Below are 144,179 nucleotides of genomic sequence, written 5' to 3'. Positions count from 1 at the left end.
TATGGACACTGTGCATCTTTCTTACAGACCGCGGCAATGTGCCCATTATTGTGCAAAAAGTAGGGGATGTGTTCTTCTGGCAAGTGGATGCTGGGGTAGTCAAAGAGCGGGGCATCTGCACTGCCCTTGGCAATGGGAGGATACTCATCTTGACCACTCAGTGGGACTTCATGAAGCAGGACTCCAAAAACAAACAGCATTAACATAGCAACTTCCGAACCTAGAGAAAAAAAATTAAACCCACCTCTGTTAAGATCTAACCTTTAAAAGGCAATGGGGATTAGGGGAAGGTGAGGGCATAGTACAGCAGGTAGGGAGCTTGTCTTGCCTGTGCCAACCCAGGTTCAATCCCCAGCATCCCATATAGTCTCCTGAGCACTGCTAGGGGTAATTCCTGAGCGCAGAGCCTGGAGGAACCCCTGAGCATTGCCAGGTGTGGCCCCCAAAAACAAAAATAATCAAAAGACAAAGGGGGTCACAGACTAAAGCACAAGTACCAAAAAAAAAAAACCTCAGCAATATCACTGCATGTTTTTTATTCAGCATTTATTACAAACCTATTATATGCCAGAAATTGTGTAAGGATCTAGACATACAGAGGTGAATAAAATTAAAAAGACCCTTTCTTTCTTTCTTTCTTTCTTTCTTTCTTTCTTTCTTTCTTTCTTTTTTCAGGAAAAGGGAGCCAAACCCAGCAGTGCTTACTCCCGGCTCTGCGCTCAGCAATCACTCCTGGCAGGCGCAGCGTGCCAGCAATCGAACCCAGATGGACTGCATACAAGGCAAGCAGGCTCCCTGCTATCCTATCACTCTGGCCCCAAAAGACCTGACTTTAATGGAGCTTATAACCCAATATAAGGAATGCAAAATAAACAAAGACATAAACAAACAACTCCAGATGTTGACAAGTGCGAGAATCAAATGAGTCAGAAGCAGGCAAATTTTAGAGAAACAGAGGTTAAGGTACTTGTCTTGCATGCGGCCAATCTGAATTCGATCCCTGGCACTGCACAGTTCCCCAAGCACTTGCATTAAACTTCCAGCCCAATTGGCCAAGAACTGCTGGGACTAACCCCTAACCCCTGATGGCCACTAGGTGGTCCCCCCAAAGTTCATCATCACGATTAGCCTAAGGGGACATAGCTCTTTTATGTTATAAGGATGCATCAGTGGACATGTCCTTGTGAAGCCTATACTCGTGTGTATAAAATAACAGTCTCTGAGGGCAGAAAGTTCAGCATAGGAGAAAATTGCCTTGTACATGGCCAATCTGAGTTCAATTTCTGGCATATTATACGGTCCCCCAAGCACAATCAGGAGTTATTTCTAAGTGCATCGCCAGAAGTAACCCATGAGTAGAACCAGGTATGACCTCCCACACCCTGCCCGCCCACCCCTGCCCCCCCAAAAAAGAAAATCAAAGAGCAATCTCTGATCTTAAGAGTTAAGACTTAGAAAACTCCAGAAGTGAAATCCAGGCAGTTTGTCCCACAATTTAGCATTAACTCCTTGCTGACATCGCTTAGCATGATGGAAAAACAGCCCATCACAACCTGATACTATTAACCCCATAAAGGACTTAAATCTCTTAGACAAGATTTCTCCTTTATAACTCAGAAAATAAGCATGTCATTCATGGTTTACTTAGTTCTATCTTAGCTTTAAAGTGGGGAGCGGGGTCGGAGTGACAGTACAGCAGATAGGACGTTTGCCTTGCACACAGCTGACCTGGGTTCAATTCCCAGCATCCCATATGGTCCCCCAAGGACCGGCAGGAGTAATTCTTGAGTGTAGAGCCAGGAGTAACCCCTGAGCATTGCTGGGTATGACCAAAAAAAAAAAAACAAAACAAAAAAAAGACTTGTTCCTTTAAAAAAAATTTTTTTAATGAAAAAAACAAGAAAAATAAAGTGAGGAGCAAAAAAGTTCCCTTCCCATCAGTTGATAGAACCATAATCCATATTAATTGCTCCCTGGCAAGGTTTAGCAATGGGGATGGTGGAAAATTCAGCTTTAAAACCAAGTCTTCATTAATAGTGGGAGAGGTGGATGGAGCCATTAGAAACAGACCAGTATGTTCACTCAAGCTGCAAACAGCGGGGACAGGAAGAAGAAAACCTTTGCCACCCTAGAGTGATGGTGGGGGGGGGGGTGCTAATTTTCCCTTTAGGTGCCTCAGGAGACTATGTTATTATCTACTGGTGAATGAACATTTTTTAGTTAGAACTTTTACCCAATGTTGAACAGGTGACAGTTTTACAAAAGATAAAAATACATATTAATAGTAACTGATTCTACATTTAAAAAAAAAAAGATTTACTTAAAACTCACCTCTTTAATCTTCAAAACCACCCAGAAGCTGTTGCAATGATTCAGGCATCTAAAACCTGTCACAAATGAAACACATCACCTTAAATAGAAGCTAAACTAGATTATTATCCAAGTGAACATTTTGAATTAAGGGGGAAACTGAGAAATAGTTCAATGAGATAACCCCTATGCAGAAGGCCTAGCTCATTGGGTTCTTCCTTTTCCTAAAGAAAACCTGCTACTAAGTGTCAAGTAAAGAAAGCACATTTAAAGTAATAACTTAAGATTCCAACAATGAACAGGAATAAGGATCCACGTTCTAGGCATCAACTGGTCCAGGCCAACAAACAGTATCAGAAAGGACAAGGGGAGGGGCTGAAGCAATAACACAACGTATAGGGCGTTTGCCTTGCACGCGGCCCACCCGGGTTTGAATCCCAGCCTCCCATATGGTCTCCTGAGCACTGCCAGGAGTAATTCCCGAGTGCAGAGCCAGGAGTAACCCCTGAGTATAGCGGCTGTGACCCCCCCCCCCCAAAAAAATGACAAGGGGAAAAAAATCCCTGCAGCAATTTGCCTATTTTCAAGGAAATATTCCTACTCACTAAGCCACACCTAAGACTTGTAGCTGCACGAGCTATCCTTTAACTCGTCGTTCACTTTTAAAAGTCATTGATTTTCTCCCTCCCTCCTTCCCTCCCCCCCGCCCCCCACATACAGTCACTGATAGGATCAAGTCCTGACCTTTCCAAGCCCATTGTCCTCAGCTGAGCTCTATAGCCCCAACTCAGCTCACTGATCCATGGCAATGCAGTTAACACTTGGGTCATGGGAAAAAGACCTCGATGAGAAACGTGGTTTTTGCAGCAGGCACGTACCCACTCGCCTAAGCTAACGGGAAGTGGCGCTGGCTGCGTGACAGCACAAGCCCGGTCCTGGCCAGGGGCCTTCCCTGGCGTCTCTCGCCCCGGCCAGGGCCTCCCGAGGATGGGCGGGAACGGAGGGAAGTTTTTGGTGGCTGCGATAACTTTCTCCTTGGGCGCAATGCAGCCGGCTCTGTCCACTTGTGGATCTTAGCTTTGGATTTCCACGGGCCTGGACCGGGGGAGAGGCCGATGGGAAGCGGCCGCGAGATGCTGAGAGGTGGACCTGGGGCTACAGGCAGGAGAAGGGCTCCAGCGGGTGCGACAGGGCGATGCTACCACGCAACTGGCGGCTGCAGCGCTCGGCGCAAGCCAGAGTCGGGGCCTCCCGCGCAGCGCGTCCCCCCGGCGACCCCAGTTTCACGGTGGGCGACCAGCGCCCGCCGCATTCTCGGGTCTCGACCGCGGGAAGTGGGGGGGGGGTTCCGGGGCGCAGAGGCACCCCACCCCCGGGCCGTGCCCTCTCGGGGATCAGCCAGGGTCCCCCGCCCGCCCCCTCCACAGCCCCAGACCGAAGCGCTGGGGAGGACCCCACGGGAGGACGCTCCGCCGGGGCGGAGAAGCCGGGGGCGCGGCGGCGTCTCGGCTGCGCCTGGCGGGCTCGGGGGAGCCCCAGCTCGGGGACGAGGGTCGCGATCGCCTGCCCCGCACCCGCTGGCTGGGGAGCGGCGGCCGGGCCCGAGGCGCGCGGGCGGTGCCGGTGCGGGGAGGCGGGCGCAGGGCAGGCTCCGCCGAGCGCCCCGCAAGGCCCACCTGCAGCCGGGCGATCCGGGGCTCCCGAGCCGGAGGACGACGACGAGGGGCGGGGAGGCGGCCGCTCCGGGCCGCCAGCGTCACAACCGGCTGCGGCCGCCCACCGGAAACCTCGGGCGCCGGGGCCGGCCAGGGGGCGCCGAGGAGCGGTCGGGACGCCTCGGCGGGCCGGCCCGGCCCGGGGGCGGGTCCCCGAGTGGGGCCCGGCGGGAAGCGCGCGGCCGGGGGCCCGGGGTGGGGAGCGCCCAGCTGCCGCCGGGTGGGCGCCCGGAGCCCGGATCTCAGCACGAAGAGCCCCGGGTTCCAAGCAGGGCGGCGGGAGCGGGCAGAGGGCGCGCACAGGCCCGCGCGCGCGGGGGCGAGACCCCGGGCTCCTCTCCCGGGCCGGCGAGGCGGGGCTTCCTTGCCTTCTTTCTCTCAAGCCGACGCCGTCTGAGCGCGGGTGCCGCGTTTGCGGTGCCGGGTTGCCACGCCGCACCCGCCTCCAAGCGTACCCCCAAACGTCCCGCGCACACGAAGTCCACGGGACCCCTGCTCGCGTTTCTGCCCCGTCCCCACGACGTTCCTTCAGTAGTCTGAAGCCAGTGATGGTTTTCCCTGCATCTTGCTCCTCCGTACGGTGCCTCCCTTACTCCAATCTGGAGACTGAAATTGCGCTTTGGGGGAGGGAGGCGAGGTTGAGGGCACATGCGACAGTGCTCAGGGCTGACTCCCGCCTCTGTGTTCAGGGGTCACTCCTGGAGGAAGAAGAGCGTGGGGGTACCGAGGGATGGCAATGCAGTCAACCCTGCGCTCGGCAAGCCAGACCATCTCTCTAGCACCAGGCATAGCATATTCTGAACGAAGGGGTTTCTTGTCTCCCTCCCTGAGGACCCAAGTGCTGTACCGAGGAGCTGAATTTTTTTTTTTTTTGAATCACACCCAGAGATGCAAGGGATTACTCCTGGCTCAAGCACTCAGGAATTACTCCTCGCGGTGCTCAGGGGACCATATGGGATGCTGGGAATCGAACCCGGGTCAGCCTCATGCAAGGCAAACATCCTAGCCTCTAGGCTATCGCTCCAGCCCCCCACGGGGTTGAATTTTGTCGTTGTTTTAGCACGACAGATTCTGGACTCTTAATCAGCACGTGCGCAGTCTAGAGGGTAGCAGAATGGGTCATTACAGATTCATCTGTACAGATTCAACTTGAACAGATTAAATGAAGACTGATCACAGAACAAGCATGATCAGGAATGTGGTCACTAGTAGAAATAATAACCATAAGGAAACACAAGTTCATTTTCAGGGACTTGCTTTCAAAAAAATTATTTGTTTACCTGTGTTGGAGTTGCTATAAATTCCAGTAGTAGTCCCTTTCACTGGGGATATCCTGCTTGGACTTTTTCCCCCAGATAATAGCAGTTTAAATACATGTTACTTGGCATGGGCCTTAAGCGCTGTATAGTATTAATTCAACTTAAAAAAAAATCAAATCACTGTGAGAGAGTTATAAAGTTGTTGGGTTCATGCAAAAAACTTCCTTTAAGAGTACTACTGCTCTATTTGTCCACTTTTTGCCTATCTCATGCCAGTAAGAACAGAATTTGACGTTTACCAGTGCTCAGGGACCAGAGACCATTCCCGACTGCCACGCAGTATCAGAATCCAGCCAGCACATGCTTCACCCCTTTGAATTATCTCCTCCCAAACAAGAGCAGCAGTTCTTCAAAGTGTTTTCTTAGTAGACTTGCTACCATCTTATTTTTTGTCACTGTATGAATGTATCTTTCCTGTTAGTTGATTCAATCTGAATCGCAGTCATTTAAAAAATGTTAACAAGCTAGTTTTCCACTGAGCGATGAACAATAGAGATATCATATGACCTATGAGAAAGGCTTCTAAATATAGGTCGATCCCTTTGTAAGGATATGCAAGCCAATCAAATTGGTGTGATGTGTTCATGATGCTATTTTAAATAGCTGCTTATTACGCTGTGCTTATTCAGATTCAGAAGAACCACTTTGATAGGATTTTTAAGGATGGTGTTCTAACCTGCTACAAGTTATCAACATTTACTTCCCCTCTCAAATCAGCTGTTATACTTTTGATTTCTTTCAAAATTGACATTACAATAAACTCAAATGTCTATTTCTAAGGGACTAATTGAATAAGTTATGGTATACCCACACAATGTAGAACTAAGAAGGCGAAAGTATTGAGAAATAGCAATACTGTAGGGACACTATCCCCCAACAAACATTGAGGACCCAGGGGGCCACTCACAGAGATATTCAGCCCTACTGTTTGGGCTTAACTCTGCCGCAATAAGCCAGCCATCCTCCAGGGTGCTTAAGTCACGCAATTCGGGAAACTTCTAGCATGCAAAGCTTGTACTCTACCACTTCCCACTATCTCCTGGTCCCCTGACTAGGGAAATTTTGGAGGGAAAGGGTGTATAAATGCCTTTCTTTTACCTAGGAAGGGGTAATACTTATGTACATGTATAAAGATATATCTACATACATGCGTGTCTTTTTTATAAATTGAAGAGCGTCAGTACCTACAGGGTGGGGGTATGATGTGGGTACAGAACTGTGATAAAGGACTGGAGCAATAGTACAGCAGGTAGGATGTTTGCCTTGTACGAGGCTAACCTGGATTTGATCCCCAGCATCCCATATGGTCCTCCAAGCACCACCAGGAGTAATTCCTGAGAGCAGAGCCAGGAGTAACCCTTGAGCACTGCCGAGTATGACCCAAAGTGGAAAAAAAATGATAAAAGTTTAAATTTAAGATCAAAGCAGTTTTACTTGCCAACTCAAGCCAAATAACAACAAATATAACTAGAAGTATTAGAGTAAGTCTACTCTATAGCACCTAAGTTTTTAACTCATCTGACAGTAAAAGGAGGAAGTGATGTGAACCTCTTATCCAAGTCCAGCAGACTGGATGCAGGTGGGCAACAGCTCCCAGCAGTTATCTCTTAGGAGGTAGGGAGGTTCACTTCCGAGCAAAAATCTTCAGTGGCTCCTATCAAAACTCAGAGACATCTTCAAGACCAGAGGTCTAGTTTGAAATTTCCTTTTCCCCACTGCCCAGGGCCAAAGATCTTTAGCACATAAACAAGGAACTGGCTTCCCGTGCTTAACAATGATTTCTAGTAAACAGGCAGGATGCAGAACTTCACCACTGACACCAATCTCGCCCAGGCATTTTTTTTTTCTCTTCATCACATCATTTGCTTCAGAGCCAAGATTTGGAACTGTGATATAGTACAGACTTTACTTTCCTCTCCACACAAATACCAGGATGTATATCTAACGTGGCTCTCATGAGAGTGGTTCTAATAAATCTTAAAAACATATCTGTAAGGGGCTGGAGCGATAGCACAGCAGGTAGGGCATTTGCCTTGCACGCCGCCAACTTGGCCGACATAGGTTTGATTCCCAGCACCCCAGATGGTCCCCTGAGCAACACCAGGAGCAATTCCTGAGTGCATGAGCCAGGAGTAACCCCTGAGCATCGCCAGGTGTGACCCCCAAAAAGCAAAAATAAAAATATATCTGTAATAGGCAGAGGTCTTTTGGCTTTGATTTCGAGGTTGGCTCATACAGTGGTTCTTGTGCTTTTCAATTTGAGGGGATGACTATGTTATTCTGTTTGGTGAAGGCATTCCATAGCACGTTGGCCCAAGTAAAAGTCACTGGATTCATCACCAGACATGTCAATAGTTTTAGTTTTCCAACCATTTTATCTTGTTATTAAAAAGCGATTTCAGGGCCTGAGTGATAGTACAGGAGGTGGGACACTTATCTTACACATAGCAGACCCAAGTTCCATCCCCAATATCCCATATGGTCCCCCAAACCAGCCAGGAGTAATTCCTGAGTGCAGAGCCAGGAGCAAGCCCTGAGCATTGCTGGATATGACCTCAAACCCATGTGTGTGTGTGTGTGTGTGTGTGTGTGTGTGTGTGTGTGTGTGTGTGTGTGATGTATTTCAAATTATTTTCAGAAAATATTTAGACCATTCTAAATACTTCAAAAAGATGATCAACTTTTCTCAGATTTATTCTTTGCTCATGAATGCCCTGCTATCTGTACTAAACTCAAATTGTGCCAGTGTAATTCAGTCAGTCTCACATTGAAACCTTCGTGCTACAATTTGGTGAAGCCAGCCAGGAGTGGAGTTCTATTACTGTGAGCCAGTCTCGGATCAGGACATTTTCTGGTTAATCAGCCAACAGGTCCCTTTCCCCTAGGGTTGCAGGTGGCTCAGTAAAGTGGGGAACAGGGATGTAGCCTACAAACACAGTGCACCTCTCAGACTGACCCCTGTCAGTCACTGGGGAAATGCTTGGGTTGGGTCAGTACTGGCTGAGTCAGCTATACGAGCCTACACAGCACAGATGCTGGCGTGTGCCAGCCCAAGGCAGTCAAGCTACACTTGAAGCCCTCTTGCTCTGCAAGGCACGGAAATGGGTTCCCAACTTGAAGAGCCCTGAACTCAGCTGGAGAGACAGAATGCTCTTTGCAGGAAAGTTGGTTACCCCCTGGCACAGATGTTCCAGGTCTGTTGCCGTTCTTCACTGAAAAGAATTTTAGGCACAGGTATGGTGAAGCTAGTAGTTTTTAATTGAAGGAAATGCAGAGATATGGAGAGAGGAAGAGGGAGATATGTTCAGAATAGAACACAGGCCTGAAAAAGCAAGCAAGCTGAAATTTTCTTAACACCTAATTTATATCTTAGAGGTATTTTCATCAGGATCACCCATTAATTATAATTTAAACAGTCTTGGGAATACTCAAGTTTTTATGTCCATGCTCTCACTTGTCTGATTACCACATAGCTACTTAATAACTTTAATCATAACTTCAATCACTTTAATAACTTAAGCATCTCCATCTCAATGGCCTCATGTCACCCCAGCAGGTGGGTTAACGTTCCTTCTATTTCCAATTTTCAGTTTTTTAAATAAATGGATAGAACTATTGATGGGACTCTGTGACCTTATCTTTTGTTTGGTTGATGTGGCCTGTTATAATGACTTGCATGTGAACCATCCTTGTATCTTTGGAATGATTCCCACTAGATAATGACAAATGATTCTCTTATATTGTTAGATTTTATTTTGCATCTATTCATGTGTAGCTTTTTAAAAAAATTCTTCTTTAGAATTAGGATAAAATGAATGTGGAAGCATTCCCTTTGTTTTCTTATTATGTTATTTTATATAAGGGGGAGGGTCAGCTATACCTGGAGATGCTCAGGGCTTTCACCAGGCACTGTGCTCAGGGATCACTCCTGGTTGTGCTTGGGTGATCATGTGTGGTGCTTGACACTGAATTGGTGTTAGCCTGTGTACAAGGCAAGTGCCTTACCCACTGTACTACCTCTCTGGCTAAAGAAAAGATAATTTAAAGCAGCTATAAGGGTAACTGTGATTTAAAAAAATAAATAAACACAAATACTTTTAAGTAATTTATTTAAAAATATCCAACTAGAGGGGGTATGGTACTGCTAGCAGGTCAACCTGTACCTGCGGGGCGAGTGCATTAGCAGCCTGATGGTGCCTTCAGGCTTCCTGATATCCCCAAATTGCCACTGTGCCTATGGCCAGACCCCAACAACTAGGGACCAAGTTTACCAAGAAATTAAACAGCCAAAAAATAGGTATGTGGGAGCTACACCCACAAACCACCTCCAGTTCAGCTATATAAGCTCATTTATTGGCCTTATTGCAGAAACCCATAGATAAATCTCAAAAGAGATAAAAAGTCACAGTTAATCTTGGACCTGTACATGGCTGAACAGACTTAAGTAAATGGGAGGGCAGGTTGGCCTGGTGGCCCACCCAAACAGAGCAACTAGTAGCCACTTGCTCCCATAATCCAAAATCATTGCCATAACCCCAGCCCGACTCCACCATCTCAGGGCAGATCTCACCAAGATATAATCTGCTGAAAATTCTGGTATGCGGGTTTTGTAACTGAAATCTCCAGGCTTTCTCAGAGTTGGGGTGGACTATTGCCCCCCACTTCCCAATACATATGGAAGCACTGACCCATGAAGTCAGTCACCCCCATGAAGCAGCTCCAGTGGCACCCTGTAAGCTCTATTTGAAGCTTTGCTTCAGAGGTCCCTAAATAAATCTCAAAAGAGATCAAAAGCCACAGTTAAGCTTGGACCCACGCATAGCTGAACAGACTAGGGTAAACTGGAGGGGGATGGGTTGGCCTGTGCCCACCCAAGCAGAGCCTCCTCCAGCAGCCACTTGCTTCCACAATCCAAAATCACTGCGATAACCCCAGCCTGACAGCACCATCTCAGGATGGATCTCACCAAGATATTATCTGCTGAAAATTTTGTAATATAGATCTTAGCACACCAACAGCCCTGGCCCGGAGACATAGAAGCAAGTCCCAGGAGACACCACAGAACTGGAGATCTCTCTGGGCCCCATACCGAGCCAATTTCACCAGGGCATCCCAGATGGAGCAGGAGTGCTCTCCCCTTCTACTCCAGATGGAATCCCAGTGACCATGAGTTTCCACAAGGAAGGCCCAGGTATGCAGGTTCCAGGACTGAATCTCCAGGTCACATGGTGGCAGAGGCACGGGGCTGTCCCTCTCCAGGTCCCCACCTGCCCAGCAGACTGGCTGTCATGCCCACAATTTGCCTCCGGGTGCCATCTTAGCACACCAACAGCCCTGGCCCAGAGACTCCCAATTGAATCCCAAAATGGGTTAATACCATACAGAGATGTCTCTGGAACTCAACCATTTACGATCTAGAAATTTACATTTATAATCACAGCCATGAGTGTTCTCATGATATTCAAAATGAACAATGGAAAATAAATGATCTAGCATCTGCCCTGGCAGGCAGGCTTGAATGGTGGTGGGAAATTTTGAGCAAAACATAATGCCCAAAATTGGAGAGTATTGGGGAAATTGTCTGCCATAGAGATAGGGTGAGGACTAGATGTGGGGGGGGGGGGGGGGCGGGGAGTATACAATGGGAGACACTAGGGACATTGGTGGTGAAAAATGTGCACTGGTGGAGGGATGGGTGTTCCATCATTGTATGACTGAATCTCAAACATGAAAGCTTTGTAACTCTATCTCATGGTGATACAATTAAAAAAAAAAAAAGCAGTGTGGCGTTCATGCCCAATTCAATTATTTAATCAATGGCTGAACAAAAGTAGTACTCCTACATTATTTAAAAATTAAAAATTTTAAATAATTTTAAAAAATATTCAGTAACTAGTCACCATGCTTGAAATTAGTTTCAAAATTAGTCTGGGTTCAATAAGTACAAATAAAATGTAGCACTGCACTGTCCTCCCTTTGTTCGATTTGCTCAAGCAGACCCAGTAACGTCTTCATTGTGAGACTTGCTGTTACTGTATTTGGCATATCGAATACGTCACGAGTAGCTTGCCAGGCTTTGCCATGCGGGCGAGATACTCTCAGTAGCTTGCTGGGCTCTCCGAGAGGGGCGGAGGAATCGAACCCGGGTCGGCCAGGCCGCCCATGTGCAAGGCAAATGCCCTACCGCTGTGCTATGAGAACAAATGAGCATGAATTGTTGAACACTATTAAGAAATATATTGAGGCTAGTACAGTGGATAAGGCCTTGCACAGCACCCCACATGGCCTCTGAGCCCTGCCAAGAGTGATCTTTGAACACAAAGCTAGATGTGAACCCTGAGCACTGTCCATTGTGCTCAAACTCCCCTGACCAAGTATCTTAAGAAGTGTATAGGGATTCAAAGCCTTGCAGGCAGACATGAGGCCACAAGTTTTGATCATGGCACTGCGATATGCAATGAGTGTTATCCCAGTGCCACTGCCATTTAATGACCCCAAACAGCAAAACAAAGTACATAGATCTATGGTATACTATGCACATCACATAGTGTGCACATCACCAGTAAAAGTGAGTGAGCCCCAGCAAGCACAGCAAGTCAGGTGGATAGTCCCCAGCAAGCATCACAAGTAATCATAAACAAGTGTGAAGTACTTTCATATGCCAAATACCACAATTAAAGCATAGGATCCTGGTGAGCACTGCAACTAAAGTGTGTGAGCCCATCGACTAAGTGTGAACCAACTGCAAACAGCCCCAGGTCATAGCAACAACAAAAAAGCAAAATAAAAAGGCAATAGAAAAAAATAAAAATTGTAAAAAAAAAAAATGGAATATTGTATGCATGCAGTCCTATCAACAGTAGTGTTAAGTCATAATGTCTCAAATAAAATTATTTTTAAATATAAAAACTAAATGGAAATTAAAAACGAATAGCAATAACTTATATTAAACAGAAAAATTTCCCATTGCTCTGTTTAGTGTTATTTTAAGGTTCTAAATATTAATTAGCTTGAAGAATATATTAATATTCTAAATATTAATTAGTGAAGGTGGGTCAGTGGAATAATCCTCAAAAGCACTAAAAAATCTCTGTAATACAGTTGTAGATTATGGAAATATTGGGTCGTTTCGTGTTTTGACAAAAGGTATTTAAATGTATTTCTAGAACTTGATTTGCTAAAATATCAAATAGATATTTACAAAGGTATGACTTGAAAAGTTCTTTAAAAGCTCAAGTTATGAGGGCAAAAGAGAGTAGAGAAGGAGCTTGCCTTGTACACAGTCAAACCATGTTTGATACCCAGCACTCCATATGGTCCCCAAGTTCTGCAAAGACTTATCCTTGAGCACAGGGCCAAGAGTAAACGCTTAGCACTGCCACGTATGGCACAAAGTCACCCCCCCCCCCAAAAAAAAAGTTAAGAGTTCAATAATAAAGCAACGTGAATTAGAGAAAATTATTTAATGTTATACTTCAATAGAAAAATGTTATGTTTAGAAGAGTATTTTCATACTGGTTTAGGTTTGAAGCTTTTTGGGTTTGTTTTTTGTTTTTTTTTAGGTGCTCAGGGATTCACTCCTGGCTTTGCCCTGGACCATATGTGATGGTGGGGATGAAACCCAGGTTTGTTGTACTCCTTCTCTGACCCATTTTATGATATTTAAAAGATACAAAAAAATCATTACAGTAACTCCCAGTATATTATAATAAATTCTTATGTTTTCAAAATATACATCTTCATTAGAAAAACTATTCTTAGTACTAACAGTACTTAATAAAACTCACTTAACGTGAGTTTATTCTCACTTTCTTAAAACAGGAAGCCAAAACTCTGTAAGTTATATTTTATTTGGGGGCCATACCTGGTGGTGCTGCAGGCTTATTCCTGGCTCTGGCTCCACTCCCAGCTTGGGGGACCAAATGTGATGCTGGGGATCAAATCCAGTCAGCTACATTCAACTCAAGTGACTTTTCTGCTCTATTGACTCACTAAGTTATATTCTTAACATTACCTTCACTCATTAGTATTTATAACTGTTAAAAATAAAATACATTACCATTTTATAATCTTTATTCAAATCAGTTCCATGCTGATTATTTACATTTTCATTTAGAATTAAAATATAATTAAAAGTCTATCAATCTGCAACTTTAATCATACTGTTAGCCCTTTACAAATATAAAATTTAAGGTGTAGTTCAAAACTAAATAGGGAAAATAAAATTTTTTAAAAATGAAAATGAAATATTAGGACATACTGGAATATAAATGTATACACACTCAACAAATAGCAGGGAAACAAAATATCCACTTACTTTTTTTTTTCTTGTAGTTAACATCTAAGCACTTACAAACATAAGAATTTCAGTAAGCATTTGAATAAAAATTTTAATAAATCAGTTGAGAGATTGTGAGACAATGTTTTTCAAAATGTTCTTTTTCAGTTACTTAACTATAAAAACTCAGGTTTCTGAAAGTTAGGAAGAGATTTTCTCTTAGGATATCTTTAATCATAAAATAAATACTTTGGATACAGTCTGATGTGGTAAATATAGCACAATGGAAATCCTCAAAAAAGGAGGCGGAGAAGAAGCAAGAATGTTTCAATTTAGCCTCCAAAATTGGAAGGATGCCTCAGTCTATATTTAATTGTCAAACAACAATAATTATGCCTCCTTTACTATTTTTGTATTCTTAAAGTTATGATTTATTGTTTTCCTGCAATAATGGAAACATCCAGTTACAAACTTTTCTTACTCATTACAGTGTTAAGTATTGTTTTACTGAATATAGATAGTAAAGCTTTATTGACAACAGCAAAATACAGCTTGACAACAGAAAAATAAAGCAACCAATATTTGTTCAATAGGTATTTTGCCACAGTTTTTTACTTCAAAAACTGGTTTTATTCTTTTTTCTTTTTCAAAAACTAAGTATTGTCCTTAGTAATAAAAATAGTATCATGTGAATATCAGTTTTCAATTTGTGAATAAAACACATGGTAATATAATCGCTAGGCTCTTAAATACCTATTTCACATTTTTATATTAAGCAAATTGAAAACACTTAGTATTTTTAAGTTGGCTCAATTATATTAATGTAAGATAAAAGAAGAGATTTTTAATATTATACTGAAAATTATATATTCTATTTCCAATGTTTACAACTGAAGGGGCTATTTCATCACACATGAAAATTTTAAAAGAGTACTTTCACAATTCCTAAGCTTCTAGTTTCAAACAACTGGTTAAGAGTTTTGCAACTCAATTTTTTAATTCTGTACATTTCTTATTGCTATCAGGCTTGTCATTCCCTGTAAGCCCTGTTAATATTTTAAAAAAAAAAAGCAACAAAATGCTATTACACTGTTTTTTCCCCTATAACATAGAAACTTAATTTTATGAATTTCATACCGAAAGAATATTAATGATATTAAAGACATATATAATCTAGACTATAGAAAAACGAAACAAAAATATGAGGTCACTTGAGTTGCCCTGAAAAGCATTCCAAATTCTTCAGCATGGCTTACAGCTATACTCTGAAGTTCTTGCTGCTGTTTTATTTAACAACACTTAAACAAGAGCTTTTACTTTTACATAAAGGCAGCATAGCCATTTTCAAAGCTATTCCACACTATTTTCATGTTTCCATGTTTAAGGGGAAAAAATTATAAACCAAACGGAAATGAAAAAGCCAAACTTTGTTATGGACAGTCAATAATACCAGATATTCATATCTAGTGTGCTAAAAATAATGACTTACAAAACGTAAAACTTAAAAATTTAGTTTTAAGGAGAATATTATTCATAATTTTATTTTGATTTTCATAGGAATGTATAAAGCACTTAAATATCAATATCACCACAAAATCATTATGATAAAAATTTCCACTATCCAGTTATACCTAGATAACTGAATAGCTTTTAACTTTGTCCAAATAGGTCCCCAAACTTGTAGATTTCATTGTGAAATCTGGGTGAAATAAATTTTCAAGCCACAAAAAAAGGTGCAAGTTTTTATTATTTACCCATAAACATTAATGTTTCAGTGTGATGTTTACTTTAAAGGAAAATTATTAGTTTATTTTACGTGAACATTTAATGTCCATTTTCCTGAACAATTAAATATGCTGAATATGTAGATGTAAAATATCTCAAAGCTTTGATAGGCTAATGTCACTCATTAAATGCTCTCAATATATACAAACACATAAATTATAGATATGTTTAGCTATATATCTGTAATACACATATGAACACCAATCTTCTCCCCTAATCATATTGATGAGAATCAAGTAATAAATCTGTGCTATTCAAGGCAAAAAAAAGGATGTTTTAAAAAATAAATCTTTAAAGAAAAGTTTCAAAAATAAAGTTCAAATATTACATAAAATAATTTAACTGCAAATATTACTATGTACTATAAACTTTTGTCAGCTTTTGAATTCTACGTAAATTTCACTTTCTAATTCTGTGAAAGAATTTAATGGAAGTCTGTATTTAGATATTCGATGTTTACATTCAGTTTTATGGGAATGTAATTTTCAGAAGTTTAGCTGAGTCTCTGTCTCAAAAGTTCATCGATTTGAGTTTTATACATATTTTTTACATCTTCAAGATCTAATCGAAGTTCTTCTGCTTCTTCTGCTTTTTCTCCATACATTTGTAGAATAGTGTTGTATCTTTGATCTAAATCCTAAAAAAGTATTAGTTTACAATGTTAAAAATAATTGCATAGAACACCTTTATTACATTAGCATAAATGAGTCACCAGTAAAACAATTTACATAAAATCATATAGTCATCATTTAGAAAAACTAGTTCACACTCTAGTCTGTAAGAATGATTAGCGAATATTAGATAAAAAAAAACAAATTTAAAAATCTATGAGGAAATGGCTATCAATTTTACCACGTCTTTCCACTAAATCTATAATTCTCCCCATATTTAACTTAAATCTGTCTTTTCTTCCATTGATGTAAGAAGACGTAATAAAATTTTAGTGTCATTGGTGACTATTAAAGTTGTGATAGAAGTATTACCTAGTATTTATTTTACAGAAAAAAGACAAAAGAAAGTATGTTCTATTATGGCCTAATAATGACTAATAATGCCAACATACTAAGCATTATCATACATACAACACTCAAAATACTAAAATACTAGATCATGTAAAATGCAATACTATAAAGTGTCTTGGCTTAAAAAATCTAGCTATTTTCCTAGACTAGGACTAAGAACAATTGTGAAAAATAGTATAATATTACAAGCAAGAGTCATCTTCAAGGGTATCTGCTCAAATGTCAATTTTCTATATTCTTTAGACACAACGAACATGAATTTATATTCATTAAAAATATGAGATTAGGGGGCTTGAGAGAAAGTACAGTGGGTAGGGTGCTTGCCTTGTATGAAGACAATTGACAATCAGGTTTTAGCCCCTGGTACCCCTCAGGTCCCTGGAGCCCTACCAGGAGAGATCCTGAGTGCAAAGCCAGGAGAAAGTCCTGAGCACTAGTGGGTGTGACTCAAAAATCAAAAATAAATAAAAATTAAAATTAAGTATATTAAAATATCTTGGACTCATCTCAGTGACAAATACTTACTCTTAGCTGAGTTCGAAGTTTGGGTATCTCCTTCACTTTTTCTTCAAGTTCATCATTTTGGTTCGTTAATTTAACTAGCTCTTCAGCCATTATTGAACGAGTTTTTTCTAAATTGCTTATTTCTAGCTGAAGAAAACATTATCATAAAATAATTTAAGCCAAAATGAAATTCAAGTGTTAGTTTAACATTCTGAGGGCTCAAGATATCATACTGGTTGGTAAGGCACATGTCCTGCAAGTGGCCAATCCCAGTTCGATCCACAGTACTACCTATGGTTCCCTGAGCATTTCCAGGAATGAGTCCCAATAGTCAGGAGTAATCCTGGGCACCTCTGGTGTGGCCCCCAGACAAACAAACACAAAAAACAAAACAGCACATAATTATGAGGAAGTTCTTTCTGATGTACATAAGAAAACAATGGCAAAAGTGGGTTCCAATTATCCTCAGAGAAATACACCATTTGTAGAGTTTATTATGTTAGAGGTAAGAACTATAACAAACCCAATTATCTGTTGGAAAAATGCAGCTTTATGTTCTTCTCCAATTTATGTAAATAGTCTGGGACCAGTTTCACAAAACGGGATAGACAGGTTTTATTCTCATGTGCCCAAAGCAACCTCTTCCAATATGTGTCCCTATGTTATGAGAACACAAAGAACAACTGAGGCTCTGTTATCAATACTAAAAGAATACAGATCATTTTAACTTTTTCCTTTCTGGTTTCTGAGCCACCCCCAGCTGCACTCAGGGCTTATTTCTGCTCTGTGCACAAGATCAATTCCGACAGGCTCTGGGGACCATATGTGGTGCTGGGGATCAAACCCAGGCAGGCTGCTTGCAACGCAAATACTTACCGCATTATCTTTCCACTCTCAATATAGATTATTTTAAATTATGAACAGTGACTCCTTTGAGACCGAGAAGAGGCTTTTATGGTCCTGCCTCAGATCTTTGCCCTTTTCCTGATCAAGAAAAGCAATCATTGGGCCAGAGTGATGGTACAGTGGGTAGGGTATTTGCCTTGCATGCGGTCAACTCAGGTTCTGTCCCTGGCATCCCATACGGTTCTCTAATCACTACAAGGAGTGATTCTTGAGTCCAGAAACAAGAGTCACCCCTAGGCACTGCCAAGTATCACCCAAAAAGAAAAAAAGGGTAAAGAAAAAACAAGCAATCACTAAAAACTTGTTATAAAAACAGACTCTGATGATGATCAACCAAGTGACTGGTGTATTACGTGAATGACAGAGTATATGGATCATTTAATTACATCCTTTATTATCATGCACATGTGAAGCCTTGTTTGCAAGAGACTCAAGCCAGGTAAGTATTAATCATCCAGCATGTGGGGTCAATATGTGACAGCCTCAACCATCTAGTTGAGCACCGTGTCCTGCCCAAGATGCATGCTGCTGCCTGGGTGCTCCTTGCAAACATGCATGCTTACACTGTTGCTGCTGCTTGAACTCTCCATGGATTCCAGAGCCCCACTTATCTACTACATGATACCAGAACCAACATGGCAACTCATGCAGCAGACCCAAGACCGTGACTTGTCCTCCAAGCAGAGAAGGACATCAGAACCCTGCTGTGTCCTGTGCACAGAAAGGCAGGATGAAAATGGCCCCCAGGAGCCTCTGCTTCCAGTGCTCGATCTCGGTTTGCATAGAAGCCCCACGCACTGCCAAAAGTAAGCCTCGAGAGCACAGCCAAGTGTAGCCCCCAAATCAAAACATAATAAAAAAAATTTATAGTATAAGATTATAAAAAATTTAATTAGACCTTCAAGCTCAAAATAGAGCTAAATATTGATATCAGGTATTAAGATTATTTTGATCTGTATTTCCCCCAATGCAAAGATATTTGGGAGTGCAGACTGGCTATTCCTCCTAAGGGGAAGTTGAGGATTAATTCAACCTTAATTAACCCAATTAAGGTTGAATTTGGATTTTGTTATTTTGGGGGATATATTTAAAATGTTTTTTGGTTTTTGGGTCACACCTGGCAGCACTCAGGGACCTGGCCTGGCTCTGTGTTCAGGAGACAATATGCAGTGCCAGGATTTGAACCAGTGCTGCTCCACAGCCACGTGCTAGATAAGCACCGTAAACTTTTGCACCATCCCACAAGCCCACTGCAAGGATATCTTTTTGCAAAAAATTTGGGGCCATACCCAGCAGTGCTCAGGGTTTATTCCTGGTTCTACACTCAAGGAACACTCCTGGTGATGCTCAGTGAGCTCATATGCAGTGCTGGAGCTCGAACAAGGATCAGCCATGTGCAAAGCAAGTGCCCTGTTCTATCTTTAATCAAACAGTAGACTACTACTTCGAACTAAAATCATGTAATGAAAATAGAATCTCTTAGCATAAAATAAGTTTTAATACTGAAAACAGGTAAACTTGTTTTAACATTTCCCACCACACTTAAAGAACAAGATAAGAGGAAGCTTCTTCCCCATTCAGGATTCTTTCCTTTATATACAAGGTGTTAGAAATTCTAAGCTCTTTTCATCGTGTATAGTCAAAGCTCTCAAGAGGCGATGGAGCAACTTCCCTAAGTATTAAGGCTGGGAAGAATAAAATCAACTAAGCTCAGCAATTTCCCTTTTTTGTTGTTGCTTGGAAAATATGCCTAGAAGATCTCTGCTTATATGATTATAAGTCTTGCCTGAACAGGTTACAACTCATGAGGAGGCCAGATCCTGTCTGGCATTTTCTGTGATAAAGGAGGCAGGTCTAATTTGGGTCATCTATTGGACTCTTCTGGCTTTTAACTTTGGTTAATTTATCTGCCTAACCTTTATCATTAATGCTTGTTATACATTTTTGGGCTTTATATGTCTCTGATCCATTTTATTTTTTAAAAAATTTGTTCAGAGTTAAAACGGAAATAAAGAATACAACATATTCCAGATTCAAAATTTCATTTAGTTCTATAGCACAAATTTCATTTAGTTCTATAGCACATTTAATGTTCCAATACCTGCAAATGAGTAATTTCGCCTTCCCTGAGCTTTAGCTGAGACTGTAGATTTTCAATAATGCTTGATCCTGCCCCCATCCTTACAGCATCATAGAGATTGTTTCCATTTGCTGATACAGTCATTGGTCCAAATGAGTGATCTTGAGTCTCGTCCTGATTAAGAAAGCATAGGTAATTTTTCAGTTATTATAGATTTTATTCCATTTTTAAGTACAAACTGGTTCTATCAATGCTTACTTGAAAATCTATGACTTTCTCAAAGGGAAATAATTTTCCTTACTGCAATCAGCACCCTGGAAAGTCAAGGTCACAGCGATAGCTAAACTGTTAACCACATACTCCCTTTATCGTCGTTCAGGTTAAGAGCGAAGCATATAGAAGAAATAAAATATCACCTGAGAGACAAAAGAGGTTTGTAGCCCCGCCATATCAACTCCACTTATGGAACTTGAGCGTGACATTGTAGGAGTGCTAGAAACAGAAAACGGCTTCCGTTCCTTTAGGTGGAAAAAAAAATACTTAGTTACCTAAAGAGCATAATGGGAAACAGAAAAAATTGAGAAACTTTTCTAGGATTAATAATAAAAGTACTTTCATCTCCCCATAAATTGTTACCAGTATGATTTCTGAAATCTTACCAAAGCCATCAACTCAGCAATTGAAAAGGCTTGGTAGATATGGGCAAATCACATCAGGACTTGTTTATATTAAAACCACAACATTTGGTTAATTTTTATTTTTTTATTTTTATTTTTTGGTTAATTTTTAAAAGCATGAGAATGCTTTCTTGAAATAATTACAGAAATTAATTGCTTCATATAATATCAATTAAATGTTCACTTTAGCATAAAATTATCAATGAGTTATAAAAACCATGAGATTTCTCGTTAATCCTTTTTAATACCAAATAAATTCAAAAGGTGATTTCAATTTATTTTATTTTTTAATTTTAATTTTTTTCTTTTTTTTTTTGCTTTTTTGGGTCACACCCGGCGATGCACATGGGCTACTCCTGGCTCTGCATTCAGGAATTAGCCATGGCAGTGCTCAGGGGACCATATGGGATGCTAGGAATTGAACCCAGGTCGGCCGCGTGTGAGGCAAATGCCCTACCCGCTATGCTATCGCTCTAGCCCTCAATTTATATATAAATAGTCTTAACATATCATGTTAACCACTAGGTACATTATAATCTTTTAGCATAGGAATTTTCTGTAGAAAAATTAATTAAGTAGAAAAAAAGTGAACAAATAACTTTTATTTCTAAGGTCACTATAGGCCAAATTACTTTCAGTGAGAAATAATTTAAAACAAGAGCAAAGGGGCTGGAGCGAAAGCACAATGGGTAGGACGTTTGCCTTGCATGTGGCCGACCTGTCCCTGGGCACCACCAGGAATAATTCCTGAGTGAAGAGCCAGGAGTAACCCCTGGGCATTGCCAGGTGTGACCCGAAAAGCAAAACATTAAAAAATTTTTAAAATAAATAAATAAGAAATAAAACAAGAGCAAAAATGATGTCAGAGAAATAGTACAACAGAGAGGGCGCTTGTCTTTCATGCCCAACCCCAGTTCAGTCCCTACTACGTCTGGTCTCCTGAGCCCTGCTAGGAGTGAGCACAGAGCCATAAGTAAGCCCTGCACAGCTAGTTGTGCTCCCCACAACAAAAAAAAAAAAAAAAAAAAAAGAAGAAGAAAAAAAGAAAAAAGGAGTGGGTAGAGCCTAAGAGATTTATTCTGTAATTCAAATCCCAGAAATCACAATCTCTTTGGAAAAATTCAAGTTTAGTATCTGGTCTGAGTAGGAGACTGATTACACTACTAAAACTCATCATTATTGATTCTAGGTAAAAGAAATGATATTTATAAAATATGGCCAAAATAGCACAGTGGGTAGGACATCTGCCTTGCACATGGCCAACCCGGGTTCAATTCCTCCATCCCTCTCAGAGACCCCAGCAAGCTACCAAGAGTATCCTGCCCGCATGGCAGAGCCTGGCAAGCTCCCTGAGGCATATTCGATATGCCAAAAACAGTAACAAGTCTCACTTTGTGTTCCTGGAACGAGCAGACACCATTGGGCTACACCAGCACGCGACAGGGATGAATGGAGATGTTACTGGTGCCCACTTGAGCAAATCAATGAACAACAGGATAACAGTGCCTCAGTGCAGGCCCAAATTACAAAACAATCAATGACTGATCAAAACAGCTAGTAAGTGGTAAAATCCCAACACAGGGGAAAAAAAATCAATACCTTTTCTTTCAAAGCTTCTTGAGTAAAAATTGCTTTTTTCCTTTCTTGTTCAACTTTCATTTTCTCCATTTCCAACTGACTATTCAACAGTGCCTAATGGAGAGAGATACAGTTAAAAGATTTCTGTGATACTAATTCACGCCATCAAAGTAAGTCAATTCCAAAATCAGGCACCTAAAATATACACTTCTTTTTGTTTTACTCTAAAAGACCAAATTCCAAAAGCAGTTAACAACATCCACATCACGTGCCATCTCTTGATTTCACTACCATCCCCCACCATTCTCTAATGGAAGCCTGAAAGGCAAGGAAGAAATGGTAGAAATACCTTTTCTTTTTTTGTCTCTTCAAGTGTTCTTACGTATTCATCTTTTAAGTTTTCTAATTCAACTTGGTACCTATAGAGGGAGTTAAATAGAACAAAAATGATGATAATACAGATGATTAAAAACTCCCTACTTTGGGGCTGGAGCAATAGCACAGTGGGTAGGGCATTTGCCTTGCACACGGCCGACCTGGGTTCGATTCCCAGCATCCCATATGGTCCCCTGAGCACCACTAGGGGTAATTCCTGAGCGCAGAGCCAGGAGTAACGCCGGGTGTGACCCAAAAATCCAAAAAAAAAAAAAAAAAAAAAGAAAAAAACCCCCCTACTTAATGTATTTTCTTAGCAGACTTAAAAAAATTTTTTTTGAGGCACTATGATTTACAAAGAGAAACATAACTGAGTTTCAAGAATACAATATTCCAATATCAATCCCTTCGCCAGTGACCATTTTCTTCTACCAATGCCCCCAGTTTCCCTTTCCGGCTCTGTGGTTTATAATACTGTTACTGATAGGGTTGCATGCATAACACCTGACCCCCATGCAGCACCACCTCCTACTCCAGAATGGGTACTTCTGTCAACTATTGTGGCAGAAAACTCCAGTTTTATACTTAGTGGTCATTTTCATTTCCACTTGATAGCAGTAATTTTCCAACTACATATTCAAGATGATTTACTTTTATTTAGAAACTGAACTACAAAGAGCATATGTCTAGCATGTTTGAGGCCCTGAATTCAATACCTAGGATTACATGGTTCCCTAAACTCAGCAGATGTGGCCCTAGTGATCCAAAAGCACCAGCTAATGTGGCCCTTATTTTTTATAAAATGCACTTTGGGGGCTGGAGAGCTAGAACAGCAGGTAGACCACTTGCCTTGCACATGCGTGGCCCAAGTTAGTTCCTAAGCACTGCATAAAGTCCCCTGAGCATCACTAGGAGTGATCCCTGAGCACAGAGTAAGAAATAAGCCTCGAGCACTGCTAGGTGTGCCCACTCCGCCTGCCCCCAACTCCATCCCCCCCCAAAAAAACCCCACTCTGATCGGCCTTAATATAATTTCAGGTAGATGGACTATCACAGAGTTTCTAGCTTCCAAAGAACCCAAGACTTTTACTTAGAAGACTATAAGATTATTGAAACCGATACTATATACAACAGAATTTGAAGATCTTATGTGGGGTTCAATAAATCCCAGTGCCATATCATCTTCTTAGTAGTTTTTTTTAACACTAATCACCAACAATTCTTTTGTTGTTGTTGTTGTTGTTGGCCCAGGAGCCACACCTAGTCATGCTCAGGACATGGTACAGGGATTGAACCCAGGGCAACTGCATGCAAGGCAAGCATCCACTCCCTGAACTATCTCTCCAGCCGCAAAAACAACTCTTCTTTTAAACACTAAAAGTAATTAGTGCTCAGAGTTATAAAGCTAAAAGCCAACATATTTTTAATTGCTTTAAAATATCAGAAACCATCGAGAGTAACACTCAGGAGACATGCTCACCTATTATTTTCATCCTCCATTTTTCTTAGTCTATTTTTCTCTGATTCTAGCTGGGCCTGGAATCTACTATTTTCCTGTCTTAAGAGAGAATTCTGTGACTCCATGGAAGACATCTGAGCTTTGTTGGCAAGGAGTTCTTCTGTAGCTGCACGTTCTCTTTCCACGGCTGCTGCCAATAAGGACTGAGATTCACCTGATTGCAGAATTAAGAGGAAAATCATAAATCCATATAAAAGACCAAAATACCAAGTAGATTCTTGTCTAGAACTTTTTGTTTTTCTTTTGGGACCAGATCTGGCGATGCTCAGGGATTACTCCTGGCTTTGCACTGAAGGATCACTCCTGGCATTGCAGTGCTCAGGAGACCATGTGGGATGCTGGGAATTGAACCTAGGTTGGCCACATGCAAAAAACGCCCACCTTCTGTACTACAGCCTGGCCCTAAGAGTTCTTCAAACTTTTAAGTATACAAGCAGTCACATTTAAAACTGGTAACTATGTACTGCCTAATGTCCACAAAACAAAATAATCAAAATTAATTCATATTATCATTTTTTTCTCAAAAAGTTTTTTTCAGGTGGAGGGGAGGTCTTCCCAAATGCACTCAGAAGGCCCACATGGCCCTTCTAGCAATTTTCAGCCAAAAGTTGTGTTCAATGCTAAGGCCAGAGGATGTGGCTTTAGCATTTACTGCATTTATTGCAGTTATCCCAGCAGTACTTGAGAGCCTGCAGGGTCATACCTGTAGTGCTTAGGGGCCTCCACAGCTGCAGCTGGCTATGCCTGAGGGCCCATGTGATACCAGGCACCAGAATTGGCCACATGTGTGCCTTATGATTTCTCTAGCCCTTTTCAAATAAGTGAACTTAAAAATGTAGGCATCAGGGGTATACAGTACAACAGGTAAGATACTTGTCTTGCCTGCAACCAAACCAGGTGATTTCTGGCACACCCATAAAGCCTCACCAGGAGTGATTCATGAGCACAGAGCCAGGAATAACTTCTGAGCACCACTGAATGTGACCCAAAAAATGGAAAGAAAAAAAAAGAAGAAGAATCTGGCTGGATGATTAAAATCGAACACTGGAGTCCATGCCTGCAAAAACTAAATTCAAATAAAACGCGAGTTCCTGGGAGTCCAGAACTCCAGAACCTAGTCTGTCCTCATCACTTTACTCACCACACTATGATGCTTCTCAAATTAGAGTTAATCTTAAGCATAGAACAGATGAATGATTCTTTGTCATAATTTGCTGGTTTCAGTCTAACTAATACAAATATACAGCCTGTATGTGCTTATGTGAACATCAGGAGGGAAATTATTTTTTTTTTAACAGCACCACAGGGCATCCTTTGGCATTCCTCTAAAGGGGCAGAATATAGCATCTGTCTATCAGAATCTTGGAATTCTGTCATTCACTAGCATGATGCTTTTTCCTACACGATAGTGTAGGAAGGAGTTGGACTTACCAATGGACAGGGATAAAAATGGACGTGAGAATGACATATAAGGATTTTAGGCAGTTTCTGACAAAATGTAAGAGAGAAAACAAATGGTTTGAAAATGCAAAAATATTAGAAAGTGAATATAAAAGAGAAGAGTTAAAAATCTTTGTTAGACTCAAATTATAACTACTCAGATCAAGTGAATTTTGATTTCATACCATGATCCTAACAAAATGGAAGGGTTTCTATAGTGAGCATACAAACTAATGTAGTAAAGGTAAAGGTAAAGGCCCTCCCGTTGATCGTCGATTTGCTCGAGCGGGCCCAGTAACGTCTCCATTGGAGACTTTGTTGTTACTGTGTCTGGCATATCGAATACTCTTGGTAGCTTGCCGGGCTCTCCGAGAGGGGCGGAGGAATCGAACTCGGGTCGGCCATGTTGGCCGCGTGTAAGGCGAACGCCCTACCCACTGTGCTAACATGTGTGCGGCCTTGAGTTCCTTCCCTGGTGCCATAAGATAAAAAGGAAACAACTGAAGTACTTACCCAGCCTATCAGAAAGATTCTTCTCTAACTTCTCCCACGATGATGTCTGGGACCCTAGAGTTGCTTGCAAATTTTCTATTTGACGAAGCAATGGTCTTGTTGTTGATGAAACACTTTGACTCAGTTCTTGATTTCGATTCTCTGCTTCTTGGAGTCTCTGAATCATGAAATTCTTAAGTCACTGCCACTTACAGTAATAAAACTACTAAAACACTACAGCAAACATACTTTATGACAGATTCCTGGAAAAATTATTTTTCCAAGATAGAATTAAAAAATTATTTTCTAATGACTCAATCCTTAAAGGTGAATAAACACAGTATCTAAATAAGGGCTCATATGTAAGATTTCTGGGCTGGAGTGATAGCACAGCGGGTTTGCCTTGCAGGAGACCGACCCGGCCGAGTCGGGTTTGATTCCTCCAGCCCTCTTGGAGAGCCCGGCAAGCTACAGAGAGTATCTCGCCTGCATGGCAAAGCCTGGCAAGCTCCCCATGGCGTATTCAATATGCCAAACACAGCAACAACAAGCCTCACGATGGAGACGTTACTGGGCCCGCTTGTGCAAATCGATGAACAATGGGATAATAGTGCTATAGTGCTATATAAGATTTCTAAGATAAAGTTGATATTTGATAAACATGAGGTATAAAGAGTATCATCAAACCTCCTAGTAGATGTATCTTCAGCCCAAATTCATTATTCTTAAGATTTTCTACATCAAAATAATTTAAAAATATTACAGCACTGTTGTTTATATAGTTATTCATAGTTGACTTCCACATGGAGAATGTCCTAACACCAATCCCACCACCAGTGTCAAATTCCCTTCACCACTGTCCCCAGGTTTCCTCTCACCCTTAGCCTCATCCAAATATGTTTAAGCACTAAAAAAAAAAAAGAAAAAAGAAAAACTAAGTTATATTTTACCTCTTTGCCTGAGCACTGTTCACTAAGAATTAATGCAGTAGTGGCATAACAACTGGGCAGACTCTGAAGAAGCCCACATTCTCTCTTGAACACTCATGTTATCTCTCTTTACCCTGACACTTCTCCAAGCAAATTTCTTTCAATGAAACTACTCTACCTGACAAAAAAAAGCAAACTGGCACATGATTACCTTTCCCACAGAAAACACTGTAATCAATCAGATTTTAAAATTATTATCCAAATATACAGCACTAATACACATAAGATATCAAGATAAAATTATTTTCTATGAAACAAAATTAAGGATTTCCTTGTATTTTAATGGACCCGTTCTGATTTTATCCACACAAGCCATAGAAAAACACCAATGAAATGTATGGTGTGATAATCTCAATTTCATGCACTTTACCTCAGTTAGTCATTTTTTTTTCTTTTTGCCTTCTCTCACCGCCCCCACGTTTTTATTTTTAGGGGTAAAAACAACCAACTTGGATTTCTGTTCACAAAAACTACGACCATACCTGCTGGAGTTCACTGATCTCATGGCGTAAATAATCCTCTTTTCTGGCTGCTGCTTGTTCTGCACGTTGTAGCGCCAGCCTAAGGTCTCCCACCTGTATAAGGAGCACCAGTAAGTTGTCAGGGGCCAGAGTGATAGTACAGTGGGTAGGACACTTGCCTTGCATGGAGCCGACCCAGATCTAATCCCTGACACCCGTATGGTCCCCTAAGCCCAAAAGTGGTCCCTAAGTGCTAAGTCAGGAGTAAGCCTGAGCACAGCCAGATGTGGCCCAAAGAGAAAAACACAAAAAAAATCAAAACAGCATCAAAACTTTCTGCTAATGGTTGGAACTAACCGTAAGTGTGTGGGGGGCTGACAGTAGGTAAGATAAAGAGACTGGTATGGCAATAATAGCTGGGAATGATTATGCTGGACAAGATCTGAGGGTTAAAAGTAGGTTAAGGATATTCTTGGTAACCTTTCAGTATCAATATTGCAAACCACAATGCCCAAAAGGGGAGGGAGAAAGAGGGTAAGAGAGAGATAGAGAGGGAGGGAGTGAGAGAGAGAGAGAGAGAGGGAGAGGGAGAGGGAGAGGGAGAGGGAGAGGGAGAGGGAGAGGGAGTGAGAGAGAGAGAGGGAGAGAGGGGGGAGGGGGAGGGAAAGAGAGAGAGAGAGAGAGAGACCTACCAAAGAAACAGGCAAGGGGTGGGGGGTGAACCTGGGGACACTGGTGCTAGGAAAATGTACACTGGTGGAGGGATGGATGTTGGAATACTGTATGACTGAAATCCAATCATGAACAGCTTTGTAATGCTCTAAAAAATAAATTTAAATTAAATTAAAAAAAACGTCCTGCTAACTACAAGTTTTGTATTGTGCTAGCTGTTTGTGTACTACTTTACATAATTATCACATCCAATTCGTCAAACAACTCCAATATGCAATGCTTACTTAGGGAAGCACTGTTACACAAAAACAAAAAACACAAAACTCTGTATAAGACATAGTCAATGCCATATAATACAAAATAGAGACTATATATCCAAACATTTGTAAGAGTAAAATAATGTGATATTTGATCCCCAACATCCCACACGGTCACTCAAGTCCCATCAGGAATCTGGTCCCTGAGCACTGCTAAGTATAGCCAGTAAAGATAAATGTAATAGTACTATATGCTATGGAAATTAGGTGCTATGCTCATACACTTTGCTATGCTCAGCACTCTTTGGCTGGAGGTGGTGGGGGGGCAGTGGTAGGGTCAAATGGTGCTTAGAAAATCCAGGACTGAGGGGCTGGAGCGATAGCACAGCAGGTAGAGCGTCTGCCTTGCACACACCCGACCTGGGTTTGGTTCCCAGAATCCCATATGGTCCCCCAAGCACCGCCAGGAGTAATTCCCGAGTGCATGAGCCAGGAGTAATCCCTGTGCATCGCTGGGTGTGACCCCCCCAAAAAAAAATCCAGTACTGAGGGCCCTTTTAGTGATTCTTGGCCAACTGGGCTGTGCATTTAATGCACGGGCCTGAGGATGTGAAGCTGCCCTGAGGTGTCCAGGATGCCCAGACTACCCTGGGATGCCCAGGCCATGCTGGCAGTACTAGAGGTCTCCAAGGTTACATTCGGCAAGGCAGGGGAAACATGTGCTTGCAAGAATCAAGTATAAGTACGGTGCATGGACTATCTACCAACCCTGATAGCAGCCCATTTTATAAACTGCTACAATCTTTAAGGAAGATATAACAACAGTTCTTTATGTGCACATATAAAGGTAAAGGTAAAGGTAAAGGCCCTCCCGTTGATCGTCGATTTGCTCGAGCGGGCCCAGTAACGTCTCCATTGGAGACTTTGTTGTTACTGTGTCTGGCATATCGAATACTCTCGGTAGCTTGCCGGGCTCTCCGAGAGGGGCGGAGGAATCGAACTCGGGTCGGCCATGTTGGCCGCTTGTAAGGCGAACGCCTTACCCGCTGTGCTATCGCTAGCACACATATAAAGAACTTGTTAATTTTAAAAATCAAACTTTTCACATTCTTTCACCTGTTTATCCTAGTCCCAGGATTTTGCTTCATGAAAGCAGATCTGTAAACAAAGATATTTCCTAAACCATTAGCTATATTTGAAAAAACACAAATTTGTCTGTTAAAATTTGTCAGTGTAAAAACATGTAAAAATTTATTATTTAATTTCAAATAAAAAACAGTATGTATTTTAATTTTTACACAGATGGAGACAAGGACAAGAAAATAAACAAAACTGACAGTGTGAAAGTTAAAGATTTTGTGATTGAATAAAGTTATCTAAAAATGATATAGACATATATGGCCAATAATCACACTTAAAAGACATTCACAATAAATCATGTAAGAAACCTAAGAATACTATGTTCATATTATCCACTAAAAGGTTATGATGGAAAAAATTAAGCAGACAATAAAAAAATACAGATACAGATAAATTAAAACAATCAAATATTTTAAAAGCTGTGTATATGAAGCAGAAAACAATTTAGAAGTTCCTCAAAAAGTAAAATAAAGTAAAAAAAAGTAAAATAAAGGGTCACCAAGTATATTTAGAGAATTTAAAATATGTGCATAAATAAAGAACTTGTTAGTGAAACACCACTGCACAACATTTCACTTCAATGATAACTTTAAAAAATTTGTTTGTGAATGTTCATGACTATCATTCATAACCAAAAAAAGTAAAGATAACTCAAATATCCATCAACTGATAATTTCCTTAGAGCCTGACAAACCCTAGTGTTCTTTCACCAGAGATTATAGAGATTAAAAGCTCAGGAGTGGGAACAGACTACTGATAATACAGTGGGTAAAGTGGCCAAGCCAGGTTTGATCCCTAGCACCCCATAGGGTTTTCCGAGCCCACCAGGAGTGATACCAGGCAGAGTCAGGAGTAAACAGAGCACCACTGGGGAGAGCCCCAAAACCAAAATAAATAAAATCTCAGGAATTAAATGAATTATCCTCAAATTATATGGAGGGTTTAATATTTCTCTGTATGTGTAGCATTTCTCTGATAATACGGTCCCTAAGATTTCAAACAAATCTCAAATTTAAGTTTGAAACTCAGAAAACTAAAAACAAGCAATGCCTGCATATAAGCATCTCTTTAACAATAGCTAGAATCAACAAACAGTATTAAGTTTGGCAATATCTAGCACACTTAGAAAAAGTGCCCAGGCCAGAGTGAGAGCATAGTGGGCAGGGTGCCTGCTTTGCACACAGCTATCCCAGACTCAATCCCTGACACCACACACATATGGTCCCAGAACAAAATAATAAGAAAAATGCCTAACAGGATTGTAAAATAAAAGATACTATCAAAATAATATCAAGTGTCAATATAACACATATTCTACAAACACTGATTCACTAGCTAATGAAGCCTAGTTTGCATAAGTATGTACAGAGATCTGAAAGTCTGAGTTAACCCTTCATCCACTGCTTACCTGAATAGCCAATGTTTCCTGCTGCTGGCGGGCTTCTTCTTGGGCTTTCTCTAGTGCTGCAGAAAGTTGTTCTTTAGCTTTCATTTCACGACTCAGAGCAGCTTCTTGTGCCTCACTATCTTTTGCAGCATTAGCTTTGTGGAGATCAGTAAGTTCTCTTTAAAAATCAGATTGATGATTTTAACTTAAAATAGTATAGTTAATTACGTGCTCAAATTAATCAAGTTTACATTATTTTTCCATGAGATCTACCTAATGAGGTAGAGGTCACATAATAAACTGACTAACAAAAAAAATCAGATTCTGCTGAATCTGCTTTAACAAGTTTAGACTCACGTAAGTTAAAAATGTAACTAGAGTGGGAGAACAGTACAGAGGGTAGGGAGTTTGCCTTGTGCACAGTCTAACCCAGGTTCAATTCTTGGCATCCAATATGGTTACCCACCATCCCCCGCCCTGCAGTGATTCCTTAGTACGGAGTCAGGAGTAAGCCGTGAGCACTGTGAGCACTGCCAGGTGTGGCTCAAAATCAACAAACAAAATGTAGTTCATGAAGTTAGACCTCAAGTACCAATGGGTGTAGCCCAAACTCCCATTCTCAAAAGAAAAAAAAAAAAAGGAAAACCAGGTAACAGAAAAATTCTTCTTAACCATTATGCTCTGATAACTGATTTTAAGTGGGCTGGCATTTGTTCATTTTCTTACTTGTAAGCATTATCAAGAGCAGCCTGAACACTCCGGTTCTTTTCTTCAAGTTCATTCATATCTACTTGAAGTCGGCCAAGATCCTTCTCTTGGCGTTCTACCAGGGAATTTAGCTTTTTAATATTTTCTCTATGTTGTTTCTCAACTTCTTCTTTGCCATCAAGAACCTATATTAGTAAAGCAGATAAAAAATTTTTCAATGAATAACACAGTAGTAAATAACTGTATTCCTGGGATAACAAGTACTATAATAAACAAAAAATACGTTTTGCTCTAAATCAAGGCCAGAAGTTGTTTCAAGGAGGAGCCTAAAACTATCCTTCTATTGGTCTGTTGACCATTTCAAAATTTTGAAGTGTATTGGTCAGTTAATTAGAAAAAAATAACTAAAAAAAATCTAAACCTGTACTTAACTGAAAAACTATTTCATGTGATATAGCCCAGTGGATCATCCCAAATGTTTTACAAACAAGAGCCATATGTTCATGCAGGAAATAAGCACAATATATTTATATAAAGAATGGCAAAGATTTACCTGTTTTAAATGTTGCAACTCTTCTTCTAGCTCTTTAACTTTTTTGTTCAGCTTTGTAATAACATTTTCATTTTCTTTGTCCTTTGCTCTTAATTTCTTAATGATGTTAGAATTATGCAGTTGCTGTTTGGAAAGCTTTTCTCCTGGCAATGGCAAAAAAGTACAAATTCAAATAACAACTTCTGAGTCAAAAAATTTTATCTTTTAGAGCAATGAAGTGAGAGTGACAGAATAATTTTAAAAATATTGCCATTCGGGATGGTTGTGGATGTACCTGCTGTGCTCAGGAATCGTTCAAGGGGCTGTGAGTGGAGGCAGGGATCAAAGCTGGGTCAGTCATGTGCAAGGCAAGTGTGGTAATTCCTGTCCCTCTCCAGCCTCCAAAATAACAGTACCGTAACTGTTACACCAAATGTTACAGCTGATTTGATAACAATCATCAGAAAAAAAGAGGACTAATGCAAACCATAATAAAACCTCAAGAGTCTGAAAGTTCATTTAACAGTGACACAGAATAAATACTTTTAAATTAGTAATACTTTAATCATCAAATGTTACAACTTATTTGATAAGGTCAAAATGAGAGTGAAAGAGATAGTACTGGGGTCAAGGTGTTTGCCTTGCATCTTGCTGAATGTCCAGCAGCAAATAAGAACTCTGGAGCACTGGCAGGGATCATTCCTGAACAAAGAGCCCCTGAGCATTACTGTGATGCAACCCCATTCCTCTTCCAAATAACCCCCCTCCCAAATTATCAACACTGTCAAATTACTAGTGGAAGGACAATAATATATATAATAATATATATATGTGTGTGTGTGTATACATATATATATACACACTATTCATTGTCCTTCATATATATATATACATACACACACACACACACACACACACACACATATATACAGGTGTGAAAAGGATATTTACACTTCCAGATACACTAAAAAGGGAAAGTATGTTTTTTTTACAATCTAATATCACATGTCTACTGATGCAGTGACAGATACACAACATAAATTAGGATATTTTTTCCAGTATGATATACTTATAAAGGAAACTTGAAAGATGCTGAAAAATTTAAAAGTTGATTACAGATTATAAAGAATCCTAGCAACAATAGTATATTTTTCATGGGGAAAAAAATCCTACTGTTAAAAAGACCAAAGCCCTCAAAAAAGCCAAATAATGTAAAAGAAAAACAAAAAAGCTGGAAGTATCACAGTTCCTAATTTCAGAACATATTATAAGGCTCCCGTCATGAAAACAGTATGGTACTGGCATAAAAACAAACACTTAGACCAGTGGAACCAATCAAAGAACCTAGCAATAAATTAACATTTATTTTAATTGTTCTGCTGCTCAACAGTTTCCTTAGATGCCGAGAACACAAAATGAAGAAAAGGTAGTCCCAGCAACAAATGGAGTTGGGAAAACTGGATGTCAATAGGCAAAAGAATAAAACTGCAGAACCAGAGAGAAAGAGAGGGTTAAAACACTTTTTCTGTACAAAGTAGACTCCTTCCTGATCCCCAGTACTGCATATAGTCCCACAGTCACTGCCAAAGTGTGACTTCTGAGCACAGAGCCAAAGAGAAATAAAGCCCTGAATACTACCAGGTCTGTCCCCAAAAGAATGAAACTGCACACCATCAAATATCAAACACAAATTTCAATTCAAAATAGATGAAAGACTTAAGTGTAAGATCTGAAACTGTAAATCTCCTAGAAGGCAACATAGGGAAAAAAGATTTTGACTCTGATCTTGGTAATGTGTGTGTGTGTGTGTGTGTGTGTGTGTGTGTTTTTTTTTTTTGGATATGATCCCAAGAGCATAAAGCCAAAAGCAGAAATGGAGTTGTATCATACTAAAAAACTATTGCACAGCAAAGGAATTCACAGAATAATGAAGCAATCTAAAAAAATGCCAAAAAAAAAAAAATAGAGAAAAAAGCCTTCTAGAAAGAAATTTTTCAAATGTTTTCAATTGTCCTCAAATCCCTACTCTATAAATACACTGTAAATCAGTAATTCAGTGAAAAGCACAGAAATATTCATCCCACCATATGTAACATTTTAGAAATGAATGTAAAACATAAAAAAAAAAACAGTAAACCAAGTTATCCACATAATGAACCTCAATGAAAGCACCAATAATAGTATTAAAAGCAGTAAATGGCATAGAGAAATGCTTTTTAAAAACACGGATTACCAATTAGATGCCGACTGGGTTTTTAAATTTAATAGAATGCACTAAAAATGAAACAGAATACTTATGAAAATGGATTTAAATCTTTTCATATACTTCCACTCCCTTCAAAATTTCCTACAAGTAATAATAATATTATAGGAAAACTTTAAATCCATGCCCACTTGTAGTAATTTACCTCATCAAAAACCTTTCATCTTTATTACCCTGGAAAATTAGAAAAATTTTCCCGAAGTACGCAATAATTGAAACGTGTGTGTGTGTGTGTGTGTGTGTGTGTGTGTGTGTGTGTGGCGGGGGATGGGGGGTGAGAGGCACACCCAACAGTGATCAGGGCTTACTCCTGGCACTAAGCTCAAGGATCACTCTTGGCAGGACTTGGAACCATTTACAGTGCTGGGGATTAATGTCAAGTTGGCTGTGTGCAAGGCAAGTGTCCCACTTACTGTACTATCTTCTCCAGACCCTGGATGAAAAATTTACTACCAAATGACAGGATAATCGCAGAGTTATTAGATAAAAGTACCAGGCTAAAGATTCAGATACTATGTAAACCTCCCACCTATAATCTTTAAGTGTTTTGTTATACACAGATGTCTTCTTGTAAGTTACCTTAAACATTCCTTGCTTCTTATGTTTTTCAAGTGATAAGTATTTTCCCTTTTCTTACAGTATTTTTAGTAATCAACAAAATGCATGCCTTTTACAGGGAGGGACCTGGAGTGTACCATGCTGAGGGAAGTCATGTGAGTGGGAGAGAGACCAACACAGACCAATCTCTCTCACGTGTGGGATATAAAGAAACATAATGGTGTGATAACGTATGCCAAAAACAATGAAAACATGAGAACTGCTCTTCACTAGGAAACACACCACCAGAGGAACTGGGGGACCGGACAGGGAGGGGGCAACATCTAGGGTAGAGAGAAGCATTCAACCAGGAGGAGGTGGTCGAGAAGGGGGTAAAGTGTTAAGTACGAGACCCAGTCAGCAACCGTACTGTAAATCACAGTACAAAAGCTAACTTAAAATTACAAACAAAAACCAAAAACGCCTCTTGTAGAGGCTGACTGGTGGGTGGGAGACAAGTGGGGAGAGGGAAGCGCTGGGGAAGGGACTGATGTTGAAACATTGTTTGCTTAAATCCCAACCACCAATTACTTTGTGACTTCATGGTGACTAAATGTTTAAATTTTTATTTATTTTTGTTTTTGTTTTGGGCTACCCTCTGCAGTGCTCAGAGGCTACTCCTGGTTCTACACTCAGGTATCACTTCTGGTGGACTAGGGGGATTACATGGGATGTGGGATATCAAACCTGGGTAAGCCGCATGCAAGGCAAACTACCCTACCCACTGTATTATAACTCCGACCCCTAAAAAAAAATTTTTTTTAAATACATACCTTCTTCCATTAGCCCTCGGATCTGCTCATCCTTTTCTTTCAAAAGGTCTGCAGTTTCACTACTATTTAATCTAGTAGCAAGCTCTTCTTTTATATTTTTTACTTCCTAATTGAAAAGATTGCAAATATTATCAAAGTAATACTATCGTTTGAAGATTTTTTTCTATTTTTCATATATTCAAACACGTGTCAATAATCACATCCTCAGTAGAATCTGTAAGTCTTCCTCAGTTAATCAGAACCACTGTCACTGTTCTCCCACTGTTCATCAATTTGCTAACATTGTGAGACTTGTTGTTACTGTGTTTGGCATATCGAATACATCACGAGGAGCTTGCCAGGCTTTGCCGTGCGGGTGAGATACTCTCGGTAGCTTGACAGGCTCTCTGTGAGGGGCAGGGCGGAGGAATTGAACTCGGATCGGCCTGGTAGGCCACGTGCAAGACAAACGCCCTACCCACTGTGCTATCGCCTTGGTTAATTATGACTAAGCAGATTTAAGCAAAACACAAATCAAACATTAAAAAAAAAAGTTTTAATATGGAAATAGACTAAGTGATATGTTGAAAAACTTCAATCTGCACAGGTCTCCAATTCTGACTATTTTTCTGTCAGCCAAACTAACACTGAGCTTACTGGTGTGTTGTTAAATGAGCTAAAAACTATAGTCTATGTAGGTTTGATCTACTTTGATAAAGCAGAGATTCAACAGAAGCTTGTTAAGATAGATTAACTTTTCAAAATACAACGGAGGAAAGTAATGATGTGAATACAGTGGTATTTCATGATTTAAAATTCAGTTTTAAACAATGCTCTAAAACTAAATTTAAAACAACTCATTACTATTTATAACCATGCATTTAATCCAGCATCATTTAATTCCCAACAATCTTATGAGGGATGCACTTATAAATTAAACTAAAACTCAAAAAGACTGAACAAACATTAAAGGTCTGAGATGGAGTACATGGTAGAGTTATGATTTAATCCCACGTCCAGGAATTCCCAAAGTTTATGTTCTGACCCACGACAAAGTTGCTGTCTATTTTCCAATGGTCAAAATCTGTTTCACACATCAATGCCATGCCAAGAGCTAGAGAGATAGTACAGTGGGTTAAGGTGTTTGTCTGGCATGCAGAAGACCCCAGTTTCATCCTGAACACCACACAGTCTCCTGAGCACTGCCAGGAGAGATCCCTGAGCACAGAGTCAAGATTAAACCCTGAGCACACCTGGGTGTAACCTCCAAACCCCCTCAAAAAAGAATGTCAAGTCTTCCATGGAATCATCCTCCATTATCCTGGTCTGATGCCACTCCAAATTGATTACTGGAATTCTATTCAAAACATTTCATTTCTACCCAAAACTTATTTAATTTTGTCTAGAACTATACAATTGTTGGGCAACATGTTTTCATTACTAGAAAAGCAAACTACTAACTAAAAGTAATTTAAATCACCCTTGAATTTCCTATAAAACCAGAGAATTCTTTCCTACATGGTAGTACAAAGAAACTATTTAAAGTGTTGAAACTTCGGTTTTATACTTTGCTTTTCACTTTTTATTAACTGTTTTGGGTCTACTTTAAATCTACTGCTCCAAGTGCACTACAGAAAACACTGGTTAAAATCTAATTAATCTTGATTCAACTGGTCTAGGAAAGAGGCTTATGAAAAAGGAGGCTGAATTAATTAAGTAGCATCAGGGTACTGTTATTGTCTGTAAAGAGCTAATTAAAGCCACCAAACAGACACTGTATATGATACTCTTTTCTGTAAAGAGTACCTGCAGAGAAATTTAAATATTAATACTAGTTAAGAAGAGGGAAAGTGACCCACATCTCATGCCCCACATTCACCGTCATGTAAACTCATCCTTTGGCCCTCCTCTTCAGATTGTTGACTAAATCCCAGAAGAGGTGCAAGTCAAGTTGTTAAAATTTATGGGAACACACATCTCCCTCCCAGCTGAAAACTCTGGGCCTCCCTTGGGAGGCAGGACAGGCCGAGACCCTGCCCTACCAAGGCTCCCGTATCCCACAGACACCAAACTACAAAAATTCCAGGTCCACTGGTTTTCAGGCTGAGAACTCCATGGTCTGCTCAGCATGGGGGTGGGTAACATCCCTGCCTGGGTACTTCCAGAAGCCCTGGCAACCACACCCACATCAGCTGTCATGTAAACTCAGTTCTACAGATCCTAGAGTTTCTGGAGTGCAAGATCACATATGGGATTGTGAGACACCTCCAAATTCCATTAATACTGACATCCCCGTAGGAGCGCATCAAACTAGATAGAAAAGTAACAGAGACGCCAACCAAGCTCAATAAACAAAAACAATAAAACAGAAGGCTCAACTAACAACAAAGAGCTTAATAAACCCTCAAAGACTTCAATGACCCCATGGTAAGCTCTAACAATTTTCACGAATGTTCTTCCACTGAAGTATTTTTTGATAGTTCCATTAGCCATTTATAGTTGCAACAAGCAATATAAAATAAATTATTTCATGCCTACTAAGGGGGCAAGCGCTGGGGGTGGTTGGGAAAATGGGACTGGTATTGGAACACTGAATGCCCATTAAATGTATTATGAACAACTTTGTAAACCACGGTGTTTAAATAAAGTAAGACGGCAGGGAGGATACTGGGACCCGTGGTGGTGGAGGATGGGCACTGGTGGAGGGATGGGTACTCGATCATTGTACAACGAAAACCCAAGCACAAAAATTTGTAAGTCTACCTCATGGTGTTTCACTAATAAAAATTTAAGGGGGGGGAAAAAGAAAGAAGGCAAGGAGGGGAGTGGAAATAAGGTGAGAAATGCAGATGCTAAGTAGTATTAATTAATCATTTGGTTTCAAACAATAATTAGCTTAATTTGCTACCGATTTCTGAAATATCCAACTGTTTCAAATTATTACAGCATGAGTGATTTTGCTTCCAAAGGACATCTGACAACATATGTCAAAGTTAAAAAATGATCATAACTGAGACTGGTAAGGTTAGATAGAGGTTAGAAAGGTGAGGCATTTTTTGCTGGGGTCTGGGGCACAGCCTCACATAACAAGAAATATCTGGTTCAAACTATCAATAGGGCTGAGGTTAAGAATTTATCAGAACAGTTCAGCATGGGGCTGGAGCAAGAGTATAGCAGGCAGGGAGTGGTTCTATCCCCAACACTCCATATGGTTTTCTGAGCCCACCAGGAATGATCTCTGAAGATAGAACCAAGGGTAAGCCCTGAGCACTGTCAAGTGTGGCCCCCAAAAATAAAACATACAAGAAATAAGTCAACATGACTTCCAAGTCACTAACCACTAACGTTTTTTACTTCTAAATTATTTTCACTTAAAAATGCATATTTAGGGCCGGAGTGATAGTACAGCAGGTAGGGTGTTTGCCTTGCATGTGGCTGACCCGAGTTCAGTTCCCAACACCCCATATGGTCCCCCAAGCACCGCGAGGAGTAATTCCTGAGCACAGAGGCAGGAATAACCCCTGAGCATCACTGAATTGTGACCCAAAAAGCAAAAAAATAGAAAAGTGCATATTTACTATGCTTTAAGTAGAGGGAAAAAACAAAGAGATAATTTCTTTAAAGTTTAGTACCCTGGGCTATAACAATAACACAATGGGTAGGGCAAGCCACAGGGTCCCTTGAGCACTGCCAGGAATGATTCCTGTGTGCAGAGCATGAGTAACCCTGAGCATCACCAGGTGTGGCCCAAACACCAAATAAATATCATTTAATGCCCTCTAAGGTGTATGTATTAACTCTGATAAAATGATCATTTGCACAAACCAATATCTTGCCATAATTCTTAGAAGAACTTACATCCAAATACTGGTATAAATTTTTAATTCAAGTATGTATTTTTCTTTTTTCTTTTTGGGTCACACCCAGCAATGCACAGGGGTTGCTCCTGGCTCTGCACTCAGGAATTACTCCTGGCAGTGCTCAGGGGACCATATGGGATGCTGGGGATTGAACCTGGGTCAACCACATGCAAGGTAGACCCCCTACCCATAGTACGCCTTACATACTATTGCTCCACCCAGAATACATATTTTTAATACATTAAAAAATAGATAGATAGATAGATGTGATTTGTTGCCAGAGACATACAACATCAGGTAAAGTGCTTTCCTTCCACTCAGCTGACCCAGATTCAACTCCTGGCAACCCATATGTTCTCTGGAGCATTGCCAGGAATTATCTCTGAATACACAGCCAAGAATAACCTCTGAGCATTGCCAGGTGTGTCCCCAAAATAAAAACTACAAATCTGATTCTAAAAGTACTAAAAATAAATCCACAATTGTTAATGTGCTTAAAGAACATGGTATGATTTTCATTTTTATTCTCTCCAATACCAAGATATCAAAAATGTATTTCTGGAGTCACAGCAAGAGTGGGCAGGGCACTGCCTCACATGTGGCACCATCAGGTTCAAACTCCAGCATCCCCTTATGATCTCCAAGCCCTGCCAGGAGTGATCCCTGAACTCAGTGTAGGAGTAAGCCCCGAGCACCATCAGGTGTGGCCCAAAAAACAAAACAAAACAAAAAATCCCAAAATATGATAAACGTACTTCCAAAGAACTGCATCTCTATAGATTTTAATTACCATAAATTTAAACTTCCTTTACCTTTTTAGCAGCATCTCTTTCTTTGCAAGCAAGTTGAACTTTCTTTTCTGCTTCTGCAATTCTTTGAGTAAATTCATCTTTCAAGGAAGAAATGCTGCTGCTTTCTTCTTTCACTCTGAACATTTCACTGAATTTGAAACAATATTAAAACTGAGGGTACTTTCATATATCCCAAAAGTAAGATGATGAGTTTAGTTTGTAAAGAAAAAGAACAGAGTTTTCCATACTATACCTTACCAAAGTATAATAGTTTCATTTTACAGCTGAGTTACATCTCTGACTTAATGACTACTTTTTTCTTCTTTTTTGTTTTTGGATCACACCCTGTTTGTGGGGATAGCCAGCACAGTGCCTGGGGGATCATGAGGTGGCAGGGGCAAATCATGGGCATTCTATGCAAAGTGTATGCTCATTCCCTTTGCACCATCATCTTTTGGGGTCCTCCTCAACACTGGAACCAGAGAGCTACTACAGGGGGTTAAGGTGCTTGCCATGCATTCAGCTGATTGCAGTTCAATATGATACCTGGTACCACATATGATCCCCCAGGCACTATGAGGACTCTGAGTGTAGAGAGTCAGGAATAAGCTGTGAGTACAGTCGGTGTGGCTCAAAAAAACTCCCCCAAATAGAGAGAAATTACCTGCCTTAATTTATGTCATGCATCTCAAAGAAAGCCCATTAGAAAATGAAAATGCCACCAATAGATGCTTTGTGAATTATGAAAAACTAACAATTTCCATTTCTGAATCCTTGTGTCACATTTTACCAATCTACCTTCTTGAAAGAAAATTAATACTTGACTTTTTTTTTAACTTTGATATCATTTTCTTTAAATCAGTTTTAAAGCTATTCTATGGGAAAGACAGAACAGGGAAGGGCTAAGGCCCTTGTTTTGCAATCTCAATCTCAGCACTGCAGTTCCCCAATCCCAACTTCACTGGCACCACCAGGAGCAACCCCCAAAATAAAATAGAATGCTATTCAGTTTTTAACAATTTTAAGTTATATGAACACTTGAACTTCAAAAACACAAAATATAAATCCATTGCATGGGCCTCAAATATATGAAATCATTCACATTTACACAATACTTACTCTTTCAGATTATCGTAAGCTTCCTCTAGAAGTGCCTTTTCTTTACTAAGAGATAGTAACTGAGCTTCCCTTTTATCAAGCTTCTCATTCAGAAATTCAACAGTCTGAAAAAGAACAAAGCACACAATGTCAACACTTTACTTTCAAAGACCAGTTTTACCTGTGGAAAGATAATCTAATCACTAAAATAAATAAAACAATATGATCTCATAATAAGAACTTAAAGAAATATCTTAGGAACACATAGGTATTTAATAAGAACAATTCATCCATATCTGATAGAAAAGTACACATTCATACAACAACATAGCTAATTGTACTAAATGTACAGAGAATATAAGTTAATATACTCTGGAAAACAGGCATTGTCTAGTTGAAGATCTCTATTTTCTTTGATGTGGAATATTATTTTAGGAATGCCATGGAAGAAAAAGCCCTTTACCATAGAAGAAAAAGCCCTCATGAATTGAACAAGATAGTTCAATAGTCCGTGACAGTAAAATTTTAGGAACAGTATGTACAGTCAATCAATGAGACAGTCATGATAATTTTTTTAAGGCGACCAGAGCAGTATTACAGTGGGTAAGGCACTTGCCTTTTTAAAAGCTGGGGAGATAGTACAGGGGTTAAGGCACTTGCCTTTTTTACCTGGCCAACTCAGTTTGATCCCAGGTGGGACTTCAAGGCCCCCCGAGCACAGAACTCAGAGAACACAAAACACAGAGCCCCAGAGCTCTGCTAGATAAGGCTCAAAAATCCAAAACAAAGCATCATCGGATGAAAAATACCACAGAAGTCAAGGTCAAGGTATATGCTTGACTCATGGCTGATCTGCTTTGCTCCCCAACACCACACTATGCCCAGCATTTCTGGGTGTAGCCCTGGAGGCGGCCACTGAACACTGCTCGCTGTAGCCCTTGACAATGACTCCAAGCTCAATGGGGCTTGCCAGGTAATACCCAGCACCACAGAATCCAAGAAGAACCATATCCTTGGGCCTGAACATTGAGTTTCTGGTCATGGTTGAGAATTATTGGACATGGTCACTGGGCCCCCTGCACAATGCCTGGGAGGTCCAGAAACAAAACAGAGTATCAAAATGGAATTTCAAAGCTTCAAGGTATGTTCTCAGTCTTAGCTGGGTGATGGATATACAAACACTTGGTCTCCCACACTATTCTTTATCCCAAAATTGTAATCTGTGTTATTTTTAGTGCAATCTATTGCATTTTTAAAATTAATTTAATTTTAGAAAATATTATCTATAGTATAAAATTCGTCGATTGCCTCGAGCAGGCCCGTCCACTTTCTTCCATTTCTGTTTCCTCGGTGGGTATACTTATATTATCTATAGTACAATGCTAAACAAAAAGAAAGGTTAAGTGATAACTTTGTGTATGAAGGTTAAAATGGTGCACTTATTAATTAAAAAAAAAAAAACGTGGAGCCAGAGCAACAGTACGGTGGATAGGGCGCTTGACTTGCTCACAGATGACTCTGGTCCCATCCCTGGTACCTATATGGTCCCCCTAGCCCCACCAGAAGTGATCCCTGAGTGCAGAGCCAGGAGACAGCCCTGAGCAACTATGGGTGTGGTCCCAAAACAAACAAAAACACTTACCTGAGTTAGGTTTAGATTTATTCAGAAGCAAATTATATTCTGAAAAAAGTTTTATAATCTTATTGCTAATAGTGTTGAATTTTAGGAATTCAAATTAGTACTATAGCTATAGCATGATGATTTGTGAGTAATAATAATAAATTTAAGTAATAGAACCCAGCACTTTTTTTCTGCATTAAATAATTTAATACATGGCACAGAGGACATTTCTTCAAGGCATCCTGTATCTCAGAGGGACCTACTAAAGATGCAAGATCCAATTCAATTTCTAGATCTAAATTTCATAGTAAAAATTTTATACCAGTCTTTTAATGCTGTCAGTAAAAGCAATCCCTCCCCTCCCCTCCCCTCTTCTCCCCTCCTTCCTTCCCTTCTTCCCTCCCTCTCTCTGTTTTTGAGCCACACTTAGTGGTATTCAGAGATCATTCCTGGCAGTGCTCAGTGGACCATGTGGGGTGCCTGGGATAGAACCCAGTCGTTCTGCATGCAAGGGAAACACCCTGCCCACTGGTGCACCATCACTCCTTCGCACTGTCTTTTTTTTTTTCTTTTTGGTCACAGGGTTTACTCCTGGCTCTGCACTCAGGAGTTACTCCTGGCGGTGATCAGAGGACCATATGGGTTGCTGGGAATCAAACCCAGGTCCGCTGCATGCAAGGCAAACGCTCTACCCACTGTGCTATCTCTCTAGCCCCACCTACCTGTCATTCTTAACCAATGTCTTTTTCTTTGGGCATTTTCCCTTATTGACAGCTAACAATAGAAATACTAAAAATTAACAGAAAAATCAATAAAAATTAAAATATCCTGTTAACATAGGCAAAACAAAAATATTAAGATAGGGAACCCATAGATTTTAGAACCTGTCTCTGCAAAGAAGTTCTATATGTTAACATAAGAAGATTATCCTTTGCTGTCTGACAAATCAGTGCTCACTAGAGGATTCTAAGTTGACAGGGCTCAAGATTAAAGATGCATAACAACTTTCTTATGCTTAGTTATGCTGAAAAAAGAAAATTCAAATATTTACTAATATTCAACTCTAAACTTAGTCTTAATGCTACAGATAACTATTTCTAAAGTAAGTACAAACTATACTACCTTGAAATATTAAGCAAGTTGTTTTATCTCTGAAAAGCATATCTGAATTTTTTTTCTTCTACTTTCTCTAATTACCTTGCAAATTTCTTCCTTCTCAGAAAGTCCTTCTGGCTGATGTCCAGCAGCTTCACACTGCTCGGTCACCTTATCGACCACAGTTTCTTCTTCATTTATTGGTGTAGAAGAGACCAAGATATCAGGCTGTTCACAGTTAACAGGCGTTGCGCTCCGTCCACTTTCTTCCATTTCTGTTTCCTCGGTGGGTACACTTAATGTTCCATTTACTTCTTCAGACTTTCCTTCAACAGATTCCACTATTTTAGTCTTTGGAGTTGAAGAATTAACCGTAATAGGTGCTAAAGCATATCCTTTGCCTGACAATTCATCATCTGAATTGATTTCGCTCACACTGCGGCTGTCTAATGACTGTACACTGAACGAGTCTATTCTTTCAAAAGCATCCGATGAGCAGCCACTCTCGGTGAGCTTTTGGAAATCATCCAAACGATTATATTCAGGACAAGCAGATGCCGACAGAAGCTGAAAAGATGTCTGCATCAAGTGAAGACTTGATTTTGAATCTGTAGTTTCCTGTCGAGAACTCGCTGAGCTCTCGCTTATGACACTTTCATGATCTAAAACTTCAATATCACTTGTGGTCGAGGTACCCGATGAGAAAGTACTGACCGGAGGAGAAGGTGTGTTGCTTTGTCTGTCTTCATGCTTCTGCTCCTTCTGTTCCAAAGCCATGTCCTTTGTTTCAGCCGGGAGAGCTTGCATAGACATACTGGATACATTTTCCTTGGTTACTTTCACATTAATTACACTTTCAGAGACTTTCAAACTTGTGGGTGGCACTTTCACCTCGGACTCTTTATTAACAGTTTCTTCATAGTTATTTTCATTTTTAGGTGATAGACTATCTACTGCCAGAGGTTCCTCTGATCCACATGAAGAGTCTTGCACTTTAGACTCAGTTGGTTCCGCTGTTTTTGATTCTTCTACTACATGCCGAGATTCCTGTAAAGTGCTTTTCACTTCTTCCTCCGGACGCTGTGATTTAGCTGGAGGTTTTGACACCACTGGACTCTTCTGAATGGGTTGGCTATCCGTTGGAGAAAGAAAGGCACCGAAGAAATTCTCAGATTCATCTACCACAGTTCTCCGAACTGGCTTTGTAATTGCTTTAGGAGAAGCTACTGGTTGACTTTGAGGTTCACTGCTTGATTTTAACCCCCAGGTTGAAGTATCCCATCCTCCAGTGACAGAGGGATTTAATCCTTTGGCAAAAAGAAAAAAAATTAGATATACACATATATATATACAACAGTAATAGTTTAATCATTATTTACAAGTCAAATGAATGTAAAATATGGGGTTTTTTAAAAGCCTAGAAAACATACAATTTGCACCTAGTAAATGCCTTGCTTACCACATAATTAGTTTCCAGGATAACTTGGGTCTTAAAGAGAAAACCTGTTGTAAATCTGCTTTACAGGAACTAAGAGCAAAGATAAAAGACTTTCAAAGTCAATATATTAGTCCCTCCCATAACAAATTGAGAAAATCATTGGCACTTTGGTGGCATGTATGGTGTTGTAACACTGTACTCCTAAAACACACAAAAAAAACTTGTAAATCAACATTATCTCAACAAATTAAAATTCTAAAGAGTAATTAAGTAATGGTATTTGTGATATAGTCCTGAAATTCAAGATACTATCACAGTATCAGCAGGATCTTCACTCACAGGCCAGCCGCAGTCCTCCGTGAATTGATATTCAGTGAGTTCCAAATAATTTCATTCTTATAACACTAACAATAAATCATAGCTATGCTACAAAAAACAATACTCAGCAACTGGACCTAAGACATGGATAACAAAACTCCTTTTCCAAAGAAAAAATAAACTGATTTGTACAGTAACTTCTAAAGCACAAATTCTTTTTTTTTTTTTAATTTTTAGCTCATTTTTTAAACTTATTATGACATCTCATTCCTACTTTGACAAACTGGCAGGCTACCGAACGTAGCCTGCCCACACGGCAGAGTCTGGCAAACTCCCCGTGGCGTACCCAATATGCCAAATACCAGTAACAATGATGGGTCTCATTCTCCTAAAGAGCCTTGAATATAACCTCAGGGCCAGGATGAAGGAGACTTACTGGGGCCTGCTCAAGGCAATCCACGAATAACAGGATGATTTGTGATTGTTTGTTTTTAAACTAATCAGTGAGATACACAGTAACAAAGTTGTTCATGATTGGGTTTCAGTCATACAATGTTCCAACACCCATCCCTTCACTAGTGCACATTTCCCACCGCCAGCTTCCCTCTCACCCCATCCCCCACCCCACTGCCTCTATGGTTGGCACTTACGCCCCCACTCTCCCATCCCTGATTTTTTTTTCTGCTTTTTGGGTCACACCCAGCGATGCACAGGGGTTACTCCTGGCTCATGCACTCAGGAATTATTCCTGGTGGTGCTTGAGGGAAGATAAGGGATGCTGGGAATAGAACTGGGGTCAGCCATGTGCAAGGCAAACACCCTACCAGCTGTGCTATTGCTCCAGCCCCACAAATTCTTTTTTTTTTTGGCTTTTTTTTGGGGGGTCACACTTGGCAATGCACAGGGGTTACTCCTGGCTCTGTACTCAGGAATCACTCCTGGCGGTGCTCAGGGGGGGCGGTGCTCAGGGGACCATATGGGATGCTGGGAATCGAACCCGGGTCGGCCGCATGCAAGGCAAACGCCCTACCCACTGTGCTATAGCTCCAGCCCCACAAATTCTTTCTTGTCCACTTAACGGCAAGTTCATTCTCCAAGTCCTATTCTTTAAATTCATTTTACTAAAGTTTCATTCTCTTCTTAAATTCCAAATTGAGTCAGTAATTTGCTGGTCACTATGAATTTCCGAAATGTGAATTTCTGCACTAGATTTTTTTTCCTCACAAGTCAGAAGTGCTTTTTACTACATGACGCAATGATAATCAACAACAGCATATTACTAATATTTTTAAGAGCTTTCTTTGCTAAATTCAAGAGTAGCTAAGAACTGCACAAATTCTGCATCACTAAAAGTTGTTGGGGCAAGCACAAAGTAACTAAAAATTCCTAAAACCTATCAAGCTCTGTATTCAAGTTTATGCTCTGAAGGATAGGTCAGGGAAGAGAACAGTCTCAGAAGCTGGGGGTGGGGAAGAGATGTGGACACTGGTAAGAGGATCCCGTGTTACAACACTGTACTTCCGAAACTTAATCATGAATAACTTTGTTAAGGTACTCCAAACACCATGATTCAATAAAAAAAAAAAATTAAGACATAAAGTTTACATTCTAATATGACTTCAGAGGTGCGGAGAAAACTTTAGTTTGGGAACACAGTTTTATATCAATTTGTTCAATACGTGGGAACAACGGGGCAACAAGAGAGACCACCAAAATTAAAAGATAAAATGGGCAAGCTACATGTGGTCTAGCAGCTGATTAGGTCACCCAAGTAAATTCATTTAGTCTTGATGAATGACACAAGTCAAAAATTTCCTGGGCAATGTCTGATATAAATATTCATTATTACTCCTCTCGGGTCATCTTTGAGAGTAACACAAAAAACACTGATGAGCAATAAACACTTATGGCATTTCACTAATATCTAAGCCTATTCGGGAAAAATAACCTATTTTTAATGTTAATTTAGGCAAAATTCAAGTGCCCGGTTTCATAAAATGTGTACCCTTGCGATTAAAAGGCATTCTGTTCTCGAAAGTTTAGTAATGCAAAATGCGGGACAGCATGAAACAGGAAGTTAAGGTTCTCCAAACAAGGATCACCTATAACATCTTGCAAAGGGGTTCACACACACGCATCCCCAATTACCATTAAGAGACAGGTCCGATTCTGGTCCTTGTAAAATCGAAAACGGCAGCCAGAAAGGTGTGTCAAGGATAACTTCATCTTCCCCCACATCGAGCCCTTCTTTAGCTCAACCCTGCCCATCGATTTGCAAAAGTCAGGCACCCCAAGCACGCTGCTCAACGATGCTGAGCCGCCTGCCGCTACTTAGTTAGAAATAATTCGGGGAAGGAGGGAGGGAGAGGGAACGAAGGGAGGGAGAGGGACAGAGAAGAAAAACACCTGCCGCAGAGGTGGGCAGAGGTTTGGGGGTGGGGGGGGTGACGGAGGGAACCTGCGGACACCGGTGCTGGGAAACGTACGCTGGTGGAGGGATGGGTGCTGGAATGAATGAATGACTGAAACCCAATCACGAACAGCTTTGTACGGGTCTACCTCAGTGATCCAATTTCTAAAAAGTCAAAAAATCAAAGAAGAAAAAGAAAGAACATGGGAGATTGCCCCCCACAGCCCCTGTCCTGGCCAAGGTCTCCACGGCTACCGTTTCCAGCAGATTCCGCCCCAAACCTCGGTGCCAGGTGGCCTCGAGGCAGCTGCTCAGGCTTTCTGGACCTCTTTTCCTCCGTCTGTAGAACACGGATGAGCAAGGAGGCTGTCCTGCAAACCGGAGAGCCAGGCTCCGAAGCCCCGAGCGCCGCTCACGGGACAGCCCGAGCTCCTCGGCGCCCCGGCCCGGCCCGGCCCGGCCCCGCGCACAGGCTCCGCCGGCGTCCGAGCAAGCCGGGGGCAGGAAGGCGCCGGCGGCCGGGCCGGGTCCGCCGCCAGCAGCGAGCCCAGCCGCCGCCCGGGGCGCACGGGACCCAGAGCACCGGCAGGAGGGGCCGAACCCACCCGGGGACGGCCAAGAGCCGCCGGGGGCGGGGCGGGCAGCGGCGAGACGGGGAGGACTCCCGCGGCGCCCCTCGGGCTCGCCCTCCCGGGAAGGCCGCCCCGCCCCTACCCGGCTCTCCGAACGGGGTGGTCTCGGCCCAGGCGCCGGGCTCCTCCTCCTGGATGTCCAGCACCCTGTCGATGGACTTCTGGGCCTGGGACAGGGCCTGCTTGGCGAAGCTCGAGAGCTGCGACGCGTTGAACCAACTCATCGCCGCTGCCGCCGCGCAGCCGGGACGCTCCCGCCCGGGTCTCCGCGCCGCGGGCGCAGTCAGCGGGGGACCATGGCCCGGACCGCCGGCCCCGAGCCGGAGCCGCAGCGCAGCTGAGCCGGAGGCGCGCCCTGCGCAGGCGCGAGCTTCGTCCACGTACACAGCCGCCGAAGCCGGGGTTTCGAGTTCCGCCGCTGGGCGGAGCCACGGCCGGACGAACGCCGCGTCACTTCCGGGAGCCGCAGGTGGAGCCGGCTGCCTAGCAACGCCGAACGTCTCTCTGTCGCCGCCCATTCGGAGCTGCGGCGGGAACTCTCGGCCCCTTTGGGTGACTGCCGGCAGCAGCTCGCTCTTCGCTCTCGGCGGCGGCGGCGGCGGCGGCGGCCCACGTGCTGAGCAGGAGCACCGAGCCTCGGTGACGGCCAGGGAAGGTTAAGTTTGGGTTTTCACTCCTAAAACGCTGTCGCAGGTATTTAACCAAGGCTGTATTGCTCTGGCCTCTTTGAAAAGGAGCCCCGGTTTTAGGTTTGCCTGACCGCGCCGGACGTTGTGGAAGAAACCCGACTGACCCGCCTGCTTTAAGAAGGAAAAAAGCCTATTGCAAGGGTAGAGTTGGAGTTCTTAAGAGTTCTGTCGTGCCCCAAACCAACCCGGAAAGTACGAGTACCTTTGTGTCATGAATATTTTTGAAAATACAATGTAATGGAATCTTCATTATTTGGATGTCGGAAGAAATCACTGAGTGGCCTTCTTATTCTAGTTGTATTAAAACTCTACACAGGGGGCAAGAGCAATAGTACAGCAGGTAAGGTGAGCACATGGCCCAATCGGGGTTTGAGTTCTAGCACCCTGTATGGTCTCCTCACCCCCATCAGGAGTGTTTCCTGAGCACAGAGCCAGAAACCATGTCAGGTGTGGGGACCACCCCCAGATTTTTTTCTATACATATTATGGATTGGTATAGTAGCTCTGCCAATGGGAAACCGTTGGCTTTTAATAGTATTAGCAACTATGACACCTCAATAAAAATAAAGTGCATATATAAAGTGAAAGACTATTCAGCTATAAGGAAAGGTGAAATCTCATAGTTGACTGGCAACTTGAATGGAACTGGAGAGTTACCATGTAAAGTGCAGTCAGTCAAAAAGGGGCCAATAAATACCCATGACCTCCTCCATCTGTGGTATGCAGAGAAATAAAAGGAATGGTCAGTATTAGATGATAACATATCTTTGACCTGGGATTGTAGCACTGTCCTCCCGCTGTTCATCGATTTGCTCAAGTGGGCACCAGTAATGTTTCCATTGAGACTTGTTACTGGTTTTGGCATTACCAAATACGCCATGGGGAGCTTGCCAGGCTCTGCTGTGAGAGCGGAATACTCTTGGTAGCTTGCCGGGCTCTCCGAGAGGGATGGAGAATCGAGCCTGGGTCGGCTGGCGTGGGAGGCAAACGCTCTACCCGCTGTGCTATGGCTCCAGCCCAACCTTGGATTACAAAACCAAATCACCAAATGTGGAATGGGGGTGAATAAAGTGGATTTTTAAAAAGGCCTATTGCAGGAACTACAAACTAGAACAAGGGTATAGAGTTGGAGTCCTTAAGAGTTCTGTCGTACTCCAAACCAACCCGGACCAAGAGCACTGCTAAAGAATTTGGGCAATCTATTGATAGCACTGTCCTCCTATTGTTTATCGATTTGCTCAAGCGAGCCCAGTAACGTCTCCATTGTGAGACTTGTTACTGTTTTTGGCATATCGAATACACCACGGGTAGCTTGCCAGGCTCTGCCATGGGGAGTCTATTGATAATGTGTGGTAATTGTACAGCAAGATCATAAACATCAATACTACTGTCAGTGTGTCACCTGATCTATAACAAAAGCACTTTTAAAATCTGATAAAGGCCTAATTTTTTACCAATATCCAGATTTCCAGATGACTTTGAAAAGCATGGTCACCACATGCAAGTCAGATGTAGTAGGTTGCCCATTTTGGCTCCAGTTTGCAACAAACCTAATCTTTTTAAGAGGCAAGAGAAGACTATGCCAAGCCAGGGTCCAAGATGCAATACTGTGGGGACCATTAGATGAAAAGCACCACTGGGGCCACCATAGTGGTTTGGATTCTATATTATCTCCTCAGACCCAAACCTCATTAATCTAACTGCATCTGTTTTCAATTAGAAGGATACACCCATTTGGTGCTCAGGGCTTACCCCTGGCTCTGCACTCAGGAATCACTCTGATAGTATTCAAGGAAACCATATGTGGTCCCAGGGATCTAACCCAGGTTGGTCATGTGGACGGCAAGTACTTTCCCCAATGTGCTCTCTTAAAACCCTTATTACATCCCATTCTCCTTCCCACTTGCCTTTCCTACCCTGCCTGTTACCTACGTATATTTTAACTCTTTGCAAGGAAATGTAGCCAAAGAATTATTTTTTAACCAGACTGATTTCATAATCCATGACCATAAGAAATTACAATCTTGTGATAATTTTATCTAAGTTCACTAAAGTTTTGCGGGTGAAACTCAGTAAATTAATCTTCATAAATAAGTACTGTATTACTGCTAAGGCCAGACAACTTAGTTTTAGGAGGTTTAAGGCAAGTTCAAGTTGGAATCCCTGTTTCAGGACAGACTGAAATCAAGAGATTCCAATAAATGACCTTTGAAAATGGTTTATTCTGCTCTTAGACTGACACCTTCTCATGAAACTATTCTAATCATACAGCACCTGGAGTTGCTAAATGTTAGTTCCATCACATGTTTAAAAATTTAAACTGAACCTGTAATATTTCCCCCTTTCCTTAGCTGCTGATGTGGTTGGGGATCATATACTTGCCTGGCTGCGGTGCTCATCAGTTGTGTTTGCACATGGGCCGAAGGAGAGGAAGTGCACTCCTTTAGTTGAACAACTTGAGCTGGTTATTTTTTGTTTTGGCCACACCTGGCAGTTACTGCTGGCTCTGCAGTCAGGGATCATTCTTGGCAGGGCTCAGGGTACAATATGGGAGGCCGGTGATCAAACTGCATGCAAGGGAAGTGCCCTTCTGACTACACTATCACACTAACCCCTGGAAGATCACTGTTGTGCTAAAATGAGGTTACACGGAGCATGCACATGGCTGTGGTGCTCCATAGCAACATTTCTCAAAGGGAGGCCATATGCGGTCCCCCAATCCCCCCACCCCACCCCTGCCGTGTGCCTCCAGGACATTCCACAGGGGTCATAAGTAAAAATAAGTGGGGAATCACAGCACAAGACTAGGGGACCAATGGGTAGGATAGGGAGGTCTAGGAGGAAAACAAGGTGGGAAGAGGGCCACAGCTATAAAGTTTTAAGAAACACTGCTCTAGAGATTGCACACTACATTGCAGCTCTGAGAGTCCCAAACAGCAAAGCAGCAGCTGCATATGGGCAGTATCAGGAATCACACAGGTGGTCTCATGCTTGCAAAGCATGCACTCTGGAGGCCAGTGATAGTATGGCAGGTAGGACACTTACCTTCCATGCAGCTGACCCAGGTTCAATCCCTGGCACCACATATGAACCAAGTCATGCCAGGAAGGACCCCTGAGCACAGAACTGAGAAAAGGCCCTGAACACTGCTTGTTGTGACCCAAAGCCAAAAAAAGAGAAAAATAAAAAGCACTGGTCATGGAGTCATTCCTAGAGCCCCTTAAATCTGTAACTTTCCTAAGTCACTTAATCACTTAACTTCCCGTTAGTCGTCGATTTGCTCGAGCGGGCGCCAGTAACGTCTCCATTTGTCCCTGTCGCGTGCTAGTGTAGCCCAATGGCATCTCTTCGCTCCGGGAACATGGAGGGCCTCAAACTGATCGTTCATGACCTTGACAAAGAAGTCTGACCATCTGGTAGGTGGGCGGCCACGCGGTCTCTTGACATCCCGTGGAATCCAATCAGTAACAGCTCTAGTCCAACGGTCGTCTTTAAATCTCATTACGTGACCAGCCCATCTGATTAACTTTCAACTTTCAACTTTCCTAAGTAATGCATACAAATTTAAACAGTCACAAACTTTTTAATTAAAAATTGCCATCCAGGGGCTGTAGCGATAGCACAGCGGTAGGGCGTTTGCCTTGCACGCAGCCAACATGGCCGACACAGGTTCGATTCCCAGCATCCCATATGGTCCCCCAAGCACTGCCACGAATGATTCCTGAGTGCATGAGCCAGGAGTAACCCCTGAGCATCACCAGGTGTGACCCAAAAGGCAAAAAAAAAAAAAAAAAATTGCCATCTATGACTCACAAATGAATCTCGGAAGAGAGCACCATGCCACAGAGATGTCTCCCCACCCTGTAGCCAGGTTGATTTCACTGGGGAACTTCAGCGGGGAGAAGGTGTGTCCCTCCACCTGCCCCAAATGAACCCGGGCAGCCTCTAACCTCCAGAACCAAACCTCTAACCTCTAACCTCCAGACCACAAGCCATGCTCGTGGTCGACCTTCACAGGCTCATCCTGAGCTCCCCCGTACAAAAAACTTAGGTATGCAGGACCAGTGACTAAAAACTCCAGGCTTCATGGATTCGGGGATGTGTGATCTCCCCCCATCTCCCAGCTCTTTCCATTCCCTAGCAGTCATGCCCAATAACTGCCTCTGGACGCCAATTAAGTAAATTAATGTCATGATTCAGACTCACATATGAATCTTGGAAGAGAGCAGCATGCCACAGATACCTCCAGACCACAAATATTTAAAAAGTTTTAGAATTCCAGTGCTCGGCCACTTTCGCGGCCACATGACACCTCATACTATTCATAACAAGCAATACAAAATAAATAGTTTGGAACTGGAACAATAGCACAGCGGGTAGGGCATTTGCCTTGCATACGGTCAACTCGGGTTTGATTCCCAGCATCCCATATGGTCCCTAGAGCACTGCCAGGAGTAATTCCTGAGTGCATGAGCCAGGAGTAACCCCTGTGCATTGTCGGGTGTGACCCAAAAAGCAAAAAAAAAAAAAAAGTAGCAATTGGGAATTGTTCATTGATTTGCTCGAGCGGGTCCAGTAACGTCTCCATTGTGAAACTTGTTATTACTATTTTTGGCATATCGAATACACCACGGGTAGCTTGCCAGGCTCTGCCGTGGGGGCGGGATACTCTCAGCAGCTTGCCAGGCTCTCCGAGAGTGGTGGAAGGATCGAACCCAGGTTGCCCGGGTAGGCCGTGTGCAAGGCAAACGCCCTAGCTGCTGTGCTATCACTCCAGCCAATAAATAATTTAGCATCTGCCTATAGGGCAGGCTTGGGTGGTGGTGGGAAAATTCAAAATAATGGTGATGGGAAGATGTAATGATGGTGGAATTAGTGTGGAAATGTTGAATGCAAACAGTTACTGTGAACAACTTTATAAAAATAAAATTTTAAACATATTTAAAAAAAAAAACCCTGCCATCTATATACAGTGCTATATATTTAGATCCTGAGGCACCATCAGGGGGTTTACTCAGCAATGCAGAATAGACTGTCAGGTACAGCAATCAATCCAGAGTCAGGCACATGCAAGAAAAGTGCCGTAACTCCCATCCTACCTCTCCAGCCCTGCCATCTCATTCAGAACAAAGAGAACATGTACTCCTACACTAGGATACTAAAGTGAATTTTTATTTTCTGTTGCTGCCCTTAAGGCCATACCTAGCCATACTCAAAAATACTACCAGTTGTGCTTAGTGGCCACTTGATGCCAAGGGACAAGTGCTCTATCACTTGAGTCATATACACAGTCCTTATAACTCATTTTTCAATAGTTATGTTTAATTTAGTTTTGTTTTGTTTGGGGTGCACACCTGGCTATGCTCAGGGCTTACTTCTGGCTCTGGGCTCAAGAATCATTCATGGCAGAGGATCTGGGGACTGTATAGAGTGCTGGGGTTCGAAATCAGGTTGGCTACATGCAAGGCAAGCGCCCTACTACTGTACTCTCTCTCTGCCCCATATACTCTAGTTTTGTTGTTTTGCAGCCACATTCAGGGGGACTCTAGGCTTACTCCTGGCTCAAAGTCCAAGGATCACTCTTGGAAGGCTCATCATATGGGGTACCTGAGATCAAACCTGGGTAGGCTGTGTGCAAGGCAGGCACCCTACTTGCTATATTATGCTCTGGCCCACTTAATTTAAGCCTTAGTTTTTTAAAGTGGGGAAAGGCATCTAAAGAAACCTTACATAAAAATTTTTACATTTCACTGATTACAACAGAGCAAATTAAAATAAGTATTTGCGGGGGGCTGGAGCGATAGCACAGTGGGTAGGGCATTTGCCTTGCACATGGCCGAACTGGGTTCGATTCCCAGCATCCCATATGGTCCCCCGAGCACCGCCAGGAGTAATTCCTGAGTGCATGAGCCAGGAGTAACCCCTGTGCATCACCGGTGTGACCCACAAAGTAAAAAATAAATAAATAAAGTATTTGCTGTGGTAAAAATATTAACTCGGGTTCCATAAAAATTACAAACAGTTATTTTGCTACACATTTAAAAATTTTCCCAATATTAATATTGAAGTACGTGTCACTAACACGTTAAAAAAATTTCAGTGAGAAGTAGACAACATATGATTTTATTAATAAATAGTGCGAAAGCATCAGTGATAACTGTTTAAACATTAAATTCTTTTAAACATCCATGTCTTGGCTTTAATGTTGTGGATACTGACCTCTATGGCACTGCAAGTAAACACATAAAAATACTTCCCATTTCCATGCACAGGTATTGAGCTATATCACCATTTACAGATTATGAAAGACAAAGTAACCTTTGCAGTAATTAATATTCATTTGAACAGCCACCATTAAATGAATATTAAATCAAGCAATAAGTAGTCTAGATTCAATATGCTCTAGATTGAGTTTTAATTTTGATGTCATTGAAAACTTAATTTCATTTTCTTTAAAGAAACGTCTTCTGGATATATGGATGCTGAAATAAAAACTGAGAAATACGTTCTCTGACCATAATAACAAAATTCACACAGAAGAGACTATTTGTTGCCTCAGAAAAAGCAATACATTTTCTCATGATTGCTCTCTCCAGGCCTCACTCCCAATTATTAAATGCAAATGCTTATAAGTTCTAACCCCCAAATACAGTCTCCCAGGGGAAGTTACAAAATTAAAGAATGGCTCATTGTATTAAAAAAGTGAAATTCCAGCAATGCTAATAATGACACGAATTAAACTTTAAGCATCCATAAAGTGTACTTCTCTGAGTCTACTATTATATGCAGGTTTATTTTCTTTAAGAAGTAAAATGAAGTTTGAATAGTACGGTTTGTGGTGTAGTGACATCAGCAACTGCCAGTTCTTGCCCATCAACAAGTCCCAATTCTAAAACAGAAAAAGTAAAATTAACCAAAGGAGAAAAATCCCAATAAACAAGATAAAAATATATGTACCTACTATGGTCTAAAAATCCAGTTCTCCTTAAGCAAAGAGTAAATTTATTTTCTTAGAAACTTTTAAATCTTTATTAAACGAGCAATGGATTCTTCATTGTTTCTAAAGATATAATTATGGTATCATCATTTTAAAAGCAAATCTAAAAGTATTTATTAACTTTTACCAAAAAAGAGAAAGGAAAAATGAAATATATTAATCAGTAAATATACCCATTTAAAATCTTTCAGGGAACTAGTGACAGTATAGCGAGTAGGGCTCTTGCCTTGTATGCAGTCAAACAGGGTTCAATCCCCAGTACCCCATATGGTCCCTAAGCACCTGCCAGGAGTGGTCGATGACCACAAAGCCAGGAGTAAGCCTTGAGCGATGCTGGGTATGGATGCAAAACGAAAACCTAAACAGTATCTTTCAGAGCCCCAGAGATAGCTCAAAAGGCTTAGAGTGAATGCTTTGCATGCAAGACCCTCAGGTTTGATGAATCCCTGCCCCTGTACAGTCCCCCAAGTAACACACTAAACCATGAACAGTCCTTGAGCACTGCGGGATGTGGCCTCAAAATGAAAGCAAAGAAACAACAAAATAGTACTAAAATACCTTTCAGGGTCTTGGAGAGATTTGGCCTTGTTCGTTCTTCAATAGAAGTTACTGACTGGAAAACAATATTTCAATGTACAGCACATTAAATGAAATTCAACTTTTAATACAACTTTGTTTTAAGAAAAAAAACGGAACACTGATCACCTGTAAGTAAAGTGTTCTATTTTTCCCCTCTAATGTGGCTGTGATGGCTGGAGATTTCATCTGCCTATATTAAAAAATAAGTAAACACAAGTAGTAAGACAATTCTACCTTTTTTAATCATAAAAATCACAGAAATTTACCTGAAAAAACAAAAGTCCAAAACACTTACAGAGATGCACTATTGGTTAGATAATCCAAAACCTCCTGCAGTTTAGCTGATGGAGAAAACTGAATATTTTGAGGAAGCTGGCTACAGGCTGGACAGTTTTCCTACACATGTAAAACACAACAAATAATTATAGTAACACATCAATGTTTCTTCATCGCGACAAAAAAAGATTCTAGTTGTTTAAAATCCTGCAAATTTCCCATGAATTTTATTGCTTAAACATGTTTTTCCTAATACTATTTTTCTAAATTATTTTGGGACGTAATTTATTTCAGGCAACACTACAAAAATATGTATAGTTTGTAGGGTTCTTTAATTAGAAAATACAGGGTGGGTAATTTCATTCATATTTCTAAGTAATGGTTAGGATTTAAAAATCAAAATATAACACAAAATAAAAAACTCACTAATATTACTAACCTTCCTCTCTGCTTCAAACGTGTAGGTATACAGTCCATCTACATCATTAAATACCAAGTAATTATTAAGAGGAATGTATGCACTGTAATGAAAAAGGTATATATTTTTATTTTATAAGTATTGATTATACTTTTATTATTATATACTTTTATTAGTATACTTTTTATTATATACTTTTATTAGTAAAAAAAAATTTTAAAATATATTTTTATTACATAAAAAGCACATATCAACCCAGGCCAAATCATCCATCCATCTATCTATCTGTCTATCTAAAAACCTTTGGTTGCCCTCAAGCACCACAAAGAGTGGCTTCTATAATGAATGTCACCCATTTATGAGTCCTTCAACTTAATCCCCAGGACCACACACACAAATTAAATGATAAATAACAGCCACTAGAGAAGTACCCACACAGACCACCCACAGCCCTGCTCTTATCCCCTTCACATTCAGATCTAACAAGTCAGTTTCCAGAGGTATGCTGCAAAGGTCAGGAACAACTTCCCAAGAGTAATAGACTCTAAGAGCGAGTTTGGGGGCCTTCACCAAAACCTAGAAGGGATCCCAGCGTCCTTGACTGCATGATGAAAAAACTGATCTCAACAATAGTTTTTAGGAATTTCTTTATCTTAATGTCGCCCTGGCCATAGCTTGCCATGACTCCTTTTCACGTGTATCATATAAAGTAAGGTAAGGAGTCCCTTAGGCTTGATGCTCCAAACCCCATTCTCCAGCATCTCACTCATCTTCCAGTCGTTAGAGCCCACACATACCCTGAAGTCCACCACACCCAAAATCCTATGCAGGTCACTCCTGCTTTAGAAATAAAACACACACACACTCACTCACACACACACACACACGATTAAACAAAACACATTACCTTGTGGCTATTTTAAAAACCTCAGTGGCACAAACAGCTGAAGAGGGTAAAAAATAAAGTTGCATTAACTCAATGAATATCAGACAGTTAAAAGTTTTTTTAAAAAGTTCTAAAATGCAAGGCTGCTCATTAAAAATGGTGTGTGTGTGTGTGTGTGTGTGTGTGCGCGCACAGCGCGCACACGTGCACTTTACATAATACAGTGACAGTCACATTTTCCACCCTACAGACTGGCCCACTTCTCACCCTAAATTATGTTCTCAACCTTTTCTTCTCTGAAGAAGCCCATGTTCTCTCTTAAACATGTCTTTCTCCCTCGTATTTCTCTAAATTTTTCTTTTCTTCCTTCCTTCCTTCCTTCTTTTTTTTTTTGGTGGGTGAGTGGGGAACACCCAGTGACACTCAGGGTTTACTCCTGGCTCTGCATTCAGGGATCACTCCTGGCTGGGCTCAGGGGACTAAATGTGGTCCCAGGGATCAAATCTGGGTCAGCCACGTGCAAGGCAAGTCCCCTTCCTGTTCCCTATTGCTCCAGCCCAGTAAATTGTTCTAAATCAAACAATTTTACCTCACTAAAAATCAAACAACAAAAAGTAAAGTCACGATTTTTGTGTAATCCAAGAAACAATACTCTTTTTCTTCCTCTATTTCACATTAATGACAGATTTAAAAGAAATGGTACTAAAATGCCCCTTACTGCCCAGTACTTAGTATCTATGACATAATATAATTAAAACATAAACAAGGTTCAAAAGCTTGTTCAATTTTGGATGGTTTAATTACACTGCCCACTCAAGAAATTAAATTCCTAAAAATGCTTTTGCATATCAAGCAGCAGATGCAATGTCAACTTATATACTGAATCAAAACTTTAAAAAACTAAAACAAAAGTAAGTAGCATTTTTTTCTCACCTGCAATGACTGCATTTGTGGAAGCTACTGCAGGAATGATTCGTTTTACCACCCCTGGGGGGAGAAAATATTGATTAAAAAGAGATCATTTCTTTTAAAAAAAAAGTACCTTAGAGAAAATCATTATTAAATATCATTTTCTACAACTTGATTTATAGACTTTCAATCAGAAAATATTTTAATCCTGAACTATCTTTTTTTTCACATCACTTGTAGAAACCATTTTTTAAACTCTTACCGTGTTCAGAATCCTCAACAAGTCAGAGCAGTAAAAAATGCCAACTCTTCATTAACCCTGATGTAGAAGTCAAGAATACTACTACTAAGTGTGTTATGTTCCAAACACAAAACAAGACTGAGTCATCACTTTTTATATTTTGTATTTGGGGGTGGTTGGGGCCATATCCACCAGAGGCTGCTCCTGGCTCTAAGAGCTGCTCCTGATGGTGCCTAAAGACAATATATATGGGGGGCCGGAGCGATAGCACAGCGGGTAGGGTGTTTGCCTTGCACGCAGCCGACCCGGGTACGATCCCTGGTATCCCATATGGTCCCTAAGCACTGCCAGGAGTAATTCCTGAGTGCAAATCCAGGAGTAACCCCTGAGCATTACTGGGTGTGACCCAAAAAGTAAAAAAAAAAAAAAAAAAGACAATATATGTGGTGCCAGGAATCACACTGGGGTCGCCACAAGCAAGCCTTAACCCATGCACTACTCTCTGGTCCCCTGAAATAGCTGTTTCTTATTACTCAGACTTTAAAGACAGAGAATGATTCTGAGCAATATAAAATAACATGAGCCCAGATCTACTCTAAAATAAATAAAATGCTTTAAATTTTTTGTTGATTGTTTTAAAGGGCCACAGCTGTGTGAGGAGGTGGAGTGCACCATGAGATGCCTCTCTGCTCTACCACTACTTGAATTACCTACCCAGCCCCAAAGTGTATGATCTTAACTCGTATTCTGTATTGTGCTATATTAAGTTTGAGCAAAGATTTTAGTATAAGTTTTTTTTTTTTTTTGCTTTTTGGGTCACACCTGGCGATGCACAGGGGTAAAGTTACTCCTGGCTCTGCACTCAGGAGTTACTCCTGGCAGTGCTCAGGGGACCATATGGATGCTGGGAATCGAACCTGGGTCGGCTGCATGCAAGGCAAACGCCCTACTTGTTGTGCTGTCTCTCCAGCCCCAGTATAATATTTTCTTATAGAATAATTTCCTTATAGGATAGTTTTTACTTTACAAAAAATTATAAGCCAAAACTGCTCCTCACCATCTTTGTTCTTACTCTACACCATGAAATTCACAGTTTTCGATTTTTACTCCCACTAGATCATAAATTTTGAAAGTTCCACCTTTAATCTTTGTTTTGTTTCCTGGCAAAGGGACTGAATCTGGGACCTCACACATGTAAGCCATACTGGTTACCCGATGGGGCTGGGGACCTTTATGGGGCACTGGGGATTGAACCCGAGTCAGCCAAGTACAAGGTAAGCATCCTCCCTGTTATACTATTTCTCCAAGCCCCACTAAACCTTTCTTCAATTAAAAAAAAAAAATAAAGATTCCACTTTATAACTGTATTTGAATTGTTCATTTTAGAAAACAGAAATTTCAGGAAAAATTAACCATATTATCTTGTAATGGGAGGGACCAACCGCCTGAAAGGTTTGGTCACAAGATTTCAAGTGTAGATTACTCAGAATTTTCTGAAGAGAGGAAGAAAACTCAGAGATCAGAGTATCTGCCTTACATCCAGAAGGCACCATATTCAACCCCCAATGCAAGGTCCCCCAGGACCATGGGAGCCTATCGCATCCAACTGCCGGGCCCAAAGCACCAAGCAAGAATAGAAGCGATTGACAAGAGGCTCCAGGCTCCTGCACACCTGTCATAAGGCCCCTATTTAAAACAAACAAAAAATCTACAAAAATATGAAACATGAAATGAAGATAAGAAGTTGAGAAATCTATTGCCAGAAGTTGATTGGGGGGGGGGGGGGGGTGTTGGGTGAATAGTACAGCAGATAAAGAGATGGTCTTGCACACGGTGGAACCAAGTTCAATCCCCAGCATCGCAAAGGGTCCCCTGAGCACCACTGGTAGCATATTTCCTGAGTGCAGAGCCAGGAATAAGCCCGAAGTAATGGCCGGGCATGCCCCCTCCCACCCCCAACCCCTCCTGCAAAAAAACCCTAAAAATTAATTTCTCGGGAGCCTGGGGATGACTTGGCAGCAAAAGTATCTGCTCTGCAAGTGCAGAGTTACAAGTTCAATGCCCTGTGCCACCTACATGCATGGAGCACTATCACTGGGGCTTTGCTGACAGGGATCCCTGGTGCCACGGTGGTATGCAATCTCTGGTACACTGCCAGGTGTGTGCAAAACTCTGTGTGAAATATTCAAGCACCACAGTCAGAAGTGTGAGTGTCACAGTAAACCCCAGAAGGTACCACAATCAATCGGAATGATACACAAGCTGGGACCCGAGTGATAGTACAGCAGGTAGGGAAGGGCCTTTGCATGCATACAATGTGGCTCGATACCCAGCATCCCATCTGGTTCCCCAAGTACTTCCAGGAGTAATTCTTGAGTGCAGAGCCAGGAGTAATCCATGATCATCGCCAGGTGTGACCCCAAAAGCAAAAAAAATACTGTGCACAAGCACTGTAACTGAAGTATGTAACCCCCAATAAGCACTGCAGCCAAGTGTGTGAGTGCCACTAAGAAATGTGGGGGGGCATCCTTGATCATCACAACAATAACAAAAGGAAGGGAAACAAATTTCTGAATAAATGACTGTAACTCCAGAGAAAGGAAAATAAGATGATGTTGACCTCATGCTGATTAGACTGGAAGCTCTGTAGTGAACCAAATACAGCAGGACGTACTTAACTGGCAGAAATGACTGGGAACTGTAACACTGAGAAAAGCACCGATAAAGTGATTCAAAACTCTCCCACTCCAATTCTGCTTCTATACTTCTTATCAAGGCCTTCAATTATCAGACTTAAATATGCCAACCAATCAAAGATTAGTAAGTTAAAACACTGAAGTGAATTACAGTTCCTTACCAAGACAAACAATTACCAAATGGGCACTATAAGTTCTTAGAGATTGTACAGAATAGCAATGAAAAAGGAGGTATGATCTCAGAACCTTCATCCTGGAGGGAGCAGATAATACACAGGTGTTCAGAAACTTCTAAATAACGAAGAACAAGTCATTACTGTTGGGAATAGTGGAGGCAGCCAATTAGACTGAATGGCCAAGGAAAATTTCCTTGGGGAAGTGATAATTTGAGCCAAAATCTAAACCGTGAGAAAGCCCTGCCATAAAATGACCGGGGAAAAGATGATTCAGTAAACAGCAAGAACTAGATGGTAAGTATGAAATAATTTCCATAGAAAAGTGAGTCTGGAAAAAGAGATTTTGAAAAATGAGTCTACCATTAGTTCCATGCAATTATAAAGGCCCTCCCGTTGTTCATCAATTTGCTCGAGCGGGCCCAGTAATGTCTCCATTGGAGACTTTGTTGTTACTGTGTCTGGCATATCGAATACGTCACGGGAAGCTTGCCAGGCTCTGCCGTGTGGGCGAGATACTCTCGGCAGCTTGCCGGGCTCTCCGAGAGGGGCGGAGGAATCGAACTCGGGTCGGCCATGTTGGCTGCGTGCAAGGCAAACGCCCTACCGCTGTGCTATTGCTCCAGCCCATGCAATTATAAAAAGGTAAAATAGTAAATGTCTCAAGTCATGTTGTGTTGAATGAGAAAAACTGGTTAAGCGAACAGCCGAGGAAGAAGAGAAATCAACAAAGAACATTCCAAACAGAGGGTGGTCAAAGAGTATCAGAACTCAAAAGAAGTAAAGTTGGTATGTGCAAGAATACAAGAACGGCACTGTAGGAAAAGTTAAGGGGTGTGTAAGAATGGAATTGGCAGGTATTACTAGAACACCAGCAAATATAAAAAGATAAATGGCAAACTTTCCAGAGTAACAGTTCTTTTTAGTCAACTTGGTATAAACGGAATTCTAGTTGTGTTGTGCCGGAGACCACACATTCTGTTGTAGCTCCAAAGATATATCAAAACAAGTCAAACCCAGAATTTTGTATTTATACTGGTGGAGGGGCTTGGGGCCACATCCTGACAGTGCTCAAGGACCATACAGTGTCAAAGATGAACCCTAAGTCAGTCATGTGTAAGACAAATGCCTTGCAACTCTCTCCAGGCCCTAAAAGGTTGCATTTTAACCCAGAGTTGAGAGTATGGATAATACTGAATATAGAGAACAATCAGTCTTATCCAAATGCCTCAGGAGTTAATAAAATTCATCTCAGTAAAAGTGAATGGCTCAATATGCATTATTTGCTTCTAAATGTAAGCAAATAAAAGTCAGTGATTTTCCTCCTCCTAACAGAGTAGTACTATGGATTCTACTAAACTCAGTTCTGTCCTATAAAATGAGGCACTTAGACACTATTACTACCGAACCTCAAATGGGCATTACTGATTATAAGAAAAAAACATAAACACTACTTCCAAAGCACCTCCTGCCCAAAGATCATAATCCAGTGTAATCCACTAACTTACCTTGAGTAAGTCTATATGTAACACCCTTAATATTATACTGAGATGCTCTTTCTTGAGATTTTTCAAAAATCCACTGGATATGACCAGGATCATCTCCATCTAATGGAACCCCTTCTGTGAGTGGAGGGGAAATGAAACATAAATGTAAATCAACATTTTCTAAAATGTACTTAGTCAAATACAGACAAATAAATATTTTATTGTTAATTTTTTTGTGAATATGTTAAGAAAATATGTGTATTACCTCCAAAAGGCTGCTCCTTAGGCCACTGTAGTATCCTGACATACTCAATACAGTGTTCTGGTAGCCTGGGCATAGATGCAATGGTGCACATGGGAAAATTAACCTAAAATTACAATATGTCTCCTTTAGTGGATTTAATGAATTATTTTTAAATATATCTAGTTGTATATCTAGTTGGGTTTTTGTTTTGTTCAGTCTTGTTTTTAAGGTTTTTTTGGGACCACACCTGGCAGTGCTCAGGGCTTACTCCTAACTCTGTGCTCAGGGTCATGCTTAGCAAATGCCTTATCTGTTGTACTCTCTGGCCACTAAATGTATCTAGCTTCTAACAACTTCTTCTAATTCACTTTTTCATTTATATAAATAAAAACATTTTATACCATTAATAATGCTTCTAAAACTAATAGCAGCTGAGTCACTTCATGTAGCTTGAACTATTTACTAAAATTACCATATATCTGTAGATTTAAGCAGTTGGACAATGGCAAATGCTGAATAAATTCTCATTATAAGAACTTTGTTACATTTACCTGATATTTAAATCTGAAAGTATAAAATAAGCCAAAAGAAATTCAAAGTTAAATCAACTCCAACTCAATACTCAAATTTATATTTATAAAAACTTCAACTGTCCCTTAAAACAGACATATAAAGAGTCCCATCTTTGAAAAGATCATTCAGCCCTAGTGTCTTTATTATCTTGAAACAGATAGAAACCAAACAATATACAGTATCTCCTACTCGCTACCTAGCTTTGTAACTAAACCCGTAATCCAAACTTTCCAAATTAAAAAAATACAAATTACAAAAACAGATTAAAGCTATCATGTTAAGTTCCAATCATTCTCCAAAAGAATTTATTTTGCTATTATCTTACTGTCACTATCCTCCCGTTGTTCATCGATTTGCTCGAGCGAGTCCAGTAACATCTCCGTTGTGACACTTCTTACTACATTTGGCATATCAAATACGTCACTGGTAGCTTGCCAGGCTTTGAGGGGGGCGAGATACTCTTAGTAGCTTGCAGGGCTCTCCAAGAGAGGCAGAGGAATCAAACCTGCGTTGGCTGGGTTGGCTGAGTGCAAGGCAAACACCCTACCTGCTGTGCTATTGCTCCAGCCCTTACTATGATTTTTTAAAATACAATTATCCCTGGCCTGAAAAATAGTACAGAAGGAAAGGTGCTTGCCTTGTATGCAGTCAATCCTGGTTTCTATCCCTGACACTACATCAAGCACCACTGTCTAAGCAGACCAAGGAATAGCTCCTATGCATTGTATAATAAAATGTGACTGTTCCTAATTTTTTTTCATACCAGGAATTGAACCTATGATTCAATTGGTTCACATGCATGTGAGACATGCATGCACTCTGCTACTTGAGCCATATTCCCAGGCATCCAGATCCTGAACACTCGACTGGACCAAGCAATCCAATTCTGATTTCATCCCCCAAGATATAGTAAGACAAATTACAGGTGCTATTTTGATTACCTGTGGTGGATACAGTTCCAGTGTGCATTCAATACAAGCAGTCATCCCAGGCAGAATCACTCGGGCATTCCCTTTAAAGCCTTCTGTCCCCCCATCTATCAGAGGGACAATGGAGCTTGCATCTAGTACACCATCCTCGTAATTGAGAAGTGATATCTAGGAATATTATTTGAAGAGTTTAAAAGTATAGGGAAATAAGATTTTTTTTTTAATAAAAGCATATTATCAAGTAACTCAATGAGTCAATTGCATTACTGGGTACTAATATATCACATCGATTATGTTAGCAATTTATACCTCACTTAAAAATTGGCAATAAACAATGGAAAATTATCTTTGCTGAAAATTTATCTAAACTGAACATTTAAATATAAGAAATTAAAAACATGAAATTCTCAAACATTTTGTCAGTTAAAGTACCAGTAGGAGAGGATGAGAGAGGGTAGGGTGAAAACATGCATCCACCTGACCCGGGTTTGATCCCTGGTGCCCTACATGGTGTCAAGATCCAGGACAGATCCCTTAGTGCAGAGCCAGGAATAAGCCCAAGAACCACTGGATAGGTAAAGGTAAGGTAAAGGCCCTCCGGTTGATCGTCGATTTGCTCGAGCGGGCCCAGTAACGTCTCCATTGGAGACTTTGTTGTTACTGTGTCTGGCATATCGAATACTCTCGGTAGCTTGCCGGGCTCTCCGAGAGGGGCGGAGGAATCGAACTCGGGTCGGCCATGTTGGCCGCTTGTAAGGCGAACGCCCTACCGCTGTGCTATCGCTCCAGCCCTCAAGAACCACTGAATGTGGCACCCAAACCAAAACCAAATAAAAAAAGATAAACACTTTGGAAAACAACATAAAGTTCACGAAAAGTTACAAGTTCACATCTTACCAGCATGCCATTTATCCATCTTCTGGCTATGATAGAGTCCAAGCCACATACAATTATATGAAATTCTATTTTAAAAAAAAAAGATTATTTTTTAAAAGTTATGCACAAAATTTTTTAAAAATTTTTATTAGTGAAACACCATGAGGTACAGTTGCAGACTTACAAATTTTTGTGCTTAGGTTTCACTTATACAATGATCAAATACCCATCCCTCTGCCAGTGCCCATTTCCCACCACCACTGATCCCAGAATCCCTCCCACCCCCCATCCCCCCATCCCCCCCTGCCTCTGTGGCAGGGCATTCCCTTTTGTTCTCTCTCTCCTTTTGGGTGTTGTGGTTTGCAAAAGAGGCTCTGAGTGGCATCAAACACATTTCCTAATCCTTGAATATCCTAGTTCTTATCAGGACAGAAAAATGCAATTAATGATGAGAAGAATTAAAAGAGAAGTGTTCCACATGTTTCTGATCTCTCTTACATGTGGCATATAAAAACATAGTAGGGGAATAATGCCCCTAAGCAATCGAAACAAAGAGCATGAAAACTGGTCTTCAGCAGGAAGCTTGCCAGTGCGGAGAAGGGGGAACATGTCAGGGAAGGGAACACTATGTGTGACAGATACGGAGGGGAAAAGTGACTGCCCCAGAGACAGGCGTGGGGCTGGAGGGAAACTAGGGACATGGGTGGAGGGACTCGGACACTGGTGAAAGAACTGGTATTGGAACAGTGTATGCCTGAAACTCAATCATGAATTACTTTATAATTATGTGACTCGAAGTAATTGATTAAAGAAAAAGGTGGCACTCTTTTTCAATCAATTCCCTTACTGAAAAGCAAACACCCAAGAGAGAAAAGCCAGTACATTTATTAAAAAATTAAAACTCATTTTCATGTCAGTCAAAGTTAATGGTGAGCCTGGGCAATTAAAATAAAGAAAAGAACAGCCAGTGAACAGCTTTCAGATAGCTAGCCCTAAACTTCCAGTATTTACTGAGAATTTAATTTCAAGTAAACAACTTACGTCGATAGAAAATATCATTAAAATCCTGAATCTTGTTGAAATGTCTGAACAGAAGGTAAAGGAATTTAAGCTTTGAAATTTTAATTTGTAAAGTGAACAATGCTGTAACAAATTATAAATTTGTATTTTAGAAATGTCATAAATGTTTAAAGCAGTGGAATTCAAGGACTCTGACAAAACCAAAAACCAAAAACTACCACAATCCAATTTTCTGATTAAACCTCTAACACTCCTACGTTAAACACTAAGTTTCTCTCATTCCGGAACCCCATACCATTTTAATCATGGCTGACATATCACCTGGTTTGCCTTTTATTCATTCAGAAGCCCCGGAAAGCAGAATGTACGTATCCTAACATCCGTACCCATCAACATTAAGTCGAGTAAGTTTCTTTGGCATAGGAAGAAAATGTATTACAGCTTTGGTTGTCTCAAGTTTTGGCCTACCTACTGCAAAGCTATTATAAATATCTGAGAATAAATTTTCATGCAAAATAGTCATTTCTTTGGAATACCCATGAATCAAACTGCTAGACCATACATTTAGATTTTTTTTCACATTTCTATTTTTTAACAAGTAGTACCATTTTGTATTTCTCACTGGCAACATATCAGTTACAGAGTTTTCTGTATCTTTGACAGCTTGATAATAGTCACTGTTTTTTACATCATACTTACTCTAATAGGTGTGCAATAATCTCATTATGGTCATAATTTGAATTTTTTAGTTTTAGGCACCATGATTTACAATACTATTAATGATAAGGTTTCATGCATAAAAATGTTCCAACATCAAAAATAGGATTTTTAATTTTATAGCTTGTGATGTTCAATATCTTTTCATGTGCATTTCAAAACTTCCTTTTTAGTGAAAGAGACCTTGAATTTTTTTCTTTCTTTTTTTTTCTTTTTGAGTCACACCCAGCTTTGCAGAGGGGTTATTCCTGGCTCATGCACTCAGGAGTTACTCCTGGCGGTGCTCAGGGGACCATATGGGTTGCTGGGAATCGAACCCAGGTCGGCCGCGTACAAGGCAAATGCCCTACCCGCTGTGCTATTGCTCCAGCCCCTTGTCCATTTTCTATGTACACACTATTTCACTCAAGTTCTAAGCATTCTTTATATAGTCAAGATGTGAGTCCTTTGTAATACTTAAGCATTTTTCAGTTTGCAGTTCATCTTTTCTCCCTCTTAACAGTTCCTTTCAGCAATCTGCTCTGTTTTCTCTATCATTGTATCAAGATTAATTAGACCTGGGCAAGGAATTTATAATCTAATAGAGAAGGTATAAATTTATCTGAAATTAAGAACAATAATGCAAAAATAACTGCACTAAACTAAGTTTAAAAATTGCACATAAACTAAGTTTAAAAATTAGGCCAAAACTTGAAAAGACTGGGAGTAAAATGTTATCAGCAGAGACTTCTCATTAATAAGCTTTCTACCATTTTTTCTTTTGAGTGCATTTTCTATATTAAACAGCTTTTCTATAATGAAAATAAAAGCTTTAAAGTTAATTCTTTGTCAAAAGGATACGGAACTACATTGCAGTTAGGAATTCTGTCATTTAAAAATTCTGCAGCAACTTCAGCTTTAGGTCTTCCAACATCTTTAGGCCTATAGAAAAAAAATACTTAAATTACCATCCATGCTATATGGTCAGATGATGTACAAAATCTATTTTCAAATATAAAAGTATCCACAATGGTATCTAGAAAAAATATTTTTACCTAAGTATTTTTAATAAATATAATCACTCAATTTGCTCGAGCGGGCCCAGTAACGTCTCCATTGGAGACTTTGTTGTTACTGTGTCTGGCATATCGAATACTCTCGGTAGCTTGCCGGGCTCTCCGAGAGGAGCGGAGGAATCGAACCTGGGTCGGCCTTGTTGGCCGCTTGTAAGGCGAACGCCCTACCCGCTGTGCTATCGCTCCAGCTCTGCTATAGCTCCAGCTCAATACTTAATCACTCAATACTTAATGTCAACCCTTAATGATATGTTAATTAAGTAGCTATAAGTATTAATAATTATAATTATTTTTAAACAAATACAGAGATGATGATTTTTTTTTCTAGGTAAAGCATGATTATGTTTCCAAGTGACTTCTCACTGTAGCACTTCTGAATACAAAGCAATATCCCAGACCCAGAGCTTTTCAGTTATCTATGGCGGAAATCCCAAACTTCAGAGTGTTTTTATTTGGATCATGACCTAAATACACAAAGTATTCATTCTAGGGATAGAGGAACTTTCATTTATTCCCTTGTTGCTTGTGTTGGTAAGTAGTAAATAAAACTCGTTCATGACACCATCAGGGCTTGGAGCACAGAGCCCGGAATCAGACTAACAGCCTCTACCATAGAGCTAGCTCTTCAGCTCCAGGATTTTTTTTCATCCCAGAATAAAACCACCATCTAGAGCCGGAGTGGTAGTATAGCAGATAAAATGTTTGCCTGCATGCATTTGACCCAGATCTGATCCCTGATGGGCTGGAGCAATAGCATAGCGGTAGGGCATTTGCCTAGCACGCCGCCGGCCTGGCTAACCTGGGTTCAATTCCTCCGCCCCTCTCGGAGAGCCTGGCAAGCTACCGAGTATCTTGCCTGCACGGCAAAGCCTGGCAAGCTACCTATGACGTACTCTATATGACAAACAGTAAAAACAAGTCTCACAATGGAGACATTACTGGGCCCACTCGAGAAAATCGATGAACAATGGGAGAACAGTGCTTTGATCCCTGGCACCAAATATGGTTTCAAGAGCTCTGCCAGGAGTGATCCCTGAGCACAGAGCAAGGAATAAGTCCTGAGAACCCCCGGTAGGAACTAAAATACAAAATAAAAAAATTTAAAAAGAGAGAAAATGAAAACTTAATAAAAGCATTATCTTAAAACACTTTCTAAAAGCTAAAAATATAAGGCCTCAAAGATTATTCCCAGATATTAGTTATAGCTATAGATAAAAAAGAACTTATAAATTCCTCTTGTAATCTCAGAGCAAATGTTATTTTCCTTAATTTTCCTCACTCTCACAGAAATCACTCCCACTTACACAGTAAGTGCTTCATCACTACTTTTCCTCAACCTTGTTATTGCTGCTGCTGCTGTTGTTTTGGGGTCACATCTGGCTTACTCCTGACTCTGTGCTCAGGATGCTTGGGAGACCATATTTGGTGTCAAGGTCAATCCAGCTTAGCCACGTTAGCTGTACTAACTCTCCACAAGATACCCTATCAACAGTGCAAAGGGGTCCATATGCATGGCAGGGATCAAATGAGGGTCAGCTGCATTCAAGGCAAGCCCCTTATCCCTGTACTATCTATCTGCTATCTGGCCCCACAGGGTAAACACTTTCAATGAAAGCTGAAAAAAAAAAATCATGTGTTAGAAATTGTATTTTATTGAAAAATAAAATTTTAAAGAAAGGTAGTTTTTTCAACTAGAGAGATATTACAAAGATTAAAGAGGCATTTGTTCTTGGTCAACCCTGTTTTGATACCCGGCATGACATGGTCACTGGAGCAATGATGGGTGTGACCCCAGGGAAGCCCCTGGATCTCCTGAGAACTGCTCAGGAAGCCCCCTCCAAAACAAACACGATGAAACAAACAAAAGGCCTTAGGGGCAGAGGTGACAACCAGGGTACACAGCCGATAATAGCTTGAGGTCTGCTGGATGTGGTGGAAAAACCCCAAGAAGAAAAGAAAAATAGTTAAGGTGAATTTTCTTCTCTATCCAAAAGTTTATTTTTTTTTTTTAATTATAAACCTTTGGTAAGAATTTCATTCTCATTCTACTACAGAAAAGGAACTAGCAGAAGCCAAGAAATGTGATTTCAGTATTACATCCAACTACTCTGAATACAGGGTCTTTAGGTATGTAAAGCAGATAAAGTAGCCTCATAATTCCTTTGTGTTTTATTTATTTTTTTTGGCTACACCCTGCTGTGCTCAGGAGTCACTCCTGAGAGTGTTCAGGGTACCATATGTAGTGTAAGGCATCATACTGGGATCAGCTACATGGCACATAAGTGCCTTAATCTCTGCACTGTCTGACCTCAAAAATCGTTTTAGTTATGAATTATATATTCTTTCATAGTAGGGCTGGAGCGATGGCACAGCGGGTAGGGCGTTTGCCTTGCATGGGGTCGACCCAGGTTCGATTCGTCCGTCCCACTTGGGAGAGCCTGGCAAGCTCCCGAGAGTATCCCGCCCACACAGCAGAACCTAGCAAGCTCCCCGTGGTCTATTAAATATGCCAGAAACAGTAACAAGTCTCACAATGGAGACGTTACTGGTGCCCGCTCAGCAAATCGAACAACAGGAGGACAGTGCTACAGTGCTTCATAGTAGACCCCAAATTCCTAGGTGATTTCTAGACTTTTATTTTAAAATAAAATGTTACAAAGAAAAATACTTTTTGGAACATAAAAATACTACAGGAGTTAACCCTGAATAGCAGCAGCTAGGGATTAAGGGCTAAAACTGTTTTGTTTTTAAAACCTGCAACTTTTAAAAGGGAGGGCGGGGACTTTCTCATATATTATGCTTGCACAACACACTGGCCTAATCACTTTACCTTGAAAATAAGAACCTCACCCAGTGGGCTGTTGTGAGTAAATGAGATAAAACAAAGAGCTCACAAAGTACTCAATGCACCCTGAGCACACAGTGTTAACTACCATAATGATCGGTTCTTTTTTTAAGCCATGGTTAAAAATTCATGGCCTATTATAATAACCAATCAATAAAGTAACTTATTAACTTTTTAGAGCAACTAGGCTCTAAAATTTGTAAGATCAGAAAAAGTCCACAAATTTCTACTGAGTAAAAAATTTTCAAGGACTTAAGAGGCCAACATGAATTTGACCCCTGGCACTCCGTATGATTTTCCCAAGCCTGCCAAGAGTGATCCCTGAGCAAAGAGCCAGGAGTAAGCCCTGAGCACAGTTCCCGGGGTGGGGGGTGGGGGGGCCAAAAGAGATTCAAAATTAAATGTAGAGTTCACAATGCAATTACAGCTTCCTTAACCTGGCTTAATTTAACCCATTCTTTTCTTTAAGATCTTCCTCAGAGGGGCTAGAGTGCCAGCAAAATGGGTAGGGCATTTGCCTTGTACGCGGCCAATCCAGAGTTCAATTCCCAACATCCCATATGGTCCCCCAACACTACCAGGAGAAATTCCTGAGTGCAGAGCCAGGAGTAACCCCTGAGCATTGCTGGGTGTGACCCAGAAAACAAAAACAAAAACTTCCTCAAAGATAGAAATTTTTTTTTCAAATTTTATGTTCACAATAATGGATTACATTCAATATTTTAACACCAATCCTGCCACATTACACCTTCCCACCACCATGATTTTAAATTTTCTCACCACCACTCAAGCCTGCTCCACAGGCACATGCTAGATAATATATATCTTCTGATAATATTTTCTTAATTAATTTTTCTTATTAGTGAAACACCATGAGGTACAGTTGTAGACTTACAAACTTTTGTGCTTTGGTTTCAGTTATATAATGATCGAGTACCCATTCCTCCACCAGTGCCCATTCTCCACCACCAATGAACCCAGTAGCCCTCCCAGCCCCCCAGCCCCCCCACCCTGCCCCACCTCTGTGGCAGGGCATTCCCTTTTGCTCTCTTTTTCCTTTAGGGTGTTGTAGTTTGCAATAGAGGTATTGAGTGGCCATCGTGTTCGGTCTGTAGTCTACTTTCAGCACTCACCTGGCATCCCGAGCGAGTCCTCCAAACACCCTTAACTTGGTGTTCCCTTCTCTATCTGAGCTGCCTTTTCCCCCAGCATGTGCTGCCGGCTTCCAAGCTATGGAGCAGACCTTCTGGTACTTATCTCAACTATTCTTGGGTGTTCATCTCCATTCTGTTACTTTATATTCCCCAAATGAGTGCAGTCTTTCTGTCTGTCCCTCTCTTTCTGACTCATTTCACTTAGCATGGTATTTTTCCATGTAGAACCACTTGTTTGCAAATTTCATGACTTCATCATTTCTAACAGCTGCATAGTATTCCACAAAGAAATTTTTACCTCTATCCTGAATTTAACCTTACTTTTCTCCTAATCAAACCTTATCCTTATACCCAGGAAAAAGTCTGTTTCTATTAGTATCTGTAACTCTTTGCCTAACAGACACTCAAACCCCTGAGAAAGCTATTTTAATAGTCACTCGAACCCCTAAAAGCTATTTTATAAAATTCACTAACAATGAACAATGAGGGTTAGTTAAATAGGGATGGTGTGTAAGGGTTGCATGCAGGAGGCCCGGATTTGTTCTCTGGCATTGCACTGCCCCCCCCCCCCCCCCCCCCCCCCCCCGGCACCACCAGAAACAACCTCAGGCACTAAGCTAGGAGTAGTTAGGTATGACCCTAAAATCCCATTTCACTAATAAAATTTTCCTCATATTTGCACATACAACCTACTTTTTCTAAAAAAAAAAAAATTCAGTTGTTCCTGGGTTTTCTATCCTTAACTTTCCACTTTCTTTCCCCTTCTGTCACTTCATAGTCCCAGATTCACTATTCGATTCTCTCTCACTGGTCCTCGTTACTATATTTCACAAAGGCCAAATATTCTTGCTACTTTTATCTTATAAAGCAGCTAGGAGGAAAGAGCTGCGTTTCAGCTACAGGACATAAAAGCAATAAATCTCTGGAAATTTTTTAAAAAGAAACTAAAGCAATGTATTTCACCAGAATGTCCAAAATTTTGTTGCAAATTTATACTTAAAATGGGAATGGTAGTTTAAAATCATATCTGCGGTTGGTGTTACCTGCCATAGTTTTAAAAAAAAACTGCAGTATACACAAAATTAAGTGATTATTAGGGTTTTAAAAAATTAAACATCAAAACTTACCTAAATAAAAACTGCCTATTCAGATTGGAAACATCTATAGTGTCCATGTCTATAACATGAATCTGTCTAAATCCAGATAATGCCTGTGGGAACAACCAAAAGATGCAATTACACAGATGCTTCAAATCTTAAAGCTAAAAATCTTCAGTGATAAATTCTGCATGATCAGGGGCTAGAAAAATAGTACAGAGGGTAGGATGCTTGCCTTGCAAACAGCTGACCTGGGTTAAATCCCTGGTATCCCATATGGTTCCCTGAGGACTACCAGGAGTGAATTCCTAAATGCAGAGCCAGGAGGAACTCCACAGCATTGCTGGGTATGGCCCAAAAACCAAATAAATACATACATAAATATCTCTGTATGATCGTATTTAGTGGTGAGACTCTTATAAAGGGTTCCTCTATAAATATAAATGTCAAAAATATCTAACTACTCACTTGCTCTCAAATAATCTGTAACCAAAAGAGGACAACTCAAACTTTATAGTTGTTTGAAATATATAATTCCATAAACTCACTTATAAACTTTGCTATTGTACTGCTACTTGAATTTTACTCATCTTATTATCTGTTTTTGCTATTCTTTTTTCAGAATACATATAAAAGCAATTCCTGTAAACTGAACCTCATTTTATTTAACATTAAGCAGGTCACAACTCAGAAATAGTCATCATTGAGTTAACTACTCTAAAAACCAAAAATGTAGGAAAAAGCAAAAAAATCTGTTGCATTTCAATGTCAATACCATTTATTCTGACAGTAGAAGCACTGCTCAACTTTACCAGCAGAAATAAAACACAAAATAAGTTTCAATAATTAGTTACTCCTTTTCTGATTTGTCAGTTTACTTGTAAGTAATCAAATTAAATCACAAGTCAATGATTCTGCCCCTCAACTGACCCTAAAAGTAATCCATAGTTGTTTTCTAAATTCCTCTTGTACTTATTCTAATAAGATTTTGCTCCAGCACTTCACAAATGTGCCCTTGTCAATGGTATTTGTACCTACATGTTACTAGCTCCAATGACCAATTTTCAGTCTCTTCTAACTTACCCTTCTGAAGTTTTTGGCAGGATGGGACAATTAGTTAAAATGCATTCTATAATTAGTGACAGCATGAAAAATCTTTTTGGTTAGTGTCAGGGATAGAACTTCACAAGTACAAGGCAAACACTCCATCACTGAGCCAGCAATGTGTGAGAATTTGAACCTTAAAAAAAAAATGAGTTGGAGCTGGAGCGACAGCACAGCAGGTAGGGTGTTTAACCTTGCAAGCGGCTGACCTGGGTTCTATTCCCAGCATCCCATATGGTTCCCTGAACTCCGCCAGGAGTAATTCCTGAGTGCAGAGCCAGGAATAACACCTGTGCATCGCCAGGTGTGACCCAAAAAGCAAAATAAATTAAAAAAAAATGGGTCCTAGGTCACGACTCAGGTGTATTCCTCCCACTTTACAGGTATCTGGAGCGTCTTCATAAACATCAAGAACAGGGATCTGAGTTTCCATAAGCAAACTCAATCATCCCTGCTCAACACAACCAAATCTGTTCCTTTTACCAGTCCTCTTCATTGTAGTGATTATTAACTTCACCTTTCCATTTGCTTAGGGCAAAACCATTTTTATTTTCTATGTCTTCCTAATCCTCTTCAGCTCATGTCTACATACCATTCCAAGAGCAAATGCAGTGACTCCTTCTTAAGGATATACCCAGTCTTGGGGGCTAAAGCTCTAGTAGAGCAAGGAGAATTTGCCTCGCACACAGCTGGCATGAGTTCTATGTTGGTATCCCATATGGTCCTGCAAACCTGCCAGGAGTGATCCCTGAGTGCAGAGACAGGCATAAGCCCTGAGCATTGCTAGATGTGGCCCCAAAAACAAAAAATTTAAAAGTTTAAAAATAAGATCTGTCTATATCTCACACGATGTCTCAAACATAAAGAGGATGAATCAATACTTGCTCAAGGGCACTTGCTTTGCATGTGGCCATCCTAGGTTCAATTGCCCAGCACCACATTCTGGTCCCTTGAGCACTGCCAGGATTAATCAGGTGTAGCAAAAAAATTAAGTAATAAAAAATCAATCCACAAAACTTGTCATATCCATGTACTTGAACATGAAATAACGTGGAAAATGGTAAACAGTATGTCCTTTGCTTCATCCCTTTAAGTGGTTATACAATTCAAAAAACAAATTTGCTCAATGACGACTACTCAGATGTAATCTCCAATTATTTATATTTAAAATTAAAATAACATTTGCAAATAATACCTTTCAATCGAGCAAGTTGAGCACCATGGGTTTGTGCATCTAACGCCTACGAAAACCACTACCCATCTTACATAATTTTTTTCCTTCTAGAACCCTTCAATTCTTACACTGTATAACATTTATACCTGATTAGTACGTTGTGATAGTACATCACAATACTAGTATTTATTTTGAAATTTATTAGAGACCATGAAGATCTACAATTCCCAAAGACCTACCACTGCACCAAGTACCCTAACAATATTAAAGCTTTTGCAGTTTCACTAAGAATAACATCAGTATTCCCTAGCAAACTAAATGTGGTTATTTAAACTTGAGTCACAGAGCAACTCTTCGGGTCCTTTCTCTGGGTCTGATATCTGTTTTATTTTCCAAAAAGAAAAATGTTAGGGGCTGAAGCGATAACACAGCAGGTAGGGCATTTGCCTTGCACGCGGCTGACCTGGATTTGATTCCCAGCATCCCATGTGGTCCCCTGAGCACCACCAGGAGTAATTCCTGAGTGCATGAGCCAGGAGTAACCCCTGTGCATCGCCAGGTATGACCCAAAAAGCAAAAAGAAAAAGAAAAATGGTATCTACTTTTCTATACACCAATGAAAAGTCTGGCAAGTAACAGATCTAATTCCTTCTGCTATCTATTTTCATTTAATAAAATAATTATAAAAACCAATTATTAAAATAAATCATAAATTTTCAAGGATACCAAAATAGCTTCATTAATATCTTCTATTAAAACTTATTTATTAAAAACAAACTGACTCAAAAATGGGAGTAAAGTAGCTGTCTCAAGTATTTGTCTAGTACCATATGATCATCAAAAATTATTGCCTGGGGGCTGGAGCAATAGCACAGCGGGTAGGGCGTTTGCCTTGCATGCGGCCAACCCAGGTTCGATTCCCAGCATCCCATATGGTCCCCCAGGCACCACCAAGGGTAATTCCTGAGTGCATGAACCAGGAATAACCCCTGTGCATTGCCAGGTATGACCCAAAAATAAAAAAAAAAAAATAAAAAAAAATTATTGCCTGGGCTGGAGAGATAGCACAGCGGGTAGGGCATTTGCCCTGCACACGACCGACCCGGGTTCAATTCCCAGCATTCCATATGGTCCCCTGAGCACCGCCAGGAGTAACTCCTGAGTGCAGAGCCAGGAGTAACCACTGTGCATCGCCAGGTGTGACTCAAAAAAAAAAAAAATATTGCCTAAAAGAGAGAGAAATGAGGAGAGAAAAAAGAAGTGTCCACCATTAACTAGGGGAGAAGTGGAGGGGGGACTGGGAAATGTACACTGGTGAAGGGTTGGGTGGTAGAGCACTATGACTGAAATCCAATCATGAACAATTTTATAACTGTGTATCTCATGGGATTCAATTTTTAAAAAGTGGGAGTTATTGTTTAATTACTGTCTGATCTAATGATTAAGGGAAAAGAGATTGATAACATGGAACATCAGCATAATTCCAGGAACATCAGTATAATCTAGAAAAACTTGGCCAAGTCATATGTCTCTATTTCGTTTATACAAAAATGATAATATCGACCTATCTGAATTAGTTTGAGAAACCAAAGAAATTATTTTAAATATTTAAATATAAATTTATCTAAGAGATTAAAGAGAAAAGGATTAAAAGTACGATAAAGAAATTTCCTATATGGCAAAAAGAGAAAAAGATTTAATTATCACAAAATATATATGCACATTACATATATAAATTTATATATTACCAGATTTTTCAGGAGCTCACATCCTAAGCCGCCTGCTCCAATCACTAGAACTTTACATGTATCTAACAAAAACTGGAGAGACTGTAAAGAATGAAAAGGTATGTTAAACTGATAGAAAACTAATAAAAGCATCTTTCATACACAAAACAGTTTCTGGTATTTCATGAAAAATACAAAGATTACAGACATTGTACTTATTAAGTTTGAAAACAAGGTAGAACCAGTTGTTCTCAAACCCTCATGAATTCAAATCTTTCACCATAATTTAAATGATCTCAGGGCTGGAGCAACAACACAGCAGGTAGGGTGTCTGCCTTGCACGCGGCTGACCTGGATTCAATTCCCAGCATCCCATATGGTCCTTCAAGCACCACCAGAAGTAATTCCCAAGTGCAGAGTCAGGAGTAACCCCTGTGCGTTGCCAGGTGTGACCCAGAAAGCCCCCTCACCCGGCCAAAAAAAAATATGATCTCATTATAGGATTATAGGGGCCAGAGCAACAGCAGTACAGTAGGCAAGGTGCGGAACAACAGTACTACAGTGGGCAAGGTGCTTGCCTTGCACGCAGCTGACCTGGGTTCTATCCCCAGCATCCCTTATGGTCCCAAGTCCACTAGGAATGCCCAAAGTAAGCCCTGAGCACCATAGGGTATGGCCCCAAAACAAAACAAAACAAAACAAAACAAAAGAGACCTCACTGTATGAAACGAAAAGGCTACTCTGGGACCAAAGAGATAGGACATCAGGAAGAAAGGACAGCAGGTAGGATGCTTGCCCTGCATCCAGCCAACTGAGTTTCAATCCCTGGAACCCCAGATGGTCCCTTGAGTACAGCCAGGGTCACTCCTGAGCACCAGGGATGTTGCCCAAGAGGAAAAAGAAAGCTATTTCTAAGAAGAAATAACTATGCTTAGTTAACTTTTTGGTTTGTTTGTTTTAATTTCTAAAGGGAATGGAAAGCCTCCAATTAAATTTAACTTAAAATAAAAAGAAAAATGTAAAAAATCTTAAAATCAGAGGCATGGGTCAGAGAGTGTACAGGGATTAAGGTGCTTGCCTTGCAAGCTGCTGACCCTGGTTCAATTCCTGGCACCAGAGAACTGTCAGGAGCGCTCCCTGAGCACTAAACAGTTAGCACTGCAGGGTGTAATGATGATAATAAATTAAGGCTCAAGCACTACAAAGGGTAAATTAAAATACCACAAGAACAACTCATTTTTAATTATTCCACAATATTTTTATCATTCCACAATCAGTGGAATACTATTCTGCAATCAGTGGAACTTACAATACATGAGAGGTATTAGAGCAATAGTACAGTGGGTAAGGCACATGGCTGTGTACACGCCTTGCACATGGCTAGCCTGGGTTTGATCGTCAGCCCCAATACAATCCTCCCGGCTCAGCCAGGAGTGACTGAGCTGAGCCAGGAGTGATCACTAAGTACAGAGCCAGGAGTATGTCCTGAGCACTGACAAGTACGACCCCAAGAAAAACAGTACTAAAAACAAACAACAACACACAGAAAATAAGAAAACGGACAAAACTCTTAGAAAAATGCACACAAATATAATCACTTAAGAGAAGCATCTTCTATCAATTCCTGCACCCCCAAAACACATCAAAAGCACAAATAGTATGGGTTATCCAAAGAAAGGCACAAATAGTGTCAATCTCTCTATTAAAAGAGAAAAATTATTCAGAAGAAACAGTGAGCGAAACTCAGCATATGCACCTCATTCTTAAGAGTAGCACAGTATTCCTATTTCAAAACAATCTATTAAGGACATAAAAATTTGCCATACAGAATAATTTTCAGTCCTTGTAAAACAACTTGTATCTAATTGACTATTTAAGGCCAACACTACTTGTCAAAAATTCTATTCCTACATTATAAAGCCTTCTCATAATTTTAACATGCAGTATTTAAGAAGCTCAATTTCAACTTAATTTCAAGATTCAAACAAGCTCATCCATACTACCATCAAAATTAATTTTGTATAACAGAATTAAGAACAAAGTGTCTTGTCTCAGTTATTTTAAGTTGGAATCTTAAGTATAACAGCTTTAAATGAAGTTGTGAAGTTTATTCTTGGAAAACATGAACATATTACAAAAGAAAGTGAAAATGACTCAAACTTTAGTTATCTGCAAAATATTCAATTTAGTTTTTCAACAATCTTATTAGTATTTTTATTACAAACTCAAGTTAAAAGGATGCATTTTATTATTTTCGAAGCAAAATTATTAGAGGAGTTATTTAAAAGTAAAAGTTTCTCACTTCAGTGCTGGGTTCGAAATCAGGGTGTGTGAAGGGTCCAGATCGCTCGAGGAACTTCTTTACATGGTTCCAGCGACCATCCCAGTCTCCAGTGTCCCCACACCCACCATCAACAGCCATTCTGCACAGAACACAGTAAACTCAGCTGAAACCATCAGTATGAAAAAGCCATTCCTACAACTACTATGGTTTTCCCAAATGAAAAGAAAAATCACACCAGACCTGCCCAAAAAGGGAAATATTCAATAGTTATAATCAATTTTTTTTCTGGCTACCGTAAGGAAGTTAAGAACTAAGTTCAACAAAATGAGCAAGTTGCACGTTTCTAGTTCATAGAAACTTAAGCTCAAACTTGGAACACTTGGTCAATCAGGAAGAAATGAGTTTTCAAACAAGCTCATCCATACTACACCTGAAACAAGCCCGTCTATACTACATCTATACTACAGCTGAAATGTATAAAAGATCACTGAGGACTGTTCTAATTTGTCCTCCTAGCACCTGGAGAAATACGTTTCAAGGCACAATACTGCAGCTTCAAAAGTGTGATACTTCAACTCGTGAGTCCTTTTCAAGTTTGAAAAGTGTGACTTAAAGACCAATTCTCACGAAACTTGCACACCTTTCTCTTCTGAAAAAAGTCTCAGGTTTTAAAAAAGAATGGCAATACTCTTCAGTTTTGTAGTGTCATTAAACTCAAGTTTCAGGTTATAATTACACAACAAATGGGCATTACCACCTAGAAACCTTTTAGAACATACAATGACCTAAGGCCAGACTCTTCTGACAAGCTACATTAGCCCCTCAAAGCCAGGTTTGATTGTGGTTATTTTTAATTTCCAAATATCCTACAATCACGCTCTTTCTAGCTTTGGGTATATTAGTAGCGATCTGATCTTTTCAAATTGGGGCAAAAAGTATTGCCAACCGAAGACCACGAGGGTTTTGAAGCCACAGCCAAGATCCGGAATAGCATTGTGACCTTGAGCAGATTGCTTAACAGCGGTAAACCATCTGTAGATTGTAGCTACCATTTATGGGTCAGGATGAGGATCAAGAGCTAATCCCGCGGGCCTGAGTTAGTGCAATTCTCGGCATATATTAAGTGTTCAAACTTTAACTGTCATTCGAAGCAAAAGTGGACCGGAAATAAAAGCAGTAACATTTTTGGGGGGTTTGGCTGGGTGTTTTTTTTGGGGGGTCACACCCTCGGTGATGCTCAGGAATTGCTCCTGGGGGTGCTCCGGGGACCCTACGGGGTGCCGGGGATTGGAACTCGGGTCAGCCGCGTGCAAGGCAGGAGCCTTACCCGCTGTCCTCTCTCTTCGGCCCCGAGAGTTGAAAAAGGTTTCAAATAAAAGGAATGTGAACTTAAGCTTGGCAGTCCAGTCCTCTTGCAACTGCAATTGAAGTTTGAGGGAGATACCTGAAGACTCCGAAGCGGGCAGTGTTCGGAAACGCCCCCGAAAACGAGCGCCTCGGGCCGCTACACCACACACGCACCCAGGGGGCCAGACCTTCCTCCCCACCCGTTCACAGAGAGGAGGGCAAAAAAATCAAAAAGGACGCGGCGCTGGCCAAGCGGGAACGGCACTTCGGAGCTGCCGCACCAGCAGAAAACTGGGCGCCCGACAAGAAGCTGCGGCCGCGCCGCCAACGGGTGGGACCGGCCCGGCGCCCGCCCCGGCCGCGGCCCCCGACTCCGCGCGGGGGTCCGGCCACGCCCAGCACCGGCCGCGGCGGCAAGTGCTCGCGGCTCGGCCTGCCACGGCTCCCGACGGGCCGCGGCGCGTCCGCGTCGCCCGGGACGCCGTGCCCACGGGCCACGGCTCCCGAGCACTGGGGAGGAGCGCGCGGAGGGGCGCGAGGGGCGCGAGGGGCGCGCGGGACCCGCCCCCCGCCCCGCCGGGGCAGTCGAGCGCCCGGCGGGCCCCGCGGAGCCGCGCGGCCTGCGCGCCGGGCCCGCGCCCCGCCCCCGGGCCCGCTGCGGCTGGACCCTAGGCCTGGGGGCGAGGGAGGCGGGGGTCCCGGCGAGGGGCCCCGGCCTCCCGCAGCACTAACTTCTCAGCCAGCAGCTCCTCTACTCTCCTTCTTTTCTTCTCCCTAAAAGAAAGAGAGAGTAAAAGAAGGGTCAGCGACACGCGACAGGCTGGGCGCCGCGCGGAGACGGGCGGGGGGCGGGGCGGGAGGGCTGGGGCCTCCGGTGGCGGCGGCGGCGACTGCCCCTGCCAACGCTCGCTCACAGGCCGGCCCGACCGCGCGCCCGCAGGGGCCCGGTACTTACGGCTCCTCGCCATCCGCCATATTGTTCCCCGCCTCTTCCCGGCAGCCCTCACGGCGGGCGGGGCCGGGGCGGGCGCGGGGCGGGGCCTCCGCTCACGGGGCGGGGCCCGGCGACCCCGGGGCGGGCCGACGGTCACGAGGCAGGGGCGGGCGGGGCCTAGCCCACGGGGCGGGTTCGCTGACTCACGTTGCTAAGGGCCGCCCGAGCGGGTGTGTTTGTGGTGCGGGTGGGGTCTGTTTTTTGTTTCCTTTTTCTTCCTGCGGTAGTTTTGGAAGCCCTGTCGGTCTGTGCTGGGGGTTGCTCGCGGCTGTCCTGGAGGCGACCGAGGGTGCTGGGACTCAAACCTGGTATTCTGGCATGCCCTGAAGTCCCTCCAGGGACTTTTATTTTTTACTTATTTTTTTTCCTCCATGGACTTTTAAAGTATTTCCTTGTAATTGAGCTATTAACTGCATTTGGCTTACTCTTCAAACCTTTTGTTCTCCTTGACCACGTATCTTGCTTGCTTGTTTCTATGTTTCTTTGCTTGCTTATTTTCATTCTGGAGAAGCTTGTGTTCTATCTTGAACACTTCATTTCCGCTCTTTTTTCCTCTTATGTCTTTCTAAGCAAGTTTTATTCAATGAAAAACTCTTTTTTTTTTACTTTGAAAAAGGAACACAGTATTTTTTAAAAAATTTTATTTTAGATTTTTATTTTATTTAAATAAAATATATATTTTAGTTTATAAGTAAATAGATATATATGGTGACTCTACGGTATAGTCATCGTAATTTATAATTTTACAATGAAAATGATAGGATTTCGTGAATACAACATTCTACCGCCACACTTCCCGGCTAGTGTCAGATTCCATCCACTGGCTAGTGCCAGTGCCTCACCCCCCATCTCCACCCTTCCTGCCTCCCCCCTCCCCCACAACACACACACATCTCACTGCACTGGTCAAGCTCAGTTCTGATTCTATTGCTTTGGATATTTTGTTACAAGGGACATATCTTTAAATAACATTTATCTAGGCTCAGGGCAATACAGGAGTTAAGGCACTTGGCTTGCATACCGGGCAGCCTGTTCAACCTCTACCATGCTCATGGTCCCCCTACACACTGCCAGAGGTGACCCCTGAGCACAGTCAGAAATACCCCCTGAGCAGTACAGACCTTGATTCACCCCCTCCCAAGTGAATGAGATTTATCTGTCAATAGGGGTGGAGCAGAGAGACTTGTCTTCTTCCCTTGTGAATATTAGTATTTCAGTATAAAATCGTACCGTTAGATTAAAAACTCAGAGAAACTCAAACCAAACTAAAAAAATTTCTTCTGGGGGTAGGGCAGTTGCCTCCGGTGAGGTGTTCAGAAGATCCCAGTGGGCCTCCCAGCAGTCCTCCACCAATTTCGCTGCTAAGTAAAGGCCTGAACACGTGGTGCTGCTTGGCCCAGCAGAGTCAGGAATTACCTAGATCCCTGCTACGGTGTTCAGGGCTGTACTCTGGTACTCAGAGGGTCAGGTGTAGCCAGGGATGGAGTTCAAGCAAAGCATTGTGCCTTAACTCCTACACTATTCACTGCACCCCTGCCAATATTTTTGGCATTTGAGCCACAATCTGCTCAGATCGTGTGGTACCAGGTATCTAACTCAGTCTTCTGCATGCAAAGTATGCATTCAGGCCATTGAGCCATTAAATTGCTCAAGTAATTAAATTGAATTTTTTTCTGGGAAGGAAATATATATATACACACATGAAGTCATTATAATGTATATATTGTATACATTACATTTAGATAGGAAAAAGGTATTTTTTTAAAGGCACAAAAATTAAAGAATGATTTTTTTTTTTTTTTTTTGCTTTTTGGGTCACACCAGGCAATGCACAGGGGTTCATTCCTGGCTCATGCACTCAGGAATCACTCCTGGTGGTGCTCAGGGGACCATATGGGATGCTGGGAGTCGAACCTGGGTTGGCCATATGCAAGGCAAATGTCCTACCCGCTGTGCTATCGCTCCAGCCCCAAGAATGATTTCTAACATGTGTAATTGCATCACCTAAAGATAAACTGTGATAGAAAGTTGTACTATTTGTAACAGATTAATAATACAATAGGTACGGCATTTGTCTTGCATGTGGCTGACCTGGATTCTATCCTCCCCATCATTCCATGTGGTCCCCCGAGCCCACCAGGAGTGATTCCTGAGGGCAGAGCCAGGAGTAAACCCTGAGCACCACCCACAAACCAAAAAAGAACAATAGAAAGTTGGACTATTTCTTGCGGAGTGAGAAATAGAGAAGGAGGAAGGTAGGTAGATATGTGTGTGACTGACTACAGAAAAATAATCAAGTTAAGGGGCTGGAGCGATAGCACAGCGGGTAGGGCATTTGCCTTGCACGCAGCTGACCCAGGTTCGGTTCCCAGCATCCCATATGGTCCCCTGAGCACCGCGAGGAGTAATTCCTGAGTGCATGAGCCAGAAGTAACCCCTGTGCATTGCCGGTGTGACCCAAAAAGCAAAAAGGAAAACAAAAAAAAAACTTAAAAGATATATATGTGTATATATATGTGCATGTATATATGACGAAAGTGGAAGGAAAGCTGGGGACACAGGTGGTGGGAAATGTACACTGGTGAAGGGATGGGTTTAGGAATATCTTACGACTGAAATCCAATCAGGAACAACTTTGTAGCTATCTCACTATGATTCAATTTAAACAATTAATTAGTTAATTTAAAAAAGAAAAGAAAATACAATTACAGGATGATTTCTCTCATGTAAAATATAAGTAAGCAAAACAAGTGAACGAGGAAAATACAACAAAAATTAACTCATACTCTGAAAAAAACGCATAATATACATATCCCTTTGGAGAATAATAATAGAACATTTAATATCAGAAGTTCATTTGTTCATTTTTGCTTTGGGGCCACACCTAGTGGTACCCAGGACTTACTTCTAGCTCTGCCAGGTAAGAGCCCTACCTGATATACTATCACTCCAGTCCATAATGTCATAGTTTAAATCCTGAAAAATCCACCTTTTAGAAGACAGAGCAAGGGGATCAAACCCTGGGCCTTATGCATGCCAAATAAGTGCTATTCCACTGTGCTACATGCCCAGCCCCATCCACTAAATGTCCATGACATTTCTATGCCTTTCTTTGTCAATTGAGTATATTAAATGTCTTGTGAGATTGTTTAAGAATTAAACAAATTCCACAGTAGTTCTCAAAATATTGTCTCTGATTATGATTAGCCAAATCAGCATCTTTTGGAAACTTGCAACAAATGTGTATTTTCAGGCCCCAACCTTCTGTAACACCTTGTTGATTCTGTGCAAAATTGAAGCTTGGCAACCACTGACATGGAATTTATAAAGCCTAACGAATGCTCAGAAAAATAAATTGTCTGTGAATAAATTACGTTATTTAATCTTTTGTCCTTTATTATCCCCTAATAAGGTTCAATTCAATAACACTCACTGAGCTGAAAGTCAGTGCCAGGCAGTAATGGGGTTTGGAGGATGGGTTGAAGAGTTCAGTTTCCACATCCATGACAAGAGACACTGCCTCCAGATCACGTGTCTCAGAGCACTTTCACTTCAAATGGTTATATCATTAACTATTAGACTACCCTCTTTGATTTACCTACACTGATAAATATCCAGTGAATGTATCTCTAGAAGCACAAATATGGGTCTAAGAGACCCAGGAAAGCCTCTACAGTGAATCTGACCACCTCTAATTGAATTATGACAAGGAACCCCGGCTAATAACATTTCAGTACCTGAAATAAAGTATCTCATTTTATTTAGCTTCCATTTTGTTCAATTTTGTTTAAAATGATTTTATGAGACAGGCATAAATGCATAGAGAAAAATTTACATGTAGTCAAAGAAATAAGCATGGCTAAAGTTTTGGAAAAGAGAATCATGTTATATGTAACTATATCTGTTCTTTTTTCTTTCTTTCTTCTCTCTCTCACTCTCTTCTCTCTTTCTCTCTCCTTCTTTCATTTTAAACCTCTCTGGAAGTTTAAGCAAATAAAGACCCACTGAATAAATATTTGCTAGATATTAGTTGCCCATGATTAATGAGTCATCATATTGTTACTAACACACACTTGACAGCTTATGGTCAAGTAGTATTGAGCAATCGGGAGATAACAGTTCTTAGTCACAGTTCTCTAATGCTCACTAATCTCTCCAACAGGTGTGAACGCCTTCTGCGGCTCCCACCACAGCTTTGGTTGAGATTATTTACTCAAACTACCCACAATGCCGCTGAGTGAAATTCTGAATCCTCCAGAAATTCTTCCACACCTTCCTGGTCACTGAGTACTCAGGTCTGGCAAATTTGTATCCAAACTTCTTTCCACATCTTTGTGAAATTGTATCTAAAACTCTTTCCATAACTTTGCAAACACACACACACAGACACCCACAGACACATAGACACAGACACAGACATACACAAACACACACACACACACACACACACACACACACACACCTTCTACAATGATTCTTTAATAAAAAAAAATCTTGGGGTTGGAGAAATAGTACAGCTGGTAGGGTCCTTGCCTTGCATGGACTTGGGTTCGATCCTTGGCATGCCATATATTCCCTGAGCACTGCTAGGAGTGATTCCTGAGTGCAGAACTAAGAGCAACCATTGAGTACTGCCAGGTATGGTCCAAAATCTAAAATAAAAATTAAAGATCTTGTACAATGTTTTCATGAATCTTGGGAGGACTCAAAGTATCTGTTGGCATCAACCTTGGGGCCAGAACCATAGTACAGTGGGTAGGGCACTTGCCTTGCACACAGCCAATCTGGGTTCAATCCCTGGCATCCCAGGTGGTGCTCTAAATCTAGCCAGGAGTGTCCCTGGACACAGAGACAGAAGAAATCCTTCTGCCCCACCAGTTATTGTCTCTCAAACAAAACAAAACTGAACAAAAATATTTCAACCTTTATCAAGTCTACTCAGATACTAGCACAACAATAAAATTGCAAAAAAGAGAGAAAAAGTCAGCAGATGTTTATTTATAAAAACACTGCAAATAAGTTAAGGTACTATTAATACCATACAGATGACTCATGGCTTACACAATTATTAATTAATAACAATACCATAAATATCTGTGACCAAGCACTATACACTAAGCTCTTTATAGCATTAATTTCTCTTTGTCTAAATGACAGACATTCTTATTCACCCCACTTTACACATAAAAAAACCCAGGCTGGAGTGAAATAAGTATTTTTTCCAAAGCCTCTCACTTCAAATAGGAGAACTAAGATTCTAATTTTACCCTCACTGACATTAAGCTTTCCCTTTTACTAGAATCAAGAAAAATGTAAAGATCAGAGACATTTTCACCTTTCCTGTTTCTTTTGACATTGATTGGTACCCCACCTGGCAGTGGTCAGGGGTTGCTTCTCACTGATGCTGAGGGGACCATGCAATATAGGGGATCAAACCCAGGTCTCCCACATACAAACCATTTCATACAGCCCTTTGTGCTAGCTCCCTGACATTTTTCCAAAAGCACCACCTAGGTTATGTTTTTTTGTTGTTGTTATTTTGTTTTGTTTTTTTGGATCACACCCAGCGATGCACAGGGGTTACTCCTGGCTCTGCACTCAGGAATTACTCCTGGTGGTGCTCAGGGGGCCATATGGGATGGCAGGAATCGAACCCGGGTCTCTGCATGCAAGGCAAATGCCTTACCCGCTGTGCTATCACTCCAGTCCCCTAGGTTATGTTTTAACACTGATTTCATTCAATCACCAAACTTTCCTAAACTTCAATAGCAAGATAATTGTTCAGTCATTGTAAGTGCCTTTACTGACTTTTGAATCATCAATGAAAATTAAATTAGACCTCTAGACTTAGCACTCTGTGTACTTTTTAATTACTTTCCAATTTAAAAATTATGGTGCTTTCAGAACGAATTTAAGTTTTTAAGAGACAGCAATCACTGGGGCTGAAGAGATACTAAATAAGTAAGTTTTGCATGCTGGAGGCCAGGAGCATAGTTTCTGAATCACATGATCCCTGGAGGACCATGGGTCACCCACATGTCCAAGAGTGGGCCTGGAGCAGCAACTACTTCCAGGCTTAGACACTCATCTTAGACACTAACATCTTACAAGTCTGCTTACCACAAAAGGAAATTAACCAATGCACTATTTCCTCATTCTAGCTAAAAGGAGGTTCACTGTACCAACCATCCATTAGGGAAAAGACCCTTGAAGGGGAATTTTCAACATATATGTCTTAGCAGTTCTTTGGACTGGGATACATTTTATCTACTAAAAGACTGGGATACATTTTATCTACTAAAAGACTGGGATACATTTTATCTACTAAAAGACTGTGCTCTCTCAGTAAAACTTGTCCCCAGATATATATATTTTTTTCTCTTTGGGTCACACCCGGCAATGCTCAGGGGTTACTCCTAGCTCTGCACTCAGGAATTACTCCTGTCGGCGCTCAGGGAACCATATGGGATGCTGGGAATCGGCCTCGTGCAAGGCAAACGCCCTACCCACTGTGCTATCACTCCAGCCCCCTGTCCCCAGATATTAGGGTAGACCTAAGAAAGCTCTTTTGGAGTGGAATCCACAGTTCAGCTCTAGGTACGAAGAGCTGAAAATTACTCTCTCTCGGTACGAAACAATTAGCTCACTGCAGGCCACGGTTCGCTTGAAAATTTTGAACAAAGTGCCCAGTGGTGGGCAAAGGTGCTCCCAGTACCATTTATGACAGTGGCCAAGTGCTTCAGTAGTCTAGGCACCAGGGGATAGAGAAGTGAAAGTACAAGCCAGTCCTATCCTACACAGCCTTCTTCCCATTTTGCTTCTCTGATTTCACACGCGGTGACTCACGGTGAACCAGAGAAAACAGGAGAATCGCATTCAGATGCGCAGAGGTGAGTAACGGCGCAGTTTTCCAAAGCAGCTCGTGGTGCAGCAACGCGATCGCCTTCCATTCCATTTCCTTGACACAGTGGCAGCTGGAGAGCTGCCGGGGTTTCCCCTAAGGTCAAGAACACTCCCAAGTTCGGCACTCACGGGGGGGGGGGGGGGGGGGGGCGGGGGGGCGTTCCAAGGCGGTCGTTTGCACTTGGACGGTCACGGAGGTCCCTGCCAGCTCGCTCCCAGCCGCCGATCTCGGGCTCTCGGCTGCGTTTCGGCCCAGCTCTGCCCTCGGTCCCGGCCCGGCGGGCGGCCCGTTTCCCGCAGCGTGGCCCTCGGAGCCAATCGAAAGGAAGGGCCGGCCCAGCGCCCTTCCGCTTCCACGCCCCCCCGCGGAGCCGCCGGACTCGCGTCGCCGCCCTCCCGCCCGCCCTCCCGGCAGCTCGGCGCGTCGCTGGCCGCCGCCCGCCCGGGTCCAGGACGCGGAGCCGACGCCGAGCCATGGACGTGAGCCTCGCGCCGCTGCGCGCCTGGGACGACTTCTTCCCCGGCTCCGACCGCTTCGCGCGGCCCGACTTCGCGGACGTCTCCAAATGGAACAACCGCGTGGTGAAAAACCTGCTCTACTACCAGACCAACTACCTGGTGGTGGCTGCCATGATGGTCTCCGTGGTGGGGTGAGTGGGGGGCGGCCGCTCCGGCACCGTTCGCGGGGGGGCGCGGGAGGGCCTCGGGGTGCAGGGCCCGGGCGTTGGGCCGCTCTGCGACGCCCGGCGTCAGCCCCGCTGGACGCGAGGGAGGCTGCAGGCTCGGGGAACGCGCCCTCCCTCCCTCCCTCCCTCCCTCCTTCCTTCCCTCCTTCCCCTTCGGACCTTGCGCGTGAGCCCGGGTCGCTCGGACTCCGGACCCGGGTCTGGGCTCCCCTGGGCATCGACGGCAACCCCGGTTTTTCGGAATAAGGAGAGGAAAGGGGTGCAGCCCTCGCCGAGGCGGCGGCTCGGGGCGGCGTGGGGGTGGGGGCGAGGATTGTGCCTTCTGGGGTGTCGCTGTGAAACGAGCACTTGGGGCCGGGGCTTTGTCCAGGGCTCTGCCCAGGGCAGGGCGAGCTGTTGGTTGGAGCATCCGTGCTGGCGCCTCTCCCAGTGTGGGGCGACAGCTGCTTTAGGACTGGGGTCCGTCCTCACACGTTTTCTTTCGAAGTTGCCGGGCGTGGGTTACTTTCTTTATCCTCACGTTCTGTATCTAAAGGCCTTTGCAATATCTGCTTTTTTAAAAAAAATTTATTTGGACTACACCAGGCGCTGCTCAGGGCTTACTCCTGGCCCAGAGCTCAGGGATCACTCCTGGAGGGGATCAGAGGATCACATGGGGTGCCTTGGATCCAACCCGGGTTGGCCCCGTGCAAGGCAGCAGCAGCCTTGCCTGCTGTGCTGTCTCTGCCTCCAACATCTGCTCTTAAAACAAAAAGGGATCTGTGTCCTATGTACACAGGACACAACACAAGCGCGCCGCACATCTGTTACGCGCCACCTTTTCTTGTAGTTCGGATGGGTGGTGGTGATCTAGTTAGGTGCATTTAAAGAAAAATGCCACCCCCAAACATTTTAAAAGAACTCATTTGCCCTTAAAGAAGTGTCTGACATTTCAAGTTCAGAACATAGCGCAGAAGGCAAGAACAGACTGGCCTGAGAGACAAGAGAAATCCAAACCTGAGGCGTGGGCAAGGACTAACGGAGTGCTATCTTCACTGCTTTGCTGTTTCTCGGTTTATTTCATTTCTGTGTGCCAAGCTTGAGCGCTCCAAGAGCATTCTAGGGGCCCGGAGAGAGGGTACAGGGGGTTGGGCGCTTGCATTGCATGTGGCAGACCCGTGATGGCAGACCCGCATTCAATCCCGGCATCCCATATGGTCGGTCCCTGGAGCAGCACCAGGAGTGATTCCTGAGAGCAGAACCAAGAGGAAGCCCTGAGCACAGCCAGATGTACCCCCCAAACAAAAAACATCAACAACAAAAAGAGCATTCTGTAGCACGAATTCCAGCCCAAGGACACGTGTCAGTTGTGAAGGACCAAATAAGCGAGCACAGAGCAGAGATAGTTCAAAATTTCTATATGGTCCACAGATTTCCTCCAGGAAGAAGCAGATATTTCTTGGTGGGGTTTAGTAGACAACTCAGTGGATCATCTTCCGCCTGGAGAAGTGTAAAGGTAAGGTAAGGTAAAGGCCCTCCCGTTGATCGTCGATTTGCTCGAGCGGGCCCAGTAACGTCTCCATTGGAGAAGTGTAAATTGTGAAAATAGCTTGATAAGTAAGGTCACGGGGCTCTGAGCAAATTCTGGTTTAGAGTGAGGGCAGTCAACCTAAAATTACTCGCACGAGGATGGACCAGAAGCAGTAACTTTGGAAACCTTCCCTGAGCATTAAGCTTGAGGTTGATTTCCTAGAACATTCAAATATTTCTCTAAAGAAAGCAAAATAAATAATAATGGGAATTGCAATTGTTGTCTTAGTCTTGTTCTCTGTGTAAAGGGAACAAAACATCGTATCTGGTGTTCTTGTCAGCCCCCACACCCCTCTTTTTACGGTAACCTCAAATGCTTAGGTAGGGGTGAGGTTTGACATAGACCAATTAAAGGTACAGGAAAAAAATCATTATTTATCAAGGCTGTGTGTTTCCAGAGCATAAGGCAACACAAGTCCCGCTGCCTTGATAGAGTCCGTTTTTTCAGTGTGAAGGCCAGGAGCCAAGTGTTTGATTAAAAATAGCTCACTCATTTTGGTAGTCTACTAACTCGGGCAGTTTGGAACAATTGGCTTTACCTATTTTCCTTTTTAGAATATGAGCTATTGATTAATAGCAAAAGTTTTATTTTGTTACTTTATATTTTTGTGTTTGGCGAGCAGTGCTCAGAGCTTACTCCTAGCTCTGCACTCAGGGATCACTTCTGATGGGACCCAAGGGTCCATATGGAATGCCAGGGATCGAACCCAGGTCAACCACATGTAAGACAAATGCCCAGTCCACTGTACTATCGCTCCAGCTCTGCAGTGAACATTTTATTTTACTTTAAGGTAAAGGTAAGGTAAAGGCCCTCCCGTTGATCGTCGATTTGCTCGAGCGGGCCCAGTAACATCTCCATTGGAGACTTTGTTGTTACTGTGTCTGGCATATCGAATACTCTCGGTAGCTTGCCGGGCTCTCCGAGAGGGGCGGAGGAATCGAACTCGGGTCGGCCATGTTGGCCGCTTGTAAGGCGAACGCCCTTAATTTTTATAGTTTCATCATTTTATATGTTTTTGGATTTTTGAGTCACACCTGGCAATGCTGACGGGTTACTCCTGGTTACTCAAGAATCACTCCTGGCAATATTCAGAGGACCATATGGGATGCCAGGGATTGAACCCGGGTTGACTGTGTCCAAGGCAAATGCCCTACCTGCTGTACTATCGCTCCAGCCCCTGCAGTGAACATTGTAAAGGGAAAAATGAAATGTATTGATGAGGCTTATTTTTTGTCCTTTTAGGAAATTTCTAAAAGTACAGGTGATGTTTCAAAAATTATATGTGTGTAAAAGGTAATTTTTTTCATACCCCAGTGAAAATTTGGAGGATGACCACAGCTGTTTTCTGTGTACTATAAACGCACAAGTCTATGATTTTTCCCTAATATTTTCATTACTTAAAATACAACAGTAATAAAACAGTCATTTATTGAGAGTCCTGTTTTGCTCGGTCCTTTGCTAAATAACTTACCTGCAATACCTCAGCCAAACGAATGAGATATTATTTATTTATTATTTGTTTTTTGAGAGGAGCTGTAACTGATGATACTCAGGGCTTATTCCTGCTGTGAGCTCAGAGATCACTCCTTGTGGCATTTAGGAGACTACAAAGGATGCCAGGCATCGAACTCGAGTCAGCCATGTGCAAGGCCAGCGCCCTATTTTCTGTACTGTTTCTCCAGCCCCAATACTAGTAGTATTGTACTGTTATTTACATGTGTTATTTACATTTACATTATTTTTTAATTATTGTTAAATCTGAAGTTTAGAGAGGTTAAGTAATTTTTTTAATGTTACAAACTCAGTTTTCCAGTTTTGTAGCTTTATTTTCTCTCCCCTCAAATTTTGGGCCCTAACCAGCTATGCTCAAGAATCATTCCTGGTGCTGTTCAACCATCTGTTCTGGAGATTTAATTGGGGTCAGCTAAGTGCAAGAAAAAGAACCTTAACCCCTGTTCTGTCTCTCCGACTCTCAGCTTGTACTCTTTTTTTTTCTTTTCCTTTATGGATCACATCTGACAATGCTCAGGGGTCACTACTAGCTCTGCTTTCAGGATTCACTCTTGGCGGTGCATAGGGGACCATATGGGATGACGAGGATCAAACCCAGGTCAGCCGTGTGCACAGTGAATGCCTTATCTGCTGTTCTATCGTTCTGGCCCCTCAGCTTGTACCTTTAACTGCTCTCCTGTCTTTCCGTGACTCATGAGTTTTGGCATTATGGTCTCAACATTGAAAGAAAACAATTATCTTCAGGATCAAGGAACTTAGTTCCCTGGAATATTTTTCGTTCTACAGAAAAGATTCTTTTGGTGATGTCAGTAGGTGGGTGGGGCAGAACAATGTGGGAACTCTTTTATCCAATCTTATACTAGTGTCTCATCTCTCAGGGACTCCTAGTAGATATGAGTGAAATGTGTCCTGGGTGTTTCCTGGGAAAGGACTGTGTCCAAACAGTGTTCTTCCACTTCCTTCCCTGCCTGCTGAGGAGAGCATTGCTGGAGATCTCTAGCCTCAACCCTGAGTAGTCTTTTTTCCCCCTCCATACCTGTGATGCTCTGAAGTTCTTGGTTCTTCACTCAGGAATTACTCCATATGACAGGGAACCATATGGAATGTGGGGGATCAAACTCTGGTGTGCAGCATGCAAGGCAAGTGCTCTACCCGCTGTACTGTCTCTCCAGCCCAAATCCTAATCGATATTTTGTTGAAGACTGACATGGCAGCATCATTGGGTATAGCCCTGAGTTCCCCTGAGCATCACTGGATATGGCCCTGGAGCCTCCTAAGCACCCCCAGGATCACACTGGTCACCCCAGACAGTGACATCCTCAGATCCTTATTTTGAACTGCAGACCTGGTTGGTCAAGAATTACGAGGAGGGGCCCCTAGGCCTTCTGAGTACCTCTTTGGAGAAACCACAACAATGCCACCCATCCTCACCCCACCCAACCCTGAAAAAGAGAAGAAAAACCCTGATGTGGGTGAGTGGATAAAGAGAGCCTGTTCTTCAAGACTTTGGGAAGGGGGCAGGAGGAACAAGCAGATACGATCTGGCTCCTAAAACAACTGAAGGGCCATACGAGGGCCAGATCAGGCAGAGCAGGAAATTCACGGTTAGAAAGTCTTCATCCTAAAAATGTCATTTACCAGGCAGATGATTTTTTTACTGGCTGCAGGGAAGGCTCATAAATGGTACTCCAGAATCATCAATGGATTCTCAGCCAAACAGGCCTGTGGTTCATTGAGAGGACCCTGAGGTCCTGGGGGTTCCCCGGAACACCAGGCCTGCATCCCGGAGTGCTGGGGAGACTGTGTGGTGCCAGGGGAGGCACTGGAGTCAGCCACATGCAAGCCGTGCCCCTTAACCCATCTCTCCTCCCACAGGTACATGACTGAGTCAGGTTTGCTTTACCTTTTACATTAATTCGAGTCAGTCTCAACTGAAGTGGGTCTTTTAGCCTTTGTTGAAAATCTTTGACTTGTCATACCCTTTGGCTCTTCAGGTAGTAGAAAATCATACTTAAGGAGTTTAAGCATCAAACCAGAGTAAGTAAAATTTGATCCTAGCTACCAGTTACTAGCCAAGTGACCCAGACAAGACACGCTAATGCACTGAGCCTCAGCATCCTTATCCATAAAATGAGATCAGTTGGAGGACCTTCCTCAGAGGGCTTCTATGCAGACTGCCTGAGTTCACATAGGCAGGACTCTCAACAAGTGCTCTGGTGTTTGCTCTACAAATTTTTTTTTTTTGCAGGAGTGTATGGGCCACAGCCAAGAGTGTTTGGGGGCTACTCCTTCCTCTATGCTAGTGGTTGCTCCTGGCTATGCTCAGCGGGGACCATGTAGTACTGGAGATTTAATCGGGGTTGGCTGCAACTAAAGATAGCATCCAAACCCCTGTACTGTCTTATTCTTTTTTAAATTCCTGTTGGCGTTACATCCCTTTTGGAGAACCTAGAAAACTACTGAGAGTATCCTGCCCACACAGCAAAGCCTGGCAAGTTACCCGTGATGTATAGGATATGCCAAAAACAGTAACAACAAGTCTCACAATGAAGATGTTACTGGTGCCCGCTCGAGCAAATCAATGAACAATGGGAGGACAGTGCTACAGTGCTACAGTTGGTGTTACCAAAGAAAGTACTGAGAAACACAGACAGCATCTTTATCTTGGGCCTTCCTCCACTCAGGCTGCAATCTTCTCAGGAGACTCAGCTTTAGTACCAACTTTATTTTTTTTCTTTTTGGGTCATACCTGGCGATTCACAGGGGTTACTCCTGGCTCATGCACTCAGGAATTGCTCCTGGCGGTGCTCAGGGGACCATATGGGATGCTGGGAATCGAACCCGGGTCAACCACGTGCAAGGCAAATGCCCTACCCGCTGTGCTATCACTTCAGACTCTAGTACCAACTTTTGGAGGAAAGAATCTCCTTTTATTTTTTTTAATTTTATTTATTTATTTATTTATTTTTAGCTTTTTGTGGCACACCTGGCAATTCACAGGGGTTACTCCTGGCTCTGCACTCAGGAGTTACTCCTGGCGCTGCTCAGGGGACCATATGGGATGCTGAGAATCAAACCCGGGTCGGCCGCGTGTAAGGCAAATGCCCTACCCGCTGTGCTATCTCTCCAGCCCCAAGAGTCTCCTTTTAAAGGTCTCTCACTCCCTGTGTTTAAGTGATCCCAACATTTTCTTTCCTTTTTATTTCTTGGGACTTATCCCGTAACTTTTGAGCTGTATGTTCACTGGTCTCTACCCTAGACTGTAGAATTCTTATAACCAGAGACTGGGTTTAATTTGCGGTTCAGTTTTTCTTTTTCTTGTAGTTGTAGTATTTTTAGCCTCCATTTTTTTTCTGAGTCCTACTATATAGCAGATGCTTAATTGGTGAGTGCAAAGAGTAAATACATGAGAGGCCTCAGCGTGATTCATTGGGGCAACTTTTAACCTACTTAACGGGCAACTTTTGACCTACTTAGAACAAATTGTTTTCAACTCAGAGCAGCACATCAGCACATAGCAGCTGCACCAGTCTTAAAGTGAATCTGCCTGTATAGTGTTGCTGACTGCACTTGTTACATGTTAGCTAGGATTACTAGAGTGTAATAATTCAATTGTAAACCTTTATATCCCAGCCTCTCCACTAGTTGATATTGTCTGAATATAATGTTTGTAAGATACTCTACTGTAATCTTACTTATCTTCGGCATACACATTCTGGATCATTTTATTCTTTCCTGGAGGTGAAAGGATTGAACCCGGGGCTTCACACATGCAAGACAAGTGCTCTACAGTTGAACTAAAATCCTGATCCTGGATCATTTAATTCTTTCCTGAGTTGTCATTTTAGGAAGCTTAGTACCCTGTCTCTGGTCTCTATCCCCGAGATGCTGATACGTCCATCAGAAATGTTTCCTGGTGTCACAGATGTTCCCTGGGGATCAAAATCACCCCGATTAAGAGCCACCTCTTATATAAGTTCAAGGAATGTCTGATGATTTCAAATGAAAACTGATTTATATAACAATTTACAAAATCAGGGTTCTTGGCAAATACTTGTGAAGTGGTTTTTATTCCTGGCTCCTCCTGACTCTCCAAGCATAGAATGAAGCAGATTTGAAACTCTGCACAGCTTTGATCATTATTCTTAATTTATTAAATGTACCACACTGTCGTTCTTTTATTAGTTAGCGTAGAAGAGTTTAATGGTTACACACTGCATCTATTTCATCATAGAATTTTGCAATTTGTTTTTATTCGTCTTCTTTTCTGTGCTTGTTCTAGAGTTAAGTTGCTCTAAAAATAATGACTTAATATCAAGTATATATTCACGCTTCACAAATTTTTACACTCAAGCATCTTCCTGTTGTAATTATACCAAATCCTTTATTATAGGCGTATTCCAAAGTCTCACAACTTACGTGTTCTATTAGGTGAAATAATAATGATTTTGTCATAATTACACCCAGGATAAGCTTATAAAACTTTGTTTCCCTAAAAAATTGAATTTTCTTTTGAGATTATTTAGGTCTCACTTCAGAAGAGACTGAATAATCTAAAAGGAATGGAAGTCATAGAAATTTGGAGAATGTATGTTCTGCTGAAAATGGCTTTGCATCCATTTATTTATTTATAAATTTGTTTATTAAATCACTGTGAGAGCAGTTATAAAGCTTTTGGGTTTAAATCTCGGTCACACAATGATGAAAGATTCGTCCCTTCACCAGTGCCCATTTTCCACCACCAAAACCTCCAGTATGCCCCCCACTCCAGACCCTCCCCCTACCTATATGGCAGATGATTTCCACATTACTCTCTCTCTACTTTGATTACATTCATTATTTCGACACCAGACCCACCATTATTATTTGGGATTTTACTCCAACACTCAGATCTGCTGAAAAGGCAACAGTAAACAATTTGTTTTCTATTGCTGATTATGAATAGCATATAATGTCTTTTGAAATTCTGAAATTTTAATAATTAAATCTGGAGGGATTTCTGCCAAGAAAGAAAAGTTGCTTACAGATGAAGAAGGTCTGACTTACCCAATCTACCCTTGAAAGGAAGCATGGAAGCCCTAAATATTCTCCTTACAGCATGTACAGTGATAGAAATTTCTCCTGTTATGTATAAGTGAAAAGTAAAGGCAACACCTAATTGCACCCATAATTTAAGAAATAAGAATATGACATGAAATTTCTGTGAACCAAAGGTAAGATTTTCTGTTTGTCTTTGTGCCACAGCTATTGGTGTTCAGGGGTTACTCTTGACTCACCGCTCAGGGAACCATGTATGGGTGCCAGAGATTCAAGCCAGGATCAACAGGGTGCACGGCAAATGCCTTTACATCATTCCTGTCTGTTGTGCCATATGCAAAAGACTTAAATACTGCAGAACATAGCTTAGATTTAAGCTAAACCCAATCCCAAACATAGACCAAAACACAGTAGCATTGATCACCCTGGAGCATGTTCGAAGTTCTGAACCACAGGTTCCGACCCAGACCTACAGGACCTACATCCCAATAAGACACATTGAAATTTAAGAATCAGGGCCAGAAAGACAGACCAGTGGATTAACACATAGCTTTGAATGAAGTCCAGGTGATTCTTGGTCCCATACATTCCCCCAAGTACCACCAGGAATGACCCCTGAGGAAGGGGTCTGACTGAACCAAGAGTAGGCCCTGAGGACCCCAAAGGGTGTGGCCAAACAAAGCAAAAAGAACCACCCATCTGGTCTGCTCAAAAGAGATATTGAGGAGCAAGAGCAGAGCAGGTAGGACACTAGCCTTGCATGCAGCCAACCTGGGCAGGATCTCCACCACCACATATGGTGCCCTGAGCCATGTCAAGAGTGGTCCCTGAGCACAGAGCTAAGAATAAGCCCTGAGCACCGCTGGGTGTACCCTGCCCCCATCCCAAATAAACCAAAGAAAATTAAAAAAGAGACACTGAAAAAATTTTAATAAATATACATCTTCAGCCCTGATATTACCTTTGGAAATCCTTAATAAGTAGTTCTTTTCCGGAAGTTGTCTCCAAAGCTGGTTCAGGGGGTACAGGGGCAACTCCAGGTGGTACTTGTGCCCCTACCGCCTAAGGGGCTGGGGCGTAAACGTGTGGTTCTTAGCTGTGCGCAGGCATCTGTGTTTTTTCTCTTTCTTCTCCAAGTTATTCTGATCTAGATGCCCAAGTTGAAGTTGTGAAGAACTGATCTGTTCCAACTCCTATTTCACATGTGTAGAGATTTTTTTTATACCATACATTGGAACCAAAACCGCTAATAGCAGTTTATTATACAGCAAAAGATTTTTTTTTCCCTGTATGGAATTGTGCTGCTAAAAATCTAAAGCTCTAAAACCCCAAAAAATAAACTGAATGTCTCTCTTACAACACTTGTATTATTTGCCTTTTTTGGTTTTTTTTTTAGATCATATTTCTGGCAGTGCTCATAAGCTCTATGGTTTCCAGGGATTGAACCTGGGTCTCCTGCCTGCAAAGCATGCACTCCAGGTTTCTGACCTAGATCTCTGGCCCTATGAGAACTCATCATTTGGGGCATGGTTTCAGGTACCACAATAATACATAGAGTGGAGTTCAGGGCTGACTCCTGGCTCTGTGCTCATGGATCACTCCTGGCAGACTCAGGGAACCATATGGGTGCCAAGGCTCTAATCTGGGTTGGCCGTGTGCAAGGACTGGAGCAATAGCACAGCGGGTAGGGCATTTGCCTTGCACACGGCCAATCCAGGCGACCCGGGTTCTATTCCTCTGCCCCTCTCGGAGAGCCTGGCAAGCTATTGAGAGTATCTTGCCCGCATGGCAAAGCCTGGCAAGCACCCCGTGACGTATTCGATATGCCAAACGCAGTAACAAGTCTCACAATGGAGACAATACTGGGCCTGTTCGAGCAAATCGATGAACAACGGGAGGACAGTGACAGTGATATAAATGCTTCTAGAGCTCCAGCCAAAGAGGCACATTAATTCTCATTTGTTGTGTACTCCCATCCCCTCCTTGCTCTTCCTTTAAGACAGTAAAATGTATCATCTGAATGATGGAGTCCCAATTTTCTTTGTACCTTTCGGGATATAGTACCAGTGTAGAAAGCACAATTGCTCCTTTATGTTTTCATTTGCTTGAGAGGGTAAGAAATTTCTGGAAGGCTAATAAATGAAAGGTAATTGTTACCTTGGTCTTACAAAATGTGTATGATCCATATAATATGCTCTGTGGCTACCAGCATCTTATATTGAGAAATGGTCAGAATATTTGGATCCTTTTTTTTTCCCTTTTCTTTTTGGGTCACACTTGGTGATGCTCAGGGGTTAATAATCCTGGCTCTGTGCTCAGGAATTACTCCTGGCAGTGCTCAGGGTACCATATGGGAGTCTGGGAATCAAACCCAGCTTGGCCACGTGCAAGGCAAATACCCTACTTCTGTACTATCGCTCCAGCCCCGGTTTGGATCTTTTATTGCTGCAAGAGTGAAAAACCAAAGCTTCCATTTGGTAAAGGAAGAAAAGAATTCAGCAGAGCCCTGAGATGTTCTGGAGGGGAATTAACTATGGTCTGTTTATGATGAAACCTGGTGGAAATGATTTTTTAAGATCAACCAAATTTAACACCAATTTGCTAATATTGTTTTTGTTTGTATTGCTTCATTTGTTTCTTCAACAGAGAATAGTAGCATTTGCTATCTTCTCACTGTTAGAAGGTAGAAAATAAGATAGCTGTGATTCCTGCCTTCCTTGAATTTAGAGTCTAGAAGGACTACAAGGTATCACTGAATGTAGCAATGGCTTTTATGCAACTACGACAAACATACAGAAGGCTATGCCTCATCAACACATTTTCTTTCGGATCTGATTTACCCAGTCTTTTCTATATACCCTGATTCCAAATTTCAAAATGTTTAGCTGTTGAAAATTAAAGTGGCCCTGATTATGTTGGCAAGGTATTGGGCTAGTATTTGTATGCATCCTCACCCGAAGCTTAGTTGAACAATTACTGTGTGCCTGAATAGTCAAGACAGTAAGGATGCAAGCAGGAAAACATCTCCACACAGTCTGATAGGATCCTCCAGAATTCATCTCTTTCTGCTGTCCCACATACTTTTATCTGGACTTGAGAAATATATGTGACTTACTGGCATATATCTTCTCCTGGAATTTTATGTCTTCTGAATACCAAAAATTTGAAGTCTGTAAATACTAAATGAAATTCTAATTTTAGAAAATTCTTTTTTTGTTTTGTTTTGTTTGGGGGCCACAATCGGCTATGCTCAGGGCTTACTCCTTAATCTGCACTCAGAGATCACTCCTGGTGGGATTAGGGGACCATATGAGGTGCCAGGGATCCAACCCAGGTCGGCCACATGCAAGGCAAGGGCTTTGCCTCCTGTACTATTGCTTCAGGCCTCTAGTTAAAAAAAATCCTCAGTAATTACTGTGTTTCATTAACTGCCTTCTGATACTCTTTACATAATATTGCTTTTCTTGACTTTCTCTCCCACACAAAGAGAACTGTTTTCTGCCACGTCATTTGGCATTCCTGTGCAAAGATTTACAATGATTCTGTAAGTGTGCAAATAAATCAGAGCATTTTAGGTTTCTGGTCCTTTTCTTGTATGGCAAAGAGAATCCTATACAGTAAGTCCAATTCTAACAACCAACCTTAACCAATCTACTGAATTAAGTGACATGACTGCAAATTTCTTACTGTTTTCTGTTTGTTTAGTTTTTGAACCACACCCTGTGGTGCTCAGGATTTACTCCTGTCTCTGTACTCAGAGATCATTCCAGGAAGCAGTGCTGGAGGGGGAGGATCTTATTCAGTGCTGGCGATTGGACCTGGTTTGTCACGTGCAAGGCAGGCATCTTGACCCCGTAGTATCTCTCTCACCATGTTCAGTCCTTTTGGACAGATGAATTCTACCCTTTGTCATTCCACTTCAGAATACTTAAGTCATAACACTTTGTCTCTTGCACTGAAGGTAGCTTCTTTTCCAGGGAAACATTTCCATGTCTGTGATCTTAAACAAACCTGCATGCTGCCACTCCATTCTCTAAGCAGTTGCCAAAAATAGAATTTCCTGCCCCTCCCACTGGAGCATTTCTAGCAGTGACACCTGGCAGGCAGAAATGGCATCTGAGTGAAAAACCAGGGCTTTAGTCCTGCTTCTACTAATCTTCTTCCTATCCTATTAGTGCAGCTTTTCCTTGTCTCAGCGGAACAAAAGGGGGTGCAAGAAATGGCCTGCTTGAGGGAGCTAAAGAGACAGGAAGCGGCTTGCAGGAAGGGAAATTTTTTGTCACTAAACTCATTTGAATTTTTTCAACCAACCCCTGTCTTCTGTTCACAGTTCTGTAAGAACTTCCCGTGTGGCCACAGTTTAATTTTCTAACGGCATTCAGAAAGAACAATTGGGAAACGATTATCTTTCTCCTGTAGTTCCAAAGCATTATTGGCTGTGAAAGTAACCAAGGATTCTGTTGCAGTCCAAGATGAGTGTACATGGGTGTTCATAATATCATTCTCCTTACCTTTGATAGAAATTTGTCATAAAAGAGAATTTTTTAAGTATTCGTTGCAGTGTAGAGTTTTATACACTATTTGAATCTCTATGACAGTGAGAGGTTTATGATTTATTTCTTTATAGTTTTGGTTTTGGGGTCACACCCAGCAGTGCTCAGGACTTACTCCTGGCTCTGTGCTCAGGAATAACTCCCAGTAGGCGTGGGGGACCATAAGGGATGCCAGGGATTGAATCCAGGTTTGCCTCGGCCAAAGTAAGTGCCCTACCCACTGTACTACGACACTGGCCTCAAGAAGTATAAGGTTTATGACGCTAATCCAAGTCCAACTCTGTGCTCGGGGGCCATTGGCTCAGTGCTCAAGGGTGATGGCTGATGGCTCAGGACTATCGTTGGTGCTGGGATTTGAACTAGGGTCATTGCAGCAAGCACCTTAATCTTTGTACTATCTCTCCACCCCACTACGAATACTTTTTTAATATACCAAGTGCTGCCAGGACTGTGGCTCATTTAGGCATTAGTTTGATGGTGCTGAGTACACAGCGTGCCAGAAAAGATGAGTATATAGTGAATATACAGAAAATATTATGGGTCTTCCCAATTCAATTGGTTAGGGAGATCTTGAGGGTTTTTTGTTTGTTTGTTTTTGCTTTTTGGGTCATACCCAGCAACACTTAGGGGTTACTCCTGGCTCTGCACTCAGAAATTACTCCTGGCAGTGCTTGGGGGGCCATATGGGATGCTGGGGATCGAACCCGGGTGAGCCACTGCAAAGGAAATGCCCTACCCACTGTACTGTTGCTCCAGCACTGAGATCTTGAGATTTTGTTCCTTTCTGAAAGACTGAGGCAGGCTCCTATCCCACTGCAGTTGTGATCCTCAAGCAACACTGATCATGTTTGCTCAGGACTGATCTGTACATTCACATTAACACTTTAGAGTCAGAAATAGTTCTTGCCAGAAGGCACGCTGCTTTGGGAAACTTAAATAACCCGAGAATACTGTTGGCTTTATCTGAGGAATTCAAGAGCAAGAGACAGATCTGCTGGCATAGTATCTCCTCTCTCTCAACCTGAGTCTTCCTCTGGCCCCCAGCCTCCACTGACAACAAAGCTTAAGCCAGAGAACCCTGGCACCTCATCAGTCACATCCCAATAATCATCCCTTCCATTTGCAGAGGAGTTCGGATGATTTTTTTTCTACTGCTTTTGGTTTTGTTTGGGGCCACCCCCGGTGATGCTCCAGCATTCTCCTGGTGGTGCTCAGCAGAATATGTGGTGCTGAGGGTTGAACCCCAGGCCTCCTGCCTGCAAAGAATGTACTCAGTCCATTGAGCTGTCCCTCCACCCCCTCCCTTTATTCTTCTGTTCATTCCTTTCATCATAATTGCCCAAGTCCAAAGGCAGGACATTGTCAGTCATAGTTGATGAACAGTGAAAATAACAACAAGCTATCCAAAACAAATCTCATGTCATTTAATTGGTAGCCAGAGAAAGTTGTCTTACTTATAAAAATAAAAATATGACAAATTCTTACTTAGCCTTTTTCAAAGAAAAAGTTGCAAACTTTTTCTTGTTTTTAGAAAATATTTGTTGAATACTGATTCTGTGCTATACACTGTTAGGAATTGAGGATAAAATATCATAGGACCTGACCTCTCGGAGCTCTGTTGGGAGACAGGATCCTTCATCCGGTGTTCATTCAGGTAAATGGGAAGAAAATACATTGCAGGGCCAGAATGATAGAATGTTCGATTCCTGGCACCCCATAGGGTTCCTCAAGGCCCACCAAGAGTGATCCCTGAGCAGAGAGCCAGGATTAAGCCCTGAGCACAGTCCAAAATCAAACCAAACCAAAACCAACAAGGGGACATCATATATGCACTGTGAAGAATAGGCATGCGGTGCTATGACCTGGACAGAGACACTGAGGAAAGGCCAATCAAGTCAAGGTGGGAGGAAGGGAAGAGTGAATCTAGCAGAGAAGAGGCCTGGTGCACAGGCCTGTGAAGGGCAGAGGGCGGGTACATGCAAGGGAGGAACCTCAGTGGACAGAGGGCAGAACCAGGAGAAGGAGGCAGAAGAAAGCCGGGAGGCAGAGCTGCTGCTAACCATTTAGGGCCCTAATTACTAAAAACTTCCCTGGGTTCTAGCAGATGCAGCCTAAGCCAATTGACTGGCTTAGTGGCTGGCGTGTCACCTGGATTTCAGCCTCCATGTTGCCCTTTGGGTCCCAGGTGCCATTTAAACTACTGATACAGAGGCCCTGGCTGCCATGGTGGCAGGGACCAAACCAGTAGTCCTGGTAGGCAATAAAAAGAATTATTTTTATTCCAAGAGGCAAGAGCATGGATGGGTGGATTCCTCTGGCTGTTTTAAGGACCACAAGAAAATATTACCAATTTAGAAAAGTCCACTGTGAGTAAATTGTTCCTTTCTTTCTTGGTGAGTCAGGCTTGCTCAGGAACCAACTGCAAAAATAGGTTTGGATTAGAAAATCAGAACTCGGTGCAAAGCTGCTTCTGCTCAGGAATTATTTTGCTTGGTGTTTGGTTCTTGTTGCCATATAGCATGACTGGAGTGACCAGATACATACTTGAGTTGGTGTGAGGGTCTCTGTTTGGCTACACTTTTTACTTCTAATTTCTGCAGTTGGTCTGAGAATCTGTGAGAAACCTTTATTGCTATATTCTTTTGCTTGTGTATATGTAGAATGAGGTGGCTTTTCATGATTTTCCCATCCCTAAAATTCTCTGATTAAGATCCCCCCCCCCCCCCCGGGCTGGAATGATAACACAGCGGGTAGGGTGTTTGCCTTGCACTCAGCCAACCTGGGTTTGATTCCCAACATCCCATATGGTTCCCTGAACACTGCCAGGAGTAATTCCTGAGTGCAGAGCAAGGAGTGACCCCTGTGCATCTCTGGGTGTGACCCAAAAAGGAAAAAAAAAAAGGATTTTCTCCCTCCTTCAGCATCTTGTGTTTAATCTATACCTCTTATCTGGCTGATAGGTTGGCAAGTCAGGGCCTAGTGACCACATCCTGTAATGGTTGCCTTCCTTCAGAGAGGAGAGGACTGATGGATTTCCCCAGATGATTCAGAGTTGCACATCCCAACAGGAAGAATAGAGTTTAGAGTGGTTGGGAGCAAACCCCTGAATCTGGCTCGTAACACAAATGGTTTCTGTGGCTTACTGTTGTCACCTTTATATCATCTGGAACTCCTTTTCCCTCTGCTCGATCCCTTCTGTCACATTGCTTCACTCTGCTGGGCTTCATTTTATTTTTCTGTGTAATAGGACTTGAGTGATTCATCTTTGAAGACTATGCTGTAGATGTTTGGATGGAGTTTGTAGTTCTTTAAAACCGTCATTGATGCTAGAAATTTTAGGTAAACAAAATGTTTAAGTAACAATATATGTATTTTTTGGGTAACAATAAAAAAACAGATTCTAAGATTTGGAGTTGTAAAATCAGTTCCTACTTACTTCTAAATTGTATTCCCAGGGCTGGAGCCATAGTATAGCGGGTAGGGCTCTTGCCTTGCATGCAGTTGACAAGGGGTCCGATCCCTGACACCCCATGTGGTTCCTCAAGCATGCCAGGCGTGATCCCTGAGCTCAGAGACAGGAGTAAGCCCTGAGCAGTGCTGCATGTGACGCATGCGGTTTGGGCTTCCTCTTCCCCTTTCTCCTTTTCCTTCTTCTCTGTCTTCTGGCCTAACCCCCTCCCTCTCTCCTTTTGTCCCTGCCTCCCGAGAGCCCAGTGGCATTTGTCCACCTGAGAGTAGGGTTGGCATTTATAGAAGTTTTGTCGTAAAGATTCTTGGGTGTATGTTGTGACTAGTGTGACTAAGGTCCCAAATGTTGATCAAAAGCTTTCGTCATCTCAGATAAGAAGTGGTTCCCAGGTGGGGTAGAAAGATAGTACAGCAGGAACGTGCTTGCATTGCGTGAGACTGACCTGGATTCAATCCCTGGCGTCCCCTATGATCCTCAAGCCCTGTCAGGAGTGATCCCTCAAGTGCAGAGCTGGAGAAAACCCTGAGCACAGCTGGGTGTGGCCCAGAAGCAAACAGAAGGGGGAAAATTGTGCCCGTATTTCTGCACTCAGTGGAAAATGAACTGAATCTCTGAAGGGTGGAGTGTGTTTTATTCTCTGCCAAGTGCAGTTAGGAGCCAGTCATTTGGAGTGGCCGGCATTTGACCATTTCTGATCATGGAATTGTGCTTAAGCAGATTACCAAAGAAGAGAATTTCTTCTCTGAGGAGCTTTGTTCATTTTTTCCAGCTTGGAAACTTGGTTACATTCTAATTATAGATTGTGGCTTGGCGTGATGTAAGCTGAAACCAGTTCTATAGGACTATTGCTCTATTTCCCCCCCTTGGACATGAGCAATAGGAACAGGTGAAGAGCAAAATTGGAATGACCTGAGTCAGGCCTGCAGTTTTTAATGTCCTTTGTCCTAAGCTTTATTTAGATGTTCCACCGAGTTGTCTACTTTATTTGTCTGGAGGAAAATAGAAAAAGCTTGGTGTGCATTTTTAATACACTTCACCTCATGAATTATTAGTGAGGAAGTCTAGGAAGGCCTGAGTAGAAGACTTTGGGCCTCTTTTCTGCCAACTGAATATCCAGTAGTTGCTTATGTAAAGAAGTTTCCTGAAACTTTTAATTTTCTAGTTGAGTTCATTTTGATCTTGGCTTTTTTTTTTATCTCAGAAATGCTTGGGTGTATTATAGTTAATACCAACAGCTACATAAAAGAATGCATATTTATTTATTTATTTATTTAATTTTTAATAGACATCATGAGGTACAGTTGCAGTCTTACACATTTTTGTGCTTGGGTTTCAATTATACAGTGATCAAATACCCATCCCTCCACCAGTGCCCATTTCCCACCACCATGGATCCCAGCATCCCTCCCACCCCCCATCCCCCCATCCCCTCATCCCACCCTGCCGCTGTGGCAGGGCATTCCCTTTTGTTCTCTCTCTTTTATTGGGTGTTGTGGTTTGCAAAAGAGGCAATGGGTGACAATCATGTTTGGTCTATAGTCTACTTTTAGCATAAGAATGCATATTTTATGAGGCATCTTGTATTTGTTTGGGATCACACACATGTGACTGTGCTCAGGGGACCATAAGGTGATCAAACCCAGGTCAGCTGTGTGCAAGGCAAGTGCTTTACCTGTTGTATTATCACTCCAGCCCCTGTTTGAAACATCTTTTCCTAACTTCATCTTACCATTTTTAATTATCAGCTTTCATTATTCAAATAGTACATGCTCATTAAAAAATATGAAAATAGAAGTAAGCAAATGGAAAAAAACTATCCCTGATATCACTACACATTTTAACGATCGTAGTTTTGGCACGTTTTCTCTAGGTCTTTTGGTGTTAGGAATGAGATTTATCAATTGGAGAGTTTCTGGGACTTTCCACTGGGTTTTCTAATAGCCTGTTAAAGAGGATTTTGTTTAACCCTGTTCAGTTCTTCCCTTCTCCAGGCTCAATAAGAAAATTTTTATCTTTCTCGGACAGTTCTGGAATTAATTAGTTTATCATTCAGATAAAAGTTATGAAACAAATTAAAGAACATAGAAACTAAGTAGACCCAAGTACTAAAGGATTCAAAGAGAAGATTAGATAAAATAGCTTTGTGTGGGGGATACTGGGAAATCTTGGGAGAGTGGATGGTACCGCCTGGCTGCAAGAGGATCTGGAGAATGGCCAGGGAACCAGGATTTGATTGGGAGCAGAAACAGCTCTGCTGGGTGTTGGAACTGAAATTGCATTAATGTTGTTGGAGAGATGCTGAAAGTAAGGATGGACTATTGGAGATGGCATATGCCAAGCCTGGGCTGTGGGACTGGAGAGCAGTTGCACGCGTATTTTTATATGTTTGTTTCATAATAGTGGTTACAAAAGACTCCACTTCTGAGCTGTATAACATATAGATCTCCCAGCAGAGGGAATGTATTACAGTTGTCTTTACCTAATCAGTATATTATTGTCTCCTGTACTATTAAATATATTTTAGCTTGAAAAAAATGCCTGTAAGTATCAGTCTAGTCTAACTAAATTGTTGACAACATTGGTGTTCTGAGGTTTTTAATTATACTTCTCATGGGTCTATGCTTACAATTCAGTTTTTGCACTTTTATTTATTTCATTAAACTCTGTTCAGGAGAGGATTTAATTATCTTGAAGAGCATAAGTATTTGCAAAAAAATTGAATAAATTTAACAATTTCCTGTTGTAAGGCTTAATATTAAACTATGTACTACTCTGCTACTCTAACCACTCAGGGTCTCGCATTACATGCCTTTTGATAGAAAATGTCAACCTTTACAGGTAGTTTGATATTAATTACTTGCCTAGTTGAACCAGTTAAGTTATGCAACATTGTCACTCCTATTTAAACTTTCTTTTTAAAAAAGCTTTTATGTCTTAAAAGGCAGAATTAAGGTTAGAATTTAAAAGGATTACAAAAAATCATAGTTATTCTAAATGTGAACCTATATGAATATAAGTCCTTAATATGCTCTCTTTCAGAGAAGGAGGCTCTTGGCATCACTTGCTATTATCCAAACTTACCTGTCCCTCATTTACAAATAAGTTATGTTGATATTCAGAGCATGATGAAAACTCATTGTCATCTTTATCCTTCTCAAGTAAAATGCTCTTTAATCTGACCACAAATGTCACATTAAGAGTTTTGTATGCACAGCAGATTGAGGGAGGGGAGGCTATAATCATTCTCACTTACAACCTACTCTAAGTTCCTCTTTGGAATGAGTTTCTCCCTCTATTAGTGATCTCCCTCTATTAGTGACCTTTGGCTCATGTGACTGTAAATCTGAATTCTGTGTGCTTAGAAATTTTAGCCAATAACCCATTTCCTAATGATACTTTGGATCCTTTGAAAGAATCATAAAGGACTTTCTGTGCCAGGAGTCATAAACTCAAGTGCCTTCATAAGAGGGGCAGTTACGTAAGAGAGTGTTGCAGGCCAGCTATTATAAAAACAACAATTAATGCCAGGTCCCCGAGAGTTTAAAAAAAAAAATCCTTAGAGCTAATAAAATACATTTTTTTTTTGCTTTTGTTTTGGGGGCCTATACCAGAGGTGCTTTGGGCTTACTCCTAGGACTGTGCTCAGAGGTCACTCCTGATGGGGCACAGGGACTATATGTGGTGCCAGGGATTGAACCCATGTCAGCTGCGTGCAAAGCAAATGCCCACCTGCTGTCTCTCTCCAGTCCCAGAATGAAATCTAATGTAAGTAGAACCCAGGACTTTTGGAAGAGCACAGTCCTTAAAAAAAGGACTGGAAGATTTGTAAGATCGGCGTTTGTCATTGTGGGTCTCTAGTGAATTTGGTGGGTTAGTTTGGTGGCAATCACACTGCAAAGGTGTGAATCAGCTCCACCATTTTCTTTTTTTTTTTTTAATTCACCATTTTCTAACCTGTATGTCTAGAATTCTTCATTTGAAAAATAAAATTATAGTATTTCCTTCATCAGGTTATAAGAATTACATTTGGAGAAAATGTTTACTTAGTACTCAATCCCGGTTTCTCCTGTTACCCAGGAAACCTTTCCTGAGCTGAAAAGGTGAAAGGTGAAGAAGTAATTACTAACCACTTAGTTTTTGTGCTCTCAAATGCCCCAAATTATCTACATATCAAACAAACAAAAAACTACCAAACAGCACAGAAAGCCTGAGATCACATTGATATATAGTAGATGCAGGAATACAAGGTGTATACAACCAGTATAAAAGAGTTTTAGAGAAGGGGGTAGCAGGGTTGCTCTTGAGGATCAGAATTCAAGGTGCTGCAAAATCAAAGTTTACCACTAGTTCTGCCTTGCAAGTTTTGCTATAAAAGTGACAATCTGGGGCCAGAGCGATAGTACAGTGTGGAGGGTGCTTGCCTTGCACATAGCTGACTGTAGTTTGATCCCCGGCACTCCATATGGTCCCAAGTCCACCAGGCGTGATCCCTGAGAGCCAGGAGTAAGACCTGAACACAGCTGGGTGTGGCTTAAAAACAAAATCGAACAAATGGAGAAGTAAAAATTCTCTTCAGGTTTGTGTATGTGTAGCCGTGTCTGAGGAATCAAACCCAAGACCTCATGCAACCAAGTGCCACAGAACTACATCCCCACCCCAGATTTCTTAGGTCAGTGAGAACAGGTACGAAAATAGATCTTTGATAAAAAAACAAAGTGGCTTAAGACGAAATTTTTGAACGGCGGGGCGTACCTGGGTTTCATTCTACTCCCCGCCTCCATGCTCATCTTACTCCCCCACTACTGCTTGCTACTGTGACTGATGACCTCGTGTCTCTCTTTTCATCTTCCAGGTTCCTGAGTCCCTTCAATATGATCCTTGGAGGAATTGTGGTGGTGTTGGTGTTCACAGGGTTTGTGTGGGCATCCCATAATAAGGATATTCTCCGTCGGATGAAGAAGCAGTATCCCACGGCGTTTGTCATGGTGGTCATGCTGGCTAGCTATTTCCTCATATCCATGTTTGGAGGAGTCATGGTCTTTGTGTTTGGTATCACTTTTCCTTTGTTGTGTAAGTGAGCTTGAGTCTTTTTGCTGTCTTATATCATGAAGCATGTCAGAGCAATTGTTTAATGGGAATTACAGAACCAGTTTCTTCTCTGCATTGGCATGTATTGATTATAGAGATATCAGACCACTTGAAGCTTGAAATTAGGAAGAGACAAATTTTCATTCTCATGATCAGAGATCTAACTAAAATTGTAGTGTAGAAGCCAAAGAGATTGTACAGGGGTGAAACCATTTATCTTGGGGTCTGAGCAATAGTCCAGCAGGCAAGGAGCTTTCCTTGCACACTCCTGACCTTGGTTTGGTCCGTGACATGGTCCCCTGAGCCCCACCAAGAATAATTTCTGAATACAAGCCAGAAGTAAGACCTACATACTTCTGGGTGTGGATCACAATCAGGACCAGAAAACAAAGCAGGTAACTGCTTACCTTGCATGTGGCTGATCCTGGTTTCATTTCTAGCACTCATATGTGCCCTGAGCATTGTCAGGTACAGCCCTAAAGACACCCTAGTACTGCTTCGATGGCCTAGGTCATCCCGAACATCAGGAGGCCCAGCCAGGATCATATCTTCTGATCCTCGCATTGAATCACCAGCCCACTTGGCCAATAATCTCCACGAGGTCTACCTGGACCCTGGGCCTCCGGAGACCTCCCCACTTTTACCCCCACCCCCCCAAAGAAGCAACCTAAAACCCAGCAAAGTAAAATTCTACTTTATTAAGTGATTAGAACATGCCTTTAACTTAAAAAAATATTTTGTATGTATATTTATTCCACTAGGGAAAATAAATTGCTTATTTTCTATTTTGTTAGATTAGCACTGTAGCACTGTCCTCCTGTCGTTCATCGATTTGCTTGAGCGGGCCCAGTAATGTCTCCTTTGTGAGACTTTGTTGTTAAATGTGTTTGGCATATCGAATATGTCACAGGTAGCTTGCCAGGCTTTGCCGTGTGGGCGAAATACTTTTGGTAGCTTGCCGGGCTCTCTGAAAGGGGCGGAGGAATTGAACCCAGGTCGGCTGAGTGGGCTGCGTGCAAGGCAAACGCCCTACCCACTGTGCTATCGCTTCAGCTTAATTTGTTAGATTAAGCCCAGATTATTTGTGAATCGATCTTACGCTTTAGGGGGGGTGCGCAGATTGATAGTACAGTGGGTAAGGTGCTCTCTTTGTGCGTGTCTCACCTGGATAGATCTTTGGCATCATTTATGGTCCCTTGTGCCCCACCAGGAGGGATTTCTGAGCATAGAGCCAGGAGTCCTGAGCATTGCCAATGTGGACCCAAAACAAAAATAAAAAATCTTACACCTTATTGGATAAAATATTTGAATCAGCAACTCTGACTTTTGAAAATATTCTTCAGTTTTTAGATAGCTCCTTGAGTGTTTCAAATGGCCAGTCAAGCCTCTGGGAGCTGCCATGGGGCCTGTACATGAGTTTCTTAGAGTGAGGGTCTAAGTCAACCTATGTCAGAATCCTCTGATAATGTTTAGATTCTGGGACCCTAACTCAGACCATACAGTCTTTGGGTGGTGGATGCAGAGGATTTACTTTTTCAGTATGGTTTCCAGGTGATTTGTGCATGGAAGTTTGAAAATTGCTTGTATAGATCACCTGGGATTTATGTTTATTTTGCAGTGCTGGGGATTGAACTAAGAGTCTCACCCATGTAAGGCAAATGCTCTACTATTGAGCCATATTCCCAGATCCCACAGTTTCTGTTTAAAACTCTGTGGGGCTGGTGATGTAGTTCAGTGGTAGAGCATCTGCCTTGCTTGTGTGAAGCCTGGACTTGATTCCCAGCACTATGAAAACAATGAAATGCTGATTCTCAGGACCATCCCTTTGAGATTCTGAATTAGGAGGCTTGCGAGACAGACCAAGGAATCTTCCTCGCTCACCCTCTCTCTCCTTCTCGCTGTCTCTCTCTCTCTCTCTCTCTCTCTCTCTCTCTCTCTGTCTCTCTCTCTTTGTCTCGTGCATGCTTTATATGTTTTGGTTTTGAGTCATATTTGCCATTTCTTCGGGTGTACTCCTAGAAAGTAATCACTTTCAAAGTGATTACAAAGCAATCACTCCTGGCAGGGCTTGTGGGACCATATGAGTTGCAAGGGATTGAACCAAGGTTGACTGCATTCAACTCAAGTGCCTTACCACCTCTGCAGTCTTTTTCCCCTTTTATAGATCTATACCTGTCAAAGATCAGTTCACATGGCTGATGTTCTTTCTTGGTATCAGGATACACTTAGTGGTGTTTGGGAAACAATTCTGTGCTGGGTCTTAAATTTAGGGTTTAATACCACTTGAGCTATTTCTCAAATTCCCAGGAGTTTGTTTTTATTAGACAAACTCAGGTTAATTTTAATGAATGGTCAAGCAAACTTGGGGAACAATAGACTAATAAAATGTCTATAAATGCTTGGATTTTTATCCTCATATCCATATCTAACCACATGTCTGTGAGGGCAATTCTTAGGGAACTTCTTCTGTAGGCTTCCTACAGGGAACAAATTACAGATAATCCTTGAATTGAACAATAGTTTCTTTTTGGAAGATTGTGTAAGTCAGTTTTTGTGTAGTTAGAATCACACTGATTTACTTTGAATGTGAGGGGATTTAAGTGGCAATTGAAAAGTAGTTATTTCAACATATTAAGGAAAGCTCGAGTAGGAGATGTTCTTTGAAGGTTGAATGCATCCCTCCCATGTGCCTGCCCTCCCCCCCGCCCCCCGTATGCATGTGTGCATTCGTACATACACACACACACATTCACACAGCTGCCAGTTTATGGTCCTGCTAAATATAATGTTTTTCTTTGCACAGAAAGAAAACTTAATTTAGGATTTGATAAAGAGCTTCACTGGGGGGCCGGAGCGATAGCACAGCAGGTAGGGCATTTGCCTTGCATGCAGCTGACCTGGGTTCGATCCCCAGCATCCCATATGGTCCCCCAAGCATCACCAGGAGTAATTCCTGAGTGCAAAGCCAGGAGTAACTCCTGAGCATTTCTGGGTGTGACCCAAAAAGCAAAAACAAAACAAAACAAAACAAAAAAATGAGCTTCACTGGACACAAGGATTCACTGGACATGTGAATCAATCAGGCTTAGGCAATTTACTGAAAGTTGAAGAGGGGAAGTGTAGTATTGATTTGGAGACAGATAACTGTTGCATCGCTGTTAACTATGTTTCACTTCTTCACAGTGATGTTCATCCACGCGTCACTGAGACTTCGGAACCTCAAGAACAAAGTGGAGAATAAAATGGAGGAAATTGGTTTGAAGAGAACACCAATGGGAATTATCCTTGATGCCCTAGAACAGCAGGAAGACACCGTTAACAAAATCACTGACTATATCAGTAAAGTGAAGGAATAAATACAACTGGCCTGGCAGTAGGATGGCAGCAGAAATCAAGTTGCAGTTAACCCTTGTCCAGGCATACTTTCTATTTGTGTTTTTGAAATAGGAGGTGCACGTCCTAGCTAACTACCTACAACGGCATGCATGTACAGGTTAAACTCTTAACATCTCGGATGTTGTAGAGGGAAAGCCTCCGATTTGAAACCCCTGTCTATTGTGTCTGAAATTTTAAGTGTACTAATGAAAATGGATAGAAAAGAGATCAGATGTTTCTCTGGGGGCGGGGAAGAGAATGAAATAATTATGGAATGTACAGCAGCAAAATTGTTATCTTGAAGGAAAAAAATAATCGTAAATGGTCAAGGCAATATGGGTGAACAACAACAAAAAATCCAACTTAAAGTAGATAAAGCCATGCAGTAGCCTGTTGTAATCCCTCCAGCATCCTCCTGAAAAATAAAATAGGATATGATATATTGGGTGTAAATTAGCTTAGATTATATTGTTTTTCTTTTAAAATCAGATTATCTTTCTCACTCTGCCCACCTGTTTGATATGCAGTGGAAACTGGATAAACTAGTTGTTTATATTTTGTTTACGAAAATAAAGATAGTTGCTTAGGAGAATATTTTGTCAAATTTTTGTAAATTTTTGAAATGCTAGGAATGTGTTTTCACTAGTAGATATTTGTTGCAAACTAAATGTTATCTTCTTGAAGGAGGCTCCAACTACGGAACCTGTATTACTCTTGAGAGTCTTGTTAAAAAAGCAAATAAAATGAAACAAGTTCTGCTTAAATTGCACATTTTTTGTTGTTATTATGACAAAAGGTGTCTAAAAGAATGTTTTCTATATTTTTTCATTGTTTAGTGTTTAACTGGAACATTTAGAAATAAGGGGATGAATGAACATTTTATTAGGTGCTCAGATGCATATAAAGGACAAGTATTGCTGATCTCTTAAAGTCCAGAAAGCATCTTTAGATAACAAAGAAAAAAAAGCACAACCTTTTAAAATGTGAATGAAATGGGAATGATGCCCAGCTTTTGCAGCTCATAAAAATTTTATGATGACCATAAACATTGTAGATAGCAATTGCTACAACCATGTTTCTGCAAATAGACACTAGAATTAAGATAGCATGAGTTTGTATATTCTGTTGCTGTCTTCCTTTTATTTCCCACATATTTAGAAATAGATCTTTCGCTTGCCTGTTGAGTGATTTCATAAATGAATAGAAAACAATTAGGTTTGCTTCACATTTCAGTCATGAAGACCACTGGAGCAGTATTTACTTACGACTCCCTTGTATGTGTTAGAGTAAGAAGCAACGGTATGTTCACTGCTCCTGACTTTTTCTGCGTTTTATGTTCTTGACCAGTCTGCACAGATTTCATTTATAGCACAATGGTGTCACTATGCTTTCAAAGACATAGGTCTAGAATTTGTACCCTTGCCCAATCGTAAAAAATAAAATTATCAATGATGTTTTGTGAGATTTTATTTCATGAACATTTCTGTTGAGTTATATAAAGAAACTTGGTAGACAACCCTGAAACAGTGAGGCTAGATCATATAGCAAGCACTCAGCTGGTGTTTCAAATACTGCGATGAAGGGCTGGAGTGGTAGTGCAGCATGTAGAGCATTTGCCTTGCACATGGCCGTCCCAGGTTCAATTCCTGGCATCCCATATGGTCCCCCGAATGACCCCTGAACACTGCTGGAAGTGGCCCTCCAAAAAAAAAAAAAACCAAAAGACAGTCAAATACTGGTGAATAAGACTTTAATATCTTATTAATCTTCATCCAGAATTAAATTGAACAATGAGATCGTTTCAAAATGGACATGGGTTTCCATACATTTTCTTTTCTCTCTCCAACACACAGTCTTTGGGTCACACCTGAAGGTGTTCAGGCCACACTCTGGCTCTACACTCAAGGATCACTCCTGGCGGTGCCCCGGGAACCATGTGAGATGCCAGGAATTGAACCCTGGTTGGCTGCGAGCAAGCAGCCCGTGGGCTGTACTACCACTCCAGCCCGCACCTTCCACTTGCTACCAGATGAATTCTGTAGACTGTAGTAAATTTGGAGAAAATGACAATTTTAAGAATTTTAAGAAACTCAAGTACTCCAATTACAGTGATCATCTTTGGAAGGATAGTAGGAAACTATAGCATAAGAACTCCATACATTGTTCAACAAAAAGATTGTTTTCTTGGTGTGGAAATGGGTGAGTTGAAAAGCATAATGTGAATTTCTGATTGCTTTGGCTGTCTCGACAGAAAACTACAGTTTTCCTTGGTATATGGAAGTGGAACATCCCTATTTGGCATAATTTGATTAGGGTATTTTTTTCCTAGGAACACTGAAATTTTTTTCTGTAAAAATGAGTGACAATAGCATTCCTGCATCTCACCAAAGAGAAAAAGTTTACCTCCAGATAGTGGGCTGGAGCACAGCAGGTAGGGCGTTTGCCTTGCACGCGGCCAATATGGCCGACCCGAGTTCGATTCCTCTGCCCCCTCGGAGAGCCCGGCAAGCTACTGAGAGTATCTCGCCGGCAAGGCAAAGCATGGCAAGCTACACAAGCTCCCCGTGACGTATTCAATATGCCAAACACAGTAACAATTGTCACAGTGGAGACATTACTGGGCCCGCTGGAGCAAATCGATGAACAACTGGAGGACAGTGACAGTGACCTTCAGATAGTGGAAACCTGTAATAAGCCAGTAAACTGAATTTGGACAATCTGCCCTTTTTTGTGTGGCTAAGGTTAAAGTACTCATTCTAGAGGGGCCAGGTACAGCGTGCAGTGCTAAAGGATTATTCCTGGACCTGTGCTCACTAGTGACCCCTGCCGGTATTGCGGATGGACCCAGGTTTGGCCACACACCATCTCTCAAGCCTCCAAGAAGTTGTTTAATATTACTAAAACAGTGTCTATTGCCCATATTCTGCTTCTTGCCAGTTTTTATTTCCTATAAATATTGTTGGTAGGGCTGGAGAGATAGGAAATTGGGTAGGGTATTTGCCTTGCATGTGTCCAACATGGATTTAATTCCTGGTATCTCGAGCCCCACCAGGAGTGATTCCTGAGTGCAGAGCCAGGAGTAGGCCCAGAGCCCTGCTCAGGTGTGGCTCTCTCTTCCAAAAGTTTTAGTTAATGAAGCTCCTTCTTTGTTCCTAGCTTTCAGGACTGTGCTCAGGGCTTAGTCTGGGCTTTGTGCTCAGGGATCACTCCCGGCAGGGCAAACATGGGTGGGCTGCATGCAAAACAAGCACCCTACCTACTGCTACTCTCTCCGGCCTGAAGCCCATCCTTAATTTTCCTGCATTGTGTGCAAGAATGTCTTCTAGAAATAGAAGAGGCTAAAACAAAACTCTTAGCTGTTGGCTATTCTAAAACTAGTTACTAGTTTGGAAAGTGTATCTGCTAAACATGGACACCTCTGTACATGCTGCATTGCTACTTTTTTAAAAAACAGAAATGTCATGTTTATTCCCAAGGTTTTTTCTTCAAATATATGTATAATTTATCTTTATGATGTCATTCTCAGGCTAGTCTCCCTGCTAATGATGGCCTATGGTTATATAAAAGGAGAAAGAAAGACAGATGCTGATCACTCCCTCAGGTACAGAAGAGATAAAGGACCAAAGCGTGACCTCCTAATCTCTAGAGATTTATTCCCTACCATAAAAGCTTCCAGTTTTCTGCATCCGCTGACTAGAAGAGATACTAAAAGGTTAGAGGCGCTTGGAAGGAGGAAAGAACTTTGGGGTCTGCAAGGTGTTTTGTGGAGGGTTAGATCCTGACCTAACTCTGACCTAAAAGTTAAGGTAGGATTTCCGTAAATGGATAACTGGAGGAGAGGTTTTTGGGGGGAATAGGAAGATTACTGAGAGCAAAGGCACAGGATATGCATGAGGCTTTTGATGAGGAGAATAAATGATCATGGCAAATAAGAGTGACTTAGTAAATTGGTGCTACTCGGTGAGTGACAGGATGTGGGCTCAAATTGACCCTCATAGCAAAGTTCCCTTCGATTTTCAATTTTTGAGGAGAGCATTTAGATAAAATTAAATTCACTGACTAATCTTAACAGAGACAAAACAGAAAAATCAATAGTATCTCTCTATTTTAACTTTCTGAAAAATTTGTCTACTCTGTGTGTGTGTGTGTGTGTGTGTGTGTGTGTGTGTGTGTGCGTGTGTGTGTGTGCGCGTGCACACAGGGTTTTTTCTGTATTTGCTTTTCTGGATTCTGCTCTTCAAAGTACCCCGACTTTAAGTTTACCCTCAAGTAACATGGAAATGACCAAGAAAGAGAATCAGAGATGGAAATATAATTTCAGGTTGTTCTCCAGAAAAGAGATAATTCACAATTCTTCCATTTCAAAGCATCAAGAGGGAGTTTTGCAAAACTTCACATTTCTGTGAAGAGAAACATGATTTGTTCACTCTGTGATGAATTATAGCAGAGAGATGGAAGGATATACATATATATGCTTATGTATATATATTCTATAGTTTATTGTTATTAATTAGAAGAAAGCAAGGGCAAATCCAATGTTTAGGAAAAACTTGTTTTAGAGTTTGCAGCTAGAAGCATGACTCTTACTTTTACCTAAGTCACTTAAACTGATCAGAAGTAAAAAATGTTTCCGCCTTCCTCTTCAGACTATTTTGTCAGAGACCAAGCATTTTGCCTTTTATAAAACGCCCACATCGGATGCTAGCATTGCTCCCCATTATACCCCCTGGATCCAGAAATATGCCATTGAAATAGCCTTCAAGAGCTAAGTCAAGAGCCAGTATTTTAATTTCTTCTTCTAGTCTATTGTGTTGCTTCTTATTCCAGTTCTTTTGGCAGTTGGACCTGTGAATCATAGGAAGAAAAGAGAAAAATTAATCCTGAAAAGTCAAGAGTTTTACAGCAAACATTACAAAATTTCCCTGTCTCAAAAGAAGTAGAATTGGTTAGAAATCCCAGCTGCACACTCCCTTCCCCCAAATCATGATTAAATAACACCAAAAATCAAAGCCAATATTCACTGGGCATTTTTGTAATGCCAAGGATTGATCCAAGGCTTTGAGCACATAGTAAAGCATTACTAGAGGCATAGGACAAGTGTTAGTGTTTGGATGCTGATTCTGGTACTAGTACTTACTAGCTATGTGGTGTTGGGCATTAATGCTTCTATCTGTCAAATGACAAGAAGATCTAATTCCAAGGCCATTATAAGGAGTAAATAATATATAAAGGTTGATAACCATTGTTAACTTCTATTTTCAATTTTTTTTCATTTTATTCAATAACATCTATTTAAAGAGGGAACAGGCACAGAAAGGATAAATAATTTGCCCAAGATTACAAGTTAGGAAGTGGTAGAGCAGACTTTTATTCCAAATCTGCCTAGTTTCAATAGCCATGTCTTAACCAAATAAAAAATAAGAATAGAAAACTATCAAAAAGTAGGAAATGTATTTTCTTATTAAAAGTTGGTCTTTCCTCTATGAAACACATCCTAATGGGACTCATTAAAATATGATTTGGAGCATCTCCAAGATACAAGAATGACAAGAGGGACTTAAATCTAACTGCAAATCACCTTTAGAGCTTTGTTTCATAGGGACAACTTAAAGATAACGCAAGTTAGTAAAATGTTTCAAAGGGTGTTATATCTTGGGATGCTGACTCATTCATCATGCACATAGCTCCCAGGAGTAAGAATAAGTCCAGAGGACATTCCAAGTTTGTACAATAATGACTAAGAATGTTTCTCCCATTGTCTGTCCCATGTAAAAAGAACATGCCACTTGCCAATGTAATAACATTTTGGCTCTACACTAAGGTCCTCTTGCAACCATTCTTTGCTTACCACTGGGGAGTGGGTGGGTCGGGGGAGCTTCTGGGCTACTCCCATGCAGTACTTGGAATCAAAACCAGTACTTCATGAACGCAAGGCAACTAGTGTACCACGGAGCCACATCTCTGACCCAGGTTCAACCCCCTACACTATAAATGGTCCAGTGCACACTGTTGGGTGTAAGCCCCCTGCCAAAGTGTTTGTGGTACGTACATGCATATATATATGTGTGTGTAAATCACAAAATATTCACATTCATGAATACTCAAAGGTACCAGGGTTGTGAGATTGGCTGGATGGGAAGATCTGTTTGGCATAGGTATTTAATTAAACACATCTGCTTAGAGTTTCTGCTGTGACCAACACCTGAGTGAGATGAGCAGAACCTGTCCTGAGGCACTTGGATCTCCTAGTATTACTACATAATAGTTACATCGTACTCTACATGAAGTACAACGAAGGAGCTGTGAGAGAGGCTTAATGAGGAAAACACAAGAGGGAGAGAATTCACTACTGCCTTTTGTTTTGATTTCGTTCCTTCTGCTTAGGACAGGCCTAGTGGGTAGATTTTGATGGATAGAATTAGAATGAATGAACAGGAAATTTGAGGGATCAGAGGATAGTACTGTGGGTAGGGCCCTTGCCTTGCATGCAGCCAACAGGGATTCCATCCACAGCATCCCATATAGTCCCCTGAGTACCGCCAGGAGTAATTCCTAAGTGCAGAACCAGGAGTAACCCCTGGGCGTTGTCAGGTGTGGCCCCAAAACTAAATAAGTTAATAAAGGAAATCTGAGCAAAGGAGGGATATGGCGTCAGAAGCGTTCAGGGGAAATGAAAGGGTTTGCTGTGCTGACACAGAGCCAAAGTGTGGGTTTCAAATAAACAGCATGAACATCAACAAGGAATTTGTCATCAATGCAAATTCTCACGGCTCATTCAATAGCAACTAAATTTTGATTAATACTGAAGCTTAACTATCACCATCACGGGACTTAGAAAAGTTATACATAAAAATCTCCTTATTTGGGGTCAGTGGGCAAGGCAATAGCCTTACATGCTTCAATGTGTGTTTGATTTCCAGCACCTCATGTGGTCCCGAGTCCCACCCAGAGTGCTATCTGACCACACATATATAGGAGTAAGTCCTGAGCACAGCTGGAAGTGTCCCTAAAACGAAAACTAAATGAAAAACAAATTTTCCTTATTTCAGGCCAAGTGATAACTCAATGTGATGAGTGAAACAGGAGGTTCAAGTTCAAGTTCAATATCAGAGTAGCTATTCCCTGCATCCAGCATTTCTGGGTGTGGCTGAAACACACACACACACACACACACACACACACACACACACACACACACACCGTACACATGCACCCCTACCATATTTCTTTCCTTACTAGGTAGAGGCAATTTTAAGCCTATATACTATATGCTTATCATATACTTTTTTTTTTTGCTTTTTTTGGGTCACACCCAGTGATGCATAGGGGTTACTCCTGGCTCTTCACTCAGGAATTCCCTCCTGGCGGTGCTCGGGAGACCATATGGGATGCTGGGAATTGAACCCAGGTCGGCCGCGTGCAAGACAAACGCCCTACCTGCTGCGCTATCCCTCCAGCTCCTATCATATACTCTTTTAAGATAAGTTTAAAATGTTCCTATGTTTGTCATGGATGCAACTCAGTTGAGCAGCTACATCTTCCTGCATGTAATGAGGCCCTGAGTTTGATCCTCCTGACCCCAGCCAATCCTCCCCCGTCCCTGCCAAAAAAAAAAAAAAAATCAGTCTCATTGCTTTCTCCCATAAAGAATCCCTTTCAGCATGAAAATGCAAGTTCAAGTTTCTAGGCTATGACATAGGTTGTATAGATTTGGTTTGGGCTCTTGTAGATTTTCCTAGTTTCTCTTTTGGAGGTAAGAAAAACGGGCAGGAAAAAAGAAGAAATTAAAGATAACTCTGGGAACTTAGAACTAAATGTATAAGAGAATGGACATAGCAGGAAGAACTGGGAACCAGAAATTAAAACTAGATCCAAAAAAGAAGAAATTGGTTTACGGCCACATTAAATGAAGCTGTTAAGAAAGCCCTGAGTTGGGCTGGAGAGATAGTACAACAGGTAAGGCATTTGCCTTGCACGCAGCCGACCGGGTTTGATTCCCGGCATCCCATATGGTCCTCTGAGCACTGCCAGGAGTAATTCCTGAGTGCAAACGCCAGGAGTAACCCATGTGCATTGCCGGGTGTGACCCCCCCCCCCCCAAAAACAAAAGCCCTGAGTAATCTCAAAAGAAAAGGAGATATGGGTATTGCCTACATTATAAAATAATAGAAATAGAGGAAAACAAAGTAGGAAAGTGAAATGAGAATTTTGAAAGTCTAAAATCTAGAGAAACTAGTTTAAGAATAAAGCTCTTAAAAAGAACCCTCCTCTGAATGGCCAGAGAAAGAAGATTTGTTACATACAATCTTAGGTTTTATAATTATAGAAACTGTCTTTATACCTGGGGCTAAGGAATTAAACGTAGGGCCTCACACATGCAATGCTTTATCTTAGAACCATGTCCTCAATCCCATATTCTATATTTGTAAAAACTGCTAAATGTCATAATATTTTTTTTGCTAAGTTTGCTCATGATATTATTACACTGAAGACTTTCCAAAGGAGAAATTTAGCAATATCTTTAGAAGACTGACTAAAAAGAGTTCAGTGATACATGGTGAGCACAAAATGAAAGTGAATATAAGTACTTTGTGGGGCTGGAGTGACAGTATAGTGGGCAAGGTACTTGTCTTGCACATGGCCAAGCTAGGTTTGATCCCCAGCACCCCATATAGGCCCTCAGGCCCTGCCAAGAGTAGTCCTTGAGCCGGACATGAGTCCTGAGCACTGGCAAGTGTGGCCTTCCGATAAATCAAATATTAAAAATAGGTAGCTTGTATGATTTTGTGTAAGGAATTTGTGTAAGATATAAATACAGATGGCCTCAATGAATCAAAAAGTTGCTAGAGTTATTTATATATGTAGCACTGTAGCACTGTCTTCCCATTGTTTATCGATTTGCTTGAGCGAGCACCAGTAATGTCTCCATTGTGAGTCTTGTTGTTACTGTTTTTGGCATATGGAATAAGCCAGGTGGAGCTTGCCAGGCTCTGCCGTGCGGGTGGGATACTCTTGGTAGCTTGATGGGCTCTCCAAAAAGGATGGAAGAATTGAACCCAGGTAGGCCACGTGCAAGACAAGCGTTCTACCCACTGTGCTCGGCTCTTCACAAGCTACCTGTCTGTCCCAATGGAAAACCAGCAGTACTGTACTACTGCACAAGAAGGGAGACATCCACTACATTGGCAGCTATCGCCCAATCTGCCTATTGTCTGTCATCTACAAGTTGTTCACTCTAGTTATCCTGAATAGGATTGGCAGAACACTAGATGAAGGACAACCATGCGAGCAAGCAGGGTTCCGCAAAGGATTCAGCACCATCGACCATATCCACACGATAACCAAGATCATTGAGGTTTCTCGGGAGTTCAAGATGCTGCTCTGTCTAACATTCATTGATTGAAAGAAGGCCTTTGATTTTTTTGAGACGGAAGAGGTCATCAAAGCCCTAGCCAATCAGGGCATTCAAACTCAATACATCAGGATCCTCTGTGAGCTGTATTGCGGATTCACTACCAGGATCTCACCATTCTACAAAGAAATGATCATTCATGTCAAGAGAGGGGTTCGGCAGGGTGATACCATTTCACTGAAACTCTTCAGTGCCACCCTTGAGAATGTCATGCGACAACTGGAATGGGAAGGAATGGGAGTAGAGATAGATGGTCAGCAACTACACCACCTCCACTTTGCTGATGACATCGTTCTAATAACACCAAACATCAGCCAAGCGGCACAAATGCTGGCCGACTTCGACCGTGAGTGTGGAAAGGTCGGAGTGCAGCTGAATCTCACAAAGACAATGTTTATGAGAAACAGTCTCGTTCCTGACGCTCCATTCACTCTCAACAGAACAACCATCTCCGAATGCAACAGTTACGTGTACCTAGGTCAAGAAGTCAACATGACAAATGACCTGGCACCTGAGTTGGGCAGGAGGAAGAGAGCGGCTTGGAATGCCTTCAAGAGCGTCGAAGAAATAGCTAAGCGGACAAAGAACCTCCGCTCCGGGCACATCTCTTCGATTCCACTGTTCTTCCTGCATTAACATATGCCTCAGAGACCTGGGCCCTACGAAAACGGGATGAGAACGCTATTCGGGTCTCCCAAAGAGGAATCGAAGGAGTATCACGTTTCACTCAAATGAGAGAAAGAATTCGGAGTTCCGACCTCCATTGATGGTCAAGAATCAGGGAAGCTGTCTCGTTTGCTAAGGCGTCGAAAATCAGATGGGCTGGACACGTAATGAAATTTGGAGATGACCGCTGGACTAGAGCCATTACCGACTGGATTTCATGGGACATCAAAAGACCGCATGGCCTACGAGATGGTCAGACTTCTTTGTCAAGAGCCTGAATGATCAGTTTGAGGCTCTTCATGTCCTAGAACGAACAGACGCCATTGGGCTACACTAGCACATGACAGGGACTAATGGAGACATTACTGGCGCCTGCTCAAGTGAATCGATGAGTAATGGGAAGTCAAGTGATCAAATGATCAAGTGATATATCTATATATATGTATGTGTAAATACATATATAGTTTTACAGTGAATCAAAAAGCCACTGTGTATTTGTTATCAATTTTTGGGTCATACCTGGCAAGGCAAGGGCCTCACTGTACTATCTTTCTGACTCCTGGAATTTCCACTTTAGTAAAAAGGTTCAAATACTCACCTGTGATCATAGGTCATGTACAGACTACAAAAACATAGAAGATAGAGGAAATCATACTAGGAAGGGCCAAGTTTGTGTAAGTCTAATGTCTGTGTTGGGCTGCTATCACAGACTCAGAATTATTATCACATGGAAATGATGAAAGTCATTATCTAATGAACTCTATCTGTTAGATAAAATAAAACTTTAAAAAATATCATCAAAAGCAGAGAAATAAGATCAGGAATACAGCTCAAAGGGCTGGCATGCATGCTGAACATGTGGGAACTCGAGTTCCATCCTAGTGACCACTGGGAAAGCAGCCCCTGAGCACCATGCAGGGAGTAGCCTCTTGGCACTGCCAGGTGTGATCCCCAAACCAAAAAACATCAATTAAAAAGCAGTTTAAAAAAATCTAGAGGTGACAAATAACTAATGGGAATAAAACGAGGCAGGGATTCAGTTAGATGCTAGGGTGTGGTGCAGACTGAGGAAAACTAGAGTCAGTTACTTATTTCAAGAAAGAAAAGCAGGCAAAAAAGCACAAAAGGCCTCCTGGGCGTGATTCCAGCACTGCATGGTCCCCTGAGCACCATCAAGAGTCACACTAGAACCCTGACCATCACCTGATGTGGCCCAAACTCCCCCAGAGCCCCCCACCAAATATTGATCCAGCTAATTAGTGCCAGGCAAATGCAAGTCCTATGTGGTCTATTATACAAGTAGATGAATTTATACAATATATGATTTTTTTTTGGCAGAGTCTCCTGCCCCCGTGACTGACTGTTCTTGCCAGGGCCCCTTGGAGGGGAGTGGGTTGAGTTTCCCTCCCTGCCCCGACCAGGGATCTGGCAGCCGAAGACCTCCAGAACCAGCCACCACCATGCTGAGACCACTCTCCACATGCATGAAGGTACTGGCAGAAGAACAAAGGCACGTGGATCCTGGGGCTGAGATCTCCAAGCCTACTCAGATTGGGATGAGCATCCTCCACCCAGATCCTCCATATTCCAGTAGGCAGGGGTCACACCCACCAACTGGCCCCCTGGCGCCGTGTAATCCCATCAACGGCCAAGACTCAGAGGCTATAAAATCCAGCTCCCAGAAGCGCGCAGCCGCATTTGCGGCCGCGCAACATCTTATTATCTCATTCCTACTTTGGACAAACTGGCAGGCTACTGAATGTAACCGCCCACACGGCAGAGTCTGGCAAACTCCCCGTGGCGTACCCAATATGCCAAACACCAGTAACAATGATGGGTCTCATTCTCCTAACCCTGAATGAGCTTAGATATGGCACTTTAAAAAAAAAAGTCTCAGGGGTAGGACGAAGGAGACATTACTGGGGCCTGCTCGAGGCAATTGATGAACAACAGGTAATACTTAAAAATTCATGCAATTTGGGGCAGAGAGACAGTACATAGGTAAGGTATTTGTCTTGCACATGACCTACCAGGATTCTATTCCTGGCACCACATACAGTCCCCTGAGCCTTGACAGCAGTGATCTCTTAGCACAGAACCATAGCTGAGTACTTCTGGCTGTGCCCTCCCACAAAATGGAAGAAAATATATCTGAGTATATGCAAGTCAAGTCGAATAGGCCCATAGATTTTTCCTGTCCTCCGGCGTTTCTCAGCCTTTTCTTACTGTGGCCCTCTGCTAACCTTACTTTGTTCCTGTTTCCTACCCTGTGCTATTGCTGGTCCCCTAGTCTAATGCTGCAGCCCCACATTTATATGATTTTCATCTGTGGCCCCTGGGGACTCCCAGGGACCATATGGCCCCTAGATGAGAAAGTTCACCAATTTTTAAGAATTGATACACAGATCAGATCTCTCTTAAGCTGTATTACGTGGGCAGTTTCTTGAAAGAGGAAGGATTTGAGCAAAGAAAATATCCAGATTTTCCTTTAGTCTTTGCTAACAACTTTATTTTAAGGTCCCCAGGCCACAAGTGTGAATAGGGAGGGAACAAGCATTACAAAATGAGAGGGAAAAATATATGCATATGAACTACTTAAAATACATACTCTAGAAAATACAAATATTTAGGCTGAAGGGATAATACAGTAGAAAAGGCACTTGCCATGCATGTTGCTGACTGGGTTAGATTTTTTGGTACTGTATATGGTCCCCTGAGCTCCACTAGGAGTGATCCCTGAGCACAGAGTAAGCTCTGAGCAAAGAGTAAGCCTGAGCACAGCTGGGTGAGGCCCAAAAACCAGCTAACCAAGCAAACAAAAACTTCTCAGTCCAAAAAAGAGTAGTATTTTTTCCTTTGCATTCTGAGAATAATTTCTAAGTATATTTTATGCACTCAATAAAAAACAAAAAGTTTTTTAAAAAACAAACGAAAGTGCCCAAAACAAAAAAGTTCAAAATTGTCTTTTTATTTTAACCTCACATCAAAAAACTGAGAAACTTGGAAAGCACCTTAACCCTCCAAGCCAAAAGGTTGAGGGGCCGGAGAGACAGTACAGTGGTTAAGGGACTTGCCTTCATGGAGCCAACCTGGGCTCAATCCCTGGAATCCCATGTGGTCCCCTGAGCACCTGCAGGAGTAATTCCTGAGTGCAGAGCTGTGAGTAACCTTGAGCATCGCTGGGTGAGGCCCCATAACAAAACAACCCCCTCCTCCCAAAAAAAGCCTTCCCCCAAACCTCTTGGTCTCATGGCTCCTTTGTCTTTTTTGTTTTTCGGGGGGCCTCCCAAGATTGTTTTCGGGAGGCCTTCGTGTCTGGGAGTGTTTCTGCTGATTTTCTGCTGGTCCGTGGATCAATATAAGGACCTGGACATGTGGTGCTGCTCAGGTCCTGCAGTACCAGGAATCGTCCAGCACATGTCTGAAGTGCTGGAGTGGGGCCGAAGGATGCTCTGGATGTTGTGATGCTGGGGATCAGACTGGGATATGCTGCATACAAGACATACACCTTAACATGTATTGATGGTTGTGGCTCATTCACATAACTAAAACTATCCCTTGCTCAGGGTTTTGAGATATCACCACTCACAGAATTTAGAGCATTTCACTACATCTAAGACGTACATTGTTTTGATGTTTTTCAACAGTCCTGAAGTCAGAAAGCAGCTTGTAATCAATGGTGCTTCAGGGTAGCTGGCTGCATGGACAAGCAGAAACACGCACATCACAGCTTTTGTACTATTAGTGCTTACTACATACATGCAGATGGATACCACATAAAGTTTCTTGTAACGAGTGATAGCGTAAAAAGTGGCAAAATGTAGTGGGCACATAACTTCTTTGTATTATTTAAAAGCCTCGGTAAGCCTAAAATGATCTCAAAATAAAAAGGTAAAACATGTCTTTTAAAAAACTACACTAAAATTCAGCATTAAAGCAGACATTTATTATGTAGGCAGCAAGTCACAAAAGCAGAGCAGCGGAGAGGAAGTTGGTATTATTACAGCAAATTTTCAACAGTGAAACTGCATTTTCACATTTTTCTCATGGAGCATTTTACAGGAACACATAAAGTTGAGTGACACATTTTTTTATCTGAGATATATGAAAAGAGATGCCGCTCAAGCCAAGCCAGGACACTGAAAATGGAAAAGATTGTCAATTCCTTGGTTGAAAGTGATTTCAAGACAGAGGCTAATACATAAGACAATCAACAAAAATCACTTGACTTTGCTGCAGACTTTTCTTTTATAGCATAAAAAGACAAGTGAAGTTACCAAATTGATAGCACTTTATAATTGATTAGCAATGAAAAATGTAGTATTTGGCAGGGTGATGAATTCATACGGTTATCATCATAAATTTATTTTACTGCCCTTTGCTCTGGGATCTGGGCTTAGAGCAGCTGTGTTCTCACCTAATGAAAATTCAGTGTTCTGACCATGAAAATGACAAAACAATGCGATAGGGGTCAGAGATTTGGCTCAAGTAATAGAGCACATGCCTCAAATGTACAGCCCTGGGTTGGTTCTCTGACATCTCGCGGCTTCCCTAGTTTCATTAGCACCACTGGGTTCAGCCCCAGTGACCACAGAGCTCCTCAAGCATGACCTCCATGGTGAAAAATAAGATTAAAACTCTCAGCATTCTAAGTTCCACAAATGTGAGACTACGTATCATGTTAATGGCTGCAGCCTTGACTCTGATGGGTCTGATGAATGAGAGTACCATGGAAATAGTCGCTACATTCACAAACCAATGATATACTGGAGTGGGACAGACTCCAGCAAAAGCAGACTTATGCAGATCTCCATTCTTTCAGAATGCAAAGAGTTAGGTCAAAGGATCTTTTGAACTTCATTATCTCTTCTACTCTGAATTCGTGTGTCGCATTAAAAAATAGTTTTGGGGGGCACACCCTGTGGGCCACTCCCTCTGGTGCTGGTGTGCCACCAGGACCATACCCAACAGTGCTGGAGGAGAGAGTCAGGAGGGAGGTTGTTCCTTGCAGTGCCAGGGTCCAAACCTAGGGCTTTGAACCTGAAAGCAAGTGTGCTACCAATTGAGTCAAACCTGTGCTCTCTATGTACTACATTTTTTTTCCTTTTTGGGTCACACCAGGCGATGCTCAGGGGTTACTCCTGGCTCTGCACTCAGGAATTACTCCTGGCAGTGCTCGGGGAGACCATATGGGATGCTGGGAATTGAACCCTGGTCAATCGCATGCAAGGCAAATGTCCTACCCGCTGTGCTATGGCTCCAGCCCCGTATGTACTATTTTTAATGTAGATGTTTCAAAGACTTCTTATCATTCTTTTCAGACAAATGTTAACTTTTAACCAAATGGTTGCAGAAGCCTGTCAACTCTGCTTTACCACTGATCAGTGACAGAAGTGACAGAGCTAGTTCCTCTCCAAGCAACGCCCAGCTCCACCCCCTATGAGGTCTGACTGCAAGTGGAAAAGCAGGTGCAAGAAGTCTTGATGGTGTGCCCAAGGACAGGCAGAGAACTCCTGCTTGACCTTACATGACCTCTAGTGTTCTCACACTGGTTCTGCCCTGGGATGACCCAGAACTCATCTAAAGAACAGATAAATGGCATTTTGACTTAAAAGTAAGAAATGTTCACATAAACTGAAAAATTTGTAGTTCTCTGATGAAATAATACATGAACTCTTTTGCCAAGTAATTCACTGTCAAACTACATGCTAGACTTTAAAAAATAATATAGTTAATTGCCAACCACTGTAACCTTTGGATGCACACAGTACTCAGCTTCCACAAATCTTATCTTCATGATACAAAAAATATCTCTGCAACTTAATCTGCAAGGAATAGAACATGTTTACCTATGCAGGACTAGTAGTACAGCATAGTAAATATTAAAACTGGAAAAAAGGGGCTGGAGCGGTAGCACAACGGGTAGGGTGTTTGCCTTGCACGCAGCCAACATGGCCGACACAGGTTCGATTCCCAGCATCCCATATGGTCCCCCAAGCACCGCCAGGAGTGATTTCTGAGTGCATGAGCCAGGAGTATCCCCTGAGCATCACTGGGTATGACCCAAAAAGCAAATAAATAAATAAATAAATAAATAAATAAAACTGGAAAAAACAATTGGAATAATAGCAAAATAGTTTAACATTCCATAAATCCATACAACAGCCTGAGGTCTAGTATTCGTTGGCTGGCTTAAAAAAAAAGAGGAGGGTATAAATATAATTTCATGTATACCCTCCTCATCTACTTGAAAAACTATCAACTGTTTTTTTGTTTGCTTTTTTACATTTTAGGGAACCATACCCAGCAGTGCTCAAGACTTACTCCTGGCTCTGTGCTCAGGGATTACTTCTGTTGGTGCTTGGGGGACCCATATGTGGTGCTGGGGATTGAATCAGGGTCAGTTGCATGCAAGGTAACAAACTTAACCCCTATACAATTTGACCCAAGAAGAAACTGTTTTTAAAAATTGCAGAAGCTCAATTGTCTACAGAGGACTGGTCTAACTAGGCCTCATTCTTATTTCACAGCAGGTTTTGGGGGACCTCTGATGTCAGTGCCTCAGGGCTAGGATGGTGGCAGTGTGTCAGGACAGACAAAAGCTGAAACACGGATCTCCAGTGTCAAGTCCTTGTACTGCTTCCTCGTACCTTCTAGAGATGTATTCACATATCTAAGACTCAGTTTCTTTCTGTTTTATATAATAGAATATCTATTGATAATATAGTATCTCTATAATATCTATTTTGTATGGTTGATAAGGGGCTGGAGCGATAGCACAGCAGGTAGGGCATCTGCCTTGCACGCAGCCAACCCGCCCGACCCAGGTTCGATTTCTCTGCCCCTCTCGGAGAGCCTGGCAAGCTACCAAGAGTATCTTGCCCAATGGCAAAACCTGGCAAGCTACCCATGACATATTCAATATGAAAACACAGTAGCAACAAGTCTCACAATGGAGATGTTACTGGGCCCGCTCGAGCAAATCGATGAACAATGGGAGGACAGTGCTACAGTGCAGTGCAGTGGTTGATAAGATGATGATTTGTTAATTTAGATAATGGAAAGTCCATAGTACTTTCCTATAGTAAGTGCTCAGTAAATGTTAGATGCCAATATTAATGTCTCGCCAGTTATAAAGATGTTTGTCCTTAGGGATAATCAGAAATTTAGCTCTACTGCTAATTCCTGATTGGCTTCCCCCAGGCAGTCACAATTAGTGAGAATCCCCGAGTGTTAAAATGAACCAAGGGTGGTGTTGGGCTACCCTGAGCAGGATGCTGGTTCACCATTTCTCCCTCCTTCTACTTACAGGTTTGAGATAGGCGACATTGCTCTGACGAATATCATTCAAGAGCTGGTCTCTGGGGGTGATTTCAACCAAGGGAGGTGGCCTATTTTTCGGCACTGGCTTGAGGGTTTTGATGACATCCTTGAGGTTGGTTTTCTCCTGTGGGTCCCTGGCTTCCGGCATCCGAGATTTGCGCTGGTTCTTCTTCAGCTTCACTACCCGGAAGGAGTCAGGGTCTGTCCTGTACTGCGGAGGCTGTGACTGATTTTTCATCATCTCATTTTGCCGACCAAAGGGGACTGCCTGGGGGTTTGGAGACTGAGGAGACTGGAGGAATTCCTGCATTCTAGGATCTGGTATTGGCCCTCCCAACATCTCCCACATCCCGGGTGGCAGCCCCAACCCATTCTCTAACATGGCTATTAATTTCCTCTGCTCTTTGAGTTGCTGCTGCTTTTGTTCTTCTTGTCTCTTCTGCCTTTGTTTATCCTGATTCCTGGTGAGCAGGTTGGTTACCACCATTCTGGGACCTGGAACCTCAAAATGGTAGCCCATCTTCAGGAGAGTGTTGTTGGCCTTCAATAGGCGGGATATTTCCATTTCAGCATGGTGGCCCAGCATGTGCCTCTGATTGTGAAACCGCAGTTCGGTGAGTGTCTCATTAAATTGGAGACACCTCATGATGGCCACAATGCCTTTACCGGTGATGAAATTGGACTCGATGTTGAGAGTGGTAATACTTCTATTTTCACGCAGCATGTTAGCCAAAGCAAATGCGATGTTCTCGTCGGCTCCGACATTTGCTAGACTGAAGGTTTTGACATGCTTGTTTTTCTTCATTGCATTGACAAAGTCCAGTAACATTTCTTTTGGGATGTTCTCAATGTTATTAAGGTTGAGTTCTGTCATTTCAGGATCGTTCTGTCTGACTCGCCTCAAGCTCCCATCCAGGTCTGTTTGGTTCCCTGAAGGCCTCGCACTCACCTTTAAAAAACTGGTATCTAGGGCTAACTTCTTAGGATCTAATTTGGATATTTTTTTCACACTTTTTTCTTGGGCCTCGGGCCCATCATTCTGCTTTCCAAGTGCCTTATTGGTTATGAGTTGGCAGTTGCTCTCACCATTTCTGATTATTTGCTCCTTTATGTCTTCCTCTTCTCTTTTCGTTTTTTCATCACTTTCTCCACTATTATTTTCATTATCTTCATCTTCATACTTGTCTGGTTTTTGGACATTATTGCTGCTCTTTAGTTTTCTATTATTTGCAATAATTTCACTATTGAGCTTATCTTTTAAATACTGGGACATATTTTTATTACTCTTGTCTAGTTCTTCGTGTTGCTTTTGAGTGTTTTCCTAAAAGAGAAATTTCTGAGGTTTAGAATACATAGAAGTAAAGAAATATGAACTAGAGCAATATCTATTGTAGGTGATAAAATTCATTATTAAGTAAAAGAGTATAGACTGGAGAAATACTACAGCAGGTAAGAAGTTTCCCTTGCATGCAAATGACCTGGGTTTGATCTTTGGCAGCCCATATTGTTCAAGCCTGCCAGGAGTGATCCCTCAGTGCGGAGACAGGAGTAACCCTTTAGCTCTGCCAGGTATGCCCCCAAAACTAAAAAATAAAGAAATAAAAGAAAAAGAATAAGCAAATAACTATGAATAGCATCTTATTTGTATGTACATATATATGCCTGTATAATGCCTATATATACATTTATATGACATATATAATATGTACTCAAGTTTATACATTCATAAGAAAAGTGTTGTCATGCTTGCCAAGTTAGCAGTTAGTGCTGAGGAGGTGAGATAACCATTAAGATAACTCTGGGGAGAGGTATTTGATGGATTTTCACTTTACTTATTTGACTTTTAGATGTTGTAAGTCTAGAGTGTTTGACTTATTTTTTGAGAGCCACAACTGGGGGTGCTCCAGGGCTACTCTCAGTTCAGGGGTCAGTCCTGGTGGTGCTCAGGGACCATGCAGTGCTGGAGGCTGAACCCAGCATCTGGCAGACCTTCTAATCTTTTTATTGTCTCTAGGGCCCTTGAGTTCTTCATTTTTTATTGGTTTTTTTTTTGGAGGGGGGACTCACCAAGAGGTGCTTGCCAAACCCCCAGCATTCCCAGTGATTCTTGGGTTAGGGCTCAAGAATGTGGTGGTACTTAGACCCTTGGGTGTTGGGGATTACTTGAGTCACCCTGCAGTGCTCAGGGTTCCCAGGGCTCACCTGGTGGCCCTTGGGGGAGACTATGAGGTACCAGGGATGAAGGCAGGATCAGCAGTGTGCCAGAGAGATGTGCTTTGACCTCTGAATTATCTCTCCTAGTCCACTTAAGTTCTTTTTTTAAAAAAAGGTGCATAGTAATAATTTATAACCAAAAGAAACATGTTCGTAGAGATACAAATAGAAACTCATTTTTGCTGTGTTTATCTGATTTCCTTACGTCAAAATAAAACCCAAATAAATTTGTTTTCAGGTTCATAGCATTTTAAAATTGTGTTTAATTCTAGAATCTATTAAAAATAACTTTCTTTAAAATCTCATGGAGTTATTAGCATATTAAAGTATTTGTTTCAGATAAAGCTAAATAGACATCTTTGCACTCAGTAGCCCTCAGCTACACAGTAGGTTTTTTTTTTTATTGTACTCCTAACTTAACTTTACATTCCTAAATTTCTTGAAAATCTTGTATGATGTGTACATCAAATGTCCTTTAAAGCATGGATTTTAGGAGAGATGAGAACTGTTTGAAATATACAAACAAAAATTGTACTTGAGTTATATCTTTCGCTCTATAAAAGGGACTCTGATTATCTCAAGGATGGGCTCACAAGACTAATCTCTTTTGGAGGAAAATGTCCAGGAAGCAAAGTTAGTCACACATGAGGGGCAAGACTGTACAAAGATTCAGAAACAGTTACTTTGTCTGAAAAAAGAAAATAGCAGTCATTAATCAACTATATTTGTTAGATTCTTAACCATTAGTTGGAATTTTATACAGTAGTACACTTAATAATTTCATTTTTAAAGCAGGAGTAGCAGTTTGATATAAGCAAGAATTTGGTTTTATTGCCCGTAAAAAACAAAACAACTAGGCTGGAACGAACAGTTGACGCCTGAACGCTCAAGCATACACCGCTGAATTTCCCAGAAGTTCCAGCAGGGGGAGCTAAGCATCAAGCTGTTTAAGTCATACCAACCATTCCATCATCCATCATTCCTCCCGTTGATCGTCGATTTGCTCGAGCGGGCCCAGTAACGTCTCCATTGGAGACTTTGTTGTTACTGTGTCTGGCATATCGAATACTCTCGGTAGCTTGCCGGGCTCTCCGAGAGGGGCGGAGGAATCGAACTCGGGTTGGCCATGTTGGCCGCTTGTAAGGCGAACGCCCTACCCACTGTGCTATTGCTCCAGCCCCCATATAGTGTGTCATATACCACCTTGAAGCTGATGGCTTTTATAGTGGCTTTTACTCTGATTGTAAAATACCTGCAAATGCTTCCTAAGCTCAAAACTGTTAAGACCAGAAATTCATTTTCTTAATCCAGGTACATATAAAAATTTTCCTCACCATGAAATCATCTTGTAGTTTTACTTAATTGTAATCACTGTGATAGCAATCTGACAAGGTATATGGATAACAGCAGGCATAAATAAATGAAACTTTACCTGGGATCCGAAGTCATTTTCAAATGGAGCATTCAAGAAACTATTCTAATATAAATTAACTTTATAGGTCCAACCACAGTTTTAGTTCTCAGATAAAGAACATACTTAAGAAAGAACTATCTTTTAAATAGCTTAATGGCTTCAGTTTCTAAGTGTCACTGCTATTATCCCATGCACTGTAGGAACTTTCAATACTTGACCTATTTTACTTGGAAGGTGTGTGGCAGGTCTTAAGGAAACAGTGAGACCCTTGAAATTATATGTCAAATATTGAATGTATATGGATATGCGTGAAGAACAGATTACAGAGACTTCATCAGCTATTTACAAAGGCCTTTCAGCTAGTAAAAAAGTTGAGGATATTTGATTCAGTAAGTATTATGTCTATGAATGTGTGTGTGTATGTGTGTGTTTGGGGGCCATAACCAGTAGTGCTCAGGGGTTACTTCTGACTTTGCACTCAGAGATCCATCCTAGAGGGCTCAGGGGCTCAGGGTACCATGTGGGGTGACAGGAATCAAACCTGGGTCGACCATGTGCAAGACAAATACCCTACCCACTGTACTATTGCTCCCACAGCCCTCCTACCCCGCTAAATATAGGTTTTTTTCAAATATAAGTTTTATATGTTTATATATATAACCCAAGAGCAATTTTTAAAAAGACATTTTCAAGAAATGAGCAACTTTCCCCTCAGAACTATATCACATAAGTACATCAGAAAACTCAAAACTGTAGTAGGAATGGATATCATGATTTAATCTTTAAGTGCAATAAAAGAAGACAAAACATGAAGTCTTGAAAAATGACAGTTACAAACAGGACACCTGCCAGCCCCAGCCACCATTTCTCTGTCGGACACAAATCCCTGGTTACCTCAGATGGCACAAAGGTGACAGGAACACGTTCATCTTCCAGCATACGTCTGGATGCCTTCTGCCAATACATATAATCAACCAAAGACTTATGGTCGAAGTTTCCTGTTGGCGGCTTGTCTGTCTGATCTTTCTGGATCATTCCCACAGGAAGCCTGGGGTCAGGGGCCATGACTTCCATTTCTGATTGCAGTTCTTTCAGCTCTTCGGGAGACAAATTGGCCAAGATTTCATCTTCATCAATCTCCCCATCAAAGAGATCTTCTTGATCGGAATTCCTGCTGTGTTCTGACATGATTTTTTTCCTATATTTTTCTATCTTACTAAAAAAGAAAAAATAATCAAAGATATATATATGTGTATATATATGTATATATTTTTTAATTCCCAAGAGATTTCTCCAGTTAACAAATATCCTGGGTCAACAGTCTCTTGAGAGAGAATTCCGCCCCTGAAAACTCCAGTGGTGCTTGCTGAGCAGCTAGGAGTGACTGCAGAGAACCTAATGCCGAATCTATATTAAGCAGAGCTTGGCTGGAGAGGGTCAATTTGTGGAACTACTACGCCACTCTCTTTTTGGCAACTTGAGTCAGCTGCGCAAATCCATCTGACATTTCAGTACAGCTGCTTAGTTTTGCCCATGAGTGACTAGTTTACAGAATCTCTGTAGAAAAAAAGACTTCTCCTCGGGCCATCATAGGATCACACACATTCATGCAGTCTCCACACACACATACACACACACATGCTAGAAGAAAGCAACTTCTTTTTAGTTAAATTTGGAAAACTTACAATACTGCAGAAGAAATATTCAAACAGCAACTTGAATTCTCCTGAAGTAAAAAAAATCAGTCAACTGTGGAAACTAAGCTCTTCAGACTTGCCTCTTCACGATGGTGTGATTCTGGATTCAGCAAATGACCCTGCACACAGCAAAGCAGAGGTCTGGCTGCGTTACTCATCTACTGTGTAAACTGAACCTTCACAGGATGTCCTTATTTGCATCTAGATCCTGTGATCTGACAGATGGGGGCAATCAGCACTTGAGTTTCCACTATGAAGAAATTTACTATGAGGAGCTATTTTAAATAGTATTTTTCTTATTAATAATTCTTAGAGGCCAAAATTAATAAAAAATGAATCTAAATTAAAATGTAAAAATAAACCCATTAATCTATGAACAGAAACCATGAAAATATATTATTTATAATCTCAGAGGGCAATATGGTATGATTAATCCAAATGGCAGATGTATATTTCTTTGGGCCCAGCAATCTCAGTTCTTGAAATATATCCAACTTATCCAAAAGAAATAACCTTGTATGTGTACAAATATGTGACTCCAGGAATATTTGATGGAAAGGTACTGTGTGTGTGGGAATTGAAAATAGCTCAAGTGTCCTACAATTGGGGATTGAATGCATAACTATGAGACATCCAAAAGAAGGATCCTAATAGGAAGGATTGGGTGATTGTAAGTTACACACTTGAAAAATAGCACTGCACTGCACTCTCCTCCTGTTGTTCATCGATTTTCTCGAGTGGGCACCAATAAAAGTAAAAAAAAAAAACCGGATTTTATAAGTTAAAAACAGATGATAAAAGATCACTGAGGTCACATGTCTGGTAAAAGCACAAGATGATTAACCAAAATATTGAAACCAGAACATGGAAAGATAGGAAATGTACTATCAAGATTCATGTACTTGCCTTGCATACAGACAACCCTAATTATATTCCCAGTACTACATATGGTCCCCTGACACTACCAGGAGTGATACCTGAGCACAGATGAGGAGTAAACTCTGAGCACAGCTAAGAATGCCTCTGTTCCCACCCACCTAAATTAAAATTGTTAGCTACCTGTAGTAAAATGTGGAAATTTGTTTCTTCTTCTTCCTTTCTTTTTTTGAGAGGGAGGGGTCACACCCAGCATAGCACAGGGGTTGCTCCTGGCTCTGCACTCAGGAATTACTCCTGGCGGTGCTTGAGGGACCATATGGGATGCTGGGAGTTGAACCCGGGTCGGCCATGTGCAAGGCAAATGCCCTATCCACTGTGCCAGCCCTGAAATTGGTTTCTTGACATTTCTTGGTATTAAGATATTTGTATAATAAACATATCAATTCCCAAAATTAACATTTTGGTAAACATAGAAGGGATAAAACGTAATAGTTTTTTTCCAGTCCTGTCTCTGAGACAGCTCATTTTGCTCTGAAGGTATGAAGTTAATAAGTTTCTGGTGTATCTTTCCATTCTTTTTTAAAATCTAATTTTATTTTTATAAAGTTGTTCAGAACAATTCATTACATTTAATATTCAACCACCAATCCCACCACCATGCACCTTCCCACAACCATAAGAGGGAAGTGTGATAAGATTGTTGTATTTCATCCTGGGGCAATTGAGTCCTTATGTAAGAGACTACAAACATATGTTCAACCCAAACAAATGTGTGCTACTTTTGGTATAGAATGTGAGAGGTCGCTCCAGGGATTCTGAAATTTAGAATATGACTATAGAGCAGATTTACTCGTGGGTAAGGCCTATGTTGCTCCCTTCTGGGAGCTTTATTTCAGAGTCTCTGGATCTTGGCTCTTGATGAGATTATATGGTGCTGGGGGGTGGGGGAAGTTTGTTGGTGTGACTGCCACGCTACTAGAAAACTTGGGAGCTGGGGGGAGGAGGCCCAGTCTCGATTCAAGCAAGCTTGTCTTTCCAATTCTTGATGCCATTTGTGTACATCCATTCTTCTCAACTTCATTACAGAAAAGAGGCACTTATACTTACAATGCTGTTTTGCACTTTACTATATTGAATAATTGTGTATATCTATCATTTTATCTATGTGAGAGAACGTATAGGATATGTTCCTAAGAGTGAAATTGCTGGCTCAAGAGGAATGCATACTTGTCCTTTCCTTTGACAAAATTATTTAGAGGGGCTGGGGTACAGTAAATACGGCAACTGCTTTACCTGCTGATCTGGGTTCAATTCCCAGTACCGAGTTCCACTAGGATTGATCTCTGAGTGCAGAGCAAGGAGTAAGCCCTGAACACTGTTGGGTGAGATCCCAAAATAAAAACAAACAAACAACACAACACCTCCCCACAAAAACAAAACAAAACAAAACAACAAAACAAAACTCAAACCAGTATTTATTTATTTATTGTGATTCTATTTTTTTTTTAATTAGTGAGACACCATGAGGTACAGTTGTAGACTTACAAATTTTGTGCTTGGGTTTCAATTATACAATGATCAAATACCCATCCCTCCACCAGTGCCCATTTTTCACCACCACGGGTCCCAGTATCCCTCCCACCCCCCATCCCCCCCATCCCACCCTGCCTCTGTGGCAGCGCATTCCCCTCTGTTCTCTCTCTCCTTTTGGGTGTTGTGTCAAAACAGTATTTAGAGGAAACTCTCTAAATAGTTGCACATAAGATTTGACATTTAAATTTGATTCTAATGAATTCCACTCATTTTAATGTGAATATATTTTTGAACAATCTTGCAGATTTAGAAATTTCTGTAGGGGTCCACTTTCAACTAACTTGCATCTCACTGAATGAGCTTAGGACATGGGTATGTTTATCCCAGCTGTTTCTACTGTGGGTTTTATCCACATGCTGACGGGGAAGGTTTTGCTGGTGTAATTAGCTCCATTTGCCACTCAGATGATTTAGTTGTGCTTTTCCTTAACCATGCTCTGCAGCTGCCACTGCTGCAATTTCTAACATCAGAATCAGTTAAAGGAAGCGGCTGGTTCTAAGACACTTGATGGCATTTCGTAGCATCTCTGGGGAAGATTGTTCAGTGCATGGGTACCCTCGAGTCAGATTTCTCTGTTTTGAGCCCTTGGAATCTGTACTTTTTAAAAGGCTGTCCAGGTAATTGGGATGTATACATTCATGGAATGAGGGAATAACAGGGCTGGTATGAGTCTTTCATTTTACAGATTAGGCTCAGAGAGCTCCAGAAACTCTGTATTTGACAAAGTTCAGAATAAGCTGCACTGTAGTACTGTCCTCCCATTGTTCATTGATTTGCTCAAGCGGGCACCAGTAATGTCTCACAACAAATTATGAGACTTGTTGTTACTATTTTTGGCATATCGAATACGTTACGAATAGCTTGCCAGGCTTTGCCATGTGGGCAAGATACTCTTGGTAGCTTGCCGGCATCTCTGAGAGGGGCGGAGGAATCGAACCCGGGTCGTCTGCATGCAAGGCAAACACCCTACCCACTGTGCTATTGCTCTAGACCAAAATATTTTAAAGGAATTTGGAAGAGGGCAGATACAGGAAAGACTCTCCAAACTCCTTGTTCCTTGAAGCAGGTGAAGTCTTCATGTGGGAGGAGATTCCCTATACCTGAAGGAAAGAGAATCTGTACATGCACAAATAGAGCGGGCTTGGAGAAGAAAGTGCATAAACAAGGCCTTGCTAAGTCTTCCAGATTACTACCTAGGATTCATTTTTGTCACATTTTCTCACAATTTTCTATTTCTTCATCACACCCAGTATAAATACACTAAGGTTTCATCCTTCTTGAGGTGTTCATTTCCTGTGAATATCCCCATGCCATGTAAGATCTGTACTCAGCTAACATATATACTTCTCTTGTTTTTTTTTTCTTCTTTTTTTGCTTTTTGGGTCACATTGGGCAATGCACAGGAGTTACTCCTGGCTCATGCACTCAGGAATTACTCCTGGTGTGCTTGGGGAATGAAAAGGGATACTGGGAATCAAACTGGGGTCGGCCGTGTGCAAGGCAAACACCCTACCCGCTGTGCTATTGCTCCAGCCTACTTCTCTTGTTAATTGTTTTTTAGTCCTATGAACAGGACTCCAGAAAAGCATAGAAACCTAAGAAGTTAGTAGGATTTTTTTCCCCTTCCTTGCACTGTATAAGTCAAACTTGATGCCTCGGATACTGTAAAAGTGAGGCAACATATGTGCCCATCTGATAGAATTTTTGAGAAATGCATGGCAAATACTTACTAGCCAGACTAGGAGTTTTTGTTTGTGTGTGGGACACACCTGACTTTGCTCATGGCTTATTCCAGGCTCAATGTGAAGGGATCACTCCTAGGGAGTGGATTGAACTCATGTCAGCAAGACAAGGGCTCTGCCTGCTCTACTATCACTCCAGCTCCCTATTAATGTTACACTTTCACAAATAAATTACATGATTCTCTTATAGCTGAACCTAAGAAATATTGACTAAAACAGCAAAAGGAATAGGCTTAGAAATTCTATTCTCTTCCCCCCCAAAACCAATAGGGTACATGCTAAAAAATGTCTAGAGCTTGTTACATTTATGAAAAGACCTGAAGGTGAAAGGAAATGCTTCTTTCTTGGATACATATATTATTTCCATCCCACATTCATTCAGGTTGGGGAAAGATGTCTTTCTCCAGCCCCAAGCAATAGTTATAAATAGACTAGACTTCTATAAGTGGTTCCCAAATGTTGCTAAATAAATCAGTTCTGTCCTGTTTGTGGCATGCTATTCTCTTATGCAATTGCAACTGCATCACCAAGACTCTGCTCACTGGCAGCAAATTGCTTCAAGAATTCATGAGCACCGTATAAATGCCTCGCTCTCTTCTCAGATTTCCCTGACCCGTGTCTGTGTTGCATCAAAATGGGCTCTTGAATTTATGAGGCAAGGGAGGCAAAGACATTAAGAAGCAAGTTCTTCTTTAGGGACAAAATACCTAGACTGACTTGCTTTGCCCTGACTCCTGAATAGCTTGAAGTTGTAAGTATATCTGTTAGTTTGCCTTCAACCAGTTCAAGATTCTTGAATTGATATGAATTTTGCTTAATGTCAGAGGTGAAATGATTCCATATGCTTCTGAGGGGTGTGAGGAAATTGTTCCATTACTGCTGAGAATGCCACTGTACTTTACAGGTACTACTGCCTTTATTGTCATTGTCACTCCACCCTCACAACTAGGGGTACTACTTGTGTTACTACAGCTGCTACTATTGTTGATATCATTACTATTAATGTTGCTACTATAATTACTAATAATATAACAGCTTATTACTGCTCCTACTAGCTGCTATTAATTCCACAGTGTGAATAGTTTTTGAGCATTTAAACATTTGCTAATTAATGTATTATATGTGTATGTTTCTTCACACAACAATATTGAAAGATGGGTACTTTTATTAATCTCTTTTATAAATACTAAATCTGAAATGTAGGCACTTAAGGTAAATATAAATTGCTATTCAAGAGCCTTGAGAGATAGTACAGTGTACAGGACTTGCATTGCACGTGGCCGACATGGGTTGATCCCCAGCATCTTATGTGGTTGCCCAACACTTCCAGGTGTAATTCCTGAGTGCAGATCCAGGAGTAAACCCCAAGCATTACCAGGTGTGTCAAAACCACATGGACAGAGAAAAAAAAGTATTGTCATTCAAGTTAAGGCTCTTACTCTGTGTCCTGTGGTCTTATCAAATCAGCAGAACTTCTTTCTCACATACTTGAGGTTGGAATCACACAACACAGAAGCAATTGCTGCTCTGCTTG

At 41.7% G+C, this 144,179-nt stretch overlaps 5 protein-coding genes across 8 annotated transcripts in view; 1 reads left to right on the top strand and 4 right to left on the bottom strand.

Annotated features, from left to right (window-relative positions):
- Nucleotides 1–4,062, bottom strand: part of EOGT (EGF domain specific O-linked N-acetylglucosamine transferase) — a 41,568-nt gene extending 37,506 nt beyond the window's left edge. The window contains exons 1-3 of the mRNA XM_056108018.1: nucleotides 3,987–4,062; nucleotides 2,332–2,387; nucleotides 1–220 (exon numbers count right to left, since the gene is read on the bottom strand). The exon at nucleotides 1–220 is cut by the window's left edge and continues 4 nt beyond it. Of these exons, the coding sequence (XP_055963993.1) occupies nucleotides 1–206 (206 nt within the window). The 5' untranslated portion in view covers nucleotides 207–220; nucleotides 2,332–2,387; nucleotides 3,987–4,062. The remainder of the gene's footprint in view (nucleotides 221–2,331; nucleotides 2,388–3,986) is intronic.
- A 10,059-nt stretch (nucleotides 4,063–14,121) lies between these two features.
- On the bottom strand, nucleotides 14,122–49,248 carry TMF1 (TATA element modulatory factor 1). Its single transcript, XM_056108008.1, has 17 exons — nucleotides 49,104–49,248; nucleotides 44,326–45,530; nucleotides 41,529–41,632; nucleotides 40,431–40,557; nucleotides 35,780–35,885; nucleotides 32,168–32,310; nucleotides 31,633–31,799; nucleotides 30,928–31,084; nucleotides 27,472–27,564; nucleotides 26,022–26,178; nucleotides 24,030–24,222; nucleotides 22,524–22,593; nucleotides 22,196–22,288; nucleotides 20,336–20,437; nucleotides 19,941–20,093; nucleotides 16,955–17,080; nucleotides 14,122–16,044 (listed from the first exon to the last, which is right to left on the bottom strand). Exons 1-17 carry the CDS (start codon nucleotides 49,243–49,245, stop codon nucleotides 15,901–15,903), a joined length of 3,282 nt encoding a protein of 1,093 aa, XP_055963983.1. The 5' UTR covers nucleotides 49,246–49,248; the 3' UTR covers nucleotides 14,122–15,900.
- A 6,569-nt stretch (nucleotides 49,249–55,817) lies between these two features.
- UBA3 (ubiquitin like modifier activating enzyme 3) lies at nucleotides 55,818–83,548 on the bottom strand. 4 transcript variants are annotated; one of them, XM_056108006.1, is made up of 19 exons: nucleotides 83,474–83,503; nucleotides 83,251–83,292; nucleotides 82,499–82,589; nucleotides 81,190–81,310; nucleotides 78,909–78,989; nucleotides 74,913–74,995; nucleotides 69,572–69,652; nucleotides 68,036–68,079; nucleotides 67,016–67,080; nucleotides 66,131–66,286; nucleotides 64,638–64,740; nucleotides 64,394–64,507; nucleotides 59,800–59,853; nucleotides 58,888–58,924; nucleotides 58,002–58,083; nucleotides 57,582–57,682; nucleotides 57,413–57,476; nucleotides 57,266–57,320; nucleotides 55,818–56,599 (listed from the first exon to the last, which is right to left on the bottom strand). In XM_056108006.1, the coding sequence occupies exons 4-19, from the start codon at nucleotides 81,307–81,309 to the stop codon at nucleotides 56,511–56,513; spliced, it is 1,329 nt and encodes a 442-aa protein (XP_055963981.1). In that variant the 5' UTR covers nucleotide 81,310; nucleotides 82,499–82,589; nucleotides 83,251–83,292; nucleotides 83,474–83,503; the 3' UTR covers nucleotides 55,818–56,510. The 4 variants fall into 4 exon arrangements, with proteins under 4 accessions (XP_055963981.1, XP_055963978.1, XP_055963980.1 ...); XM_056108003.1 differs by lacking the exon at nucleotides 82,499–82,589 and having other exon boundaries at nucleotides 83,474–83,548; XM_056108005.1 differs by lacking the exon at nucleotides 83,474–83,503 and having other exon boundaries at nucleotides 82,499–82,597; nucleotides 83,253–83,292.
- Nucleotides 83,549–90,850: 7,302 nt separating this feature from the next.
- ARL6IP5 (ADP ribosylation factor like GTPase 6 interacting protein 5) lies at nucleotides 90,851–117,159 on the top strand. The gene is made up of 3 exons (XM_056108007.1): nucleotides 90,851–91,065; nucleotides 112,095–112,312; nucleotides 115,514–117,159. Exons 1-3 carry the CDS (start codon nucleotides 90,890–90,892, stop codon nucleotides 115,684–115,686), a joined length of 567 nt encoding a protein of 188 aa, XP_055963982.1. The 5' UTR covers nucleotides 90,851–90,889; the 3' UTR covers nucleotides 115,687–117,159.
- Nucleotides 117,160–120,165: 3,006 nt separating this feature from the next.
- LMOD3 (leiomodin 3) lies at nucleotides 120,166–137,922 on the bottom strand. The gene is made up of 3 exons (XM_056108024.1): nucleotides 137,629–137,922; nucleotides 133,093–134,427; nucleotides 120,166–120,550 (listed from the first exon to the last, which is right to left on the bottom strand). Exons 1-3 carry the CDS (start codon nucleotides 137,920–137,922, stop codon nucleotides 120,524–120,526), a joined length of 1,656 nt encoding a protein of 551 aa, XP_055963999.1. The 3' UTR covers nucleotides 120,166–120,523.
- Between the last annotated feature and the right edge of the window lie 6,257 nt (nucleotides 137,923–144,179).

This window comes from Sorex fumeus, unplaced genomic scaffold, assembly GCF_029834395.1.
Source record: "Sorex fumeus unplaced genomic scaffold, SorFum_2.1 ptg000191l, whole genome shotgun sequence".
Classification (NCBI taxonomy): domain Eukaryota; kingdom Metazoa; phylum Chordata; class Mammalia; order Eulipotyphla; family Soricidae; genus Sorex; species Sorex fumeus.
The sequence above is the reverse complement of the archived record's forward strand: the minus strand, read 5'-3'. Positions and strand labels throughout refer to the sequence as shown.

What these genes read in the sequence shown, in the direction of transcription:
- TMF1 (XM_056108008.1), bottom strand. Translation starts at nt 49,245, where the DNA reads ATGAGTTGGTTCAACGCGTCGCAGCTCTCGAGCTTCGCCAAGCAGGCC. An exon ending in GCTTACGATAATCTGAAAGA is followed by an intron (nt 40,558 to 41,528) that starts GTAAGTATTGTG and finishes TTTCAAATTCAG; the next exon opens with TGAAATGTTCAGAGTGAAAG. An exon ending in GCGAAATTACTCATTTGCAG is followed by an intron (nt 17,081 to 19,940) that starts GTATTGGAACAT and finishes TGTTTTCTTCAG; the next exon opens with CTAGAAATAAGCAATTTAGA.
- UBA3 (XM_056108003.1), bottom strand. Translation starts at nt 83,493, where the DNA reads ATGGCGGATGGCGAGGAGCC. An exon ending in CACAAATGCAGTCATTGCAG is followed by an intron (nt 58,925 to 59,799) that starts GTGAGAAAAAAA and finishes TACCCTCTTCAG; the next exon opens with CTGTTTGTGCCACTGAGGTT. An exon ending in CGTTTGAAGCAGAGAGGAAG is followed by an intron (nt 57,683 to 58,001) that starts GTTAGTAATATT and finishes TTACATGTGTAG; the next exon opens with GAAAACTGTCCAGCCTGTAG.
- ARL6IP5 (XM_056108007.1), top strand. Translation starts at nt 90,890, where the DNA reads ATGGACGTGAGCCTCGCGCCGCTGCGCGCCTGGGACGACTTCTTCCCC. An exon ending in ATGATGGTCTCCGTGGTGGG is followed by an intron (nt 91,066 to 112,094) that starts GTGAGTGGGGGG and finishes TTCATCTTCCAG; the next exon opens with GTTCCTGAGTCCCTTCAATA. An exon ending in TATCACTTTTCCTTTGTTGT is followed by an intron (nt 112,313 to 115,513) that starts GTAAGTGAGCTT and finishes ACTTCTTCACAG; the next exon opens with TGATGTTCATCCACGCGTCA.
- LMOD3 (XM_056108024.1), bottom strand. Translation starts at nt 137,922, where the DNA reads ATGTCAGAACACAGCAGGAATTCCGATCAAGAAGATCTCTTTGATGGG. An exon ending in TCACCTTTGTGCCATCTGAG is followed by an intron (nt 134,428 to 137,628) that starts GTAACCAGGGAT and finishes TTTCTCTTTTAG; the next exon opens with GAAAACACTCAAAAGCAACA. An exon ending in ATGTCGCCTATCTCAAACCT is followed by an intron (nt 120,551 to 133,092) that starts GTAAGTAGAAGG and finishes TATGATTCACAG; the next exon opens with GTCCAACTGCCAAAAGAACT.